At 36.9% G+C, this 144179-nt stretch overlaps 2 protein-coding genes across 3 annotated transcripts; both read right to left on the minus strand.

The window, feature by feature from the left end:
- Positions 1 to 1251: 1251 nt before the first annotated feature.
- Positions 1252 to 68300, minus strand: LOC149807095 (uncharacterized). The gene is made up of 4 exons (XM_089961899.1): positions 66766 to 68300; positions 23136 to 23370; positions 18699 to 18869; positions 1252 to 9006 (listed from the first exon to the last, which is right to left on the minus strand). The coding sequence occupies exons 1-4, from the start codon at positions 68143 to 68145 to the stop codon at positions 8492 to 8494; spliced, it is 2301 nt and encodes a 766-aa protein (XP_089818025.1). The 5' UTR covers positions 68146 to 68300; the 3' UTR covers positions 1252 to 8491.
- Positions 68301 to 109839: 41539 nt separating this feature from the next.
- Positions 109840 to 130474, minus strand: LOC149807096 (prostaglandin E synthase 2-like). 2 transcript variants are annotated; one of them, XM_089961922.1, is made up of 7 exons: positions 130164 to 130474; positions 124863 to 125078; positions 119941 to 120140; positions 117864 to 118076; positions 113352 to 113469; positions 112289 to 112404; positions 110530 to 110662 (listed from the first exon to the last, which is right to left on the minus strand). In XM_089961922.1, exons 1-6 carry the CDS (start codon positions 130446 to 130448, stop codon positions 112327 to 112329), a joined length of 1110 nt encoding a protein of 369 aa, XP_089818048.1. In that variant the 5' UTR covers positions 130449 to 130474; the 3' UTR covers positions 110530 to 110662; positions 112289 to 112326. The 2 variants fall into 2 exon arrangements, with proteins under 2 accessions (XP_089818038.1, XP_089818048.1); XM_089961912.1 differs by lacking the exon at positions 112289 to 112404 and having other exon boundaries at positions 109840 to 110662.
- Between the last annotated feature and the right edge of the window lie 13705 nt (positions 130475 to 144179).

Here is a 144179-nt window from a genome sequence, read left to right on the forward strand (position 1 = left end):
AGTATATCTAAAACAAACTTTTAGGAAAAAGTTTTTTCATTTTTGTAAGAGTTTTCCATAAAAAGTTAAACATGTATCTATGAATCAATCTGCCAGGGCCCCTAAAATTACTTTATTATATCAAACCTGCCTGGGCCCCTAGAATTACTTTATTTATGTCCAGCCTACCTAGGACCCTTAAATTATTTTACTCTATCCAACCAGTCTGGGTCCCTAAAATTACTTTATTATATCCAGATTCATTGAATCTAGATTAATATTATGGGATTTGTCAGGTAAATTCACTTTATAGTTACCACATATTCATCATATCTATGTTACTATTTATTCATTGTATCTATATTAATATTATGAGATTTGTCAGGTAAATTCACTTTATAGTTACCATATATTCATCATATCTGTGTTACTATTTATTCATTGTATCTAGAGTAATATTATGGGAATGTTTATACAGACTTGATACTTCATTGTTGTGTTAGTTGTCCTTATATGTCAAATTTTAGAAACTCTTTCTGGGATTTCCTTACTGATAAATTTCCACTGAGCCTGCACATTACTTTATTTAATGCAGAAGATGAGCTGCAACTACAATATCTTCTAGGTAAAAGGTTGCCATCAGGTGTAATTGACAAAGAAAACTCAAGCTATTCGTCCTGTATGCAGCATACTTTGTCATGCAGTGTGCAGCTATCTTCTGCAAATAAGGTACTGAAACTTGCAACTTATGCAGTTGACGAATGTCACTTTGTTGACAGATATAGTGTAAGAATTTGTATTCTAATTTTTTTAATTTTTAAAAAATTTTTTTTAATACTTATCTTTTGATTGTATTCAGATGACTTATTCTTATATCATGTAATCTTCCATGAAAGGAAATAAAGATGATGGTGATAAAGATGATGATGATGATGATGAAGTAAATTCACTTCATAGTTAGCATATATTCATCATATCTATGTTACTATTTATTCATTGTATTCAGATTAATATTATGGGATTTGTCAGGTAAATTCACTTCATAGTTACAATATATATATTCATCATATCTGTGGTACTATTTATTCATTGTATCCGTGTTCATAATAAGTGTGTTTTACTGTATATACAAGAAATCTTGAATTACTGATCAGCTTTGGGGAGATTTCCAGACCTCATTATTTTGTCCAAGTTTTTTGTCTAAATCAAGGAGTCTCTCATGATCAGGAAGGCATCATAGAGGGGGCTTATATCCAAGATAGAACAACACTCTGATAAAAGGAATAATTTTATTGCAGAAAATGGCACAATCTCAGTTGAAGAAAAATGAGTACATACTGATTCATATAATCCAAGCAAGAAATGTGCCTTTTATTTAAATGTATGAATAGTGCATTTAAAAAAGAAGTACATGCCCTAGTACTTGGGGAAAAAAACCCACATATGGTCAGTCAGAGGTGTGGTTTAATTCCACATGATTGGATTAACAAAAGGTAACATCAAAACTTATGAATGAAGTTCCACACCTGTATCCTGGAAGAGATGTACCATATAAAATCACTGCAAACTGCACAGACCCAGACCTGCTGTTGCATAATCCACAAACAGGCTGGTGCCTATGCATTTTGTTTGGATTAATTAAAAGAACAAGGAACACAGACCCATATCTGCTGTTGCATAATCCACAAACAGATTGGTGTCTATGCATTTTGTTTGAACTAATTAACAGAACAAGGAACACAGACCTTGATCTGCTGGTGCATTATGTGATGGCAAATCAGAATTTATTCTGTTTGCAGTTGTTCCCAACTTGTAAGCAAGTATAGATGGTATCTCTAAAACATACAGTACTCTCTCATTATAAGACAATCTATGGGACCCATTGAGTATGCCTCCTTATTAATGACAATGCCCTGTAATGAAATACATTATACAGTACTCTCTCATTATAAGACAATATATGGGGCCCATAGCGTATACTTCCTTATTAATGACAATGCCCTGTAATGAAATACATTATACAGTACTCATTATAAGACAATCTATGGGACCCATAGAGTATACCTCTTTATTAATGACAATGCCCTGTAATGAAATACATTAGAATTATAAATTTACTACCTTATAATGTATCCATGTTCATACCCACCTTGTAAAGCAAAATGCTTTAATAAAGTGTCTTACATTAAGATAATACTGGCATAATAAAGAATACATTTGGCATAATGTAAAATGCACACCAGAGATTTGAAATTTTGCAGATTTGTTTTCTCCTCTTAAAAAAATAAATACAGTAGTCCCTCTGTATAAACAACTCAGTATAAAGCTTCCCTTATATCACTTGACTCTGGTCTTGGATTCCATATTGAGGATGAATGTAGTTTTTATGTTTTTCCCCTCTATATGGTAACCTCATTTACACCTCAGTACACTTTAATGGAACCCCTTTTTTGCTGTAAAGGTCCACCACAGTACACTTTAATGGCACCCCTTTTTGTTGTAAGGGCCCACCACAGTACACTTTAATTGTATCTCTATTTACTGTAAGGGCCCATAGTCATGTTAAATTTATGTAAAAAAAACAATAATAATTAAAGTGGTGAAGAGAAAAATCTTTCTAGTTCTACAGTATACATATCTTCAAACCACACATGAATTGCATCTTTTGACAAACCAGATGAAGGAAATAATTTGCAATATATCTATCTTTAATAAAGATAAACAATAAACTAATTTGGACACTAACTTGTCTTGTGCATAATCATATGATTGCATTCTAAAATTATTGATGAAATATTGAGGAAAGTATAATCTCCAAAATGGGATAGGCACTTAAAACATGAAATTAAAACATTTTGTAATGTGCCTACTTAGCGACATTCATTATTCACACAGAACACATTTCTTTTGGGTCACGGTTTATGATATGAATGTATTTTGATCTTTGTACATTTATACATAGTGCTATTTTGTATGTATTTTGATACAGTGTTATAGACCCAATCTTTTTAGATTTATAGTGTATTTTTATCTTTGTAGATTTATACAGTGTTATTCTGTATGTATTTTGATACAGTGTCATAGATCCAATCTTTTTAATTTAATAGTGTATTTTGATCTTTGCAGATTTATACATAGTGTTATTTTGTATTTTGATATAGTGTCATAGATGCAATCTTTGTCAATTAATAGTGTAATTTGATCTTTGCAGATTTATACATAGTGTTATTTTGTGTGTATTTTGATACAGTGTCATAGATCCAATCTTTGTAGATTTATACATAGTGTTATTTTGTATCTATATAGCTGTATGTAGCCGTTTTCCATTTGAAAAATGACTTTTTTAAAGTAATATTTATCTGGCTTTATCATCTTAAAATGTGCAAACTAATTAGTGTGAATTGGTTTTCTGTCATGTGTATAAATTTGTGTGGTTTAGTAGAAAATGACATGTTCATCAGTACTGTACATACAATCCTTGACATAATGCAGTACAGGGGTCCTATTTTCTTCCATGAACAACCCTTTTTGTTGTGTCTTTACAGCAGTCAGGAAGCCTGTAGCTCTGGTACCACATTAACCAAAGTGAATCCATGTTACTACTCATATGTGAAGGTAATATACAAAGTAACATAATCAATTTTATGCCTCTAAAGTTTAAAATATTAACAACATGGATGTCCAATCATTCTCTAAAATATAAAATTTAATTTTAGAAGCATTATCAGTATGGTACATCCTCTACTGAAGTTTCATACCTTCAATCCATGGCTGAAAAGTTGATAATTGAGAGTACTTATCTATTGACACATTAATTGCAACAAATTTTTGAAATATTGTATGGATGATATATTCTTTAATGAAGAATGTATGCAAGACCCAAGAATAAAATAATTATCAACCAGAAAATTTATTAATTTGCTGATTGATTGATTGATTGACTGACAGAATTGGTCCAAAAACTTTGTAAATTCTGCTGCTGATACAGCTTTTTCTTTAGTAAGACAACTCAGATGAGGGGGGAGGTGGTGAAAGATAGACTGGAACTCGTTTTTATTACGTAACAGATACAGAATTATGATGCACTTCATAATACGTTTTCTCTCTGGTACATTCCATCAAAATGTAATGGTTAGAGTGGTTACCTATGGTAACTTAACATTCAATTAGTGTAGCAGAGAAAAAGCATGCTATGAGACAAAATTTAATTTCTTTTCATCATGAATAGAACACACTGGTTTTATGATATTTAAAAGACATCAGTAAATAAAAACAAAAACCAAAATTACAATGTTCATTTTCACCATGTGACACATATGACAGCATTTGAAAATAATCTGAATGGAAAGTCACATCCTAAATATATTAGTATGAAATGGACACAGCACCTCAGTCACTAGTAACAGACGCCGACTCTGAGTGTTGAACATATATTGAAATCTGAATAATAAACATATAGCATTTTTAAATTAGTGAAGGTCATATGAATTCATTGTATGCCTGTCTTATGCTAGGCATATTATGTTACAGCATCCTTCACCCTGTAGAGAAACCTCCAACCAGTTTGCTTGTCCAGCTCATAACTTTACAAAAGTATATATATCATAACTAGACTGCCTATTGTTTACCAAAGCAATGTCACCTGCCTCAGGGTCATGGTTGTTGCAAGGTAAAATGTAATTCTTTGACTTGTATCCTTTTCTGCAGGATAACTTCTGACCTACAGAAGATATTTCAATGAAACTTTGACCAGGAATATACAATGAACAGTTCATGTGCTGTGTTACATAATCATGGTGTGTTGTGTTACATAACCATGGTGTGTTGTGTTACATAACCATGGCATGTTGTGTTACATAACCATGGTGTGTTGTGTTACATGACCATGGTGTGTTGTGTTATATAACCTAGGCTCCTCCTGCCTCAAGGTCAAGTTAACAGCAAGGAAAAATACAATTATATCCATGTTTAGAGCATAACTTTTGAACCATGAAAGATATTTTAATGAAACTTTAGACAATTTTATATGATGTATAGGCCATGTCAAATACCACAGTGATACCCACGCCTGAAGCCTTGTTCACACTGAAGGAAACTTGAATTTCTACTTGCATCATTGTCTGGAGTTTAACTTTTGAACTACTCAAAATATTTTGACAAACTTTAACTATACCATGATTTGACAGTGTGTTACTTACCATAGTTATGACTATATCTCAAGGACAAAGGCATGGCAAAGGAAAATATATTTATGCAAGTCAACTGGACTGAACAGAATACTGTTTCTATATTTATGCAAGTCAACTGGACTGAACAGCATACTACTTCTATATGTATGCCAGTCAACTGGATTGAACAGCACAGTGACTGCTTCTATATGTATGCAAGTCAACTGGACTGAACAGCATACTGCTTCTATATGTATGCAAGTCAACTGGACTGAACAGCATACTGCTTCTATTTTTATGTAAGTCAACTGAATTGAACAGAATACTGCTTCTATATGTATACAAGTCAATCAATTGAACAGAATACTGCTTCTATATGTATGCAAGTCAACTGAATTGAACAGAATGCTGCTTATATATGTATGCAAGTCAACTGAATTGAACAGAATACTGCTTCTATATGTATACAAGTCAATCAATTGAACAGAATACTGCTTCTATATGTATGCAAGTCAACTGAATTGAACAGAATGCTGCTTATATATGTATGCAAGTCAACTGAATTGAACAGAATACTGCTTCTATATGTATACAAGTCAATCAATTGAACAGAATACTACTTCTATATGTATGCAAGTCAAATGAATTGAACAACATACTGCTTCTATATGTATGCAAGTCAACTGGATTGAGCAGCATACTGCTCCTATATGTATGCAAGTCAACTGAATTGAACAGAATACTGCTTCTATATTTATGCAAGTCAACTGAATTGAACAGCATACTGCTTCTATATGTATGCAAGTCAACTGAATTGAACAGCATACTGATTCTATATGCAAGTCAACTGAATTGAACAGCATACTGCTTCTATATGTATGCAAGTCAACTGGATTGAACAACATACTGCTTCTATATGTATGCAAGTCAACTGAATTGAACAGCATACTGCTTCTGTACGTATGCAAGTCAACTGAATTGAACAGAATACTGATTCCATATGTATGCAAGTCAACTGGATTGAACATCATACTGCTTCTATATATATGAAAGTCAATGAATTGAACAGAATATTGTTTCTATATGTACACAAGTCAACTGAATTGAACAGAATACTGCTTCAATATGTATGCAAGTCAACTGGATTGAACAGCATGCTGCTTCTACATGTATGCAAGTCAACTGCATTGAACAGTTGTTGTTGTTGGGTTTAATGCCATTTTTCAGCACATGATAGGCTATACATGGCAGCCATTATTAATGGTGGAGGAAGAACCTGGGAATACCCCAGAAAGAACCACCGACCCACGAGAAGCTACTGGCAAGCTTTCTCACATACCCACCTTAGCCGAATCCGAGACTCAAACCCATGCAGACATAGGTAAGATGGTGGTGATCCGTAACGGAGAGCGCTTTAGACCACTTGGCCACTCAGGGCCCCTGAACTGAACAGAATACTGCTTCTATATGTATGCAAGTCAACAGAATTGAACAGCATACTACTAATATTTCATTATAGAAAGGAAAAGTGGCAAGGATAAAAATATGCAGAATTAACATGAAATAAAAAATATCCACCTTGCCATTTAATATGAACTAGTTTAATCATCAAATTAGCAATGTATTACAGAAATTGTTTTTATTTAATATGCATACCAGCACTCACTTTTACTCCAAAAATACTTGACAGTCCCTTTTCACTTATGTACCATATCTGTTTATTTTTACATATCATGCTAATTATCCAGATTTTACAGATGTTTCAGACTGCTATGGTGGCCTAGTGGTTAGAGCATCCACCTCAGATGTGGGAGGTTGTAGGTTTGAACCTTGGCTGAGTCATACCAAAGACTTATAAAAATGTTAATAACAGCTTCCTCGCTAGGTACTCAGTATCTGGAGGTCAGTGTTAGGACTGGTCAGCCTGGTGTCATGATAATGTAATTGGGCGGGACATCATGTTACATGTTTGCAGCATGATGCCCCAGTGCTAGACATCACTATAAACTGCTGCACTGCAGACACCGTAGCAATATGACTGAAATTTTTTTAAAGCTATATTATACTTCTGACTCACACATACACACAGAGTAGTTTGTCTCATGTATACTATTTACAGCTTGTCCCAAGTAAACTATTTATAGCTTGTCCCATGCATACTATTGATAGTTTGTCCCATGTATACTATTTAAAGTTTGTTCCATGTATACCATTTACAGTTTATCCCATGTGCACTATTGATAGATTGTCCCATATACTCTATTTATAACCTCTTCAAGAGCTGCTGTTGTAACTTTAGTACTGGCACTGTCTTTACAGGTACTGAGTATTCAGACTAAATAGATAGTGAAACCTGTTATTAACAGCAAAATGTTATGGTCTTGAGTATCCATTACAGACAGGTTTCACTGTACATGGGTACCATATTTGTTCTTTATATACCCTTAAATGTTACACACCTACAACAAATCATTTTCTGATATAGAACTTAAAGAATTATTTCATTCCATATCACCTGGCTGTCTGAAAAACTATAACTACTATGTGAAGTCATACTAATTACCCCACCCCATCCAATTCTCATAAGATGTGAAGTTTACCTTCTGAGATTGGGGGGGGGGATACGATTCACAATGGGTCAAATTCTGACAACAGCAGATGAGCCCAAGTAGAGGTTTTTTATGAGTGCAGCTTTGTTTTAGTCAAACTTATAGAATGTCAACATTTTCTACTGTTGACCTTGAGTTGCTCACAGGGTTTTGAGAACTTTTGACCTGCCATTATAAAATGTGCTGGCAGCTTTCGATCATCACTGTTGATTCTATATTATTTTGCAATAGCAGACCAGGGTCTTTCTTACTGTCAGTGAAGAAAACTGATTAGTGGAAGCATCTGATGGAGTAAAGCATAAATATATGAGCCAAATAATTTAGTTTTAAAAACCAAATCAAGATTAGATTGTGGGGAAAATGTGTAGCATGCTGCATCTGGAGGATAAGGTATGATTCTATTTCATATTCTTTAATTATCGTCAGGTAAAAGGATGCAAACTTCATCTCTGGAGTACTTAGGTAGCAAAATGAAGAATCCCTGAATAATATCTGAATGTGTTGCAGTCTTTCTCACAAATCATGTGCAGATAAATCTCATTCAAAACCCACTCACAGTTTATTCTTCTCTTCTTTAAGACAGGAGCAGTAATTTCAGAAAATAATATTGGGGGAGAACAACTTATGTTGTTTTAGCTAGCTTATAGCCTTCTTCCAATGTCAGTAATTAAATAAATTAAGTAGTCAGTAGTTGATTTAGGTTGAAGTGTCAGATATTTAGCAGTTTGCCTTGAATCAGTAAGCTTTCGGATTCACAAGTTTTTGTATTCTTTCCAGGACAAGAAAAATGTTCTGCTTGTACAAACGTTCATTGCTGAGATCAATGTAATTAAACCTTGCAAGGATCTTCCGCACCTGATCAGGGGCGCTATCCAAAGGAGAGAACCTGAGTAAAACTGGTATGATCGGCTTGTTGAAGGTTTCAGCCAATGTGAGATCCTTTTTGCAGTTATCACTTTGGAGATATTTTGGGGTGATACAACTGAGGACAACTGAGGCAGCTTTCATGTTCCGTTGTATCTGGATCTGAAGATTGTCCGTTAATGCATCATGGTGCGTGGTGATGCTTCGGGTGCTGCGGCTACTATTGGAACGGTTCGGAGGCTGGTTGATGGTAATATCAGCCCAACACGGCAGACTGTTGGTCTCCAGCACCCGTTTGATGTCTTCTACTTTGGCCTGCATGTCCCACTGATAGCTAATAAACACCTTGGGCTCACCCTCAGACATGTGCTCATCTAGAATTCCATCTAAACAAATGAATAGAGGAAATAAGCTCTTATTAAATGTAAATTGTAACATTTTTTGTGTCATTACCTGTTTTATGGTATCAATACATCAAAATTTATTTACAAAATGACACTTTTGCTAATTATTATTGTGTTACATTTGTTAGACCACTTCAGATACAATGGTATAATTTGTAGTCATGGGGTAACAGGGTCATGAGGTCAATAGTTGCACCACCCTATATATGGAATCACTCTATAATGAAGTGTGTTACAAGGATGAGATGTATATCAGTAATGGTATATAAAGATCACCTACTGGTAAAAAGCACTACTTGATGGTCCTCTAAGCAGCGGCATAGCAAGTATACCCCCCACAAACAAAATTAACAAAACTTAATTTTGTGGCCTCTTCACAACATGAAAGGTTGTTTGATGGGAATTTTCGACCACCCCTACCATGACACACACACACAACTCCCTAAACTGGTTTACTTCTTACTTAACTGATAGAGTGCAGAAAGTATCTTTAAATGGTCAACTTTCTGAAAGTAAAAATATTGATTGTGGAGTACCACAGGGCTCTATCCTTGGACCTCTGTCATTCATTCTATTTATCAAAGATTTACCTCTTAAGATTGGAACTTCAATTTCTTCCACTGACCTCTATGCTGATGATACTACACTGTCTGAGATGGGTAAATTTTTACCGAAATGGCACTTGAAAATAACTTACAAGATGCTCTCAACAGACTTCAAGTATGGTGCAAGGAAAACAGTATGATCATAAATACAGAAAAAATGAAAGTCCCACTAGTTACAGCACAACAAAAATGAGCAAGGCTAGATAGCGACAAACTCCAGGTTATATTTAACAATGTGAGCCTTAATATGACCTCTCGAGATAGAATTCTTAGCGTATTCATGGATAACAATCTTACTTGGTCTATTCACATTAAACATGTTTCAAAAAAGGTTAATTCTTATATTTGGCTACTGAGGAAAATCAAAACATACATTCCTCTTCAATATAGAGTCATCTTTTATAAAAGTTACATTCAGCCATATCTGGACTACTATAATGTAATTTGGGGTAATACCTCTAATTCAAACATAACAACACTTTTAAGACTCCAAAAGAGGGCTTGCCATTTAATTCTAGATCAACGTATAGACAATTTTCAGGATGCAATAAATAATATTAAGGTTTTAACAATACATGAAAGAATATTTCTTAGAAAGGCCAAATTGATGTATAAAGTATCCAGAAAAGCCATTCCTGTCTATCTAAGCAATATCTTTCACCAAAGAGATGCTGATGGTACTCCAAATTTAAGTTCCATAAGAAGTAAAAATTACATTATACCAAGGTCAAAGAAGGAATTGTTTAAAAAAGTTTTCAATATACTGGTCCACTGGTATGGAACAACATTCCCAGTAACATAAGGCAGGCTCCTATCATTTCTTCTTTTCATAATCAATGTCTTAAATGGATGAAATCTTTAGAAAATTGAACAGTTCTAGTACAAAAAAGACCGCCTGCTTTTCTGTAATTCTGCATCCTTTTCATAGTTGAATTTTTCAATGCAGGATGATATTTTATGTTTCATATATGTTTATGTTTTCATAGATGCCTGTGCATGTGTTCCAGACTTGATACTTAGAATTTTAAAATTACTTATTTAGTGTCAAGCTAGATATTTCACATCATGTTATATATACTGTATATATTGTACATAACCGTGATAGAAGGCCTCAAGGTAGATTAGTTCTGTAACTAACTGAGTTACCTTCTCTAAATAAAGTCTTTATTATTATTATTATTATTATCATTACACACACACACACACACAAATACCCACTGACCCCTTGCAGTTGCAGGGTTATCTTGGTGTTTGCTATAATACCATTGCCTTTAAATGGTTTGACTGTACACTGTACCTCTTACACTTGAATCTGAACAAAGGGTTTTGCAAAATCAGTTTCTTTACAAAATGTTTGAAACTAATGTCTAAAATATTATAATTAATGCTATTTATTTCTGCTTATGAAGTTTTTAGCCCAGGAAACATAGCTATTTTACACCCACCCACTACCCCGAACACCCCAGTTGATTAATTGTTGTTTTGAAGTTTGACGTGACTTATAAGTGAGTACATACAGTACTTCAATATTGGATGTGTGAAACTTCCATATTCTCCCCCCCCCCAACAGCAGGATAATGGAGATCAAAAAGGATACATCCAGTGTAGCTGAAATGTTCTGATGTTGATTTTGTATTGGATATATTCAGCATTTTGTTTATTTAGATTTTTTTCCCAATAAGTTATTTTGCTTTGATGACTAGTTAGCTGACAAAGCCATCAAAAGCAAACTGACATTCACTATCCACAATTGATCCATGTTGACCCACAAAATGTTTACCATTCCTGCAACTGACATGTGGGTTCAGTATTAGATCAATTTTAAGTACCATACATGCTCATTTATAAGTTGAGTCCAGCTGCAAACTGCACAGACCAAGATCTACCATAATATAATGTGCTGGTAGATATGGGTCTGTGCAATTTGTTTTGATTAATCATTATAACAAGCAACGTAGATCGTGATCTGTGGGCACTTTATGCTATGACAGATCAGCATTGTTATTATTTGCTGTTTGATTTTACTTATAAGCAAGGATATACAATAGGAATCACACAAACAGCTGAACAGAGAAAAATTTATCTTTATGGCTGACAAACTCGTGTACATAGGCTAGATTGGAGATAAAGAGGGATGCATTCTCTTAAAGTTAATGTTCAGGTTATAGTCAAGGTCACAGTCCAGGCCAGTCAAGGCCACAGTTCAGGCCACAGTTCAGGCTACTGTACAGTTCACAGTCAGGTTCATGTACAAAGTCATGTACATAGGCTAGATTGGAGACAAAGAGGAACTACATCCTCTGAAAGTTAATGTTCAGGTCATAGTCAAGGTCACAGTCCAGGCCAGTCAAGGCCACAGTTCAGGCTACTGTACAGTTCACAGTCAGGTTCATGTACAAAGTCATGTACATAGGCTAGATTGGAGACAAAGAGGGACTGCATCCTCTGAAAGTTAATGTTCAGGTCATAGTCAAGGTCACAGTCCAGGCCAGTCAAGGCCACAGTTCAGGCTACTGTACAGTTCACAGTCAGGTTCATGTACATAGGCTAGATTGGAGACAATGAGGGACTGCATCCTCTGAAAGTTAATGTTCAGGTCATAGTCAAGGTCACAGTCCAGGCCAGTCAAGACCACAGTTCAGGCTACTGTACAGGTCACAGTCAGGTTCAGCAACAGTCCAGGCCACAGACAAGACACACTTCAGGCAATAGTCCAGGCCACAGTAATGTCACAGTTCAGACCACAGTCTAGTCCTACATGTAAGACCTCGACACTGATATTTATGTTTTGGGCATCATAGCACTAAAACAAAAATAACATGTGCTGTGTCTTACATTGTAGGACTAGCCACAGTTCAGGTTCTGGTACCAAAGAATGATTGAGCTGAAGTAAAATCTAGGACTGGTGAAATATAATTAACCTTTCCTTCCTAATCTGTAAAAAATACTGCATACCCAACTACAAAAAGGCGAACACGGATCATTGGATGCAATCCAGCCTTACAGCAGAGTAAGCAGATAGAAGTCGATAGTGACGTGATGGTACACTGTGATTGGGGATGTAAGCTCATATAGAGTTGAATCAGTGATTAGACACATCAAGGATGACTGAAAAGAATATCCAAATGCTTTTGCATCTTGCACCTAAATCAAGAGTGTTAGGAACTACTAAGCTGGAAAGTGAAGATTTATCTTTGATCTTTGAAGTGAAGAAATTTCAGAAGTACTTGTAATGGAGATCCTTCATGTTAATCATTTGAAATAATGATAGGCCAAAATAAGGTGTTCTGTCATTAGCAACATCTGCAGTTCAGAATGGTATCATATACTGCAATTCTGAGGAAGATAATAATTGTGACTTATTGTCAACATTATCTTTATAGAGTCATTTAACAGTATCTTGGAGATAAAAATTGAGTTTGTCAACTTCTCAAAAATGTACAAGCTTCTGATTGTTGCAGGAACATATGAAAAGATCCAGTTCTAGTCAAAGTGTTCAAGTTTACTTGCAACAAATGGCCTAATACAAACACAAATCCTAAACTTAAACCCTATTTAAGCTGCAGAGAATAGCTGTCTATCTTATGGTTCCCTCTTCCATGGAAGTTAAGACATCAAATTCTCCAAGAATTGCATGAATATTCTGCTGCATGAAGAGCATGGCCACTCAGCTATCTTTGGTGGTAAAGGATTCATGATATTGATGTTTTCTATTGTAGACATTTACTCGGAATATTCTAATGAACACCACTACCAAGAATTGCATAAGCCCTAAGGATGTTGTTTAGTTCAACTGTCCTACCAGAGAAAGTAGTTAGTAAAGAAAAAAACAAACCACAATGTACATCAATGAAACATGTTCTGATGAAGTCATTATTAATCGTAGGGTACCAGTTTTCATGGTTTTCATTTTTGAAAGCTAGACCACAAATTTAAAGGCAGAATAGCTGACCTTCAAAGTACACCCACACCCACTCCCTTGCAGTATGGCATGGTAAAGTATAAGTTTGTTTTTTATTCCAATAGTATTTACAGTGCTGAAAAATGTATCACATGATATGTTTATGAAGATGAGGGACAATGGAGATTTATTTATTACAAATTTAATTCGCAAGCAAAATTGTACAAACCTGAATCTCTGTACTAATTTAATGTAACCTGTAGTAATAAATGCAAACACAGTTTGTGTTTTTCTTTAATTTTAATTTTTTTTATTATATCCATTTATAAAACAAATCATCAAAAAAACTTTATGCAACCCAATGTAATTATGAAATCCTGGAGAAAGCAGTATGTATGTGTGTGTGTGTGTGTGTGTGTGTAGTAGTGCTTTAGAGCACTAAGGCACAAAAGTACCAACAAAAGGTTGTGTTCCAAATATGTGAAACTTAATTACACAAAAATCAGGAAGATAAAGCCCTCCAAATAAACGTACTATGCACAACAAGTCAAAATATAAAACAAAAGATGCAGAAATGTCTGTGAAATGTATATAAAATTACAGATAAAGGTACACATAACACATTTTAAATACTTTAAATATGAGCAAAAATTTCTTTGTAAAAACCATATTCCCTCAAAATTTACAAGATTTTCTGGGGTGGTAAATCCTCATACAGTTTCTTCTAGCCGTTCACATCAAAATTTGACTTCTAACCTGCAGTTGAAATTGTTAAAATCAACAAGACTGTGTTCCACTGGCAATGTAGACATTCTGCATTAAAGTTACATAAAATATAATGTCAATCACAGTCTGTGTCTTTTTTAGGTACACATGTTCTTGAAATATATTAGTCCTGTTTATCTATCCAGCATAATGTATGGTTTATTATCACTGTTCCATACTGAATAGATATATGAATCTGGAATAATTAATGTGTCTGATTCAAACATTAGACTGTTTTCACAGTATTTCTTTTACATTTTGCTGACAATGAATACTTCCAATATTCCACTGAGCAAATGTAACATGAGGACAGTTATTTTCTAAATACATGAAGACTGTTATTTCTAAGAACACAAACACAGTTATTTTCAATGAACATGTACACATACCTTTTTTCTAAGAACAGGAACACTGATTTTTTCTAAGAATACAAACACCGTCATTTGGTAAGAACATGAATACTTATTTTCTAAGAACACAAAGTTATTTTCTAAGAACATGAACACAGTTAATTTCTAAAGACAAAAGCAGTTATTTTCTAAGAACACAAGCAAAGTTATTTTTATGAACAAGAGTAAAAAATTATTTTCTAAGACCATGAACAGACTTCTTTTCTAGAAACAAAAACACTTATTTTCTAAAAAGTTTTATACATATAACTAACTGCTGAATAAACAATCAGTTCTCAAAGTCCATTTTAATCACATTCATCCTAAACGAAGATTTTACAGTGAGCTGAGATTTTATCTGATACTGTAACATTTCCTTTTCATCTGATTTAGAAATTACCTGGACCAAATACCAATCATAAAGGCATGATTGTAGGTCCTCCTTGGATAATTTGTTGACAGGTTAATATGGGGATTATAACTTAATTCTTAACACATGCAGCTGACACAATGATATGCTGTCATTTTCCTTTAAAGGAGACAGCAGCTTCTCACAGCTGGCACAATGGTATGCTGTCATTTTCCTTTAAAGAAGACAGCAACCTCTCACAGCTGGCACAATGGTATGCTGTCATTTTCCTTTAAAGGAAACAGCAGCCTCTCACAGCTGGCACAATGATATGCTGTCATTTTCCTTTAAAGGAGACAGCAGCTTCTCACAGCTGGCACAATGGTATGCTGTCATTTTTCTTCGAAGGAGACAGCAGCCTCTCACAGCTGGCACAATAGTATGCTGTCATTTTCCTTTAAAGGAGACAGCAGTCTCTCACAGCTGTCACAATGGTATTCTGTCATTTTCCTTTAAAGGAGACTGCAACTTCTCACAGCGATATGCTTTGAAAACATCAAATTGTGCTACCATCTTCTGCACACTGACATTGGAACACTGAGTCGCATACAGAATTCAAATGGTATCTGAATCTGATCAACAGTTGTTCCCTGTGGATCAGGAGAGGTCTATAATGGTAGGAAATTTTACTCCCACTCTTTGACCACTGTGGCAGTAACACTGTAATAGCTGAAGGAGTGAAACCTCAACTTCAATAGCACTGGCTATATGTATATAATGTGTGAGTGTACATATATGCATGTATGAATATCTAGACGTACATAAACATTTACTGTATACTTAAGTGTGAAATACAGAAATTTATTGGCGAAATAATTTTTGTTTTCATTCCTCTATTTTCACATATGAAATATAAGATTTCCCATCATTCCATGTGCTGCTCAATTGTGTGTGCCTACAGAAATTATACCGGCAACAACAAAAATGAGCATTTTATGAGAGAACAAATAAATAGAAACTATTACATTTCAGATATGGAAAGTCATTTCTGCTAAAGAAATATGACTTGTTGCCATTTGTGTTTTTCTCTGAAGTTATTTACCCCTACTTCCTTAACAACAGTGATGATGCATTTTTTAATTGGATTTTGTTTTCAGATAGCATGAAATAGTTTACAAAATTTTAAAAAATGTAATTAACTGCAACAAATTTGGTCAAACCAATCCTACCACTCTCATAAATCACTTGATCAACCTATATAGGTGAATTTGTAAAAAGGCAGGGTGGGGTATTGTGCTGAAGAGTGAGTTTAATCTTTTAAGCTTTTGGTTCTGGACCTAGTCTGGCATATAATAAAAAGAAATAATTTTTACATAGATACCAGGTATATTTCATTCTGTGGTACCAAAAACAATATATTTCAACTTAAGGCTTTGCCACTCATTAAATTATCGCATTTGATATATCTCTTGTATTCAATGAATAAATGCTTGTACAGATCAGATTTTACTGTATATATCAAACATACCACCATCGATTTCAGTAACAGATTTCATTGTACACCTTTATACTTGCTAATTGTCAATTAGCTAAAGGCAAATAAAGATTCGTAGGATTTTATGTTCAAAGACAGAAGATCTGTTTTGAAAAAGTTTGCTTTGCTATGATTGGCATTTTTTGTGTGCCTAATCATGTCGAAAGCTGTCGTGTTTTTTATAGTAGTTTTTCTAAACTCTGAAAAAACCTGATTGTGAGATTAAACTCTTTTGTATATAAATACATGTAAAAAGATGTATGTTTTGTATTTAATTCCTATCTCTACATTTAGGCTAAGTGTTGACAATGAAATGAATAGGTTCAACCTACTTTTTGTACTAGCTTATGAGTCCAACTGCAAACTCCATAGACCTCGCTTTGCATAATGTACTGCAGATCTGGGTCTGTGCAGTTTGTTAGAAGTAATAAGTAGAACAAACAGCATAGACCCTGATATGCAAGAACATTATGCTATGGCAGATTGTTGTTTGCAGTTTGACTCAACTTATAAGTGAGTACATACTGTAATTACTGTGGTAGGGATTAATGGAGATGTATACATTATCCCTGAATATTTCTTTTCATGACAAACATTTCTGCTAAAGACCAACCTGAAGTTTGACATCCACAAACTCCAACTGATTCTCAGTATCCTAAACCTCACATGCTTAAAAGAATCACTAAAGAGGCAAGAATTATGAAAGAGGCAAGAGTCATGAAAGAGGCAAGAAACACTAAAGAGACAAGAATCATGAAAAAGGCAAGAATCACTGAAGAAGCAAGAATCACTAAAGAGGCAAGAATCACTAAAGAGGCAAGAATCACTAAAGAGGGAAGAGTCATGAAAGAGGCAAGAATCACTAAAGAGACAGGAATCACTAAAGAGGCAAGAATCATGAAAGAGGCAAGAATCACTAAAGAGACAAGAATCATGAAAGAGGCAAGAATCACTAAAGAAGCAAGAATCACTAAAGAGGCAAGAATCACTAAAGAAGCAAGAATCACTAAAGAGGCAAGAATCACTAAAGAGGCACAGGAATCACTAAACAGGCAGGAATCACTAAATTAAAGAGACAAGCTTAAAAATCAAGTAAGTCAAGCAAAAAAACAATCTTCTAAATCATCAGATGGCAAATTTTCTCCTGAAGCCAGAATGAGAATGTACTGTGAAAACTAAAAAAGAAAAAGAAAAACACTATCAAAATGCAGCACAAAAGCTCAATTCATTTGAGAAGGGGTACACTGTATTTAATTAAGACAACAGCAAGAAGAAAGAATTAGAAATTGAAATCTGGAACAATCACCAAAAACACCAGCTAGATGTACTGACCTTTTAGTCAAGGCTGAACACAAAATTATATACTGCATCTAGATCATCAACAAGGGCAAATATTTCCAGGGAAAGTGGCAAGAATGTATCAATACTGCAGATTCCCAGACATTCTCCTGTACTGTTATTTACACATTAAAAGGATAACTGTGAAAGTTGCTTCAGCAGAACAAAAATCCTCAGCCCTACTGATTGTGTATCGAGATTCCATAAAAGAATGAGTCATCAATGCCTGGACACTGATGAAATTCCATAAAAGAGTCATCATTGCCTGGACATAATATCAAGATTTCATACAGGAGTCATCAATGCCTGGATGCAGTGTCAAGATTCCAAAAAGGAGTCATCATTGACTTAGACACAATTTTAGATTCTATAAAGGAGTCATCAATACCTGGATGCAGTGTCAAGACTCCAAAAAGAAGTCATCATTGACTTAGACACAAATTTGAGATTCTATAAAGGAGTCATCAATGCCTGGATGCAGTGTCAAGACTCCAAAAAGAAGTCATCATTGACTTAGATGCAATTTTGAGATTCTATAAAGGAGTCATTAGTGCCTGGATGCAAAGTCAAGATTCCATAATGGAGTCATCATTCACAACATAGTTGGAAAATAATGTGTTTAATAATGGGAGCCATGTCATGACATAAGCATCCTTTAGTTTTGTACCCACAGTGAAATCAAATTGTTTTAATGATTCTTTTTCAGATAGTGTATTGCCTTTTATTTGTATTTCAGATAGTGTATTGCTTTTTATTTGTAATCTAATTCAACAAAATTTAGCACAGCCCTTACTTCTGGAGTAAGCAAGCATCTCTAAAGGCTTGAGCCCCTCTGCCATCTTGGTGAGGTAGGACTGCTCTAATACCACCCCTGGGACACGACGGAGTGGTTTAATATGATGTTCCAGGACATCCAAACTCTCAGTGTACATCTTGGTCTCAAAGTCAATTGCTGGACAATCACCTGCAGGAACACAAGAATTCAGTTAAAACCTGCAGAAAAGAAAACTAAAGCCTCATTAAAAGATTTTGACATTTTGTTTTTTCTAACAGCACTTTTAAGTTGTTATTGGCTATATCATGCTGGTGAAATGGCAGCTAAGTGTCTTTCCCAAGGACATCTCTAGGCAGCTGACCCAGGAGCTTTGGATTACAGTCTGATACTCAAATCAACTGAGCTACTTGGCTCATTTTCATCAAAAGAAAGTACTATCTTTATAATACATAGAATTGTAGCTTACATCCACATATATAATCATATGTTAAAAAAAAAACTGAGGAGATAAAATATCATTAACTCTTGACAATGTCCTGCATTGAATTTTCCATATTGGTGATAGTAATAATTTTAAAAAGTTCCAGAAGGCAGGGCAAGGAAAATTCTCACTGTAGCAGCCAATCAATAATGAGAATACTGTGCAAAAATTTCATGAGCTTACTTGAAACAATCAAATTCACTGAGAGTGGTATGTTAACGTGTTGACATATCAAAATTATTTAACTGCAAACACTGTGAGGTTCAGCAATTATATGATAAATTGATACAAGCTGTATTGACAATATTATTTTGTGGTTATATATGTTAATGTTTTACACATGGACAAAGTTCATAAACTGTATTCCTTTAAATTGACTAATATGCATACGTTTCACCTATCGATTGCTGTAAAAACTATATCCTAAAGTGCAACCCAAATAAGCAAACTTTAGAAAGTGAACACTTCATTTTCAATTGAGGTTCAGGTCTGAAATTAATTAAATTTCAGCAATACATATCAAAACCCAAGGAACACATTATGTAATGACATCTAAAAAGCAAGGTTTAAAGAAACAAAGACATGTTGGTATGATTTACAAGCTACTAAAGTCATTTTCATGAAAGTACAATATCTACTTTGTCATCAGTTCTATTAAGGATACAATTTCATCTGATATGAATTGTCTCTATACAACAAAATTAGTTATCTACCCTAACATGCTTTAAAAAACTCAAAGACAAAATACATACATACATAAATACAAAATAAAGCATAAAAAGAAGAAATAAACAGTATTGGTACAGCTGAGTATCAAGTATTATTGACATTCTAAATTTGGCACCATGTGCATTTCGATATCTATATGTTTTTCAAGAGGCATCTTATTTGTTGAAATCACCGATAACATCAAGTCTGTTATCTAGACTTATATCATGACCAACAGCAAGTCTGTCATCTAGACTTATATCATGACCAACAGCAAGTCTGTCAACTAGACTTCATTACCAATAGACAGTCTGTCATCTAGACTTCATGACCAATAGACAGTCTATCATCTAGACTCCATGACCAATAGACAGTCTGTCACCTAGACTTCATGACCTAATAAATAGACAGTATGTCATCTAGACTTAAATCATGACCAGCAGCCAGTCTATCTGTCATCTAGATTTATATCATGACCAACAGCAAGTCTGTCTACTAGACTTCATGACTAATAGACAGTCTGCCATCTAGACTTATATCATGACCAGCAGCCAGTCTGTTATCTAGACTTCATGACCAACAGCCAGCTTATCATCCAGACTTCATGACCAATAGACAGTCTGTCATCTAGACTTCATGACCAATAGACAGTCTGTTAACTAGACTTATATCATGACCAGCAGCCAGTCTGTAATCTAGACTTCATGACCAACAGCCAGCTTGTCATCCAGACTTCATGACCAATAGACAGTGTGTCATCTAGACTTCATGGCCAATAGACAGTCTGTCAATTAGACTTCATGACAAATAGACAGTCTGTCATCTAGACTTACTTTGCGACCAGCAGCCAGTTTGTCATCTAGACTTATTTCATGACCAGCAGCCAGTCTGTCATCTAGACTTCATTTCCAACAGCCAGTCTGTCATCTAGACTTGATGACCAATAGACAGTCTATTATCTAGACTTACTTCATGACCAATAGCCAGTTTGTCATCCAGATCTACTTCACGACCAATAGTCAATCTGTCATTTTCACTTATTTCATGACCAATGGCCAGTCCAACATCTAGACCTACTTCATGACCAACAGCCAGCCTGTCATCTAAACTTACTTCATTACCAATAGCCAGCCTGTCATCTAGATGTGTCATCTAGACTGGCTTCATTACCAATGACCAGTCTGTCATCTAGACTTATTTCTTTAATAATGGACATACTGTCATCTAGAATTACTTTATGACCAATAGCCAATCTGTCATCTAGACTTACTTCATGACCAATAACCAGACTGTCATCTAGAATTACTTCATAACCAATCACCAGTCTGTCATCTAGACTTACTTCATGGCCAAGAGACAGTCTGTCATCTTGATTGTCAAATTATTAGAATTGACAGTATGTTTACCATTTTGCTTTTTATTCTGCCACACCATCTTGATTATTCAAACTCCTCATAATTTGAATCTTTTCTGTGAATTTCAGTGAATTTGGATATTCCTAAGCTTTCTCTGGGGACTTACACACATATGCAGATGACATGGGATACTAAGTAACTGAATTTTAACCACCACCATTTGAGAGTGCGTAGGGTTGACCATAATAATTATTTTTAATTGTGGAAGTAAAACACCTTTTAAAGTTAAGAAAAACCAGCTCTAAAGTGCAAAATCCATTGCCAAAATCTGATATTTTAAGATAGATGTAATTGTTTAATGTTTAATCCAACTAAAGTTATAGTGGTTATATTCAAGTTTGGACAAAATACAAGCATTAACCAAAATTAGTTCAAGCAGACAAGTTTTCTGTGCAAAATAATTACATGTTATTGTATGACATTTTCCATGAAGTTCAATGTTTGATAATGATTAGAGCTGTCAATTTATAAGAGTGAGGATATACAATATTTGATCCTGAATCAAATGTATCGAGTCTTCAAATTAGTGCGAGTTTCTCCACGAAATTGTTTTTTTGTCTTCTTACGAGAATTTACAAAGTAATGTAATTCTGATATAATTGGTTGGTGGATTGGTTGGTTGGTGGTTGTTTATAATGGCACTTTCAACACACTATTTGCTATATAATGCTGAGGAAATGGCAATGAAATGCCTTTCCCAAGGACAAACTGAGGTAACTGACCCACTGGTACTGGCTGCAGTCCACTCAAGCTGCTACGATGAGTAGTAGCAACATGTAACAACAAGAATAATGACAAATGTACAAAACACACTCTTTGGTCAATGTCACAGTATGGTCTTGAACTGAACTCTCTGTTCAGAAAGCATTATTTCCTATTTAGATTTACCATTACCTTAACCTTTAATCCCACCAATATAGATTTTTTCTTATTAAAGGAACTAGCCATCCACTAGTTTGATTTAGGATTTTTAATACAAAACAATAGTTATTGCGCAGACCCATTTTTCTTTGTGTGACAGTGACCATGACCTTTGACTTTTGACCCCCAAAACAGCAAGGCCTCTATCTTTCCTTAATTACAAGCCATCAGCAAACTCTGGGCAGGGTATGTATTGTAGAATTAATGTTATTATTTCCTTCTTCATAGTGACTTTAACCTTTGACCTTTTGACCACAATCAATTGTTTTTTCCTGTTACCTAAAGAGTAAGCCATTCAAAGACTACTGAAAGTATATGGCTGCAAACTGAAGTTTCTGTGCAGAAATCATTTTTAACCACACTGACCTTGACCTTCAATAGGCTTTTTCCTTACTGTGTGGGAAAGTCATCCACAAACATAGTCCTGGTCTGAAATGTAAAATCAAAGTTGTGACAAGAAAACCCTTTATTCAGTCAAAGCGACTTTGATCTTTGATGTTTTGACCACCTTGACAACACCAAATCAGAATAGCCTTCTTCCATACCCCAAGTGTAAACCAACCACAAAGTTTGGTACAGGTAGATTGTGTAAAAAATAAAGTAAATTTGCAGGAACAAAAAAATATAACAGACAGACAGACATATGTACTGACAGACGTCGTAGCATTATTCACTCTGCTTTTTGCTGGTTGTATTAAACTTATCCTCTTTATAAATTCATTACACTGGAGAATTTGCAAAACAATGCAAACTGTAACTTGTGACCACAAGGATGTAAGCTCAAATCCTGCTCAGGCTGTGGTGTGTCTTTTGGAAAGACACTTCGCTTAGCTGCTAGGGCATGATATAACGAAACCAACAAACCAAACATTTATATTCACTCAAGACTGCACATGCCCAATTCACTATGCTACTCTTATGGTTACTTACCAAGAACAGCTTTCAAGGACGGTCTCAAACTGAACCACACATTTTTGAATACTGCAGTAACAAGTTTCTTTCCCAGCCAATCAGAGAAGAGAACTTCATGAAAGACAAATAGCGATGATACTGCTGCTTCACTGAGCAAGACAATCACGTTGGTTACTGTGGCAATATTTGGCCCATTTATTTCCAAGAATTCTTCCTTAGATCGACCAAGCTTTGTGCTATCATGGTGTGTCACCTTCAATGAAAGAACAGAAGTTAGTGATTATTTTAATAGTCACCATTTTACTATTAGTCTTATGTTTAAAACAGTTGTTATTTTCAGCATATTGCATTCATCTTCAGATTATTTTTACATCTGTACAAGTCTTTCTCAACCAAAATGTACACATTTTTTAAAGCATTCATAATTGTAACATATGAATTCTTTGCGGAATTGATACAAATGAAAGAATTTTACAGATAGGTATGTTCCTGCATGCTTCCCTTGAGAGTGAAAAATATGATAAGAGACCAGTAATATTAGTGAACATATCTGCTGGTATTAAAAACTGGTTAATGGCGGTAGTGGCTGTGACAAGTAGAAAATATGGTAAAAGTAGACATCGGTCTTTTTCTACTGCTACTCAGGACAAGTTCCACTCTCTGTGAGACATATATTTTACAATAAAAATAGTATAATTCATTCAAAACATTCTAATATATATATATATATATATATATATATATATATATATATATATATATATATATATATATATATATATATATATATATATATATATATTCTCAGCATCAATTAAAAGTCATGCGCTACTTTCAAAATATGAAATTTTAGTAAAACACAACATATCAACATGACCGACTCTGTCAAGAACAGCAGCATATATGTCATGTTTGTGCTGAAATAGATGTGTGTATACATGTGTGAGAGAAGCAGTTAGTTTTCTGTGGTACAGAGAAGACTGGGTTTTTGCACACTCATATGTTTAATAATGATGTAAATAAAATAAATGAAATAATTCATTTGGTACCATCATGCAATAAGGAAGCTGTGTACAATCAGGAATTTTGTTTAAATATCTGAATTTTGTTTTGCCCTATTATTTACCATGAACTCCCTAATCAAATGACTAATAACAAAGTAATGACTCCTTCAGTTATAGACACCACAGGCAGCACACAGGTACAAATAAATGACATCAATGGGGTTTTGGGGATCAAGGATCTAGAATGGGAAGATTTTGTGACCCCCAAAAAACCTGTAAGAGTGAAACAACCAGATATGAGGAGGGAAACCCTGGTGACAAACCCATACTTTCTCCTTCATAGAGAGGAGAAAAACCCTCTAAAAACTAAGGAACCTCATGAGGAAGAAGGGCCGGTGGACTTAATATGGATTAAACCCCTTACGTCGACACCGGCCCCAAAAAAGAGGAAACACAAGACATCCTCACCAAACTCCTCCCTGGAAGAGGAGTTGAGCTTGGACTAATTAACAAGACCCAACAAACAGTAATACCACCAGTTAGGGCAACAACTGAAACTAGGAAACTAAAAAAACACAACAACAAAAATGGATTATGAGCTGGAAACAGACAATGAAAATGAAAATGACATAACTATTGACAAGAAAATAAAGAGAATGATTCAGATATTGAGGAGATAACAGAAGAAGAAATACAAAAGTCAAAAGAGGCTCTTGAAATAGTCCAGAGCCCCAATAACTTACAATAATATATAATTTAACTTTAAATAATAAATATACAAATAAAAATAGAAGATATTTAAGTGATGCAGCACCTGGTGAAGTGTAGTCCTAAAAATGGAAGGAATAAACTTCCGAACTGCAACTATCAACAGCAATGGAATGGATAAAGCGAAAGTAGACAAACTAACCAAAGAAACAAACTTTGATCTAATTTTGCTACTGGAAACACATAATGGTATTACACCAGAACTAAAATAGAAGATAAACTGAACTCAATTGTAATTTGTAATGATTACATAAATAATGATATAAGAGGAGGAGCGGCTATAATAATAAAAAACAAACAGGGAATAAGCTGGGAACGACTAAACGAGGGGCTCTTTTTTAAAGGTCAGCTATTGCATATCATGATACAAAATTGGAACATAGTAAACGTATACAGTCCAACAAATAGAAGTAAAAAACAAATCTCTATTGAAAATCTGTACACTCATTTACAGAATTTCTCAATGGAAAATTTAATTATAGGGGGAGATTTTAATTGGGTAGGAGATGAAATAGACAGGATAACTGATTTGACAATAAAGTTTTTTAAAACTCAAAAGATAAACTTAACAAATGAACATAAATTGTATGATATATATAGGCAACTAAATCTAATAAGATGGGAATATACTCATGAAAATAAACAGGGACAAACAAGCAGAATAGATCGTTTTTATGGAACTAATTTTAATCAATTTATATATAAAAATGTAAAAATAACTGATTTTAAATTATCTGACCATAAAATGGTTATAATTGAAGTAAAAATTAAAAGTAGAATCAAATGGGGACTGGGACAGCAGAAATTAAATAATAAAATCTTAAATGATGCAGAATTTATAAATATAATAAAAAAAGAAATTGAAGCTTTTAGAAATCAAGAAACTTCTAATATTTTAAAAGAATGGGACATTTTTTAAAAAAAAGGCAAAAAAGAAAAGCCATCCAATACTCCAACACAAGAGCAGAAATTTTATAAAAAAACAACAAAGAATAACTAAAAATAACATTAAGTAAAACAAGAGATGAAGAAGGAAAAATACATTTGGTAAATAAGATAGAAGAAATAGAAGAAGAAGAATATCAAGAAAGAACAATCAGAGCAGGGAAATTCACAGAAATAAACACAAAAGCTCAGGGTCTCTATAAACGGGAAGAATTAAGAAAGGGTGGAGATACAATTTTTGATAAAATCAGAGTAAACAATATATTTCATATGGAAAAAACAGATATTTTAAACAGTATTTTTTCATACTATAAGGATTTATGTACTACACAAAACATTGAATTTAATACAATCGATAATTATTTAAAAAATGTCAACTGTGAGAAGATAACAACAGAACACAGGGACCTGTGTGACAATGTCATCTCAGACGAAGAAATTATAAAGAATATCACTACACTTAAAGAGAAAATCACCAGGAAAAGATGAACTCACTATGGAATTCTACTGAAAATTCCATGTAGAATTAACGCCGATCTTAAATGATTTATACAACATTTTTTTAAGTAAGAAACAGATGTCAAAAACTATGAGGGAGGAGGTTATAACAATTATTTGCAAATGGAAAGGTGATAGAGGTAACATTAAAAACTAGAGGCCAATATCGCTTCTTAACACCAATTATAAAATTTTAAGTAGGATTTTAACAAATAGGGTAAAGGGTGTATTAGGGAAAATAATTAATGTAAACCAGACTTGTGGGGAAAAGGGAGGGACATACAAAGTAATATCCTAAATACAAAAACAATAATAGACTATATAAATGAAACAGGATCAAAAGGTGCCATGGTGCTTTTCAACCAAAAAAAGCTTTTGACCGATGAGAACACAACTACATGTATATACAGAAAGTACTAGAGAAATTTGGATTCTGAATAAATTTCTGAAAGTGGACTGAAATCCTTTACATTGGAATAACCTCATGTGTACAAATAAATGGAAATGTACAATAGAATTTGACATACAATGATCAGTGAGGCAAGGATGCCCACTATCAATGCTACTATACATAACAGCAATTGAAATTCTAAGTCATAAAATATGAAACAACCCAAAAATACAAGGTATACAAATCGCAAATCTAAAAGAGGAATTTAAAATGCTCCAACATGCAGATGATTGTACAAATTCATTAGAGTTGCAAAATCTTATCAACACTTAGAGAAAAAATTTGAAAATTTCGGTAAAGCATCAGGTTCTAATATAAATCACGATAAGACCGAAATTCTACAAATAGGCAACTGGCGAGGTAACCACCAGGGGCTACCTCTGCACTTCCTGAGAGACAAAGTGAAAGCTCTACGAATATTTTTGGGAAGAAAAAGAGGAAATAGAGAACTATAAGCACCTAATCAACAAAATTAAAGAAAACACAACTATCTGGGCCTTAACACCACTATGCATAATGGAGGGGGCCCAAGTGGCCAAAACATACCTCTACTCTAATATAAACTACACCACTTGATCTATTGATATGGAAAATAAAAAATTAAACATGATAAAGGCAGTATTAGCTATATATAGAATTACTAAACCCATTACATTATCAAAGAAACTCTGTATGGAGCAATAAGTAGAGGGGGACTGGGATTACACAGCCCCCACTGCTAAAAATATCCAGTGTAATTAATAGGTTAAAAAAAGGTACAACCTGAACCAAAAACAGCTTGGGAAGCATTATATATTTACTGGTTTGGTTTCACCATGAGAAATAGACGGGAGGTATACAGAAATAACAACCTCACAATAAAACTTGAAGTACCAAGAAAATTTAGATATTGTATATGAAAGAAATACTACTAAAATATAGAGATAGAATAGATTTATGGCAATTAGGTATAACAAAATACATATAACTGGATAGGAGAAGATATAACAAAGAAAATCAGATGTTAAGTAGAGCAGGACAATGGGGGAGTGGGTAAACTGGGAAAAAACTTGGTTAAACTGGGGAAAAATAAGATCAGTCAAAATACAAAGGATAATTCTTAAATATCTACACAATGCCTGGCTCACAGGCAAAGAAGCTATTAGACATCGTATGATTAGAATAATACCAAAGTGTCCTTTATGCAAAGCAGCTAACTTTACAAAACTTTATATGACCGCCCAATGTGACAAAACAACAAATAATAGGATAAAGTTAATTATGGAAATATGTAAGAAATATAAGTACATGTACTATAGGAACAACAACTATGTTAGCCTGCGAACAAGTTATAAGAATAATAAAATAAAACATGTAGGGAAAATGTCCAGGGGATCTATAAGTAAGTTTCTTGAAATTATACCAAAGGGGAGGGAAACTGGGCAAGGACTTCGGTATATAACCCAAGTAGGGGTCTGTACTGCCAGTGTGCAGGCTAGAACCCTAATTTCATCTCTCAACCGAGATATTTTAATATTTTGAAGTAACTGAAAATGTTACGCATGTAATGAATGCTATGAATATATTTTGAGTATGTTCTGAGTATATTTTGAATATATTTTGAGTATGTTCTGAGTATATCTTGAATATAATTTGAATATGGCTTGAATAAAGTCAAGTTGGAAGCCCAATATGAGAAATAAGGAATACTACTATATAAAACGCCCCTTTAGGAAAAAAAAATTCTCTATCGTCTCAACCTTGAAGAAAATGTAGAGGATACAGGGACCTACATGCTGGTGAAGTATGAAACATAGACATCGCAGGGCTATATCACAAGACGCCATGCGAAGTGACCAGGCCTGCGAAAGAGCCTCAGAAAAATCATCATGCAGGATATGGACAAACGAAATATACAAATGGGGAAAAACATATGGAAAAATAAATTTTGTAATATCAGGTATCCACTGAAATCATAGACCATTTCGAAATCTTTTTGGTAGGGTGTCTACTCTTAAGAAGTACAAAAACAAAACTAAGTTTATTCCAGAAAATAAATATACCGGTTTGGGAGAAAACAGTAAACTAGGCTATTTAAAAAAATAAGAGAAGCATAAAAAAATGAATAAAGATTCTGCGGCTTCTTATTGAGCATAGCCCCAAACTTTCAAAATTTAATCTGAGTGAAAAGCCACCACACCAAAAGTACACCCATAAAAACATTAGGATTTCTTTTTTGCAATAAATAAAGACACCGATTCTCTTTGGAACTCAGATATAGTTTTCAAAACTTACAAAATCAAAAACTATTTTAAAAAACTTAAAAAAAGTCCAAAATAATAAAAATATTTAATAAAAATTTCTTTCTTCTTAAAGAAACTGAACATAGCAGATGAAAACTCGAGGGGAAATTTGATATACTTGCTGTTCTAACTTTAATATATATAGCACATAAACAAAATAGCAAATACATATATATACCAGTAGCATACACAGGACGTAGGGGACCCTTGGCAAAGGTCAGTGCTACACAACAAGGGGAGAGATTCCAACATGGAACAAAACCTAGATCGGAAGAACAAACCTTTAGATAGTACTAAGGAAAAAAATACCCCACAAAAATTTGCAATTAAATAAATTTTCAGTCAAAATTCTTTTTTTATAAAAGAACACTAACATACACACCTTTGGGAGAAACAAAAACACATGAAAACGAGTAATATTATCTTTCAAAATTGAACAAATTGTGCCAAAAAATACATCGAACCATAAAACGATTCTATGCGTTAAAATTCGCATATGTTCTAGCCGTCAGAAGTATGAGAATAATGCCAAGCAAGTTCTTAAACTCGATATATATGATACGAGCATTGCAAATTTGAAGAATTATTTACTAACAGAGAGAGAGAGAGAGAGAGAGAGAGAGAGAGACGCAATGATCGTATCTATATCCGAAACATACGCATTACAACTAATTTCATAGTGTAAAATATGGTTTTATATTTTATTTTGCAGATAAAATGCTTATGTTCACAAAAAATATTAAAAAATTAAAAATTAACTTTTCACGAATGCGTCAACCAACTGCAACAAGCATAATCACTTTTGTCGATAAAAGTAAACAGCTCAGTACAAATTCAAAATGAAAATTTAAAAAAAAATTAAAACCTGAGCCCCTTACATTGACGCTTCAGTCGACTTATTACACTTGCGTTAACATATAAAGTAATCTTGAAAGAGAGTAATTGATCGTGTAATTGACTTGGCAGGAGTACCTAGTTTTAGATACAAGGAGAACATATGTTGTACGACCCACGTTATTTTGCTGATCCATCGAAGGGTTAAAATTTGTGTATGGTCTACCTGGTTGAATTTCATACACACGTACTACATATTTTACGACCTAAACGTATCTAGGTTTTCTGCTGAGAACGAAAGGAGAGTACACAGTAGACTTTATTGAATAATTACATGTCATGGTAAATACATGAAATGTACATACAGCTGACTTGCTGTGTTACGACTATATGGTCTTAAAGTAAATATCAGAAGGAAGCGAAACCAAAACGTTTAGTAAAAAATGTTAATTGTTTATTTATTTATCTAAGCTACTAAGGGACAATTTAAGAGGAATGTATAGTATTGTGAATTAAATTCCAAATAATCTATCACATGTCCAAAAGATGAATGGGCTGATGTACAATTGTCTTGAATAGGTTGATGTACCAAACGTCTTGATGTATCATAATGATATAATCCAGAACGTTTTTGAATAAATTCACTGTAATCCCAAAGTAGTGTTTGAATAAAAAAAATCAGTAAGTACTGTTTAATTTCAATGAATAATTTAAATAACTGATTCCTATCAAATTATATCTCCACACAATAGTAAATTATTCCACAGACTGGACTATAAAGAGGAATTAATAATTGTATTTACCTCATTCTTATATACTTACTTCAACTGACCTAAGACAAAATAAAATGCCCAAGAGGTGGGTCAAAATTTGTTCCAGAACAGTCGAAGTTTGTAAATAAAGCTATACCTTCAACTCAGATACCAGTAAACAACATGTGTCTAACTTACAAACATGACAAAAATCAGGTAAACATAAAACTCTATCCTCAGGCGTGGACAACAGTCATGCAACACAATATAAATTAAATATAAACTAAATGAATAATTATATGCCATGGTAAATACAGTGAGTGTACACAAAGTTTACTTGATTGAATAATTACATGACATGGTAAATACATTAAATGTACACACAGCTCGCTTGATTGAATAATTACATGTCACGGTGAATAATCTAGTGCCAAAATATGTCAGCAATAAAATTCTTTAAGACACTAGCCTTTCTAGTTTTAAGATATTCACCTACATTTCATGTGTAAGGATGATACTTAATCTGACTCGAATGGAACGATAGAAGGGTTGTCTTTGTTTCCATGACTTAACATTATATAAAACCAAGTACAGAACGTTTTCCTTCGCGCGCGTTTTATCTTGATTTCACTTTAAAAAAATTTATAATATCATCTATTCCCAACATTTAAGTGAAAGTGTCCATAAATGTCAATCAATACGGTCGTATTAAAACATATACTTGCAAACAATTTTTTTTTTACAAATTGCCGTTCGTGTTGTCTTCTGAACAAACTGCTATCAATACCAATAGTATAGTAACTTACTACCCTAATTTCAGATCTGTAAAACTTATAGCTTTCTGTCCAATTTTCATTTCACAACTCTTTTTACACGTATTCTTTTAATCACCATGATATGTTGTTTTACATTTTTGTAAAAGAGAAAGAAAAAAAAATTCTAACAGTAATTCTTATTAGTGGAGGAACATAATCGAATCCGCGGGGTAAATTACTTCTGATTTATTTGATCATTTCTGTGCGAAATTTCACACATAAATAGTAACTAAAGGAAAATTAAAGATGGAGAAAACCATTCTATCTAAAGTATGGAGAAGGGAACACTCGACTGAAAGTTAAATATTATAATTAGTAGAGTACGAACACTTATATGGTTCACAACGACGAAAAATGACCGATTCTTAGTTGATAGATACCTTCTCATCATCAAGGAAATCGTTTAATTTTTGTAAACTAAATGTCATCTTTGAATCTTATTTGCATGTTCTGGGAAAGGACCTTGATGAGTTAGACAATCCGCGTCCAATCCCATACTGTTTAATAAAACGACTGTAAAATATGTTTAAAACAAACAAAACAAAAAGTTGACGAGCAGAGGTAACTGCCATGTATACACTTATCACCAAAGAAACTAACAACTAAACGAACCATAAATTCAATGAAAGTTGTCAGATTACATCTAGAATTGAACCGATGAGTATTTATTTATGAAGAAAAGAAATATCGTATCAAGGAAAATTTGTCAAAAAACAATTCAATCATACGAAGAAGATAAGCTGCAATTAAGTGTGCTTAAAGCTGAAATATACTGAACATCAATGAAAGAGAAAGAACACGTCCTAGATTGTTTAATTTAACCCTGAAGGGATTAGGAAGTCAGAGACAAAGAGTACATTTTTATCATCTTCAAGAATCGCTGACATTCATAGCTGAAAATGTAATATGCTATTGACAAATTTGTTGAAAAATAATCTAAAACTTCAGCATTTTTGGGTCATTCGAACTGAGAGGTATGCGTGGCAGAATGGAGAAAATATGATCATATGAAAAGGAAGTAACAAGTGTGTGTGTCAGACGATAAAACGTGATCATTTGAACAGGAAATAGAAGTATGCGTGGCAGACTGGGAAAAAAAACATACTCGACTAACGTGTCGTTAGGGCTATATCATATAAAATATATGTTTGTTGAGTTACACTGAAATCGATAGAGAAATACAAGTAACAGGTAGATACAATCCACTATTACAATCTTCTTAGATGGTAAGGGAGTATACTGCAGATGGCACATTTAACGACAACTTAATGTTTCATTACGTAGGCAATGGTAGAGTATGGCTGACTCTGGAGGTTTCTGACCAACGGATCTCACTGATCTGGAGTTTTGGTTAAGGTAAACGGTATACTGAGCAGAAACCATTATTTTCTTATTAGACTTACCATAACGGTATTCTCTGACCTGCATACCACAAACTCTATTATTTTTCTGGCCATAAGTGCAAGCCTTTCACAAAAATTGGTCAAGGAACTTAGTCGAAAACAAACATTATTCTGCAAAACCCGTTTTCCTTTGGGTCCCAGTTTACTGACGTTCTGAACCCAAACTCAATGTCCCTCTACCAAGCCGTAAGTGCAAGCCCTCCACAAATTCTGTTGAAGGTATGTGGTTGAGTTGTTATGCAAATCAGTTATTTCCTCTTTCAGTCCATCGCCTCAACCTTTGACCTTCTGACCACAAATCAACAGGCCTCTTTCTTACCCAGCTTTTCGGTCATTCAGCTTTGGTTACAGTGTAATGCTGTGAACTGAATATTTTGTGCAGAAACCATTTTTCTTCTCAGAATTACAATGACCTTGTAATTTAAACCCACACATCTATAGGCTTCTTCCTATACCTACTCCAAAGTTATTCCAAAATTTTTATTCAGGTCTGTGATGAAGAACTAATATTACTCTGTGGAACCATTTGCATTCTTTCAGTCACAATGACCTTGACCTTTGATCTAGATACCCAAATCAACAGGCTTCATCCTACCACATGTGCAAGTCATCCATAAAACTGTATTCTGGCTTGTTGTAGAACTAATGATATTTTGCGGAAACATTTTTCCTCTTTCGGTCACGGTGACCTGGACCTCTGACCATCTGACACCCAACTGACATTCCATCCTCACCCCATTTACATGCCATCCACAAAGTTCGGTAACTGTAAATAGCAGATAACTCGAGTTATTATCCAAACAAAATTGGTAACAGATGGAAGAATTGACGAATGGATGTATGTAGCGGCAGTTTAAGGAACCTCGACAAAATAGTTGTTACAAGGTACCAAGAACAGGAAAAGTTAGAAACAAGCAAAAATGACTGCACACTATGAAGAAGATAAATCAACCAACATAAATGTAAATATGAAGCCCAACAAGATAAACTACAAAAAGTAAAGATGTTAAAATTCTGTAAAATGTACATAAAATGAAACGTGAAGGAAATATCCTTAAAACATGGCATAACTGATGGACGGATAACATTATAACGTATTTATGGCTCAAGTATAAAAATCACATGAACTTAAAGTTGCTAGTTTGCTAGTTCACCAGAAATGTGTGCAATTTTCAGTGACAGTCATTAAAAATTATACATTTATCTAAAGAACAGCAAAGAATGGAAATTAAAATACATCAAAAATAATAATTATAATTCTTATGGTGCAAAAATAGTACAAGTTTATCATGTCTTAATAAAACTCTCATAAAGTTATCTTCGAATTTTTGAGGGGTATACTTTTGTACTTGATTCTTTTCTGGGTGCGAGGAATTAGTCTTTTGTTTTTCAAGTGCTATAAGGTAAAATTTTAAGTATGCTTTTAAAACATGTCATGTGATTGTTTAAGAAATTAGAAAAGTAGTTAATATACAAACAAGCAGTGAAGAATATTCGGTAACAAATGCAAAATAGAAAGACGTAATATAAGACATAAAGGCCAGACTACCAAGCCAAGACTCATGATTAGAAATAAAATGTCTACCTGGTCTCTGCATTTGACCTGAAATTCAAACATTTTTAAAAAGTTTGAATCTACGAGCAATATAAATAAGAGGGAAACAACTTGCAAGTCCATTCTTTCGCCTTAAAATCGTACCATCTTATCAAACCGAACCGGAATGCATTTTACTTGAATTACTATAATAAATAACCTACTTGTGTTGCTGTGCCAAAACAAAAAAAAAACAAAAAAAACAAGCGATCGCCTAAAACAAAATGTGTGATTATATAAATTCGTTTAAGTTAATTATTGGCAAACCCAGAGTCGGTTTCTCACCATAACGTATATTCAACTTATGCACATCACGATAAAGCACGTTTTATACAAGAAGAAAATAATTAGAACTTATATTCTAGATTCAGTACAAAAAAATATTTGAACAAATGTAACTGTAATAAATAAAACAAGGTTGAGAAAATTTTGTAAAATCAAAAAGAATAACCTACAAAGTCTACAAACACAGACGCACGCAGGCACACATACAAATAGCATAAAGCTTGAAGACACATTGTTACAATTAACTACCTTGTTCATTTCTAATTATATAAAATAAAAGCTGTTTAAGTATAAAACACTTAAATTCCATCCACCCCATCCTCAACCCAGCATCACCTCTCAGGAAGGCGATCAAAATTCTAATATTTTGTAACCATTTACTTTTGAAGTACTGTCATTAACTCAAGTCCTACGTCTCTGGCGTTAACGGTGTAGAAGGAGCTCATAAACATTACACGCATAACTGGGTGGGGCCCTACGGATGGGCGGACTCTATCACAATATAAAATAATAATAATAATAAAAATATGACCACACACTGTGGTTCGCATCAAAAACCTACCGTCTCATATTACTTTTTTAGACTTTAATTTCCGTATCCGTATATGGCAATATGCAAGTTTCTTCAGCGAGTGATTTTAGAAACCTTTGGTTGATAAATAATCTAGTCATTCAGTTTTCACTTTTCAACTCGTTTTCTTTCCGACTATCATATAACTTCTTTTGTAATCATCATTGGTCAAAAAAGACTCACGGACTCCAAACACAACATAAAGGACATGTTTCTTCAAAATCAAGGTGAACAATTCCAATCAAAGTAACGTTTGTTTACTTACGAAAGAAGTGCAAATAAATAAGTGTGGAGGCAAGTTTACAAATGTCAGTGTTTAAGTGCACCATATTTTTCACTGTTTGTGTTGTTGAGATATTTTGGGTACAGTCGTGTCTAATAAGTTCCTCAGACGTCTTTAGTTAATTTGTGTTTTTTGATCTTATGATTCCCCACCCCTCCCCCGAAAATAAATACATAAATAAATATTGGTAATACTACAGCAAAGCGTTGTAAGTTTTTTCAAACCTATCGCTTAGTCTTTCGTGTTATCTAAATTGGGGCATTAAGTTCATCGTAATAATATCCTGTATTGTGTCTGATTTAGGTACAAGGAAAAGAGAAAGTGAATCCTGAACGGTCAGGTACATATGCCGAAGTCCTAAAGACAAGAATATTATATTAGGCCCTTTTGATGAAAGGTTGGCCTGGTTTTGTGTGGTTTCACGCCATTTTCAGCGCATGATATGGTTTCTCTTCATAACAAATTAATCGTCCTTCTTGTGTTCTCTGCACAGCTTAGGGCATTCCACGAGTCAGCGCAAACCAAAAGCCTTGTCACAGGCATACCAAATAAGATTGTCGAATGTTTGTTGCAAAAGACACACACCAATAATGTATTGCTAGCAGGGTCAGTATATATGGTGGAGGAAGAATGCAGATAAAACCACCCACATTCGGGAAGCTACTGACAGCTTCCTCACATACCAACATTGGCCGAGCCGAAACTCTAACCCACGAGGACAGAGGTGATATGACAGTAATTGGTAAAATCGAGCACCTTAGACGACTCGATCACCCAAGGTCCCTTCGGATGAGAGGAAGACAAAAATGCCGAAAGATGAAAATAATATTTTTGAACAAAGCACAATATAGTTGACATTTATGCCCTTGTTGTTGTTGTGAAAGGAATGAAGGAAGGGAGACTATATGTTTTGATGGCGCTGACTAACTTTACATTCATCGATCATGCATTAATGTACTTTTTCCTTTCACTTTTTTAACACTCTTATTTGTTCTTGCAGTTCGTCACTACGCTCAAGACTACACTTGTTTGTATACCAACAAAAAGTTAATCACAATATCTACTTTTGTGACAAATCTGATGTGTACATTATTTGTACTTGGGTCTATTTGTATTAGTGTGAACAAAAGCGTTCTTAAATTATGACCAAACGACAATTTGCCTTTCACTAATATCTTCTTCTGTTTTTATGAATAGATTTATGCAGAAGCACTCGTATACCGTTAAAAGGCAACCAACTCACGTTTCGTAAGTAGATACCATTCATATTTTGTCATACCCGTATGTAACCCGTTTCTGTCATCCGGTGGAAACACAGGCACTTGATTCCGGGGTAAGCTAATGTGTACACTCACCAATTAACAGGGTGGAAACAAGAACGGCCGTCTATCTAACATAAAAGTTACACGATCAACTATTTTGCTCCTTAGAATTATTTCTTATCAAATAGTTTGATATCATTAAGAAAATTCAACACCTGATCAGCGTTTATATCTATTTTCAATTAAGTCAACCCCAAAACAGGCCCGTCTGAATATGCAAGGTCAACTGGTGATCAGTTTGATATGCCCCCAACGTGACTTGACATAATTCAACAGAGAACAAAACAAATAGACAACACGAATATGGTCCAGTATTATGCTTTTAATAGAAACGTCTCTCCGTTTCCAAAGAAATTCACTGTATATGACCTAAATTAATGACAGGACTGACATTTAAATGATGGGATATCATAGTACTTTTTTGGTGAATGACAAGGATAAAGAACGCATTTCAATGACTCTCAATCCATATGTTCGGTAAAAAGAAAACCAAATAAATCAATCATGATAGTGATTTGTCCACGTATCTAATTCAGTTTGTCAAAGTCAAGTAATTCAAGCTAGTAAAGCATGAATTGACTGTAAGCTTATCGAGTTTCTGTGCAAATATATCGACCAAGTTGTCATGGGTTTGAATGTTCACGAGGTACAAACCAGGACGCGGATAACTTGAGTAAAATTATTTTCCTTCTATCTATCTATGAAGTGGAATTTGTACAGTCACTTAAAATGGCTCAAGTTTTAAAAGAGATATTGGGTTTGGAAATGCAATGTGTTCCAAAATATTATCTAGCCTAAAATGAATTATTTCATGGTCGGAACCCAAATTTATATGTCTAACTGTATATCATATTCAATAATTGTTGAACAGGACATGTACCGTATTCAATCACTATTTATGTAAACAACATGTTGGGCTGGCGTATTTTTTCATTGCATGAGCATGTATATACCAAATAGATTTATTCCATAAGTAACATGGGAATACAGAGTCTGTATCTATCAACCGTAATTTGACAATCATTACGTTATACTAAATTAATTAACTGGAACTGATAAATGACAGCGGCAAGAATGCAGACGAAAAAGGGAAATGAAGCGACTTGGCTGAGAACATGCCTCCAGAGTTGGATTTATGTTTAATACTGTCCCCAATTCCCTAATACAAATTTCATATTGGAATAAATATTGTAAATAAGTAAATGAAAATATGTTTTGTGCACCTTCCAGTGATTATAAGTACTGGACGATTTACTCTGCAAATATGATTTCTGTCAACAATGTGAATTTAATTTATTCAGTGTCGTGCCGCCAACCTTCTCAATGTGCATATTGTATATTGTTATTTTTTTAAATTCCGTATCGCTGTAATAAAAAGAAATATCCCAGGCATAGGACAAGTGAAGAAGGAGATTAAAACGAATTTAAGTCGGTGCACTGACGGTTACGAAATTATATACTAATTTTTCACGTATTCCTTTCAATCTTTCTTTTCTTTGGTCCATTTAGTTTTCACTATAACTCTAAAGTAGGGGTTGAATATGTAATAAAGTTACGGAGCACTGAATTTGTAATAAAATCAAGGAGCATTGAGTTTAGTTTGTAATAAGATTAAGGAGCATTGATGTATTGTTGGAAACTGATATAAGACTAGCTTCTCTCTTCACAACGCGTGTTTGTGTGGGTGTGTGTGTGGGTGCACAGCCTGCTATTCTTACCTGCTTACACCTTTCTCTCCCTCGATTATCATTGATTTTAATTATATGTTCCATTTTACAGTATTTTTTAATGGTGGTCTGGAATTTGTTTGTTTTTTTAAGTATGTAATTGACGTATTTACGCATGAAATTTTATACCGTGCCCAGGAAATTAGAGTAAAGAATCTCGCCCTGAATCACATAACGGTTATAGATTGGGCCTGGTCTGGGTAGAATTCAAGCTCACACCTTTCTGGTCGTGAGTCCCGCTCGCCAACCCATGAGCTTACGGTCATTCATATTTTTTTAACAAAAACAATCCACATCAGGTAATGCACCAGAATTCACAAATGGTGTTTAAAATCGTTTTTTTTTTTCCTCCTGATTTAGAATGTTCACGGATTCACACAGATTGAAAGCTATGACAGAAAAAAGGAAATCGAGTGTAAGAAGTATTTGAAAGGGATATATGTAAAGACGAGTTCTGTATTATTATTATTATTATTATATGATCTGACGGAGATCAGAAGAGAAATCTGCACACCAACACACGATTTACAGCAAAAATAGGCGAAGAAGATAAGGCGAAGACAGAGTTTCACACACCAGATTATTCTGAGTGAAAATATTAAGTCAAAAATATGTACTTACATAAATACAACAAATTTACATAAATACAACGAATACCCAAGTTGCGTTTGACATTCACCATTTTCATAACTTTGCATTAGATATTGAAAAAAGTTAATGATGTCTTTAAACTGCTTAACACAACTGTTTTGATAACGCCTTCAAAGTAAACGTTCTAAAAATTCAACACTGAAACATACAGCATAACTAAGAGACTTTGAGACTACAACTGCTGTATACTATAGCAAAGTATTGATGGTGCAACTTTGGTCATTAGTTATACAAGACTCATGCCTGAACAATTATGGAGACAAATATATCGCCGACACAGAATAATATATACAAGTAATTGTATGACAAGAGATATGTTGGGCCAGAGGAGTGAAAAATACTTTCCGAATGAAAACAAAACGTATCGAACCTTGCACCAAACTGGATCGACTGAAGCTGAAGTCACATTACATAGATAACACTGGTCAACAGTGAAATCATTACTGACTTGAAAAGGCCCTAATCTGTAGTATTTTGGTGTGCCGAACACGAATATAACCGTGAAAAATTTGTATTGGCTCTCGTTTTGAAGATATTCATATACCTCATTTTCTATGTTTCACTGTGTAAATTTCTCCAGTAGGACTGCAGCAACATCCGGAATAATGATGTAACATTGCATAATACCATCATGCTCACATCATCCACAGTTGATTGCATCATTTTCTGATGCAATGCAATACTAATGCCATGCGGCTGCTGAAGTAAGTTGACGTCAGCAGTGTACTATACATGTGTAGGCCTATTATACTAATGCCAGGCGGCTGCTGAAGCTGACGTAAGCAGTGTACTATATAAAGCCCAATCAGATAGGTTCAGCATTTAAAATATTTTAGACGTTGTGCGAGACAGTTCAAGCTACTGTTACATAAAACTTATTATTTTATCCATTTACGTACAATAAAGAACAGTAATGCCTCGAAAGTGTCTTAATACCGCGGACAATTTTTGCTATATTTGTGGGGAAGTGACATTTGCCAACCAGAAGAAAAGTATCAATTCTCAAGTGAAGAAGGCATATCATCTTTACTTCGGATGCAAGGTTGGTGACCAAGACAAGCCTTGGGCTCCGCATATATGCTGTGCTACATGTACAACACAGCTTTCACAGTGGTTGAATTGCAAAAGGTCATCAATGCCGTTTGCAGTCCCAATGGTGTGGAGAGAGCCAAGCAACCACCTAAATGACTGTTACTTCTGCTTGGTTCCTCCTCTTTCCGGCGGAATAACGAAGCGAAAGAAGTCGAGAATAGTCTACCCAAACATTCCGTCTGCATTGAGACCAGTTCCACATGGTGAGGGACTTCCTATTCCAGAACCTCCAGAATATTCTCTTGATTCATCTGACGAAGACAAAGGTGAGTCGACCTGTTCTTCTCCTGGTCCATCAGCATGCAGTGATCCAGATTTTCACTGTGGTGCATCATCAACCCCACACAGAATAACACAGGAAGAACTAAATGACCTGATTCGTGATTTGGACTTATCAAAGAACAAGGCAGAATTGCTAGGATCAAGACTCCAACAATGGAATCTTCTAGAAGAAGATGTCACAATTACTGCATATCGAAAGCGCCACCAGCAATTGGAGCCTTTCTTCAGAAAGGAAAGTAATCTGATATTCTGTTCCGATATTGAGGGCCTCATGAATGCTTTAAAAATCACTCATGACCCACAAGAATGGAGACTATTTGTGGACTCTTCGAAACTGAGTCTCAAGGCTGTGCTTTTGCACAATGGAAACATTCTTCCATCTATTCCAGTAGCGTATGCTGTCCACATGAAAGAGACATACGATAACTTAAGGCAGCTACTGAATTCCATTGAGTATAACAAGTACAGCTGGCACCTCTGTGGTGATTTGAAGGTAGTTGCCCTTTTAATGGGACTGCAGCAAGGATATACAAAATATATGTGTTTCTTATGCGAGTGGGATAGCCGAGCAAGGGAAATGCACTACATGAGGAAGGAATGGACTCACAGGCAGAATGTAGCCATTGGAGAGAAGAATATCCAACACCCAGCTCTGGTTGAGGCTCAGAAAATCTTGCTACCACCCCTTCACATCAAACTAGGTTTGATGAAGAACTTCGTGAAAGCCATTGACCGGACTTTGCCAGCATTCCGATACCTGCATGAAAAATTCCCTCGACTCAGCGAAGCAAAGATTAAAGAGGGAGTTTTTGTGGGTCCTCAGATTTGAGAGCTTTTCAAAGATGACCGGTTCAACAACTTGCTGGAAGGTGACGCGAAACAAGCATGGAATGCTTTTCGCCTAGTTTCTACAAACTTCCTCGGAAATGTTAGGGCAGAAAACTATAAGGAACTAGTAGAAGACATGTTGATGAAGTATAAGAAACTTGGCTGCAATATGTCTCTAAAGATTCACTTCCTTCATTCCCATTTGGATTTCTTTCCTAGCAACTGTGGTATTGTTAGTGATGAACACGGCGAACGTTTTCATCAAGATATCGCAACAATGGAACAAAGATACCAGGGAAAATGGTCCACTACAATGCTGGCTGACTACTGCTGGACACTCCTCAGAGATGCTCCCGAACAGCTGTACAAGAGACAGGCGAAGAAATCTAAGATGTAGTCAATGACTTGATTTTTTATAGGTAGGCTATTACAGTTGACCTTTTACTATTGGAATGCATTTCGTTATGTAAACATTAATTTCTTGCAGATTACAAAAAAACTAGAGCCAATTTTGCAATTTGACTGTCATATTCGTGTTCAGCACATAAAAATTGATAAGAATTGACTAATTTTATTTCAGTAACATGACTTTTGTAAAAATTTGTTGTCCAGTGTAATCCTTCCATGCAATAAAGCCGCGAAAGAACGCCGATTGGCTCGACAAATCATATGAACTGAAACCTTATAAACGGATTGGCTCTTAAAAGTGGGATACGCAAAGAAACTGGCGCGAAACGACGGACCCAATCACATCTCTTATAAATTTATTTACGCGAGAATAATAGTTCAATTATATATGGTGTTTAAGTATTCGGATGAACTATAACGCGAAATAAGGTAACATTAAAAGGTTGTTGGCTACCGCATTGGCAAAGAATGTACTTTCCAGGCTCTGCAGCCAGCCAATATTAAAACGATAGCTCCATTACCATCAACATACACAGATTTTCAAATTAGTCTGAGAATTTGGGAAATCGAACCGGTAAAATGACTGGCACAGCAAACACGATCCTTTCATTATTAACTCCTTTTGATCCACACCATCCAATGTGTGAAATTCTTCAAAACCTCCATTCTTAATTCCATTAAGAACATAAACTGAATTAATATAAAGCAGTGTTCTTGCGTATAAAATATTACTGACGGGAAGAAAAATGTGGACCAGGAACGAATGATTTCCCCCCAAAATTATTCACTATGAAAATCGCGGTAAAAGTATAAAAACAATCTGGAAAAAAAGGTAGTCGCTCATGCGCATTACAGGTCTAAATCTTATCTCGAACCTGACCTGCACTATTATGTTTCAGCCCCCGAATCACCCCGTTGTTCTTATGACTTGAAATAGTTCACTCCACTGAAAATAACAAGGAAGAAACATGGAAATACCGAACAAGTGTCTCTTTAATGAAAATGGACTCAACGTGAGTAGTGAAAGGGGTCACTTTACGGACAATGGGAATTAGCATTACAGGGACCCCTGGGTCACTTTACGGACAATGGAAATTTAACATGGCGAAAAATCGTGGGTCACTTTACGGACAAGGGGAATTTAACATGGGAATAAATCGTGGGTCACTCTACGGACAAGGGGAATTTAACATGGGGAATAGAGTTTGGGCTTGTTTAGGGACAAGGGGAATTTAACATGGGATTTTTTTTTTTTAAATTTAAAAATTTTAAAAAAGGGGTAGGCAATTCAAAGGCTATCTCTTTTCGAGATATATGGCTGGCCCTGAAAAGGGCCTTTGGTTTATGTTAATATGCCCTTAACATAAAGGGCATTTGCGACATCTTCTTGTCCTCAAACTTCGTCTTACAGCAGGGCCATACATCAGAGTCCTCTTGAGGCAACCTTGTCTCTCTATATAGACTCTTCTTATCCACAGGCTGCTGTTGGTCCTGTAGACAACGGTCCACTTGGATCGGACATACATGAGCATGTCCGTCCTGAACATCATTGTTGACACAAGGGTTGAAGATTCAACGTCGGTCCACATGTTGAGGCTCCGAGAATAGGTGAATCAATGCAGTGAACTGCGCTTATTTATAGGGACAGAAAGGATTGAAACGGATTGAGTTCATTCACCAATCCGAACACGCGTTACAGAATTCAGTCAGTCCGCATACAATCCGAAGAGAGCAGTCTGTGACGTCACGTAGTCAATATAGATTCGCTAGCGCTTGTGTGCAGTCAATCTATGTGATAATGATTCAACATGACGGAAACTCAGAAAACGATCCAGTGGGGTGCACCAGCAGGGGAGACCGCCCAAGGGAACCCGGACTTACTTTCAGAAGAGGTGAATTGGGATTTTGTGGATTTTCTCTCCTCGCAAGAATTTGTTCCGGAACCTTCGTTACCTTCTTCATTACCGCAAGTGGAGAATTTTAGACAGAGACAGAAAGAAGAATTGGAGAAATTTATACAACGACAAAAGGAAGCGGAACAGGCTTTTCTCCTACAGCAACAGCAACAAGAAGAAGAGGTAAGAAAAAAACAACAGCAAGAAGAAGTAGCAGCAAAGAAACAAGAGGGTGAAAATCAAACGGTCACGGTACTGTTGGACATTTTAGTGGAGTTAAGAAGTCTGAAACAAATGTATCAGACTTCTTTATCACGACCGAAGAGAATACGACCTTCCCGAGCCAAACATGTCAACCCTGTGACTAAGCCTACCGTACCACCCTTAGTGATTTCAACCCAATCATTATCATCATTACGCAGTCCAGAAGTAGGCCTTGGCCGTGGCAAAGGCTTAAGGCAGTTAAAATTGATTGGTTAAACTCACCCCTGCACCATAAAGAAAAAAGGCCCTTTTCAGGGCCACCCACATTTCTCGAAAAGAAATACAATTTCAATTTGCCAATAACTCAAAAAAAAAAATAACTCACCCATTTTACCCTTATAGTACGTGTCTGTGTATGAGTGCGTGAGTGTAGCTTCTTATTTTAAAATCAAAACTCAAAGACTCTTACCTTATATCATTCATTTATTCTTTTCTCCATTTTTTACAATCCAATTCACAATTCACAACACAACACTTTAATCAAAAGTTCATTGATCCCTTTTTCCTCCTTGTTTAGTCTCTCTGTTTTTTGAATTTCTTCACCGTCACACTCTTTTCCTCTTCTTCTTCCTCCTTGCTTTCTTCCCTTCTTCTTTTTTTCTCCTGTTTCTTTTTCTTCACCTGTCTTCTTTCTTCCTCAGAAGAATCCCTCTCTTCCTCTGAAGAATCCCTCTCTTCTTCTGAAGAATTCCTCTTTTCTTCTGACTCCTCTTGTTTCTTTTTTGGGCAATCTGGAGACCAATGTCCTTTTTCTTTACAATAATAACAGGTATCTTGACTTTTGTCTTTTTTATCCCCTGTTTTTTTTCTTTTTTGACGGTCTGGACACTCTGAAGACCAATGCCCTTTCTTCTGACAGATATAGCAAGTATCTTGACTTTTATCTCTAAAGGAAGGAGAGTAGTCCGTAGGCTGGTCTGAAGAGAATTTTCTAATGACCCCTCGCAAAGCTCTGACGAAACGTTCCATCTGGTTAGTCTCTTCCATCGTTGTGCTCGGCTTGAGAGTGAAATGAATAGTGAAAGGACAAGACACACACCCTTTTATATACGCTGGTCTGCTATGACTATAAAGTAGTTTATGGTGTTTGAACTTGAGTCATTTGACTTTTTGCTTTCAAGATGAAACGATCCCATTCATTCGAGAAGAAAGAAGAAGAAGAAGAAAGTAAGAGGCAGAAACGTGATCTATCGCCTCGTACCAGGGCTGAAATCTTGGCACAAATTCATGCTAGTGATTTTGAAGAGGACATGAGTGAACCAGAATCCCAACCCTCTAAACTAAGTTCACCACCCTTAGTCAACCCTGAAAAGTACTATTCCATTCGAGAGACGGAAAAGCGCTCCTCTAGGAAATTTAGAACCACGGCTTACAAATACACGGTGAAGTTTAAAGATTTCAAGGTTGAAGTGCCGTTAGAGAAAGCAGAAGTGTTCATCACCGAGGTGTGGGATTCTTTGCTCACTGCACTCAAGCGACAATGTCAACCCAAAGAAGACGATCGCTTGAGACTTTCCATACAACACGACGGTTTGAAATCCCCTGTTTGGATCGAGTTTAGCACCCCTGCAGAATTGACTGCTTCCAAAGTCATGGACAAGATTCAACACGTACAACAATCTAATGATCAGTTTGACATCACCGATGGTAAAGCCACACTGGACATGACCCACGTCTCTCCTCCTCAAGGGACAGGACGCAAAAAGATGTTATTGGTGGACGACCTTCGCAACACCAAAAAGAGTCTCGTCCGAATTAACAACCCTCATGACCAGATGTGTTTAGCCCGTGCCATCGTGGTGGGACGAACCTATGCCAACAAGAACGACACGGTAGAATGGAAAAGAACCTGGGACACTATTCAACGTTCCGACCGAGCCAAACAACGAAACGAAGCAGAACTCCTGTTACAACAAGCCGGACTGCCCAAAGACACACCCTGTGGCATTCCTGAGATGCAAAAATTGCAAGATGCCCTAGCTCCACGCTACACCTTGAAAGTGCACCCTCAAGAAGTGCGCGGACCTCTTTTGTTTCGAGGCCAAGATTTTAAGGACCGAAAATACATTCACCTTTATCATCACGATGACCATTTCGATACCATTACCAGTATCACTGGATTCCTGAGATATGTTTATTATTGTGAGAAATGTGACTATGGTTATAATAATCGAGAGCAACACAAACATTGTGGATGGAAATGCTCAGGATGTTTGGCCTCTCCACCCTGTCTGAGCGAAGAACCAGTGCCTTGTTCCACTTGTCTGCGCACGTTTGTCAGCCCTACCTGTTACCAACAACATTTGAAGACGCAAGGTTCACAGAAGAAATGCGCTTGTCAACTGCTGAGATTGTGCCCTACGTGTGGACAAGGCATACGTACCAATAATACCAAGGCACACGTATGTTCAGGAAAGAAAAAATGTCACATTTGTCACCACATCGTGGACTTGGAACACGAATGTTACGTGCAAAAATACCAACCCCCACCAGAGAAAGAGGACGGTCACAAGAAGAAAGGCAATTTCATCTTTTTCGATTGCGAATGCATGCAAGAGACCGGCATTCACATTCCTAATTTTTGCGTGGCTCATCGAGCGTGCGAGAAGTGCATTCAAGAACCTATCTTCAGTCATTGCCCTCAATGTAGCAAGATTCCCGGAGGACGTGAAAAAATCTTTCGGGGACCAAACACGTTAGCCGATTTTGCCCAATGGGTCTTAGACCCCGTCGACAAGACGTGGAGCCAAGAGGACATCGAACGTTACGGAGATTGTCATCGCCATGCCACAGTGATGGCTCACAATTTTTCCGGATACGATGGACAGTTTCTTCTCAGATACTATACGGAACAAGGCACCGAGCGTCCTAAAGTGACTTTGAACGGAGCCAAAATCATTTTCATGCAAGTGGGACAAGTGCAGTTTAAAGATTCGATGAGCTATTTGGCCATGCCTTTGAGTCGAATGCCTAAAACGTTTGGAATGACAGAAATGGCTAAAGGGTACTTTCCACACTTTTTCAATACGGAAGCCAATCAACATGCCGTTCTACCCCATTTGCCTGAGGCTCACTATTACGACCCCGACAACATGCGTACCGAACAACGAGAAGCTTTCTACGCTTGGTACCAGGCTCACGAATCGGACCCTTTCGACTTTCAGGAAGAAATGCTAAAGTATTGTCGTTCCGACGTGGACATTTTACGGCGTTGCTGTGGAAAATTTCGAGAACTGTTCATGGAACACGGAGGGGTGGATCCTTTGAAAGAAGCTTGCACCATTGCCAAAGCGTGTTCCCTAGTGTATCGACAACGATTCATGCCTGAAAACACCGTGGCTGTCATCAGCCCTCAAACGACCCACTTTGTCAAGCGTCAATACTCGGTCAAAGCCCTACGTTGGTTACATTACTTGTGCGACAAGGAAGACAAGTGGATTCAGCATGCCCGCAACGGAGGGGGCGAAAAGACCATCGGAACGTATTCGGTCGATGGCTGGGACTTAGAAAACCCCAAGATCGTGTACGAGTTTAACGGTTGCTTATTTCACGGATGTCCCGTCTGTTACCCTGACCGTGGCACTAAAAATCAGTTTTTACAACGAACCATGGAAGACTTGTACCAGGACACTTGTCAGCGACGCCTAAAGTTAGAACAGGAAGGATACCAAGTGGTGGAAATGTGGGAACACGAGTACGATCACCGTATGAAAACCGATCCCGAGTTTAAACGCCTCGTGGAAAGTTACCAGTTCATGGACCCGCTGAACCCGAGGGATAGTTTGTACGGAGGAAGGACCAATGCCACCTGTTTGCTGTACCAAGCCGACGAAGAGAAAGGAGAAGAAATCAAATACTTGGACGTGTGTTCGCTGTATCCCTACGTGTGCAAATATTGTCGCTTTCCCGTAGGGCACCCGCAATTGTTCACGGAACACATCGACCTGAAAAACATTCGACAATACGAAGGCTTGATCAAGTGTAAAGTTTTGCCTCCCACGAACCTATACCATCCCGTCTTACCTCACCATTGTCAAGGCAAACTGATGTTTCCCTTGTGCCGTACTTGTGCCGAAACGTGCAACCAAGACCAAGCTTGTCAGCACAGCCAGGAAGAACGGGCCTTGACGGGAACCTGGGTCAGCGTAGAATTGTTCAAAGCTTTGGACATGGGATACCAACTGTTAGAAGTGTACGAAATTTGCCACTTTCCCAAGACACAACAATACCGCAAGGGTGACCCTACTCAGAAAGGCATTTTCGCCGACTACGTGGATGCCTTTTTGAAACTGAAGCAAGAAGCCAGCGGCTATCCTTCCTGGTGTCACACTCCCGAAGACCAAATACAATTCAAAGAGAAATACTACGAACAAGAAGGCATCACTTTAGACCACATCGAGAAAAACGAAGGCAGGCGATCGTTTGCCAAAGTGATGTTAAATTGCTTGTGGGCTAAAATGGCACAACGACCGTGTTTACCCAAGACGGAATATTTGACAGAACCTTCCCGCTACTTCCAGATGATTCACGACAAAACCAAATACATGAAACACGTGGACGTCGTTCGAGAGAATTTGATCTTGGTCAATTACGAAGAAGATCTGGACTTTGTACAAGACGACCGTTTTGGAAATGTCATCATTGCGGCTTACGTGACAGCCCATGCTCGCTTAAAATTGTACGAAGCTTTAGAACTGTTAGAAGAACGTGTCCTGTGCTTTGACACGGACAGTTGCATTTACATCCATCACCCGATTCAACATCACCCTAACATCGAAGGAGACCGTTTAGGAGCCTGGACAGACGAGCATCCCGACGACAAGATTCTAAGTTTCGTCAGTGGTGGTCCCAAAAATTACGGCTACGAATACCGGGACAAACAAGGAGAAGTGCACACGACGTGCAAAGTGAAAGGACTGACTCTGAATTATCGTACCAGTCGAGTGGTCAACTTTGGGGTATTGAAAGAAGCCTTGCAATCGGGAGAGGATGGAAACTTTAAAGTGACCACCTATCAACCGAACAAGATTGTACGTTTACCCACTCACCACATCGTCAGTCGACCCTTGGAAAAAGTCTATCAAATCGTGTACCAGAAGCGAGTGCGACTTCCCAATCATTTCACCTTACCGTACGGTCACGTTGGTATTGGTCTGTATATAAAAAGGAACCCTAGGCAAGATCGATAGTTCATTGGGACTACCAAGACCGAGCGAACAAGATGAATACTTTGAAAAAGACATCGTTCCAGTTTGGGGATTGTAAAAAAGTTGTATCTTCCTCTAGTGTGACTAATATTGGATGGATAAGACCCAGGCATTGCGACGGAAAATGTCCGGAAGGAAACTGCGATTGTCCATGTGGTTACCATTGTAATTGCGTAACGGAGTTTGCAGACGAGTGCGATTGTGAGCCTTGCGATGGGACCGATGCTGTACGTTGTGACCTGAGCGATGCCGTAAAGCATCATGGGAACTTTGTTCTCACTGCCCCTGTCATGGAAAGTGATGCTGTGCGTGTCAAACCTGAGGGATGTGAAAGCGATGCCGCTCGTCCTCTTAGACATTTTACCGGGTTTAAAGGGGAATGTCGACCTTCACGTTTACCTCCCTACGGATGTCATCCAGCCCTGAGCAAACTCCTGTTCCTGTCACCCAACCCTCATCGAAACGAACCTGTGAAAGACGAATATTCGTTCCCTGTGCGTTTGTCGGAATACTGCGACTTTGAAAATCGTCTTCAATCGTTCAAAGGAAAATGGCCAAAGTATCTGGGAGGACCGACCCCTGAAGAATTAGCCAGAGCCGGATTTTTCTACTTGGGCGAAGGAGATAAAGTCAAGTGCTTCAGTTGCGGTGTGTCACTTCACCACTGGGAACCGCAAGATTCGGCCTACGTTGAACATGCTCGATGGTCACCGAATTGTCATTACTTACCTTTAGTGGGACCGAGACATTGAAGTAACTTCTTACCATAATAATCTGTTCATGGATACTTTACAAGAGAACATTCGTGCTTTGCCTGTGGAGTTGAGAGAACGCATTTACCGAGAGCTGGTCAAAATACAAGTGAAACGTAAAGAACAATTGCATCCGTTACGTCACCGGTGTTTGAACCACTGGTACCTGAAGGCTATACAAGGATTGATTCAATTGAAAGTGTTCCATCGGACAGACATTGATCAACGATCCTCTAGTTTTCAAAAGGATTGGTTTGGTATGGACGATTCTACCTACATCATTGTAAACGTACTGCATCGAATTCCAGAGGAAGAGTTAACGAATTACCAACATCTTGAACACAATGTCAACTTAGTGAAAGAGGAAACTTCTGAACGAATTGTAATGTGTAGATTAGTGACTCAACGATTTAAATTCGACACTGAAGTGAAACCATGTTTGTGCAAACAGTACATTTCTTGTGTCAGACCAAAGAGGATTTAGTATGACCTATTCATGGATACTTTGCTAGAGAACATTCGTGCTTTGCCTGTGGAGTTGAGAGAACGCATTTACCGAGAGCTGGTGAAAATACAAGTCAAACGTAAAGAACAATTGCATCCGTTACGTCACCAGATCTTTAACCACTGGTACCTGAATGGTATAAGAGAACTGATTCGTCAGAAATTGTTTCAGTGGTCAGACCTTGTTCAACACTTTGAGTTAGTGAGTGATCGAAATGTTCATTATTTTGGTTACTTCGAGATTCACCTACAGCAATACATTGAGGAAGACAAGTTAAAGGATTATCAACATATTTTACGTGGAATCTACTTAGAGGAAGAGGAAACTTCTAAACGAACTCTGAAGTTTCGGTTACAGTATGCAAGATTTAGATTCCCTACTGGAGAACGAAGATCTCTGGCTAGAAAGTACGTGTATTGTTTCCGAAACAAAGAGACTATAAAAACAGGCTGCCATGCCACGACTTATGTCACATGTCATCCAACAGATTCCGTGGAAGGAACTCAATGACCATATTCAAACCGTGGATCATTACCATCGATTATTACAAGAACTGTATCCATTCAATTTGGGACGACAAGTGGTGTGTGTCTTAGTGACTTGTTTTTTGGGATTTCGTTTACCAGCCGATTCTTTGTGGACTCTTTACGATCAGTACTTACCACCTCCATGGCCTTAAATGGTCACGAAAAACTCCTTTTGCTCAAAGCCTTGCGGTTTCATCTGGATACTTCTCGACCTCAACAGGAAAAAAAGATTCGTCAACTTTTAGCTACCCAAGACGTGTATGACGATGTGTGTGTAGCTTGTGACTTACACCCTCATTGGACAGATGTTCGTGACTGGAAAAAGGGGGGTTTTGAGGCTTGGACCCAAGAAGTGGCCCAGTATGCACAAGAGTTGTTCAAGGAAAAAAGTTACTTTTCAACCTGTGTTAGTGACGGTGCCAGAAGAACCCGTCACCGAGAACAACCACTCGCTTCAGGACAGGACTGTCATGGACATTCCTGAAAGGTCATTCCGGGAGGACACTTGTGTGACAATACCTCATGTAGAGACTGTAAGAACATTACACACTGTCCCTAGGACATCTTGGTTACCCAAAACATGTTGTACAGACACTTGTTTATATTCCACTTTCATCGCTTTGCTGTGTTTTATATTCCTGTACATCACTATTTGGGTTGTATGTATTTTTGTCTTTCGTGTTCATATTTGAAACATTCAATAAACGTGTTCTGAAAAAAGTATATAAACTCTTGTCTTGTTTGTTTTTCGTGTCACAAGTGACATTTCTCACACCATGGCTACCTCTGCTGTCTCTGCTCCCTCTTCCTCTACTGTCAAAGTCATCGACGAACACTTAGATCGTGCCAGTTGGGAGGCTTTGTATCTTCGCCATCCCTTTAACATGCTCATTGCTGGACCTAGCGGTTCAGGCAAAACCGAATTCGTCAAACGTTTGATCGAACATAAACATCATTTGATCGATCGACCCCCTCAACGGATCGTGTGGTGTTACAAAGAGTGGCAATCGGCGTACAGCCTCTTGCGAGAAAGTCAAGGCGATTCCATCGTGTTTGTGGAAGGCATTCCTAAAGAAGACGACGGCATCATCTCTGACTCCCGTCTAACCCATTTGGTCATTTTCGACGACATGTTAGGAGAAGACGAAGAAGAAATTAAACTGTGGTTCACGCGCAAAGGGCATCACCGTAATGCCAGTGTCGTTTACATCACCCAAAATTTGTTTCAACAAAGTAAAGCCCATCGCACCATCAGTCTCAATGCACATTACGTGGTCTTGTTTAAAAGCCCTCGAGATAAATCGCAAGTGCAAGTCTTAGCCAAACAGTTAGGAACACCTTGGCTGACTCAGGCGTACGACGATGCCACTCAAACGCCACACGCCTATTTACTCGTCGATTTGAAACCTACCACTCCCGAGGATTTGCGATTTCGTACCCACTTGTTTCACCACTGGTGCCAAGACGGAGGGCCTGTCCTGTACACGTCTCCGTCCTCGACTTCATTTCACTCCCCATCAAAAAATCTATAAAAACCTCAGACCCTTTTTCGTCTGTCTCACACTCAGTGCGAACATGACGTCCCTTCAGTCGCATCTTCCCGTCAAATTGATTCGTGCCTTGTATGGCATCAGTCGAGAAAAAGATCCACAAACACGAGCTCGTGTCTTAGAAGCTAGTCTCAAAGAAGTCTTACGATGGTTCACGGTGACGGCACGTCAATTACTCCAAGGAATCATTCAGATTCCTCATCAAACCCAACGCTTTTTCGATCGAAACAAAGTCGCTTTGGTCCAACTGGCCGATCCCCGCATCGACACTCAAACCAAAAAACAAATCATTTTGAAACCTGGAGGGAGCGGTACTCTAGGAGGGGTCATCATTCGCTCACTCTTAAGATGGGATCCTAATGCCCCCAAAGTTATCCCCAAGACAAAAGTCCAACGAAGCCCTAAGAAGAAAAAGAAAAAGACCAGGTCCCCAAAGAGAAGAACTTCTCCAGTGGCGGGACCCTCCTCTTACCAGACACCACCCCGAAAAAAGAAAAGAAGCCCCCAGAAAAAGAAACAGAGAAAAAGTCCCCAGAAAAAGAAAAGTCCACAGAAGAAGAAAACTAGTCGCAAGAGAGGCACTGCGGCCAGGACGCAGCCTTACACTCGCAAACCACGACCTGCCACATCGGTGACTGTGTCTCCGACAGCCTCACGTTTATCCACTTCTCCGTTGATGTCACCAGGAACTGAAGAGTACTTGGAGACATTAATCACACCAAGAACTTCTCCGTTGATGACCCCCAAAAGAACTTCCCCAGTGGCAGGACCTTCCAATTTAGCGGCAGTGGCTGCTGCTCACAAATTACCTTCTCCCAAAATCAAAGTCCATGAAAGATCGGGCATGTTACAAAGTTTACTGGATTTGTCCAAGCAAGAACTGACTCGATTTAGTCCGTTACGTACCCCTGCACGACGTGTCATGCCTGTCATGAAGTTGATACGCCGTAAAGACAATCAGTGGCGACGCGTTCCAGTATAAAAAAGGCCTGTGACCAAGTAGGGTATCAGTGTTCTTTTGGTGCTCCTAAAGATTCAAAGATGTCACCCTTCAGAAAACCCCAAGGAAAGAAAAGGAAAGGACTGCCACCACGTTTAGCCAAACATGGGGACCTGTTATCTGTCCTGTCCAAAGCTTCTCCACCCCTACGAAAAAAACTCATTCAAACGGCCTCCAAAGAGGTCATCGATACCGTCTGCGAATGTTGTTTGAACGTTTTGAAAGGCACGATCCCTTTGTCCAAACACCAGAAACAATGCTTAGGCAAACATCGTCACGTTCTTCGCCAAATGGTTCAAAAGAAAATTCCCATTCGTCAAAAAAAGAAGATGTTGGTTCAACGTGGAGGCATTTTGCCTCTCTTGTTAGGCCCCATACTGAAAGGAGTCTTGGGAACCATGTTGGGAGGACTGATGGGAGCAAGATAAAAAGGCCTTCGAAAGTCCCAAGATCTCAGAATCGACCCCTGACAACCCCATGGAAGGACGAAAACTAGCTTTAGTGCCTTACAAACGATGGATGGAATACCATCGGTGGCAAGAACAACGCACCCCGCATTTACCTCCCAATCCCAATTTGAGCGAGATGTCCCAGTTACAACACGAATTGCAGTCCTTGATGGATCGCCAAGATTTGTCCGAAACAGAAAAATCGCAAAAGTACGGTCAACTCTTGCAACGACTGCAACTCTTTCACCAGAAAGCTTTAGACGAAACAGCTTTACCCACTCTAAAAGATTTTAAGACCTTGATGAAAAGTCCAGCACCATCATCATCATTACCACCACTACCATCCCCAAGGGTCACCAGAGATGCTACCCCACAAAGATCTGAGGAAGAAGAGATGCGCGAAGTGTTTCAAACACCGTCAGCAGCTCCCATTTCGAGTAAGATTGCAGCATCCTTATTGACCCCGTCCCCCACACCCCAACGAGAAGAAATGAAAGCTTGGGTTAAAAAGATGATGTCCACGCCTCCTTCGACAGAAGTGAAAAAGAAAGAAGGGAAACCAGAAGCAAAAAAAGAAAAGAAAACCAAAGCCATTCCTTTGCCACCTCCACCTCCACCACCACTACCTTCGACTTCTACTCCCGTAGCCCATCGGACACGTAAATCCGTTTCCAAACCACCCTTTCGACCCACCCAAAGTAGCATCACCGAAGAGTGGGTGACTTATTAACACACCAACACAAAATAAAAAATGGAAAAAGTCTTAGCCAGCATTTACTACGATCCCTCCCATCCTGCAGGTTACGCAGGAGTTCAAAAATTGTATCGTGCTGCCAAAACGCGACTGAAAAGTCTCCGTTTACCTCAAGTGCAACGATGGTTACAAGAACAAGCTACCTACACTTTGCACAAACCCATTCGACGCAAGTTTGCCAGAAGTCGCACCCGAGTGGAAGGCATCGATCATCAATGGCAAGCCGATTTAGCCGATGTCTCTCATTTGGCCAGCTACAATCGTGGCTACAAATATTTGTTTTGTGTCATCGACGTCTTTTCCAAATTTGCCTGGGTCGTGCCCTTGACTTCCAAATCGAGCAGCGAGTTAGTGCGAGCCCTGCAACGGGTGTTGAAACAAAGTGGTCGTCGCCCTCTTCGATGGCAAACGGACAAAGGCACCGAATTTCTGAACCAAGCTTTCCAAAAAGAATTAAAGAAACGTGACATTCATTTTTTTACCACCGAGAATCCCGAAACCAAAGCCAGCATCGTGGAACGTTTTCAACGCACTTTGAAAGAACGCATGTGGAAATATTTTACGCATCACCACACTCTGAAGTACATCGACATCTTACCGCACCTGGTGCAAGCGTACAACCAATCTTACCATCGAAGCATCGGACGTGCCCCGCAAGACGTGACTCCCGAGAACGAAGTGCTGGTGTTCGAGCGCCTGTTCGGTACGTCCCCGACGAGGGCTGTCCCCAAGAAAAGTGGAGAGTTGACCGTAGGAGATTGGGTGCGCATTGGCAAAACCAAACGCACTTTCGACAAAGGTTACTTACCTAACTGGACGACCGAATTGTTTCGCGTCACTGGACGAGTACATGGCCGTCATCCTGCCGTCTATAAATTGGAAGACATGAACGGAGAAGTACTCAAAGGAACGTTTTATTTGCCCGAGTTACAACGTGTCACCAAAAAAGAAGACGACGTGTACGACATCGAAAGCATTCTCGAACGCAGAACCCGTAAAGTGGGCAAACGACGTGTCAAAGAAGTCAAAGTACGTTGGAAAGGATATCCACCCAGTTTCGATTCTTGGATCGACGCTTCGCAAGTCATCGACTATAAAAAGAAGAAGTGACCATCATGCCCTTTCACACAGCAGCAGACGCAGCTACGTCGACCACTCCTTCTTCCCCTAGTTCTTCTGTGCAAGATTTGCAAAAACAACCCTTGTGGGTGTGGTGTGGAGAACGTGTGCCTAAAACGCAAATCGTCTTTTTCTGCCAAATCTTCGTGGTGTATTGTGTCATCGGGGCAGCCATCGCCAATTTGAGTTTGCAACAAGGAGACAAACAATTGTGGACCATTTTATTGAGCAGTTGCATCGGTTACCTGCTTCCCAATCCCTCCCTGAAATTCTCCTCGAACGGGAACGTTGTGTCCCGTGCCAGTGCCAGTCACCACTCCAACATCCACAATCAGAACCCCATTTTGGGCGGAGACACGCCTCTGACGTCCACTAACCCCTCGGACAGCCACAGAACTCTAGAATTATGAGTCACCAAAACCAATTTTACTTAACCTTACCCAGTGACAGTTCCATGGAGGTGTTTCCCAACAACACGTTGTGCTGTTACACAGCCAAATTACCTCAGGCCATCCCCTTAGATCACGAAGCCCATTGGGAAGTGGCTTTGGTAGAAATGATTCACCCGACCCAAGTCCTGAATGTCATTGACGATCAAAGTAAATTTACGGTGGAAGTTTATGACGAACCATTGCAAAAGTGGATGAATGACAATAACAAATATCCCCATAAAACAAAAAACAAAGTCAATCCAAATTGGATGGACTATGAGTTGTTCATTCCCTCAGGCTATTATTTTAGTGGTCAACATTTGGTCAGCGCCATAGCCTCCAAGTTTAATGGCGTGTTTGGGGAAGCTTTTAAGACTTTCAAGTCCAAAGCTGTCACCCTGGAATACCACAAAACAGCTCGTCGCTTCCTGATGAAATTTCCTGAGGAAAAAATCTTGGGTTTCTATTTCTGTGATGAATTGTTTGACATGTTGGGTGGTAACGTAAAGATGAGGAAGAAAGTAGAACAAACACTAAAACAAAAAACCATCATTTACAGCAACGAGTCTTTTGGCCAGTATTTTCATACCCCGGTAGAACTGAACCAAGGACTGAATTTGATCTTTGTGTATTCCGATGTGGTGGAATACAACGTGGTGGGACACACCTCCGTGCCGTTACTGCGTGTCATTCCTTTCAAAGTGGACTCTGCCACAATCGCTGACGAAGAAGGTGGAAACACTTACCACGTTCACCGCGAATTTGTCCATCCTCACTATTTGCCGGTCGGCAAGTCGTATTTGGACACGGTCAACATTACTATAAAAGGAGATTTAGGACAAAATATTCCATTCACCAAAGGAAAAGTCACGGTGAAACTCCATTTTCGAAAACGGTTCTCTCACGACTCGTAAGTAAGTAAGTCATGTATCCAGTGTACCGAGGGGTTGCTCGACAGCGAGGACACGGTTTAGGAGACATGTTAAAATCGGCCTTTCGTTCGGTGGCTCCAGTCTTGAAACCGATGGTGACACGAGGATTGCACGCCTTGAAAGATGCGGCACTGACACAAGGCAAAGAATTTCTCCAAAATGTCATCATCGACAAACAAAACCCTAAAGAAGCCTTCATGAGGGCAGGCAAAAATGTCTTGCTGCAAACGGGCAAAGACATTTTAGGCCGACGAGACACACCTATAAATGCCCTGCACGCTACCGAGTCAAGCATTCAGCAAAGACAAGGCAGAAAGAGACGACGAAGAAGAAAACACCCTTTCACCAGACTTCAAGCGAGAAAGGCCAAAAAAAGAAGAACCGTTCGAGACTTAGACGTTTTCGATTATTGAGACACAGCAACAACAAAAAATGATGCACCGAGAGTCTTGCGCCTGTTCCAAGACGGAACTGGATCTGTTTGCCATGCCCCCTACCATGATGACGATGCAAGAATCCCAATGGGTGGAATTTCATCCCGTCTCCTCATTGGCAGCCTCAGCTCCCATCGAGTTTGAAATCAAAGGACAGCCCGAAGATTACATCGATCTGAATAGCAGTTACTTGTACTTGAAAGTCCAAGTTCTAGATCAGGATAATAGTGGAGTAGATGCCGCTGAGATTATAGCTCCCGTCAACAATTTCATGCATTCCTTGTTCAGCTCAGTGGACTTGTACTTGAATAACAAACTGGTTAGCAGCAGCATGGATACTTACCCTTACCGTGCCTACCTGGAAAATCTCTTGACGTACGGACCAGATGCCAAGACAAGTCATCTCAATGCCTGTGTGCTGTGGGCAGATGACGAAGCGGGCAAGTTTAAGATAGCTGACGCAGATGACAATGACGGCTTTGTGGCAAGACGAAGCAGAATCACAGGCAAAAAGAGTTTAGAACTGATGGATCGTTTGCATTTGGACATGTGGTTGCAAGAGAAATATTTGCTGAACGGTGTCAATGTTCGCCTGAGACTGAATCGTAGCAGTGCCGCTTTCCATTTGTTGGCTAATGCTGATGCTACTAAGACTGGCAATCCTAAAAGCCAAATCGAAGTGGCCAGACTCTACGTACGACGCGTGGAAGTGTTACCTAAAGTGGGAAATGACATCAGTCAGACGTTGAGCAGAACGACCGCCAAGTATCCCATACGACGTGTGGAAGTGAAAACGTTCACCATTTCTGCTGGACTGCAATCCATAACCGAAGATCATCTGTTCCAAGGACAGTTACCCAAACGTTTGATCCTTGGTATGGTCTCGAATGCAGCCTTCAACGGAGCCTTCGCTGAAAATCCTTTCAACTTTCATCACTTCGACGTGAAGAAAATCGAAGTCAGTCGCGATGGCAAGACCTTGTGTACCCGACCTTTCGAACCTAGCTTTGATTCCGAAAAACTGAATTACTTGAGATCGTACTTGTCCCTGTACGAAGCCACCGGCCAGTTAGGAACCAACACCAGTCACGGCATTGAGTATGAGGATTATGCAGGAGGCTATGCTTTGTGGGCGTTCGATTTTACTCCAGACCAAGGCAGCGACGAGGGACATTTCCACCCTATAAAATCCGGCCAGATTCGTGTGGAACTTCAGTTTAAAAATCCACTGCCAGCGACAGTGAACGTCATCCTGTATGCAGAATTCGATAATACCATAGAAATCAACAGTTTGAGAGAAGTCATTCTAGATTATTAGAAAGCCATGGAAGACTGTTATGCCTCTTTACCTAGTGGAGAAACTTTGGAGATGAAATGTGAGGAGACCGTGGAAAAAGAAGAATCTCAAGACAAAGACGAAGAAGATATCATAATGAAGTCGAGATGGCCAGAACAAGAAGCCCATTTAGTCTGCTGTTTTGCCAAACACTTGGTCGACAAAATGACGGAATTGATCAAGAAAAATTGCTATGGATGTCAAAACGATCATCCCAGTCAAATTCAACACGATAAATGCCTGATGTTGAGTCAAGAAGAAAAATTGGACGAGTATCTGGACGAAGCTTGGAGTCTCATCTCGAACAAAGACGTGTTGCACCAGTGGTATAAAGACTTGCGTGAACATTCTTGTCCACCATTAACCACTCAAGAGATCCATCGTATCGAAGCTCTCCTGAATCAGAGTGAGGAAACAGAACGAATAACCGTTTATTCGTCAGACATTTTCAAGCAAAAAGTCAGGATCGAATTGACGACGTATTATTACCTGTGAAGAAGAAAACAAACACAAATCAATGGATACCTGGGAACTTTATTACCTTTTGAACCACAGTTCGTATACGGCTTCTTGGAATCCTATCGTCTGTGCTAAAGATGAACTCCCTCATCGCAAACCTAAAGACCATCATGATGAATTTTATGTTTTTAGGGGATGTTTTCCTTCACGTCCGCGCTTTCACTATAAATTGAAACTCGCTGGGCAGTCTAGCTACCCTTGTTGATTGATCAACACAGCCAGAAGAATGACTAGCAGAATAGTGAAACTGTTAGAACTCCAGATGCACCTGGAATATGCCAGGCGGATAGTAAACGAACTATCAGCAGAGGCTATAGTAGAAGAAGCAAGAGTAAAGAAGGAAGAGGAGGAGGAGAGAAGAGAGAGGGAAGAAGAGGAAAAGAAAAGAAAAGAGAGGATGTCGTTCAATATTCCCGAGACAGAGGATTGGGGTGTTGAAGCGAATCATCCTCCCTCTGCGCTCCCCAAAAGAAAGGTGAAAGAAGACTGGGGAAGAAGATGCGTGTGCGGCGCCAGGCCAGGAAGGTGCAACCATTAGATAGGTGCATCAGGAGTTCAAAAAACAGCCCTTTTCAGGGCTACCCAATACTCTAGAAAAGAAATAACTATTAATTTGCCAATGTGTGTGTGTGTAGGTAGAGTAGTGTGAAAAAAAACACTAACTCTTTATTAAAAAATGTGAGGGTATGTGTTTGTGTGTTTGTGTGTTTGTGTTTGTAAGAGCTCAGGTATGTTTGTGTGAATAGTAGATTATGGGTTTCTTAGCAAATGTGGAGAGTATAGTTAGGGTTATATTATATGAAATGAGAAAGTAGGGGGATGTTTTCCTTCACGTTCGCGCGTTGTTGGGTCATGATCTAGGTAAGATCCGTTTTATGTTTTAGGGGGATGTTTTCCTTCACGTCCGCGCTTTTCGTATAAGAACCCACAGTATTAGTTGTTCAAACCATTCTGCAAAGAATAAAAAGAAGATGGCGTCAAACCAAATGGACAAAATACAAACCTTGCAAGACGTTTTAGACAACTTAGGAATAATGGAACAGATGCTAATAAGACTCGTTGAAGACCATTATTCCTATAGTCCCCATCGTGTAAAGATGGAAATTAACAATTTCAGAAAAGCAAAGGACAAGATTAGTGGTGTGATGAAGGAAATAAAGGAGGAGAAGGAGGATGAAGAGGAAAAGATAAGAATAAGAACATGGAACGAAAAAATTGAAAAAGAAGAGGAAAATGAGAAGAGGAAGAAAGAAGAAGAGGAGGAAGAGAAGAAAGAAGAGAAGGAGAAAAAAAAGAAGAGAAAGAGTGTTGGAGATAAAATAAGAAGTTGGTGGAGGAAAAGAAGAAATTAGAAGAAGAAAACCCAAAGGCCCTTTTCAGGGCCAGCCATATATCTCGAAAAGAGATAGCCTTTGAATTGCCTACCCCTTTTTTAAAATTTTTAAATTTAAAAAAAAAAAAATCCCATGTTAAATTCCCCTTGTCCCTAAACAAGCCCAAACTCTATTCCCCATGTTAAATTCCCCTTGTCCGTAGAGTGACCCACGATTTATTCCCATGTTAAATTCCCCTTGTCCGTAAAGTGACCCACGATTTTTCGCCATGTTAAATTTCCATTGTCCGTAAAGTGACCCAGGGGTCCCTGTAATGCTAATTCCCATTGTCCGTAAAGTGACCCCTTTCACTACTAACGTGGCCCAACATACAACAATGCTTAGTAGTACCTCAACCTTTAGTTTTAGGTGCGATATACAAAATGTCTAAAGAAACGCGTAAGAAGGCTAGTGTAGCTGACTAAAAAGGAAATATGGAGAAATACTGACGCAAGATTAGAACGACAACTGTCTTGTGGTAAAGGTGGATGCATAGGCCATAGCACACATAACATTTTGGTGCCAAAAAAGTCGGTAAACCCCAGAAAACTGCCATCCAAAACACTGGCAACTTTCGTACTACTCCATATATTATTTATGTACATCACGCTCTGCAGTGGAATTTTTCTAAAAAAGAAAGCTAAATAATAAAATGCAATTTCCAAGATTAATCTAATATTTTACCACCGCTCAGAGACTCAAGGTGGTAACATCCACGAACACACCGTCAAGCAGATGGCTACCTCACGAACAATATAACCACAAATTCGCGTGAATTTACTCTGCAGTGCATCAAAATTGTTAACGGAAGATCAAAGGTGTCTAACACCCCCTGATAACGTGTGGGGGTAAATATCCACAGAATGCATATCAAGGCGACCCAATTTAGATTTGGGGTTCAGCTACAGTTGGTGCACTACCCAAGCCTAAGTATTTTGTACAAAAACTACAGGTGAAAAGAATAATGATTTATATTGTTTAAATTCATTCAACATTTCATCTTTGATTCAGTGAAGGAGAGTTACCTGTATGCTAAGGAAAAACAATCGCGAGGTACCTTGTACGATCAAATCAAATACATTTAACACGTGTAAAAAGGGACGGCTCTTTCAGTATACATGCTTGGAATCGACGATGGATCGTTCTATTTTAACTGATTCCAAATCAAGTTGCTAACGTTTGCGTATATTTATGTTGCTTTTGTTGCTGTTTTTATTATTATTATTATTATTATTATTATTATTATTATTATTATTTGCACAAATATGTGTTATTTATATTACAAAGTGAAAATATATAAACTTTTTGTTTCCAAATGAATCTTTCTCCTAGTTTATCATCGACAGAAGAATGTGGCGCGCATCTTTTGTGTGTGTGTGTGTGTGTTGGTGTGGAGGTAAACACTGTGATCTGCATATATGTGAAATGAAAGAACTGATTATGTATGACTGTCACTCATTTGATACATGGGTATGAAGTTTTGATTCAAATAATGTCTGTACTTTCCTTGTATATCTTTGCAACCATGTATTGCATTATCTGCTACTTACGAAATGAGTGTGTATTCGTACAGTCCCAATGGTTTAACGGTGTAAAGTCATCTCTTGAACTAAATGTGTATCCTTAAAAACCCATTGGTGTAGCTGTGTAAAGTCATGTCTTGAACTGAGCATGTATCCTTACAGTCCGATTGGTCGGTGTAATGGTGTAAAGTGATGTCTTGAACTGAGTGTGTATCCTTACAGACCCACTGGTGTAACTGTGAAAAGTCATTTCTTGAACTAAGTGTGTATCCTTACAGTCCATTGGTGTAACTGTGTAAAGTCATGTCTTGAACTGAATGTGTATCCTTAAAGTCCCATTGGTCGGTGTAATGGTGTAAAGTGATGTCTCGAACTGAGTGTATATCCTTACAGACCCATTGGTGTAACTGTGAAAAGTCATGTCTTGAATTGAGTGTGTATCCTTACAGTCCCATTGGTGTAAATGTGTAGTAATGTCTTCAGCTGAGAGAGTATCCTTACTGTCCAACAGGTCGATGTAATGGTGTAAAGTCATATCTTGGACTGAGTGTGTATCCTTAATGTTCCATTGGCGTTATGGTGTTAAGTCGTGTCTTAAACTGAGAGTGTGTCCTTAAGTTAGTCAATGGTGTAATGGTGTAAAGTCATGTCTAGAACTGAGTGTGTATCCTTACAGTCCCATTAGTGTAACTGTGTAAAGTCAAGTCTTGAACTGAATGTGTATCCTTAAACTACAGTCCCAATGGTGTAATGGTGTAAAGCAATGTCTCGAACTGAGAGTGTATCCTTACAGTCCATTGGTGTAACGGTGTAAAGCCATATCTTGAATTGAGTGTGTATCCTTACAATCCCATTGGTGTAACTGTGTAAAGTCATGTCTTGAACTGAATGTGTATCCTTAAGCTACAGTCCCAATGGTGTAACGGTGTAAAGTCATGTCTTGAACCGAGAGTGTATCCTTTAGTTACAGTCTCAATGGTGCAATGGCATAAAATCATGTCTCGAACTGAGTGTGTATCCTGACAGTCCATTGGTGTAACGGTGTAAAGCCATGTCTTGAACTGAATGTTTATCATTAAGCTACAGTCCCAATGGTGTAATGGTGTAAAGTCATGTCTCGAGTTGAGTGTGTATCCTTACAGTCCCGAGGGTGCAAAGCCATGTTTTGAACCGAATGTATACCATTACAGTCCCACTGGTGTAGTGGTGTAAAGTCATGTCTTGTCTATCTCTGTATGACTATTATACATCTGGCCTGAAATACTAAATTCATGATCCATGTTGACCGTCAAAGCGTAAAACGACGCCTTGCAAATGTTTGCAACATATCATTGTCAACTGTTAATTTAACACAGAACCTTTACACATGATTTTGAAATGATACTGTCCATGTTTGTAAAAAGGAGGAACAAAATGAGGTTTCTATCTATAACAAAGCGAAATTAGAGGGAAAAGTTTTAAACTTAAAAAGAACAAAATTGACTTTGACTAGTAACCTATCTGAATTTATAATGCTTACATGTGAAAAATCGTACAGTACTGATCTAATGGCAAAGGAAACAAATCTGAACACCAATTTTCTGACCTGGTCGCAATGCAAGCAAAAATGACAAAAATAAAAGAAAGTTTTCACGTGCACCCTTGTGAAAACACCTTGATAATTTCAACATATATTAGCAGTGGACACGAAAAAAGTCAGGTAAAACATGCTTAATCCAGTTCAAGTCTTTCGGCCTCATCCATAAAAATGCTATTCTGAAGTTACCAAAACAAGAATAAGAAAAAAGAAATTGTTCTGGAATTCTTTTCACCTTCTTCTCCGTGGTTATTTAAATATAGATTTATTTTTGACGAAAGAAAACTCCACGTTAAAAAGTAAGTATTTTTATTTATCTCTTCATCTACCAACCCACCTACCCATCTGCCTTTGTATCTGCACGTGCTAACCAACCTGCATACATACATATACAAACACATGCATTTACTACTTACATTTAAACGAATAAGCACAACATCACTGTGCGGGTATGACAAATAACAATACAGATCCTGTCAAATTCTACACACACCATTTATCTCTTCGTGGCTAGCTGCGAGATCTCCCTGTATCAACTTGTAACTTAAATTTGCACCTCTATATCGTAATATCTGACTGGTTTAAATGTAGATCTCCTTGATTCAGATTTGGTTTAGATACACTAAAAAAAAAATCAATAGTACCATGAGTTTTTCTACGTAGCAAAGATGCAGCACGAAAATGAAGAACCAAATGACTAATAAAGCAGATACTGAAGCTGAGGGTACTAACTCGTGCTCTACGGCACATCAACACATGAAAGCTGAGGGTACTAATTTGTGTTTAACGGCATATTACGATATGAAAGCCCAGGGTACTAACTGGTATTTGACACAGTATCAACACATGAAAGCCAAGGGGGCTAGTTGAGTTTAACGGCAAATCAACGCATGAAAGCCGAGGGGACCAATTGATATTTAACGGCATAACAACACACGAAAGCCGAGGAGATCTATTTGTATTTAAGGGCACATCAACACATGAAAACCGAGGGTACTAATTGGTGTTTAACGGCACATCAACGCATTAAAGCCGAGGGGACTAATTTGTATTTAACGGCACATCAACACATGAAAGCCGAGGGTACTAATTGGTGTTTAACGGCACATTAACACATGAATACCGAGGGTCTAATTGTTGTTTAACGGCACATCAACGCATTAAAGCCGAGGGGACTAATTTGTATTTAACGGCACATCAGCACATGAAAGTCAAGGGGTCTAATTGGTGTTTAACGGCACATCAACACATGAAAGCCGCGGGGACCAATTGGTATTTAACGGCAAATCAACACATGAAAGCCGAGGGACTAATTGGCGTTTAACGGCGCATGAATATATGAAAGCAGAGGGGACCAATTGGTATTTAACGGCACACGAATACATGAACGGTTATATCGTGTTATACTTACAATACAGTCAGAAACCAATATTTCTAACTAATGTGAAAATCGTTTGGCAGTAAAGTCAAATTAGTTAACGCTGGGCCTTAAATACCAAAAGATCGTGTTTTGTAATTTTAAAGGTACTTTATTTCTAAAATCGTTATGGAGCATGAAGTTGGCAGTGAAGTAGTTTTCAATTATAATCTAATTATTCTATTACAAATACACATACATTCCATGTAAACGTTTAAACAATCCCTAGAACATATTTCAAAGTTGATATTATAGAATAAAAAGAATACAGCATGTCTTAAGAGATAATTGAAATACTTTCCACAGTGTCCTCGCAAAACTATTGAATGCAATGTGGCACTAGAAGAAAACGTAATAAAATGTATTATCTCTTACCTTTAAGGAAAGGTAGAAATCTCTAAAATGCACAGGTGCGAGGGCTTTTATCAAGCATTTGGGTGGCAGTTTATATTGAGTATGGGGAATAAAACGCGCACCATTGCTCCATTAAATACTACACAAAAGACTCGTCCTTGTTCTCTGAAGTTGCGAGAATGTTGCATAACGCAACCTTTCTAAACGTTGTCTACAAGTTAGGTAAAAGCTCACGTCGTCTTACTTAAAGAGTTTATGACCTTCCCAACACTATTGTGTTATCCAATTTACAGGCATGAGAGTGGAAGAATTTGCTAACATTAGCGATTTTCTGCATGAAGCGTATATACTGTATAATGTTATTTAACTCACTAGCGTAAAACACAGGAGAAATCTCTGTAATATACTGTATTCGTGCAGTGTAAAAAGATATCGGTTCGTACAACTCCTAGACGTTCTGCTTTTCTAACATTTAAATTTTTTTAGCTGTAACAACAATAACTGGATCGTAGAAAATTCGTTCGTGAAGCAGGCTCCAGCTTTTGTCTATAATAAGAGAAGATGAACGGAATGTATGATTTAGCAAAGTGAAAGACGGGATTTCAATCAAAGACTGAGATTTTAGGCTCCATACAAGTAAAGAAATGGTCCGCATCGTCATCAAGGATCACGGAAGTTCATTGCAATTCATTGCGCCTGCATCTTTCTCTATTCATTTTTTTTCTTCTATTTCAACATCACATACAGTGACATGACTGATGAAGAAATGTAAAACACCATACGTGATTTATTTTGTAAAACAAATATATTAATTTTTTATATATCAACTTGAGGTACAGAAAAGGAAACTGTTTGGAAAATTGGTCTTTGACAACAAATTCGCAGACTTTTTTAATCTTCTGAGATTCAGTTATAAATTTGAAAATCACGGCCTACCTGCAAACCTTTCTTCCTAAGATCGGCCTTTATGTTCTGAGCGAGTCTGACGTCCGCAGGGTCGTAAATTAGATATACCACATCTGGTCTCGCTCGTTGTGCACGTGCTCTGAGATGCCAGCTATCGGTCTGTTTGTGCTCTTTGTCCAAAGTCTGAAGAATATGGGTCATAATTTTCTTCCGCACAACTCTGCTATCAATACCCAAATAGTTCACCATATCATGATCAGTGAGTGACATTAACAGAAACCCATCCACCATATTTTCTGCCAAACTCTGGCGATAGTATTCCTTGATGCCGAGTTTGAATAACCATTCCTGAAGGTCACTTGCATTCCATTGGCAGATTTTCTTCCGTTTATACTCTCCCGTAAATTCCGTGTCTGGGGGTGTGATAGGTGTTGGAGGAAGATTCATGCTCGCGAACATTTCCAATTTCTCCATGAAACTACCAACCACAACAGACGTTTTCTCTGCAAGACTCTTTTTCGCATGGTCCTTGGTTAAATCTACCATTAGTTTCATCATTGGTTCAAATTCCTTTGGGATTTCAGTTTTCTCCAAAGGTGAAAATAGTACCGGAAATATGGCAACCGAATTGGGATCTACTTTTCTTCTCTCAAGAAGGGCCTTAGCCTCGTAAACAGAAACTGGGCACAAAAAATAACTATCGGACATAATAAGGAATGCCGCCCTACACTTTTCCACTGCTTCCATTCTTAAAGAAAACCAGCACGGGCTTCCCGTGTTTTTTTCATCTTTGTCAAACCACAGATCATCTGCTAAGTTATTTTCCTTGAACTGCCTCACGGCTTCTACCACGAATTTTCTTTCAAGAAACCCTGCATCTGGTGAATAAGACACAAATATTCCTTTCTTTACCTTTCTCTTGGAGACTTTCTGCATTAGTACTGCCTGCTGGGAGTGAACGGGTGCCTGTGTTAGACCTTGGGTGTCAGGTCTTTTAAAAGTCTTTTCGTTTTGGTTTTCTTTGGGTAACTGTTTCTTAATATCATGTTGAGACTGCGCATTAGAAATCGAGTCAAACTGGTTGATTTCGTCTGCATGATCTTTCTCCCGAACTCCATCTGAGTTTGAAACACCCTTTTCTCCCTCTGCACTGACTTTCTCCACAGTTCCCGCGGGTGGGGGAGGGAGTTTGGTCTCTCTCGTACCCTCCGCTGCGCCGCTATCATGGTTTTCTGAGCTACCCGCTACTGCCATTTCAGCTCGATTGACTTCGCTCGTGTACCCCGTTTGAGGATTTATATAGGTACCTTCCCCCAGGACAGAATTTTTGGGGTGATCAGAACTCCCGACTGGTTCTTGCGAAGACGCCCCCGCCTCTGCATTCGTGTCAGCTGCGATATTTTCACTCATAGTCCTGACATTTTAGCACCAAACATGTCACATATATGTTGGTCTACCGCTGACTGTCCATAACTAGCGTGTACTGCATGGAAACCAAACACAAGGCCGCTTATGCCCTCTTGTAGTATTGTTTACTTACTTCTCGCTACGACAGGTAAATCTCATTTAGCGGTAACAATAAGGGCGGGGATAATAAAGTCTATTCAGCCATGCCGTCAACATGAAAAGGGTATGATTAAAATTAATAATTTCAATACATTTGCAGCTAAATGTTCTTGTAATCACCCTTCGATAAATGTTCGTTCTACCTATTTGTATTGTATATATGGACCAATAGAAAATGTATAGAACTCGGATATGCAGTCCCAGTGATCAATACACGTGTAACGATACAAAACCAGCATATTCTTTGGCTGGCTATTATATTTCATATATACTCTTCGTTTCTCAAAATATGTTGCATTTACTTTTCACTTTGGAAATTTGATGATATTTAATATTTCCACAAACGTATCAAATTGTTTTGAAAATTTCACTGAAAGACAAATTTTAAGCTAGCACGTGTCTATCAAAACCAATCGACAACACTGCATGGACACAAGGGAATGTTGTTTGAAATCTGTTGTTGTGGGTTTAACCCCATTTTTCAGCACATGATAGGCTATCTTGACGGAATGTAGATATCGTAGTATAACCATTTATTTTTTAAATGTGGATGGGTTGATGTCGCTGTTATACTTTTATTATATTTTAATAACATTTGTATCCATCTGATGTGGATGTTACATAATGAAGCTTTATTGACCAACAGTGTAATCTAAGTTCGACAGACTAGCGGTAGTTCTATTTTTAAAAAATTGAAACACCTCTAGCATATTTATCATTATTTATATAATCAATAGAGTTTTCCTGCACGAAAGTTACTTTAACGCTGTCTGTATTGATTGCTTTAACGTGCATTATTTGTAATACACGTATCTAAACCAGTCTCCCTTGGATATTGCAATAAGTTTGATTTCAATCGAACATTATACAAAGCATCTAGAATTTAAGTAATACCGAGTATTTCTTTTGTAACGCAAGTCACATATATAGACGTACGTACATTGACTTATATATATATATATATATATATATATATATATATATATATATATATATATATATATATATGTGTGTGTGTGTGTGTGTGTGTGTGTGTTCTTACACATGTAGAAGAGGGGTGCAAGTTATTGTCAGAAAGAAAGTAAATTAAAACACAGGATTCTATATTATTAACATGTTTGATAAGATTGTAAAATTGAATGTGCATACACCAGTCTACTCTTTCCGACATCATTAGAGTCGAAAGGAGTATAAAGAGTGAAAAGACAGAATTCCCTAGGTCATTCTTGCAAATATTACAATGTCAGGGTATATGGGTACATAATTAAAACAAAGACAAACGTTGTGTTTGATGCTGGCCACTTTCGTGACTTTGTATTGAACATGAATGATATTAGCGAAACAAAAATTTGCTATGTATTTACAGCATAACATAACTATGTGGACAAAGTCTATAGAGTAAAAGTGCTAAGAAACTGAACAATGAGACATAGCGAATAATACAGACATTTTTTGAGGCTGCAACCGCCATAAACAGAAATACAGCAAATAGAGATTGCTGCATTTCTGGCAGCCACAAAAAGGTGGGTGTGACAAAGAACAAACATGTCCAGCATCAAAGAAACGAAAATATCAATTTTGATCAAAATTAAACCGATGAATTCTATAGTGCCGGAGCAGTAGAGCACCCTCATACTCCCCGGTAGTTAGGATATTTTCAGCATGTATGGAGGATCGGGAAGAAACTTTAAAATGGATGCGTGTACTTCCTGAATGCGCTGTTGGTCTTCCAGAGCCGTTATAGTACCCTCATACGCTCCGGGCGGTCGAAAAGGCAGGTAGACACAGATTAGTCTGGGTCGAGTGAATATCCCAACAAAGCACGGTTGATGGCCAAGGGTCTAGGTATGTGCAACCTTCGAGACCTGAAAGAGAAAGTAGCACAAACGGCAGAATGGCGATCTTAGAAAAAATGATTTAAGTGTTACAGGGATGAGACCCTTTTGCCTAACCTTATGTATTTCTTAAATACATATAATCTTCAGCGGCCTAATTCCCTTATTTTGGTTGTCACTGAAACCAATTCTGAAACTATGGACTTAAAATGGTTAGAGTTAAAGCCTTAAAAGCAAAGCGCTCTTGTATGTTCTGTACTAAATTTTACTCTGGTTGTCCATTTGGGTTCATAAAAAGCGGTCCTGAAGTATTACCCCTGAGGGTTATGTATGCTTGTACATGAGTTATCGGACATGTCGCAGGATTTTGATGGGCAGCAACATGCAATATATATGGTTGTCCTGAGCCGTGTTTGAAGTATCGAAAAGTCATTGTAAGACGCTTGTGGGAAAAAGTGACTTGAGATAATTGTATCAAATTATCGTTCTGATGTGCAATTGTTTGCATTGTAATCTATCCTGTTCTGAGAAAGGCATGGAAAACCAATGTAAACATGTCCGAATACATGGCACGCCTGAACTGATCTGAGATGGTATGCATCATAGAAATTGTAAGCTTTGGTGTAACGATACTAATATATTTTATCTTATATTGACATAATAACTTAAGCACAAGGCCAACTTTAAATTATCACTCTGACAGGGAGTATGCTCTTTACCCAATTATTCTTTTTGACGTTAACGATAATTTTATTATGATATGGGCTCAGTTCGCAGCTTCGACCACGTAGTGATACGACATTGTAGCTAACTCGTTCAACCGATTTTATTTTTAAAAGTGGCTCCAAGTGAACAAATTCAAAATAAAGCAAATAATTAAACACATGCAATGTACAGGTTCATACCTGAATAGATACAGTTAATCCTGGGGTGCGTCGTTCTACATGGAAGAAAGACCTTCCCGGTTTGGCCTATTGCCTTTGACACAATGTATATGTCAAGCGATGACAAAGGACTTCACACGATCAAGCTTGTTTTAGGACAAAGACAAAAAGAGACAAACATGAATATCTGGTTAAAATTTTTGCTTGATATCACGCAGAAAATTACCCCCACTACATCCTACGTCATTGGAAGTAATGCATTCCGGGATTTTTAAGACGCCATGGTGGATTGTCACTTCCACTGAAAATATGTTTTGCTTTAAATTCTGTATTAATAAAGCCTTTCAGGTTAATGATGGTGTGTACAAAAGACAACAGTTTATCGGCTAATAAGTTATCTTTGTTTGGGTATTGTATGACGTATATTTTCTTCAAACACCTCAGCCGATCAACGGTTGAGGTGTTTGAAGTTATTATCAGCACTTGGGACGATTATTTAACAGCGATACTACTCTGACAACCTACTGACTTTGGTACACTAGGTATTTTTGTATGAAAACTCTTCAAAATACTTTTTTTTCCTTCAGAAATGTGCCTATACTTCTTTTTTTAATATTATTCCCGTAATAGGTTGACCGTTGGGTTCGGGAACACCACCCCAGGGTCACCTTAGAATTAAACGTTTCTGGTTACCGGTTAATCTTGGGACAATAAATATAATGCAAACAAAAAGATCGAAAATAACAACACACGCGCGCATGCATGCACACAGGCATATTGAACGCAATCTCTTTTGACACAAATTAGACAGGCTGACACAAGTATACAGTGTATAGCTGACATAGACGTCGCAATATTACAGTAATGGTTCCTATTTACCGCATTACACAAGTTACAAGTTCATAATTGAGGTCCACATTTAAAGAAATGTGTACTTATTTTGTTCAGCTTAGTAGTATATTTTTCAATGTTCTTATGTGCTTCAACTATTTGTCTAAAAGCATAAATAGAAGGATCTGGCATGTTGAATCTGCAATTGTAAATATAATAATTTGTCAAAATAAGCAAAAGATTATACAAAATGCCTAACTGTTCACTTCCTAAAATATTTCAATTTCGGACAAATGTACAGTTCGGACAAGGTGCTAAAAGTTTATTTAAAAAAAGTACCAAAACTTGAAGTAATATTGCAATCGTAGAATAGATGTTCAATACTTTCGTTCTCACTCTTAAAGAAAGGGCATTTGTCGTCATATATGTTAATTCTTTTCAAAAGGTTATTAGTGACAATTGTTCTATGAATTAATTTGCTTGGCAGAGTGTTGCCTCTTTACCCTTTCGTAAAAAAATAATCTTTGTAAACAAACTTCAGTGAGTTTTGTTTTTGCAAGTTCATTATTTTATCGTTCTGCTTATCAAACATATAGTGATGCAAATGGCTTTTGGATGCATCTTTCCAACATTTTGGAAATTTGGATATTAAAGAAAAGTATTTTTAAAAAATCGTCGCATCCAGGTTTTCGTTTTATCATTTCGAAAGGTATTAAATTATCACGATCATCAAATAAATCATTAAAAATTTCAATGCCGGCATCTTTTCCGGATTTGTATTGATGGAACTTTCTAGGTGGATCAAATGTAAAACTTCATGGATAAATACTCATTTGGATTTTGAAAGTTCCTCTTTCCAATCCGATACTGCCAAAATTACATCCCTCCACAAACTGTTTTAATGAGCTTAACAATTTCTTCTAATGTTCTTATCTCTAAATTCCAAATATCCGTCTTATTTCTAAATACAGTTGTATTGACTAGGTTCTGACATTCTCCATCCTCGTTTTTCGGTAACTCATCTTAATATATATATATATATATATATATATATATATATATATATATATATATATATATATATATATATATATATATATATATATATATATATATATATATAATGAATGAGTAAATGTATATCTTATTTCATCCTCCCTCATTCTTCAGGGCCACTAGTATATTACGTTTAATTCTCTCTACTTTTCCACCCCATAAACTTAAAAAAGGTACGATTTAGTTCTGCTTCAATTTCTGCTGATGGATTCTGTTCAAAAAGATGTACGAATATGGGCAGAGCAAATTACTTTACCTACTAATGAAAGATGTCTTTGACTCCAGCTTGCCAGATTTCTTTTTGCCTTTATTAGTTTCTTCTATACTTAATTTCCCCTATTTGTTGTAAGGCTACTGAGTGTAAAGTTGGAAGAAGATCAGTTTAGTTCCATAACAGAACATATTATTTCATTGGAAAGTTTCTTGTTTCCAATCCCTATAGCATTTGTTTTTGTTATGTTACATTTATGTCCAGATAATTAAAAAAAATCTTGCAAGATATTCATAGATGTTTTAATGAATGTTGAGATCGATCGAGAAGAATAAAAGCATCATCAGCATACTGACTTAATTTATACTCACTGACAGCAAATACGAGTCCCTGTACATCGCATTTAGCTTTAAATTTATAGCTAAACTCTCAACACCGATAATGAACACATTTGTTTACCTTGACGACATCCCTTTTCAAGTCTAAAATAATTACAACATATTTCCACTATTCATAACACCACTTTTAGAGTTATTACAAAATAGCTTAAACCACTTACAGACAGAGACACCAAAGTTAAAAGATAGCAGAATTTTCCACGAATCTCCAGTTAATTGAGTCGAAAGCTTTTTCGAAATCTATTAACAATATTAAACCAAATCTATTTTCATTCTCCAGTTGATCTATGAAACTATCTTATAGCCCCGAAGCTATCTTTTAGTCAATATTTAGGAGTGATATAGGTCTAAATTTTAAAAAAAATATTGATCTGCATAGAAATTCCCCAAAAGAATGTATACAACTGTGCCGTAAATCCATCTGAACCAGGATTTTTTCCTCTTTTCCATCCGTTTTAGAGACATGCGCTATTAATTCATTGTGAGTTTACCCTCGCATGATTCTCTTTCCTCTTGTCTAAGTTTAATATTGTGATTAAAAATCTACTTCTAGTTTCTTGAGTAGCCTCATCATCAAGCTGATCAATTCAGTTTTTGTATAATTATAAATAGAACTGTATTTGGGCTTCTAAGATATATATTTGGTCTGATATATGTGTCCCGTCATCTAAAACGAGTTCCTTTATTGTCTTATTGACATAATATATTTCTTGTTTAAGATTAATAAGGTACTTCGTACTTTTTTCTCCTGACTCTCTTCCCTATCTATGTAATCCGACAATCCCAGTGAATTTCTAATATTTCCTGTTCAATTTTCTTTAATTTATCCCGTTTCTCTTTTGTGTTCCTAATTTAATAACCAGGGATCGTCCTGGGCTTCGCCAATGTCACAAATTGCGATTTTTTTTCCTTATTGGCGACAAAAATATCCCATCTGGCGATTTTTTTGGCGAGAGACTTTTTGGTTATTTAATTTGTACATACAATCATAGATTTGGACTGGATAAATTAAAAGGGAGAACGAAAGGAAGCCACAAACTTGACTAAGCAATGCATTGGAATCAATCTGTTACACAAACAATCCTTTGTTCGTATTGACAACCCCATCTTTACAGTGCATTGTTACATCATAATCTGCTTATGCTGACATCTGGGCCGAGTATGCTGTGATACAGTCAATCATGCTACCGAACTATACCTACAACTGACCGACTTCTGAAGACGCGAATAGAACAGATACAATTAATTGAATGGCTAAATCTTCTGTTGTTTTTTTTTTTTTTTTGTTTTTTTTTTTACATATACCAGTACAATAGTTTTGCTGAACCTTCATAGAAAACTGATAACCTTTGAAGTACCGACTACTGTGTATAAATACAAAGCAAATGGAAAAATCTCAATCACAATTATGTCTGTCGCCAGTGCAGCATTTTACTCATTGATCTTTTCCTTTTGCCATCAATCCGTGTTACGGCTGCTGAGACTTAAACTCCGAAACAAGAAATAGCACAAAACAAAAACAACAACCAGTTTTGCATAATTAATAATAATTATTTATTTCTCAAAATACAAGAGTGAAAGAATCTCTAAATTGGGCGTGAATTTATGCTTATATATACGGTCCAATATTGCCAGGTGTTGATTCGTGTAAGTTTCATTCGTGGGAATGTAGATCCTATTTTGTTTGTCGAGAAAATTTATACAGCATTCAGTGATCATTCTTGGGATTTAGGAAGCAATTCACTACAAGCTTTGTTAAGCTAGCCATAAGGGGGGGGGGGGGGGGCTGCTGATAGACTACTGGTGTCACCTGTCAGTGCTGTGGACTGTGAACGTGGATTCAGTAAGATGAACCTCATAAAAACTGACATCAGAAATAAACTCTGCATCTCATCTCTTGAGAATTTCATGAGAATCAGCATGTACAGATGTGAAAAATTAGACTTTGAAACTGCATTCAACAAGTGGGCAGCCCTAAAATTGCGACGGATCTTCATGTAACACTTTGTAACATTTTGTTAATGCTTGTTGTAATTAAAGAATTAAGTAACCCATCTTTTGTAATTTTCATTGCCTGTTACATTAATAGACTAAATTAACACTTGGAAAAATGTACACTACTTGTTCTGGCGACACTTTTTGAAAATTGGCGACAAAATATTGAGGTTGGCGATTTTTTTGGCGACAGCTTTTTAAAAGCCTGGACCAGCCTGGACCATCCCTGATAACCTATATATTTTTTTAAATCTTATTTTCATTTTCACATTTTCAAAACATACTTGATCATTACAGGAAAGAGAAACGTGAAGAGAGTCGTCTTTATTTCCTTATTTCCCCCCATGTAATATTCATTTACAGTGTCAAACATACACTTTTTGATCAAGTCAACAAAATTATTATCCCTCAACAGTTGAACATTAAATTTACAATATCCTTTTCCTTCTGAACACTTTGAAAAAGTCACACACAAAACTATAGCTAAATGATCAGTCCTATACCCTGGTAAGATAAGTGCATTGATTGTATTTCTTTTGTTTAATCTCAGTTCTAATCTTAAATAAATAGTAAAATTCAGTCATTGATCCGTGTCGATCAGAAATAACAGTGAGGTGGTAATTTTCAGTGTGTACTATTACGTACATGAATAAGTCTAGGTGTGCTGCTAGTTTTGAGATAACCAAGTGGGAAGACCACGCTTTACGTGACGTAAAGGTGAAAAGTAATATAAATCAGATAACTGGAACAATCTGGTGTGTTCCATTCACAGTATTAATATCGTTGTTCTCAACAGTTCCGATTAGGATTTAGTTCAGTTGATATTAACAAGCTCTAGAGCTGGGAGTTTAGTCGCACCATTAACAACTCCTTGCTGAGTATGCTTTTTAATCCATTTAATATTAAATTATTGCATGACATTTTCTTTGCGTTATGTTTTCTGTTCATATATCATCTATGACTATTATGACTCTCTCTCTCTCTCTCTCTCTCTCTCTCTCTCTCTCTCTCTCTATATATATATATATATATATATATATATATATATATATATATATATATATATATATATATATATATTGCAAGCTGAAAACGTACAGGTTTTATCACATTTAATTATATTTTCTTTCGGCAAATTCTGCCCCAGGTACATTGTCCACAATTTCAAGAACAGTGCTACGAATAGTTGGCAGGTAATGAAGAAAATATAATTTAATACGGTTAAAATAAAAGAAATAGCCTGTCAACCAATCTCTAACACATCATCTGACAGAAGAACTGCCAAAATTTACCATTTCAAAAATATATTTTATTTCAGAATGCGATTGTTTACGATAACTTTGTGTCTGCTCCTGACAAACATGACGACAAAATCCTGTTGATAACAATGCTTCTCCTGAAACGTTGCAGTTGTACAACACTTTACTAAGCTACACGCAGAAATCCAACAAAACTTTGTTCAGCCATCATGACGCTATACTGTTTGGTGTTGGGAAAGGTCATTCTCCATATATCACTGGTTCCGCGGATGGTTATTTTCGGTAAGTACAGCAAACGCGCTTTTGACAAACTCAAACTTAACGAATTTCCTCCCGGGTCCGCACAAGGGGATTCATTCACTGACTACTTTCGTAATTGTTTACGCCCACCTCCCAGCAATATTTTGCCCCCCCCCCCCCCCCCCCCGCCACCGTCCGTAAGCATTGCTTTGAATAGAAATGTTCTTTTTGACAAACAAGATTTTGTTGGCTACCCTGTAGTTGTGATTCATGGAAATGTTAATGGCTGTAAATACCGCTTTATTTATAGGACATAACTAACCATACTATAGTACATTATTAAAAAGTGCGACAGTAGCTGTGTTCCGAATTGTTTGATAGAGTTAAATTCATTCTGTCAAACATACATTTTGTAGAAACATGCCGTTTTCAGAAACAATTCGTTTTAGACCTTTGCAAAATTTTACTTTTTCATGACTATGTTTCTTGGATGTGTGGCACTGAAATCATTAGAGCAGGGGTCGGCAACCTATTTTGCATAGCATGCCATAGCGGATTAATTACAAAATGATCGAGCGCGTGCCACCAGTAAGAAAGTAATACTGTTAAAATCGAGATTTTTTGGCTGCCCTTCGCGTGCCACACAAAACCTCTTGACGTGCCGCCTTGTGACACGCGTGCCGTAGGTTGCCGACCCCTGCAGTAGAGCATAGATGACATGTATTTCCCACATTCATAATTTTAAGTTGAGAAGAAGATTCCATTCTGCTTAACATTTCTACTTCAGACTGGAAGGCTGAAATCGGGTTTACAATATGCAAACCTAAATTCTTGTATATTCATGCAAAAATTCAAGAATGCGATTGTTACGATCAGTCACTGAATGGACAACGTTTATAATGGCGACGCACTTGCAGGTAGTCAGTGCCTCATTGCCTAACAATAGTAGACTGGCTGGTCCATCTTCGCATTAGTACGATGTATGAGCGTGATTATCCTGTCGGGCTGAGAAGGATGTTTCTTTTAAAAATATTTTAATTCATGGCAGGTTAATGTTGACGAGTTCCTTTGTATGAATGCTAGATTCAGATGGATTTTAATCATATCTGATGTGAAATCTGCTTTTTACGACCGGGACCTCGTGCGTATGAAGTGTGTTTGTGTGTGTTCTTTTATTTTTATTTTTAACGTAGCTTTAACAATTCGAGTCATATCGTTATGATTTTTGCAGTGTGGCACTTTATAATGATGTCTATCACTGGGGCATCAAGCAGCAGACATGTGGCATCTTGTCCCACCCAATCACATTATCCTGACACCAGGCCAGTCATAATGTCCTAACACTAAACTCTTAATTCTGAGAGCAAAGCAAAGTAGCTGTTAGTTCTGTTTTTACAAGTCTTTGGTATAGCTCGTGCGGGGTTCGAACCCGCGACCTCCCGCATCCGAAGCGGACGTTCTAACCACTTAGACCACCGGAGCGGTCTAAGTTTGAAGTATGTATTGCTCATCAAAATAGACGAATTCGTAAGAACACAAATTCACATTTCATAGTTTTGTTAATGGACGAACCGCTTATTCATTCTGAGAGCCATGAGTAAATATAATAATAACCCTTGCTATCTGCTTTACGAAATGTTAAGTTCCGTAATATTATATTAATCTAGTATAGGGAGCAGTAATAATGTCTTTCTTTTTCTTTTGAGCCATTGCACCCCTGTGGGCTGCAGTCCGACTTCGATATCAACGTTAAGTATATTCAGTTTACCTGCATGTAAAAACCCTCTCCCCCCCCCCCTCCTCCCGCTGATTAAATGCTGGAGAATGCAACAGCCAATAAAATCAATGTTGAGCAGCGCCCCCTTCATTTTAATATAAAGTCAGATAAAAGGTCACCATATTCAAATCCATTTAATGCAGGTCCTGATCGCAGGCATCCGTATACTTACAATATTTAATCTACCCCCCTGTGAAACATTTCATTTCCCTGATATTCAAAATACCAATGAGACCGCGTGTTTAGTTCTATATGATTCTGATCAATGGCTACCAAATGAAAGGTTCGGAATATATTTCGACCTAATATTTCAAGTTGGTATGCTGTTTATGACGACGAATTAAGGCGCTAGAGCGAAGTGCAAAATGTCCTCTTAGCTTGACTACACTATTCTGTGATGATGAAAGCTGCTCTGCACTCAGCTGAGAGCAAAATTTCTCTGCAGCTATCGGCGCAACAACAGAAACAGAACGGGGACATTTAAACTATTTCATTGCTATAGAGGGGATTACCGATGCAAACATGTAGTAGAAGTCAGCCATCTGAACGACGGACTAAACGGAATCGAAAAGGCAGTGAAATAGGCACTGAGGACAAAATAGTGAATATTTATGACAAACTCGTTAAGGACGACTCTCTCTCTCTCTCTCTCTCTCTCTCTCTCTCTCTCTCAATGAAGACGATAGCACTTACCGATAATGACGGCCTTGCTTGGCGAAATACCCTATAATAAAGCAAACATTAGCTCCAAATGGTGCAAGCAAACGCGCTAGGGAGGTGATACGAACAACTTATCAGCGCAATCCTGATGAGAGGAATATCACTTCTAGCCTAGTTCAAGCGCCACCAAGAGATACCCTACCTTATCGTCGTATGCGCCATAGATTTGTTGTTGTTATTACCATGACTGTCAATAGGTCCGTCAGTGCTCATACCATGAGTGTATATAGAAACACAGTTTCTGCCTAAACCATGCTTTCACACAAATACATCAAAATATTTACATTTTATGGCAGATACTGGGTGTAGACAGTGTCTAATGCAACACCCTGACCAGGCAGCATCACACTTTCGATCACAAGTATTTGCTGACAGCACCCGCATTCAGCAATTATTGTACTTAAAGTTTTGTTGTTCGGTGTATATTGACCCTGTACCAATCCATGTACAAAAACATAGTTCGATGTTTTGCTTATTAGACCGACACTTTGGTTACTCTTCTATTCAACAGTATGTAAATGGTGTGCGCGTATTGTACACGGAAGCCGGTTATTCAAACCCTCTCGTAGATAACTGGCAAGCTATTTTCCTTCTCTGGGGGATTCAGTGTGCAAAAGGAGACCCTGTAGGTCAAAAATGTTTTATAACCTTTCCAATTCTCGGCAGAATGTTATGCACCTTAACTTAACTCTAGCAGCCCCATGTGACCGTACATTCTGGACTACTTGCCTTGCTAAATTTTTCTTCTTTTGAAAATCAAATCTGTTAGTTAACGCCATGGCAGTGTATGACATAGCACGTTATTAAACCTCTAATGCAGTCACTTTTGGTGTATAGATAGGAATACTTTCCGTTAGGTGGTCAAAAACCATTTAATTTTGCTAACGTATTTTGCAATTTTTCCACCCTGCATTGGTAACTCTATTATGCATCTATGCAGCAGTGTTCATCTCCGTGAAGTTTATTTCCAAATCTACTATTCTCTCCTATTTTTCAGATTGCAAGCTGGTTCAAACATATTGCTTCTAAGTCAACCACTTTTCCTATTCCACTTGTATGCCTGTCTGCGCAAGACTGCTCTGAAGCCTGAATATTCTAGCCATAGCGTCACTAACATCGCGGTGCTGCATAGTTTGTCTACCTACAAGTAGATTAGTCCAGTAATCTATATGAAAGATACCTCGAACACACAACTGGCTTGCGTGGAAAAGTTGCGTCCATTTTATGCACAAAAGAATTTTCTTCTGCTTCTTCCAGACAACTAGACTGCCGATGTGAACTTTGATGGATTTTTTTATGTTTGCAGGGCCAGATAATTCCTACACTTAATATTTACAGTTTTTCTAATCCTGCTTATATCACTCTCCTGGTTGGAGTTTAAGGGTTTAAGACACGGTCACAAAAAATCCATGTACGTTATATGTATTTGATATGTAATGCTTCTAGCAACATTTGAGTAAGCTAAAATATGCCATACTTGCTCAAACTTAGTGTTGGGTTTTCATTTCTTATACAGGGTCACATTATGGCAAATACTATTTTATATTAGTGTAGTATGGACAACAGCAATTATTTCCTTCCTTTTGTTTAAAGTCAATACATCTTGCACGTCTTTGTTTTTGTCCGATGAACTGCAGCCCTACATCCGTATCAATTCTATTTGCATATTTACTTGACTAGCATGTACGAGATCTGCTTCCACAGCTGTAAATGAAAGAAAATGGATAAGCCAATGAAATCAACGACGATGGGCTACTATAAAATCAACTAAAGTCAGGTGCTAGAAAAACATTTAAAATCAGTTTAATGTCAGCCTTGATGGTACCTCCGACCCGCCCTATTTTCCCCCATTTTTGGGCTTTTTAGTAGCTAAGAGCAATGTTTCATTTAGCTTTTGGTCTTTTACCTAAAGACATTTTTTCATACTGTTGTATGATTACTTGTACCTAAAGACATTTCTTCATACTGTTGTATGATCACTTGTACCTAAAGGCTTTTTTCATACTGTTGTATGATTACTTGTACCTAAAGACATTTCTTCATAATGTTGTATGATTACTTGTACCTAAAGGCATTTCTTTATACTGTTGTATGATTACTTGCACCTAAAGGCATTTCTTCATACTGTTGTATGATTACTATAGTATTAATAATACATATGATAAAATGTAGGTGAGCAAACACATTTCACCTATTCATATGAGTCGCATGACTTACTACATTAGTGTCATGTTTACCCCGACCCAGAGTAGCCCAGTTGAAACATGTATAATCAAGGTAATTCTGACGGGTCATTGTTTGATGTCGAACATTGCCGAAGGCTAGCACTAATCCGTTACGTAAGATTGTTGTGGCTAGAATCGAAGGACCGGACATCGGAGTTGCGAAGTCACAGACAGCCAATTATCACGTAGGTGTCGAAATGTTCCCAGATCAAAAGAAATTGCATGAAGAAGTGGGAGTGTCCTAACTTCTTTCCCCTGCAAACAGACAGACAGGTTGAACTGGCCGCTAAGACGATTGGACAGGAGCACAGCGCCACCCAATCAGAATCGAGATAGGGGGAGACCTTGATTTGGGTAGAATGATATCCCTGCGTTTTCCGGCAAAAGTTAGTTCGCTGAGAGAAATTACCCAGAGAAGAGGTTAGCGTAACTCCGAATAGCCATTCGTTATTGGCGGGAAAATCTTAGAGCGGGAAGGTCTAAGTACAGAAAGCTTCAAAAGGTCAGTAGATATTTGTTCGGTCTTTGTGGAATGCGACTGCATTTTAATTGTAGGTCGTATGTATACTTTATTATTACTAGAATCGTAGTACGAAGAATTACTTTGTTTTGTTAATATGTTTGCATATTTTGAAGAAATGAATTGATATTTGTAAAGAATTATATAACTTGCCAGCCGTCGTAAGAGTTAATATTGTAATTTACTATGTGGGTATTTTATAGTAGACTAACACATATGTTCATATGATTATAGATTTTGCCATTGTTGAATATTTGTAATGTACAGACATGCGTCTGATTTTGTCAGATTGTAGTACGATGAGATTAAATATATATGTGTATATACTGACGTGACGCAATGTATTGATGTCTGTATAACAATTCGCTGATACTGTGTTATTACGCCATTGTTTACCCTGCAAGAAGTGTGTGGGAATTTCGATGTGTATGCATGCGTGGCCGAAATAGTGACAGCTATCTGATGGTTAATTGTCGTTATAGTGTGAGGTGAGGTTCGATAAAACATTTGTTAACGCCTTGTGGTTTTTCACAGGAAGCTTTGAGGGACAGACCAGTTAAAGTTTGGTCCCGTTGTCTCGGATAGAGAGACGAAGGAAAGGAGGGAAGGAGAAGAAGGTGGAGTGAAGTCTGGGAGCGGAATTGGAGGAGATAATAGAGAGGGAAAGGAGAAGAAAGGAGAAGTTGAAGTCTGGAGCGAAGTTGGAGGAGGAGATAGTAGAGAGGAAACAGAGACAAATAGGAGTTAGAGGAACGGAAAGAAGGAAGAATCAGCGGGAAGAAATAGATGAGTAGATGCAAGGACAGGGGGAAAATCGAACTCACACTGTAAATCACGGGATGAATTAGGCTGTCACTTGGTCGAGGGAAAGACGAGTGATTGGAAGTTATCGTTTTAAATTATCACATTTATTAAATTGTTATTGATTGAATTTCATCTTCGTGTTCTCTATAATTTAACCGTCGGCATTGCTGACTGGGGGCTCAGAGCTGTAAATCTACATCATCACTAATTTAACTTTCTAACCTAACGAGCCAGGGTGGAACTTTCAATCTAATTTAATTAAATTATATTGGGAGAACCCCACCCCAATACGACAGAACGCCACAGTGGGCGCTTCGTCCGGTATTTGAATTAGACATAAATATTATTTTGCGACCTAAAAGTTTATTTGTTAGGAAGTATTAGTGAACAGTGTGAGATATTTTCCATCCTATGTATTTTGAATTTTTATGATTTTCTCATCTTGTGTTTGTTATATTTGATATTTGCATGTTTGGTAGATCTTTAATTACTTGCAGTAATTGTGAAGCAAATATCGAGCAAATATCTTACCTGAACGAAATTAGTTGTTGTCGACAGGTAAGTATTTGGCTGGGAACTTGTAATATCTGTCCATTGTTAGTAAGGTCGAGACAAGGTATCACTTCCTATTAATATAACAATATGGCTACAGAAAGGCAAATGATCAAGGAGTACCGTGCCATGGGTTCGGAAGATCTCGGCTACGAGGGAGATCGCCTGGCAACATTTATTGAAGAAAGAATCAAGGAATGGAAGGCAGAAAAAGCAGCGGAGAAGGAGCTGGCTAAGATGGCAGCGGACCGAGAAACCCAGAAAGAACTGGAGCTGGCCCGGATAGCCGCCGAAAGAGAAACACAGAAAGAGCTGGAGCTGGCTAAGATAGCAGCGGACCAAGAGTTGGCCAGGATATCAGCGGCCACAAAAGAACGAGAGCTTGCTCACACTCTCGAAATGGAGAAGGTCAGGTTAGCCGCTAGGGACATAGATCGGGACGACGCTAGCACAAGCTCTGGAGGGACCGGACGACTTTTCATCGACCACCGAATGGTCCAGATAAGTATGCCGCGGTTCAGCAATAAGGAGGAATCTATCGACGATTTTCTTGTTCAGTTTGAGAAACTCACTCACGCTCATAAAATTCCTGAACAACATTGGGCGATTAATGTCTCAGCTTTTTTGCAAGGTGCAGCTCGTGAAGTCTACCACGGCTTAGCTGCAGACGATGCTGACGACTATACTGCGCTCAAAAAGACCCTTCTCTGCCATTATCGGCTGACCGCCGAAACATATCGTAAACTTTTTCGGGACTCGGCGAAAAAGGCAACGGAGACTCACTCTCAATTCCACACCCGTGTTCGAGGGTTATTTGAGAAGTGGATGAAGATGGCCGAAGTCGAACGATCGTACGACGGGCTACGCGAGGTTATACTCAAGGAACATGTCCTGAGTACTTACCGTCGCGAGTTGACAGTCTTTCTAGCAGAGAGAGAGCACCGGACGCTCGAAGAGATCGCTAGCATGGCGGAGCGATACAAGCAGGCACACTCGATAAGTGGAGGTTCCGGGGGTGCGGACCGACCCCGACCCACTGAGTCGCGTCGTGTGGTTGAGGTAGAGCCGGCTGTCCGTAACCGTCAGGGCGACGGGAGGGTCGGAGGGGGATCTACAGGTAAGGATGCCAACCATAGACCTGGACAGGCCTCACCCACGAAAGCGGGACTTGCAGGTCGGCGAGGGCCGCCGACGTGTTACAACTTCAAGCGCCCGGGGCATATTGCCAGGGACTGTCCCAAGGGCAGGCAGACCCAGGTGAATGCCGTCGCTAGGAAGGAGCGCGAGCCGGAGGCAAGCTGTAACCCAGCCAACCTCGCGTCTGCTACTGTCAACGGAGAAGGTGCCACCATCTTGTATGACACTGGGTGTAGCGTCCCAGCCCTTGTGGACAAGAAGTACGTTAAGCCCGAGGATTACACAGGGGAGGTAATCGAAGTTCAGTACGCGAACAGCGCGCGTGACTCATTGCCAGTGGCTGTCATTGACCTCGATTCACCGTACGTGAAGGGGAAAATTGAAGCTGCATGCTTGGATGGTTTGTCGCATGACGTCATACTGGGATGTCGTTATGTGTTGTCACAACCGAACCCCGAAACCTGCACACCGATGCCCGTGAGTGCTGTGGAAACCAGGTCCAAGAGTCGACAGACGAAAGCGAAGCCGATGGAAGTTACGTCGACACCGGTGAGTAACGTTCTTCCGGCCGAGCTGAGGAAGCTGCAACAGGAAGACGCAACTCTGGCGCAGTTGCACAAATACGCTGCAGCAGGAACGGAGAAAGAGACTCCGAATGGCGCGGTGAAGTTTGAGTACAAGAAGGGGATCTTGTATCGCCACGCCAGGAAAGGCCGCAAACACTTTAAGCAAGTCGTCGTGCCGAAAGAGAAGCGAGGCGAAGTGTTAAAACTCGCGCACGAAAGTCTCATGAGTGGACACATTGGAATTGCCAAGACGCTTGACCGTCTTGTCAGAGAATTCTACTGGCCAGGGGTCCAGGGAGACGTTAAGCGGTTCTGTCTCTCCTGTGACAAGTGCCAGAGAATGGCACCGGAAACGGCTCATCGACCCGTCCCCTTGGGGAGTAAATCCGTTATCGATGAACCATTTCGATGCGTCGCGATGAATTTAATCGGACCGATAAAACCCGCATCGTCGCACGGGAATCGTTATATGTCGCGTACGGCAGTCGGAAGTTGTCAGCTGCCGAGAAGAACTACTCCGTATCGGGGAGAGAATGCCTCGGAATCGTGTTCGGGATATCACGGTTCGAGCGGTACTTATACGGGCGGAAGTTCATATTGGAGACCGACCACCAACCACTCGCGTATCTCGCGCAGGCGAAATTGTCGAATGGACGATTGATGCGATGGTCGCTGTTCTTACAACAATACCAGATGCAGATCAGATACGTGAAAGGAACTGAGAACGTAGGCGCCGATTTCATAAGCAGGAGCGCTGGAATGGTATAGATCGCTGTATATATATATATTCATGTTCGCACTCAGTGTGTAGTGTCGCGATAATTTTGTTCTTTATTTCGTGTATTAATGCCATTGCATTTGAAGTAATTTTGAGGGAATAAAATCCCGATTTAATTCTCAAGCGTGGGGGTGTGTGTCATGTTTACCCCGACCCAGAGTAACCCAGTTGAAACATGTATAATCAAGGTAATTCTGACGGGTCATTGTTTGATGTCGAACATTGTCGAAGGCTAGCACTAATCCGTTACGTAAGATTGTTGTGGCTAGAATCGAAGGACCGGACATCGGAGTTGCGAAGTCACAGACAGCCAATTATCACCTAGGTGTCGAAATGTTCCCAGATCAAAAGAAATTGCATGAAGAAGTGGGAGTGTCCTAACTTCTTTCCCCTGCAAACAGACAGACAGGTTGAACTGGCCGCTAAGACGATTGGACAGGGGCACAGCGCCACCCAATCAGAATCGAGATAGGGGGAGACCTTGATTTGGGTAGAATGATATCCCTGCGTTTTCCGGCAAAAGTTAGTTCGCTGAGAGAAATTACCCAGAGAAGAGGTTAGCGTAACTCCGAATAGCCATTCGTTATTGGCGGGAAAATCTTAGAGCGGGAAGGTCTAAGTACAGAAAGCTTCAAAAGGTCAGTAGATATTTGTTCGGTCTTTGTGGAATGCGACTGCATTTTAATTGTAGGTCGTATGTATACTTTATTATTACTAGAATCGTAGTACGAAGAATTACTTTGTTTTGTTAATATGTTTGCATATTTTGAAGAAATGAGTTGATATTTGTAAAGAATTATATAGCTTGCCAGCCGTCGTAAGAGTTAATATTGTAATTTACTATGTGGGTATTTTATAGTAGACTAACACATATGTTCATATGATTATAGATTTTGCCATTGTTGAATATTTGTAATGTACAGACATGCGTCTGATTTTGTCAGATTGTAGTACGATGAGATTAAATATATATGTGTATATACTGACGTGACGCAATGTATTGATGTCTGTATAACAATTCGCTGATACTGTGTTATTACGTCATTGTTTACCCTGCAAGAAGTGTGTGGGAATTTCGATGTGTATGCATGCGTGGCCGAAACAGTGACAGCTATCTGATGGTTAATTGTCGTTATAGTGTGAGGTGAGGTTCGATAAAACATTTGTTAACGCCTTGTGGTTTTTCACAGGAAGCTTTGAGGGACAGACCAGTTAAAGTTTGGTCCCGTTGTCTCGGATAGAGAGACGGAGGAAAGGAGGGAAGGAGAAGAAGGTGGAGTGAAGTCTGGGAGCGGAATTGGAGGAGATAATAGAGAGGGAAAGGAGAAGAAAGGAGAAGTTGAAGTCTGGAGCGAAGTTGGAGGAGGAGATAGTAGAGAGGAAACAGAGACAAAGAAGGAGTTAGAGGAACGGAAAGAAGGAAGAATCAGCGGGAAGAAATAGATGAATAGATGCAAGGACGGGGGAAAATCGAACTCACACTGTAAATCACGGGATGAATTAGGCTGTCACTTGGTCGAGGGAAAGACGAGTGATTGGAAGTTATCGTTTTAAATTATCACATTTATTAAATTGTTATTGATTGAATTTCATCTTCGTGTTTAACCGTCGGCATTGCTGACTGGGGGCTCAGAGCCGTAAATCTACATCATCACTAATTTAACTTTCTAACCTAACGAGCCAGGGTGGAACTTTCAATCTAATTTAATTAAATTATATTGGGAGAACCCCACCCCAATACGACAGAACGCCACAATTAGTGTCAAAACTATATTTTTCACAACCTTCCTATATTGCACATCATTGTTTATGCTTTTAATATTTCATTTTGATAATTTACCTCACTATTATTGGAATGAACATAAACTGGATAGTTCTCATTTCACTAGGTGTGAAAACCTTTTAAAAGTTTTGTTGCATTTCACGCACATTTGACAAGCAATTCTATATTGACGAGACCACGCAAGAGTTTAATTTCAAATGCTCCACATTATCAATTGTAAAATTTTGTGACTCCTGATTTCTTTTCTCTTAGCTTTGCTGTCTGCAGCACAGCCTTCGCTAAGGAATCTCGTATTTCAGCCAAATATTAGTATGCACCTTTTTGTTGATGATTAGATTTTCAGCATTCCACGTTATCGTTTATTAGACTTATGGCCTATATATGCACATCTGCTACAAACTTTTGTTTTCCAGCATAAGATCTTTTTGAGGCCTTGCCGAGCTTTTTGTAGAGAGCCATACCTTTGCGATATACCCACCACAATTAGCTCTAGTATACAAGCATATCGTTTATTCTTTAATGCAAAATGAATTCGTAACATTTGTTTTCTTGATTTCCTGACATACAGTTCTTAAGTAACTGTGTGTTAATTCAGAACCATACGTCACAGGACTAAATGCAAAGAATTCACTTACAAACTTATTTGCGTCACACAGTACTTCAACACATTGGGTCCAATCCTAGTACTATTGTTACTGCCGCCTTCCTGCGAACAAAATGTCCAGATTTGCTACAAATCACTGTTCCGCGTACACCCAGTGCATAATCCTGAACTTTGTAAGCAGTTAGCCACGATGTTGCGAGTTATGCTAAATTAAATCTTAACGTCTTCTGTCATTATTTAGGGTACAACAAGCGCAAAACCACAATTTCGATGAGCTATATGACATTAAAGATGTTACAGGAGAATATCCGGCGGTATTGGCTTTGACATTGGAGGAAATGTAGTCGATGCCAATGAACGCCTCAGAAATGCTTGGCTTATTAAGAAAGCGGCTGACATAAAATTGATCATAATTCTCAGTTGGCATCAGAATAACCCAATATCCGGGGGTAGACCATGGATCGACCAGGACCACACAGGAGTCAATATTACGCGTCCCATCCAATGGATTTTACCAAATGGTAATCATAATCATGTATACAGGTTAGTTATCGAGGGAAAATAATTATGTGTACAGGTTAGTTATCGAGGGAAAATAATCATGTGTACGGGTTAGTTATCGAGGGAAAATAATAATGTATACTGGTTAGTTATCGAGGGAAAATAACGATTTTCGTCTTGTAAGACAAGCAGCCATTAATGAAATTCATGCAGTAGACGTTTTTGTTATATGTTTAGATTATTTTGAGTTACCAGCATTTTTTTCTGCTTATATTTGTCGAAAAGGTGTTGCTTGGTGAGGAAAATAGTATTTACATGGATACGTTCTGCACAAAACGTTCATGCGCAGTTCATACAGAAAATAAATCGTGATATGAAAGATAACTTGGTTCTGTATTTATTAGGTTTCATGAAGATGCTATATTTACCTTCTCTCTTTTTTTTTGTCTTTTTTCTTTAAAATCAAAAGCAGCTCATCAGTCCAAGGATGCCCACCGTTGCAAATAAGTTGTTATAAAGCCGGGCCCTAGGGCAAGACGAACGAGGCAACCGTCTTGGCCCAGCGCTTTCAGGAAATCAACCCAGCAATGCAATCGTTTTACTTGGAGCCCCGCTCATCGCTTGCTGCCTTGGGCCCCGCATGCTGCCTTGAAACCCGCACATCCTAGGGCCGGGCCTGATTGTTATGAACTGCATCATGACTAAATATTAATGGTTATCAACTGTTATGCTTTAAAACATGGGATTTTAAATAGGCGAGGACAACATTTACATGATGATTATGCACTGTAAAGAAACTTGTTTTTCTGCAGACAACGCTTGAATAGTATCGCTGACTGGGTGAAGCAGTTGTGAGACTCCAGCGGACACCTGGTTCCAGTCATTTTCCAACCTTATCACGAAATGACAGGCGGATGGTTTTGGTGGGGCACCAATCAGAAAACAGGCAACACGCCTGACGATTTCAAGCAACTGTATCATTACACCGTCAGGCATCTTCGAGATACAAAAGGGGTTCGCAATTTTCTATACGCATATTCCCCAGACAAAGTAAAAAGTGTATTCGAGTTTTTTAAACTCTACCCTGGAGACGAATATGTTGACTCATTAGGGCTTGGCATTTATTACATGGATGCATTTAACCCAAGCATTCAAACTTTTCAGCAAATGGTCCAAATCTTAACAGATACTGCGCATGTGCATGGCAAAATTGCCGCCATTACTGAGGTAGGGATTTTCAACAATGGATTGGACATGCATCAAAATTTTTTGGAATGACCATGTTTTGTATACTTTAAAAGGTGTCCAGGGAACAACAAGAGTAGCCTATGTTCTAGCTTGGGGTAATGTATGCCTTCACAAGTGTTAAGTTTGGGTTCCACACAAAGGATATCCTGCAGAAAGCGCCTTTCTAGCTTTCTTCAACGACCCGATGACAGTTTTTGAAAAGGGTTTCGGGAGTTCTATTGCACAGACAGTGGTAGGTTAAGATTGTCAAGACATGTATAATGACCGAATTCTTACGGCGTCTCAGTCCGTGTAATACTTAATAACGATAACTATACAAGTTCAGAATTTAGAAATTGTAACCAAAATTCTAAGAATCTAAACCTATAAATAAATGTTTGAAATTTGGCTTAATTTTTCTCCAACGTAACTATGTCACAGTGTTAGACATATTATATCTAAGAGTAAGAATGCCATTTTTTAACTTTAAGATGCACAATCAACTGAGAACCTGAGATTTTATCGCTCAGGTGTAAGCTAAAAAAGCTTTTATTTTGAAAATTACTTAATTTTTTATTGGCCAAAGAGTAAATGTTTTGACATGCTAGTGTGCGAGAAAGAGAGATCCCTCTTCAGACGATTCTACTGATGTGCCGTTAAAACAAACGAACAAGAGCGAGCGATTATGTAATACCTTTTATTTTCCCATCCCTATTCATGTATACAAATGATGCAAATATAATAAGCTTATACGGCGGCAAACCAGCACTGGCAAGAGTATGAACAGGATTCAGCAAAATAAATATCAGACCTTTGCTGGAAAAGTAAAGGTGGTGCGACTCCTTTCTCCTTTTCTGAATCCCTTAGTCCTCTCCCATTTTGAAATATGGTAGGGGGCTTCGCTGAAGTGTCGGACCCCATCACCTTTCTAAAAGTGTCTTGCATCTTTTGATCTCATACTATTCATTTTCGGCGTCAGTTTACCCGATGAAAAGACGCTGTAATATTATTATGCGTGTCCACAGTTTGGCTTGCAATCATTCCTTTCAGAAATGCCAGACCATTTTCCTACGTTACTGCTTAATATGGTCATGATCGCGCCCGCTTAATATGCAAGAACAACGCGCTGAATGGAATTCTGCCTTCTTATTGGCCAACTGAAAATAAGTTATAAATAAATGCAGGACGTAATTTTCTTTTAACCAATGAGAGAACAGTATTCCGTTCATCGGGGATTTCACTTGCATATAAAGCGAGCGAGATCATGGCCATATGGAATTACATAAGAATGAATACTTCCAGTTCAGTACCCACGAATGTAGTTCTAGTCTATTTTTAGAACATTTTTTCCTCTCTCATTTTGGTGGTGACAGAAGAGTTTTATTTATGCATTTTTGGTAGGGATTTAAAGGTAACTGTTTATTCTTGATAATATGAGCTCAGGGTGTTGTTGTCTGTATGTATTTTGGCGACAGTGCACAGTGAGTAATAAGGCCTTGGTGATGATCCGGAAGTGAAATATGTGTTCTGTTGACATGCTGTTATGTTGACAGTCAATCATCTAAAAAAAGAGCAGGTCAGCCTTTGACAAGAACTTCACCGTGAAGTCATCTTTGAAGGTATTATAGATTAACATATGATTTGCATTGATTGTCACACAGTGGAAAGGTCAGTACTGAGAAACAAATGTAGAGAACATATAATAAAATTAATTGTGTACTATGTCTATATTTAGTGGTAGCGTGGGAAAATGGTCTGGCATTCCTTGAAGATATGATGGCAACCCAAACTTTAGATACGCGTGCAAAGTCGAATGCCTGAGCTAAACATCGGTACCAAATTTAGTACGCTGCGCGAAATGTAGCTTGAAATATCAGCGTTTATTCTTAAACAGGTCGCGCGAGAAAGGAGAGAAGTCCTCTCCCTTGTAGTTATTATATAGTATACGCATGACAGGTATATTGTAAGCAACGACACAAGCCTCGGTGAAAGGACGTGGGTTCGAATCCCATTATCACAACTTCTGATCGACTGATGTCGTGTGTCTTTCAGCAAGGAATTTTGCTCCAATTGCCGCGGTACTGAATAACCTACTTAAGTCCATGTGCCGTAAAAGATCGAACCAATCCAAACCAAATCACTTTATACAGTGTTTATATTTTGAAAAAAAGTTAGAACTAAAATTTGGAGATAACATCAATGCAATTTAATCCCATGTACATTTATTTTCAAAAACAAAAAAGATTTAGCAAAATGTATTCAAACTTGGCGTGAATCCATCTACTAGTTCGACATAAGCTACAAGGGTAAAATCATGACAAATTTTTCACCACTCTCATGTACTCTTTGTTTCATACATAAAGGATATCTACGTTTTGAAGTAGATATAAGAAAATATTCCACTCGTGAAGTGCGTGTGTGTGTGTTATTTTTATTTTTAACGTAGCATTAACAATTTTTCAGTCATATCGTCACGATGTCTGTAGTGTGGCAGTTTATAATGATGCCTAGCACTTTGGAATTTTAACAGATTAAAATGACTGAGTTTATTTGTCAGGATTGTGGCTGCTATTTTTGTGTATATCTGCATTCAGAAATTTGTTGTCAGGCTTGCAGTCTATTTCGGCAAGAGACGCTGCACCCTAATTTCGATTTGTCACTTAATTTGGGATTTTAGTTGACACTATTCAATGCCCAACTTCTCCATCGTTTGCAGACACGATTATCGTGGTGGTGACAATTGAAATAGCTACTTAAACAATTGTATTACTATATAGTAAAGAACGTTAATGCTTGGAGCCTGCTTTTTGTTATTTGGGGTTTATTTTTATGCATTCCTGATGTTGCCTTTTTATTGATTACATAAATATATACTGGAGGGTGAACACTCCTGACGCATTTGAAGATCTTTTCATTCTGATAACGTGAGGGAGGAAAGAGACAAAGAAAGAGAAGAAAAGGAGACCTAAGATATGTAGATATAGGAATACTTGTCGTAAGAACGTGCTTTAGAGCAGATATACTTTCTAAATGGAAGATGATAGTAGTTCAAAATGTGGTATCGCCACCGTGGGGATGTAATTTTTTGCCCACTGATATATTTCAATATTTCACTATATACAATAAATAATTGTTATATGCTTTCTAATAGGCAAACTGCTCATATAAATATAGTCCCGCCTTTCCCACACCACTATTACGGAGATGAATCAATAAAGTATTAAAAACTCCTGTGAAAATAGTGTAAAGAAACTACTTGATCAACAGCAAAAATCACTATAATTTGTACTTAATTTTTAAAACAATCCACAGGAAACTGTTTGACTTGTAGCATTCACTAAATTCTGTCAGATGGTGCATGCAGTTGTTGCTTAAAATCGGCAACAACTCTTAAAAAAACTGCGCAAGCCTAATGAGTGGTGAATATGCAGATCGTCGGATCATGACCACAAGATGTACTGTTTCCCAGTGATAGGCCAAAACTCTCATGAATAGTTGCGTTTACAAGATTGTCATATACTGCATTTACTTGCAAGATAAAAGGCAAGAAGGTCAAATGAGAGAAGCATAGTGATTGGTCGACATGCGCAGGTTCAGAAGTTGGGCATAACAGCGATCTACAGAAAACTGATAAAATGTGAGTTGAGAAGATTTTGTAACACACTTCATTCAGCAGCAAGTCAAAAAGGGACATAACTCTTATAAAGATTGTTCAAGGAAAGTAATTTGTCGATACGCACATCTTCATTTGATGTCCATACCCAGTTATTTAAAGCAACCTATCAAACCATTAGGAACAATTGTGTTTACAAGAATGTGGTATGGGTGGATTGCTTGGACGGCCACTAAGATTCCTATATTTGAAAAATAAAAATATAAGTTATTATCTAAGAAACCTGAAAAGGTTATTTCACAAAATCCAAAAGTTCCACATAGAGCCTAATTTGCCATACAACTTGTAAAACGTTCGCAAAATTAAAAAAAAAATGAAAGCTGCGAGATGAAAGAATGAAAAGAATGAGAAACGAAACCCAATCTTAAACATGACATACTACTGCATGCACATATGACACAACTTCCTATGGTTGGATTTTTTTCTGTCCGACGTTCAAACAAAAGTATATTATTTGGTGGAATAGCTGATCGGACACTAATGATTTGGTAAAAAGAAAAGGTTATTTATTTGCTTGATACCTGTGCAACGTCAAAACATAATGTTAAAAGACTCAATAACGAACAACGGCAAACGCTTAATTCCACTTTCACAGCTTCCTGCAGAATGCGGTTGAAGAGGTTGTTTAAGATTTCAAAAGTTCCATCATCAAACAGGGATATTAGGGAATTGTTCCATTTTCACTTAGTTCACAACTGTCTACCTGATAACACTTGGACGTCTGGCAACTGCTCTCAGTCGCCAGGCGAAGGGGGCTCCATCAGGAGCTTTTTTTGCATATGAAAATATCATAGTATTTCTCCTTCACCTTTATGTAATGGGGAAAATATTCACAAAATGTTTATTTGGGGTAGGTGGAGTACAGGTTGACACCTGACATAAAAACTGTTCTCCGAAGCAGAGTAGCGGGCGCTACTAAACAGCATACCCACGAGCGCCTCTAACCTTCGCGCCGCCTCTGACTTTTACCAGATCAGACTGAGAACAATATACGGACAAAGAACACAATTAATTTTATTATATATTCTTTACATTTGTTTATCGGTACTGACCTTTCCACTGTGTGACAATCAATACAAATTATATGTTAATCTAAAATACCTTCAAAGATGACTTCATGAAGTTCTTGTCAAAGGATGACCTGCATTTTTTTTGAGAGGCTACACTGCAAACATAGCAGCATGATTACAGAACACATATTTCTCTTTTGGATCAACACCAAGGCCTTAATACTCACTGTGCACTGTCGCCGAAATACACACAGACAACCACACCCTGAGTTCATGTTCTCAAGAATAAACAACTACCTTTAAATCCCTACCAAAGATGCGTAAATCTAACTCTTCTATCACCACCAAAATGAGATGAAAAATGTTCTAAAAATAGACTAGAACTACATTCATGGGTACTGAACTGGAACTATTAATTGTGACCTGATTCGATACTGCCAAATGTAGAATAAAACTTACTAAAATGCTTCATCCTTTATGGCTCATAAATAAAATGTGATGTGTGATGTGATTTTGATTTTTAACATAGCTTTAACAATTTTTCAGTCATATCGCTACGATGTCTGCAATGTGGCAGTTTATAGTGATGTCTAGCACTGGGGCATCATGCCGCAGACATGTAGCATGACATAAATAAAATATTTTACCCACAGATATATATATATCGACTGGTACAAAAAATAGTATCAGTAGTTTATGCAACAATGAAGTGTTTATTGAGGTTTGCTAGCAGCTGACCGTCAACAAGTATACTGCACAAGTTGTAAAACCTAATTGTTATAGTTTCATTTATCCAATTCACAAATGACTTCCTCCTAGCTCATGGCTTACTATCAGATAACAATTTTTAGACAAGAAATAATATAGCATCTAGGGGGCCCCGAGTGGCCGAGTGGTCTAAAGCGTTCGCTGTTACGGATCACTGCCATCTCACCTCTGTCTGCGCCGGTTCGAGTCTCAGATTCAGCCAATGTAGATATGTGAGAAAGCATGCCAGTAGCTTCTCGTGGGTCGGTGGTTCTTTCCGGGGCTTTCCCGGGTTCTTCCTCCACCATTAATACTGGCTGCCATATATAGCCTATCGTGTGCTGAAAAATGGCGTTAAACCCCACAACAACAACAACAACATAAAGCATCTAAAAAATGGAACACTTCTAGACCAATGGATTATATTTCTGTTTTTAAAAATAATCAAGAACACAACTATCCAAAACTTTGGAGCATGTTCATAGTACAACAACTACAACGTCAATGAAATCAGATGTTACTGAAAAAATATAAGATGCATATTCATATATATAAATTGAAGAGAAAAAAATTACAAAGTGCACCTCCTTTATACTCCACACAAATACAATAATATTAATTTGTTACTACCAAAAGAATTAGCCAGATTAAAAAATGATTTGGTTAAAGAGATTCATATTCATAAGTAGTCAAGTTCTAAAATGGATGTTTGCTAGCATGTCAAGTTCTAAATGGGTGTTTGCTAGTATGTCAAGTTCTAAATGGGTGTTTGCTAGCATGTCAAGTTCTAAATGGGTGTTTGCTAGCATGTCAAGTTCTAAATGGGTGTTTGCTAGCATGTCAAGTTCTAAATGGATGTTTGTTAGCATGTCAAGTTCTAAATGGGTGTTTGCTAGCATGGTGAAAGTATCAGCTATTATGGCAATAAGAGCTGCTGGATGATGTGTTGCCAGAAGAGCTAAATTGGCTTGTTTAATTAGCTTTAACTGGGCTTGGAGAAACATTAATAGGATGTTTGTAAAAGCTTTCTGCCATCAGTAAGTTCAAAAGCATTGACAAAATGACACACATTGCAATCAGTAACAATGAAATAAACCATGAGGTTTTTAATATACTCGACAACAAGTAAAACACAAATAAAGAAATGGAACAACTTTCAACAGTGAAGGATATTAGTATGGCTTGCGTGCAAAGCACAGGGACAAATCAAGCAGAAAAACTTTCTTTGCTGCTTAAATTGTTTTCAACAAAAAATACAGAGCTATATTGCAAGTGACTGTCTGAGAATGAAATCTTCTTTATCAATTATATTTATAACATAAATTGGTAACATGTCCATTTCAATGAAATTCATACATTTTGGTGTTGGGTATCACAATATCTACAAGGAACACACACAGTTACCTTCAATTACATAAATGACAATAATGGAACAAAAGACTATTTCAGTTACTAGCGGTTTTTATGGCACTGAAATGTTTATAAAGAAATTTTCAAGAGGAAATGGTTGCAAATGCTGGCAGCGATGAAAATATTTATGATGAATGTTTGACACATAACTGATTTATTCTCGTTATCCTGTTAAATAATTACACAATGAACATAACCACCTACAAAATAAAGTTGTTTGAATTCATTAGCCAGATATCTACACTGACATATACCAAAGAAGATATTTGTAATGTTTCTGAAGATAACATGATATATTTTCCTCGATCAAAATCAATGACAGAAAAAAACCTCTAATGGTTATTATTCCTGACTTATAAAGTCTCTACCCATTAAATGTTTCTGTTTCACTAACAGCAATCACATAGAGGTACCATTAGCATATTGAATATCACCAGCTAATAAAAAAACTGAAAATGTTACAAACTAAGTATGCCTGAATTTTTCACGCTAAGAAATATCTCTGAGGCCGTAGTTAATTTTATTTTAAGATGCCTCACAGTCCAGTTTGGCTTTAAACAGTTTAACAATAAAACAGTATCTTGATCATTAGTGGATCAATTAATAGTGACTCAAACCATAACAATAACAGTATCACAAATTTATGTGATTAAAATTAACCAATGCAGCTAAAAGAGTATTTGTAAAACATTAGAAGATATTCATTTTAAAGATATTAAGACATTGAGAGGTCAGCCTGACAATAGATAAACAGCTATGAACATTTTAATATTTAAAGCCAAAAAAAAATCACCAAACTACAAAAACAGATTAGTGAAAACATAATTATTTTTTTTTAGATACACATGCCTTGTTTAAACAATGACGATGCACATTGTCTAATGCTATACAAGCCTTGGAAACAGCAAGAGAATGTGCAGATAAATATAATATATCCAACATTCAAAAGTATTTACAACAAGTGTACAGGGAATTTACATTGAGACATATGCCTTGGATAATGATATACAGATATACACAAATCTACAGTAAGAAGGCACTTTCCAATCAGTTAGAAAAGTTACACGAAGACTTGAATAATAAAATGAAACAGTGATTAAGAGATTAAAAATGCTTCTGGCTGATCTAGCACAAGAATTACTGATTTGAACCAAAAAAGAACTGCCAAAACAAGTACTGAATCAGTGTAGAAGAAACGATTCTCTGACCGAAATGATAAATAAATCAAAAGAGAAAGTAAATGTGTATGGAAGCATACTAAAAACAACAATTTGTGATTTATCTATTACAGACCCGAGTGATAAGATTACAACGATAATAATGTTATATTTTTAGAATTGCTTAACAAGTCCCATAATGGGGGTTGAACAATGAAATCAGATGTACATGTTACTTGAGGAGTGGTTAATATCAGATTGGTAAAAAGTGAGTATCAATAAAACAGACAAAACTGAGAAATAAATATGAATGCATTTAAATATTTTGGAACAGAACTGAAATTGATAATGGGAATCTCGCACTAATGGATAGAACAAAACAAAATAAACAAAAAGATATGCCGAAAATATATATAAATTCATCACTTATTAAAACACTACTGTGGACATAAACAGTTTTGCATTGGGAATGTGGGAATGAGAGTGGATAAATTAAAGAAATCGATAAATACAAAATGTATATATATATATATATATATATATATATATATATATAATATTGCTTGATGAATTTTGCAGTTTTAAGTTAGGATTATCAGGATGAAATTGATTTTTGCATCATTTCAACTGCTTGAAATATTGATACTATCACCCCACCTTGGAGATTCTATTTTTCAAATAATAATCAAAGTGTTCCTGGACAATTTTATGTTTGCTATGTATGAATTCAGCTTTGTTCCATCGTGTTTAGATAAATAAAATGTACACACTAGTTTATAATTATCAGTATTGTTCTTCAAATAAAAGATTCAAGTTCATACACAATTTGTATCAGTTTGGATACTCTGCAAAAAAAGTGCAAAGAGTAATCCAGAAATGTGTTACCATTCAGCAACAGAAATAAATCCCAATTACACTAATAGTCAAGGGCATATTCTGAAGGGGCAGTGGAATACAGAAGCCAACATAGTTATCTGATTAGCAAATATTAGTAACGTATTTGTGAAAAGTTTTACACTGGCAATCAATGTACTGGCTTCATTTAAGAAACATATTTAATAACAGTTTACATGGCAGTGGTCATAAAGTGGTTCACGTAAACATCTATATGTAAAGCATCATAAAAGAAAATGAAGACATTCACAAAATAAACTTTTATTTTGTACAGAAACTCTGGTAAACATTCAAATAATCTCCTAAAAACCAATTGTATTACTGCTAAATGACTCAAAGCAAGGTTTGATAAATGTGCCTAAATGAACCCAATTGCACGTTAATCTGTGAAATGAGTGTGAAATGACCGTTTACATCTAAATCTGACATAAACTGAATACAGAAACTTCTTAAACTCGTAGTTATCATCTGTCCAATGTTTCTGTTCAACAAAACTTACAATAGAAAGTGGTTACCTAATAACGAAAGGGTGTTTGTGATAGATCCAGAAGATAGATTATACAAGTACTTAGAGTCAGTCTTAAACATCAAGGAAGGTACGTATACTTCGTATATGTTAAATGATGATGTGAAAAAGACCCAATTAAGCTTTTGGTGGTAGATAGTTTAAAATATCAGTATAGGTGATCGTACAAAACCAAAACTCTTGCTATGCAGGATTTCAAAGAGAATACAATTTTTAGTTGTGTGTTACAGCTAGGACAAGGGCAGTAAAGAAACGATTTAGGAAGAAAACTATTCTATTCCAGACCAAATGAATGGAGATTTTGTAAAAAAAACTTATACACAGAAGAAAAGAAGCAAACTTTTAATACGGCATAAACATCCCTTCAGCTTTTCTCTCTGCAAAGACTGGATCAATGAAGTCCGTGTGTCCTGAAGGAGGCATAACTTAATGATCGTATACTTAGAAAATGCCACTTCATTTACTGGGTACAAAATATGTTGTCAATTTGGAAGTCACTAGTGTCATAGACTTTGATACTATCCTTTACTGGGTATAAAATATGTTGTCCATTTGGAAGTCACTAGTGTCATAGACTTTGATAATATCCTTTACTGGGTACCAAATATGTTGTCCATTTGGAAGTCACTAGTATCATAGACTTTAATACTATCCTTTACTGGGTACAAAATATGTTGTCCTTTTGGAAGTCACTAGTGTTATGCATATTTGATTTAATTATATCTGATGTAATATATATTTATTTTAATTTTATTGTTTGTCAGTTTTAAAAGATTTTATTTTTCATTACATGATACTGTAATGTAAATTTATTCACTAGAGACGATACTTTTTTTAGAAAATAGTCTGACCTTGACTGTTAGTTTATAAACATCAGGTGTTGATTTAAATCCTGACCTTGTTTCAGAATTTGTAGCAACCTTAGTAAACAAGTTCTATTTTATTTTAAAATGATTGGTTGTTTCCAAGGTCATGATGGGACTTTGTCTTTCAGATATAAACAATTTTTATTTTTTTATTTGTTAGTGTAAAAATGATTGGTCTTCCTCTGGGTTACACTGGGTAAACATGATCTGTAACAAGTATCTGCTTCTATAAACTACCAGAAGATGATCACGTGACCCTTGTTTATGTTTTAGAAGGCCCATATAACCCATGTTTTGGAGAATTAATCTCAGTAGAAGATGGGCGATTAAACTGTTGTATGTTGTGCTGTTTGGAGTTATTTCAAACTACTTGGAGTTATTTGAAATTACTTGGATTCAAAAGGAATAATTCCATTATTTTCTGGAAAATACGTGTGCCCATGTAATATTGTGAAACAAGGACAGTTTTTTTATAAAAATTTACTCAGCTATTAGAAACAGGAGTGATAATTTTTATTTCTGCAAGGAACTGAAGACTTCAACACTACAGATTGCAGCATACATCATCGTTTTCCATCTTGGATTCTTCGTTGGGATTCGAACGTGAAATCAGTTGAACATTTTGTTATTAGGACTACTAAAATTTAATTCTCAGATTATTTTTGGATATGATTCTATAAAATCATAAGTTCATATTTTTATTTTATTTTATAGAATATTTCCGCAGAAATAAATCATTGTATTTTTCAAAGCTTGTTGTTTTCACTCTTTCTTGTGTTACTGTTTATTCGAGCCTAAACAAGTGACATAAGACTAGTGTCATAGACTTTGATACTGTCCTTTACTGGGTTCAAAATATGTTGTCCATTTGGAAGTCACTAGTGTCATAGACTTTGATACTATCCTTTATGTCACTAACATATTTCTAATCACAAAACTCCTTTGATCACCATATTTATTTTTAAATTTGTTGCAGTAAAATATATGCATTGCTATTTATACAAGTCTTAATTAATAATAATTTTCCATGCAAATTACAAATCTTTATGACATTTGAAAAAATTATGTTCGAGTACACATGGTTGTCTCTTTCCTCAAATATTCCATCTCTTTACCAGCATTATTCATCAGTTTGAAGTCATTCCCATTGCCATTTATTGCATTTGTCTCCGATTTGTACTCAATGCAATGTTGGAAAATAACAACGGTTGTTTGGTTGACCAAACAAGACAACTCTGGATATATTTTGAGTTGTAAACCAAACTCACTGTAGAGTTCCAAGTTTCTATGATGACCAAAATATTTCTCTATTGCTATTCCATGCCCATAGAAGTTTTGGTACCATAGGTTTTGTACCTTGTATTAATTTATCAACTTCCTCTGTATGGGAGACAAGTCATTTTCATTTGGAAATGGTTTGCTGGAGCTGATGGGTAGTCCTCAAAAAGATCTCACAGGTCTAATGAAATCACAAATCCTCCTAAACATGCAACAAGGGTCACTCACTCTCACAAACAAATTTTCTTCTACTTATCTAAGTAGTTCATCAGATGCATATCTGAAATAATTTTCCAGCATGTATTGGAATATACAACCAGTTACCAGAGTATTCATGATTTTAAAACAAATTTACTATCTGTGTCAAAATAGTATTTATGATTTGCTTCTTGTCGCATAGCATTATTAAACTTCTGAGTCTGTGGTACAAATATAGTTTTACAACTAAACTCTTCTCAAGTATCTTATCTATCAAGTTATCTACACTGTAAGTCTTTTGTGCTTTGCCAGACCCGGGTCAAAATTAAAGCCAGACACTTCCTATCAAATCATTGAAACATTTTAAAAGAAGTTATTTTATTTTATAGTAAATTTCATAGCATAGACTATATTTAATGATATATCAGCATCAATTGTATTACTTTCTTGGATCCAATTTACCACTAATGGCTTACTTATACATGTAGTACTGATGCACAGATAGGCAATTAGGATCTGTTAACAGATGTTCTGATGCTATAATTCGATAGGGGTACCTGCTTAACACTGCACAAACACAGGTGGTGAATGCATGCCAATTGCCTACCTGCATTTTAATATCATAATTGGGTCCTGCATTGATTGTTCACAATAAATCTCCATTTGTTGCTGTCAACTTTCAAAACGCAGGTCATGAAAAGTCATCTAATATATGATTGTTTCTGTTTATGGCACCCATATTTGATATCCAATTCGTCCTATATGTACAAACTTAAGAGGCCAGGATGCCCTCTACGGACTGTTAAAGGAACATTTCTACCAAGCTTACTCAATATTGCTTAAACTCATTCTAAACATGAAGACAGGTAGAGCATGGTCCTAGCAAGATTTATCAACTACGGCTGAGCAACTCTGGAGCAGATGTTGAACAGGTTTACTACCTGCTTGTCATGGAAATCATCCCAGGCATAATTTAAACAGAACAATTCCAACAAAATCTGATGAAAAATGGCTCAGTTGTTGTGAAGAAAGGTGTCAAATAAATATTTCCATTCCATTACTATATTAGCTCACATTTTCTAAGGTAAAAATAGGTTTTTCATCTGATTACTACGAAAACAACAAGTCTGCAAGGTAATTTAACCTTGACACAGTTGGTGACAAAACATGTACTGTACTAATAATAAATAAACTTTTCTTTTTCTGTGACAACTGACTGAGTTGAGACATTTTTTTCTCTTTATACAAGCATTCATTTTGGGTGTATACCAATATCTTTCTTGTAATTAATCAAATTCAATTCTGAATCCTTGAAAGACAGCATTTCTTAGGAAATAATTTGAATAAACTATAGACATTCTAAGCACTGTAATTTATAATTTCAAACCTGATTATGATGGTGGGGGGGGGGACCTAACACCATTATTTTCTGCATGTTTCATGCTAAATGGAAGTTTTCATTGTAAAAGATGACCCTGTTCACTAGTCATTTTCAGTTCCTGGACAAGTCTATTTTCAGCGAAGGGGTGGATACACAACTACATATGTATGTACATAGAAGGCAAAAACTACGTTATCTGTTTCTGTCGAATCAAACAAAGGAAAAGTATGACAACTACAAATTTGCCTTTCATGTGGATTTAACAAGTGGTGCAATGACTATGTACATGTGTGCAAAGGGAAAAACCTCTTCACTCTTAACCTTATGGTAATTACGGAATTATACAGCAGTTACCAAATAGGATGAACTACATCACTCTGTTATCTGAAAAAAATAGACTCTCCCATAGATATGCAATATGGCAATGTGTTATTACAGAAACACTCTTAAGCATGAAATGTGTAGATGATGACAATGCTAGGGCCACCCTGGTCAGTCAGGTTAGAAATCATAAATCAATGAATAAAATGACTAAGTTCTGTGCATTTTTTATCACATTAAAGATTTTCATTATTGAAATCGGTAGGGGGAACAACAAATGGGGATTTATGCAAAAACTATAAGCAATAGAAAAGAGTGAAAACCAACAAGTTTTGTAAAATGCACAAATAATTTACTTCCCTAGAGTACAAAGTGAACATTTCAAAATTACTTATAACAACTTATAATATGGTGAATGAAATCCTAAATAATCCTAAAAGTTCTATCACAAGTCCCAAAAAGTATTTAGTATTCCAAATGAGTTCCAGTGGTGTTCTGAATGAACTCCAATCTATTGTGCTGATGTGTCAATAGTCTGGAATAGTTTGATAGTATCACAATGATATAAAATGTCTTTAAATGAATTCACCATAATGCCAAACACAGCCACCTATTCCAAAGTTTAAGAGCACTTTATAATTCTAATGAATAATTGACAAAAATACATTAAATCCTCTCAACTGAACACAACTAAATGACTCAGCTGAGTCTGATGTTTAACATAGGAATAACTAATTCTTAGGTAACATCAATTATATGAAAAACTAATATGCAGTTTCAGAACCAGAATGAGGGTCAAGAATCATTTCCAGGTTTTATAGCAGGTAACCAATCAGAACTTAGGTCATCTGGTTTTCCAACAGGGAAACCCATGACCTGAACTTAAATCCCATTAAGTCTGTCAAGAAGATTTCTTCTACAGCTTCGAAAGAGAAGAACCCAGAATAACAAGTTTACAGAGTATGGATGGACAAACAGATACATGTACAGATGGACATACACATAGACACCAAAGTGATTGTTACACTGAACTTACATCAATGTGGGCTCAACAAAAATGACTGGATTCATTTTGCTTGTTTTGGAATTTTAGGTATAGAAAAATATTTATTTTTGTCCTCTTTCTTCCAAATTTTTATGATATTTGTGTAACTATATATGTTCTATATTACAGTGCAATAGCAGAAGATTCACTTTTATATTTTTATAAAGCAATAGCACAAGATTCACTTATGTTTAATTTTACAAAGCAGTAACACAAGATTCACTTATGATTAATTTGATAAAGCAATAGCACAAGATTCACTTATGATAACTTTACAAAGCAATAGCACAAGATTCACTTATGATTAACTTTACAAGGCAATAGCACAAGATTCACTCAAGTCTGATTTTACACAGCAACAGCACAAGATTCTCTTATGATTCATTTTACAAAAGCAACAGACCACAGCAGTAGCACAAGATTCACTTATGAATCATTTGGTCAAAAACATAAATACATTTGTGTCTATAAAGCACGTATGCCCTTGACAAAGACCCAAACACTTAAAATTGGAATTATACTAGTACAGTGTCTCAAAAAACCCAATCTAGTATACTAGGACAGTGTCTCAGAAAAGACCATCCAGTATAATAGGACAGTGTCTAACAAAAAGTCCGTCCAGTATACTAGGACAGTGTCTCAGAAAAGACAATCTAGTATAGTGGGACTGTCTAGAAAAGACAATCTAGTATACTAGGACAGTGTCTAGAAAAGACAATCTAGTATAATAGGACAGTGTCTTAGAAAAGACAATCTAGTATACTGTGACAGTGTCTCAGAAAAGACAATTTAGTATAGTGGGAAAGTGTCTCAGAAAAGACAATCTAGTATAGTGGGACAGTGTCTCAGAAAAGACCATCCATTATACTAGGACAGTGTCTCAGAAAAGACGATCTAGTATAGTGGGACAGTGTCTCAGAAAAGACAATCTAGTATACTGGGACAGTGTCTCAGAAAAGACAATCTAGCATAGTGGGGACAGTGTCTCAGAAAAGACCATCCAGTATACTAGGGCTGCATCTCAGAAAAGACCATCCATTATACTAGGACAGTGTCTCAGAAAAGACGTTCTAGTTTAGTGGGACAGTGTCTCAGAAAAGACCATCCATTATACTAGGACAGTGTCTCAGAAAAGATAATCTAGTATAGTGGGACAGCATCTCAGAAAAGACCATTAAGTACATTAGTACACTGTTTTTAATGTTTGAATTTCTAAGAGACCAGCTAAAGGTTTCAGATTCACAGATAATACAATACAGATTAGATTTCAAACAAAGATGTTTTTCTCATTATGTATTTTTTTAAAGTGAGTATTGCCTTAAATATTAACACTGCCTACTTACCTAAATGATGGACAAGTTTTAGTTAGCACTGGAATTTTTTCAATACCATTATATATATTTTTATGTTAAAAATGAATCCAAACCAAATATCCTGCATATATCCTTCATTATTTAGTAACCTCTAACATTCTTGCATGGAAGAAAACATCTCCAACGTGTGCATTTTGCAAATTATAGCAAATAATGTTATTATAGAACAGATCTCGTATGCCTCACTACATGTGTGCCCTTTTGGATTAAATATCAATGGGCTTGATACTAAAAACACTCACAGGTGTACAGTATCGGTGACTTTTGGCTTGAAAAATCACCCTGTTGTTATTATCTGATCTTTAGCATTTTTTATAAAGCTTATCTAAAGAATTTAAACACATTAATGTTTATTTCAATTTTGTAAAGGGTTTTGTAAAGGGTTTAGCAATTTTATATTGTTACAAAATACTTTTAGCTCTGCATTATGTAACTATACTTTTGCTGATATACCATTAAACACACACACACACACACAGAGTGATTTCCAGCATTCCATTTCTGGGCTTATAACATCCATTCAGTATGCACACCTTGAGTATTATTTCTGTACAGTGAAAGTATGCAACAAACTGAACAGTTTAATTAATTAGGTTCCTATACTGTAGACAAACTTACTGTCGTGGAACTGTGTGTCCTTAATGTCTATGCATTAAACCTGAACATGTTTTATTTCTGTGTACAGCATTATCTGAGAGTGGTTTATTTACATCTAAGTCTGGTTCACCCCATGCTGTATGAACAAAGTACTTGCAATGAGAAAACTGATAACCTCAATCTCTCTGGCTGTGCATCATAGCCAGGGTACTTACAGATTAGGGTTAGCCAGAAATGTGACATCACAAAAAGTTATCAGGAAGCTGTCCATTTTAAGGAAGCAATCTTCAGCTGTAGAGATACATTAAATATAAAATTGTATTGTCTTTTCACTATCTGTATTATGTTATATAATTGTTTAATATATTGGATGCTACAGTATTTATTCCAAATTTTACTGATAATCAGACCCATGTCATATAACACCATGTTATTAGATTCACTATAGTTTGTTTTCAAGTTAGCCATTTTATAAATGAACAGACGAATTTAATTCATTTAAATGATACATGTATTAAAGGATGAGAAAATGTTTGAGTTCTTATAGTTCTGTAACATTCTTTTCAGACATAGATTCATGTTTCAAGCTGGCCATTATAATAATAATCTCGTACAGTAGTTCGAGTGATATGAGTTAATATGTAACAAGTAACTCCATGTGCGCACATGCGCAAAATAAAACAAGGTATTTGTAAGGGACTGTGTCTTATGTACTATAGGCTTTAGTCATTATAGTTTTAGCTGTCTGGATTAGGATGCCAACGAACAAGATGTTGCAGTTTTACAGGACACCTGGTGTATGAGCATCAAGATAAAATGAAGCCTTATTATTAATAACCAAATGCTTGATTGTAAATCCCTATGTATATTCTTGACTGAATGACTGATCGTGTTGACATCACGAGAATATAAATGGAGATGTCTTTCTATTTGATTGAAAATCCAAACTGTATTCAATATCACTATTTCAGTGAAAACATATATATTTTTATATGTCCTACTTGTGGATGAAATATTATTCATAGTTGTACAAATTCTATTCTTTACTCACCCTTGGTGAATAATAACGTGTTCATACTTTGACACCTTTGGTGGTAGATGCAACACTTTTAATTTTTGTGTTAATTTCCAACTATTGATCATCCATTATGATATATCCATCACATTTATATAATAATTTCCAACTCTTAATTCTTCTTGACTACTCATTTAAGTTGCTTGTTGTTATTCATAATTCTTCTTGACTACTCATTTAAGTTGCTTGTTTTGTTATTCATTCCAGCTAGGAATAATATCATTTTCCTTGTATCATTTGTGAACATCATTTTGTTAAATCTATTGTTGGACTTTATGTGCATGAGTTTGGTGTCAGATTTAATCATTTTTCAATCATTTTTTTCATTAATATAAATAAACATCTCATTTACCGTACTGTTTTCACAAGTATTTTACTAAAATCAAATTCCAGCCTGGATCATTCTTTTACAATAAGGAGTGACTGCATCTTCACACAACTTGTTTAGTATATGGGAAGGGAAAATAAATACAACTTATCAGTACAGTAACTTGATCCGTTTGCTTCTATCTCACAAAATCTGAAGGGTCAAGATGATTCTTTGTCCCTCTACTATCAAACAAACCCTGATCAAGTTGATGTACTGATGAAGTGTTTACAATATCCTATAAACAATTATTTAATTACAAAAGGCAAGTTTTTATGTTCTTGTTCTTTTACTTTGATACCATTCATCTTCTCTCTACATGTGACTGCTGTTAAGTGACATTATTTCTGACAGATATAAAATCTAATCCATGATTTCAGACTGGTTACTGGAAAAGTTGTGACGAATTGTATAATGAAGGGTGTAAAAAAAAAATACCAGACTATATTATTCACAAGAGGATTTCCTATTCAGAATTTACTTTGGCACATGGAATACCATCTCCACACATAATTTGTACATGCTACACTCCCTTACTAAAACACTCTTCATGAGAGCCATAGAAAAGGATTGCCTTGTATTACAAGTAAGGTCACCTTACACTGAGGTATTTGATACATAACACTATAAATTAAATAATTTGGGAGTCACTGTAGCTCAGCTGGCACAGCAGCTGATTCATAATCCAAAGGTTTTGGTTTTGATCTCCACCCAAGCCACTTCATGTCAGCCACTTTGGTGAGTCTCTGGGACAGTCACTTAGCTCCCATTTCCTCAGTGTGACAGAGCTAAAAGAGTGTTAAATTAGTTAAAACCAACTCACATATACACCATTAAATAATTAAGTGGGTTACATGACAACATCTGCTTTATAAACAGGACTACTTGATATTGAGGTGCCATATAGTGAACGAGTACTCTACTTTCCTTCTCTTTTAAAAAAATATATAAATACATTTGTTGTATACTGTATCACTTATTTTGTTCTTCTGATGCGAAACAGTTTCTTCAGTATCATCATAAAGTACCTTTCTGTGTCTTTCTGTAAATTAAGCACTACATTTTATTGTCAGACATCACCCATGAGAATCAAACTAAGTCCACCAACATCAGCTATGATATAGTTATAGAACTTGTCATTAAAATTAAGCGTATGAGAAAGAAAAGTCTGAGTAATGTTAGACTGTATCAATATTAATCTGAACTTAGAATTTCAAGCTTTATGCTGATTATGTGATCATTTATTAATGTTTTATACTAACTATGGGACGATTCTAAAGATTTCCAGAAATGAAGAAGTTAATAAAAACTTTATTATGGAGAATGACAGGATTTCTCCAGAGTTTAAAATCAAAGCTATTTGTGCTTATTTTCTTCTCTGGAATTATTATTTACTATAGCCAAAGAAAAGATAAAAGGTTTGGCATACAAAAATTTCGATCTGATAAGAAAATATCTATAAAAAAGTCAGTGTAATTGGATCCAGATCTCCTTTTCAAGGCTTATAATTTCTAATACAACGGTTCTAGTGAACAATTAATTCTTGCCTGCAAATTATGATAAAAATGTACCATACATGTATATGACATTCCCAAACACTTGATACATATACAAAACAAAATATATGTCTCACTTTCCAAAACATTGATTAACAGACAAAACTAAATGTGTTTCATTATGTCGTTCAAAAATACAGATACAGACAAAAAACTACATCTGTGTTTTGTTCGTAGTTTATAGTAGGAAGAACAAGTTTGATATTGCATAAAGATACAAGGCCATCGGGCTGAAAATTATTTGTATGCCATTACAAGCAAATACTCATCCTCAGCTTGAACCAAAACATAAACCAGTACAGTTTTTTATTTTAAAAATACTCTCTCTTGTACACTTCCAAATATCTGTATTTACAATGTATGCACTCTTGTACACTTTCCAAATATCTGTGGACACAGAGTGTAAGTGGAATCCAAAACAATTTAGGATTTATAAAGTTTGATTCATTGCCTCTAAGAATATCAACATACGGACATCAGTGAAAACAACTAAATAGTTCGCATCTAGAAATGAGATATAAAAATACTTACTGAGGACCTGTACTGATTGCCAAAGCAGCCATGTAAGATTAATCTATATTTGTGAGATACAAAAATACAGACTGAAAGCTTATATTGAATACCAGATCAACTATACAAGATTCAAAGGTGTGTATTAAAATCAAGTTGACACTTCATAAAAAAACTACTAACAGAGAGGGGGAAAATAAATAAATGATGGAACTAGTAAGAAAACTTCTTTTAACACCCACAAACAGTGGCCTTGTTAACACCTGACAGCATCTGTAGCAATTTTGTCAATATGGTACCAAATGTATCTAGTCATTTGGCAAAACATCAATCTTTGTGCAACAATTGTCCCTGCCCCATGTGTGATTGTGTGGCTTTCTTCATGGCACTGTACCAAGGCTTAAGGTTTGTGTTCTGAAGTGTTTCTCTGAAGGCATCACATCCCTCGACTGAGCTCAATACACCATACACAGACTGAAATAGGATTGAAATTTTTTGAGACTATGCTCATTTTTACCTGGTAAATTAGGTTCTTTTACATTGTGACTATACAATCTATGCTTCTTCTTGATATGTCCATTGGTGGTAATAAAAAAAGAACCAACCTTTATTTCTGAATAATTACTATTTTGCTTTCTATAATATTTGTGAGCAATAACATTTCAATTTTTTTTCTGCAATGGCTGACTTTTTTTATACATGAGATGTCACCATATTTACAAACTCTTCACCTATGAAATCAATTACCAGAGAGATTGTTTAATCCATTCCAGTAAATGTGACAGTCTGTTGAAAGTGGCTCAGACTTCTGACTGTTGTTAAAACTTGTTTGATTTGATTAGGACGTAACAAGATTTCATATGAAGAAGTACATGTCTAAGCACAGCAAAACTGATTTCAGTTACCTCTGCAATGAGCAACCATCTGTCATTTATGACAAACATTGCTGTGCATAGATATAGATGCACTGTTGCGAGGGACTACCAGAAAATGCAATTTTTAGGCGAAATATGTGTTTCAACACTGCTATGAATGACCATATCACAAAACCAGATATAAACATTACAGTCCTTTAATTAATCATTCACTGAAGATGTGCTAGCGCAGTGTGTACATTAAAAAAAACATTAAAAAAAACAAGGTGGCTAAAGTTGAGTTTGGTTACCACTTCTGCTTAACCTATATGTATTGTTTTAGTCACGGACGTAGTCATATGTGTACATATTCAATTCAAAGTTATTTATTAATTATTTTTCTGTTGTGAAAACCAACATAATGCCTCTAATGTCATTATGAGATCTTTTTAAACCCTTCATGGTAGCATACTGACTATATCACATGCTGATGGAATTGCTACATAATGCCTGGGGTGAATGTGGACTCTTAATTAGTACTGCTTTTTCTAGATGAATTAATTTGATTGTCATTATAAAAGTTCACATCATTTGCTGATTTATTTATGTTACAGTTATTCAATATCTGAGATCATACCATCTGTTCATGGTAACAATAATATTTACTGAGTTAATTCATTTATGTCCTGGATCAATTAAGCCTCTGGCTTTTGAATGTAAATAAATTTTATTGTATTTCTGGAAAAGTCAATTCTTTTTTATGATAGCATATTCCATAATTACCCAAAGTCTGTTCAGAATAAGCTAGTCCAATGAACTGCTAACTATGCATTTCATATGCTAATACAAATGTACATGTGAAAGAAATTTTAAATTTATGGACAGTATAAAAACTTTTTTTTATCATGAATAGCATTGCAATTAATACAAAGGATGAGTAAGTGCTACCACAATTAATTTTGAAATTCCTGGACATAATTAATATGTCTTATCTTAGTTAATTTTGAAATTCACATGCAAATAAAAGTGGACTTCAATTAAAAATTATTATATTTAATGATATATGTATATTTATTACTATATACAATTAGATTGAGATCACATATTGCTTTAACAAGAATTATGACTTAAGACTTTTCAGTAATTGTGGGTACCTTTCTCTCTTAAACACTGTTGAATTTCAACCATGAAAACTGGCCAAAGTACACAGACCTGTTGTGAGAGATCACCTGTCCTAAGAGACTACCTTTTGCTGGCAGAAAGCGTGGTTTCTCCAAACAGGTTTTACTCTATCTTGGAGCATCTTGATAAACTTCTTAGTGGAAAGTGGTAGGTTCTCATAGCAGGTTGTACAAATCTGAACTGTTGAACAATATAGACTGTTGGTTCTCAGCCAATTGTACAAATCTGGCAGGCTTATAAACTGATTATTTATGTATTTCCATCATCTAATTTTATCATTATAATATTTATAGTTTAACATCATTGTTCTCTGTGATTGTTTTTCTTCAGAACAAAAATAAACTTTATGGCAACAACATCATGGTAGACCAATGTATTGCTGGCAATATATATGATGCAATCACAATTAGATCCATCATGGTAACTTTCCTAGCCAAGACTATTTATACAAATGCTTGAAATTACCTGGCCAAATATTTAAAATTGCTCAGTGGATTTGAATAAATTTTTTTCTCATATTTCCGCTGACTTAGTATATTCATTTACGGCACATATAAAAATATAGTATTCCTTTAATATAAAAATACAAATGACATGTATATAGTTATGGAAACCTGTCTTTTTTATGTAGGTGAAGTATAATGACTCTTTGGACAAATAATTCTAACTTCATGTATATATTGTTATCATTCAAATAGATGTAATTTCATGTTTACAATGTTATATAAATAAATGTAATTTTATGTTTACATTGCTAGCATACAAATGAATGTAATTTCATGTTTATATTGCTATCATCTATTTAATGTAATTTCATGTTTACATTATCATAAAAAATAAATCTAATTTAATCTTTTCAAATGTTATCATGGAAAATAAAACCATGCAGCAATTCCTCTCATTTGATACTGCCTTTTTCTATTTTTGATCATCTATTGAGGAAATGTGACAGTGAAAAAAAAGTAATTTATTTTGTTTTCCTGCAAACCTGTCATGCTGTACAATAGTTGTCTGTAATAATCAAAATGGGGTAAAGGACAATGACATTAATTTCAAAGCTTTAATTTTTCCAAACTGTGAAAGACTAAAGAAAGAAAAAATGCGGACATAACTTTCTTCTCACTAACCAGATCAGCAAAGTTTGGAATGTCTCCTCCCATGAATTTTCGGTTTGGTCCAATAGCTTTAAGCCAGTCATTCACTGCATCATACAAGGACTGTCGTACATCTTCTTTCAAGTTGTGCCTGTTGTAACATACAAGCAAGATTTGTCAGAGGTATCTAATATAAACTAGATTTTCATTTTCAAAACATGCATGCTCCCACCACTAACTGAAAAACTCCAAATCCAAAACAAGAGGCTCATGTAAGCCTGATTTAACTCACCTGCCTTGCTCACATAAGAAGGTTTACATAGTGATATTGGAGTACATCCTATGTAAACTATATCCCAAACTTTATATCAAGTTAATTTTGCCTATTTTTATTACATCTTGGTAAAATTCAATTCCAAAGATAAAGGAATAATTAATATGTGCAGTCTCTTGCTCATAACTAAATCATTCAAGAACCTGGTGATATGAACTAATTTACCAAGTTTTAAAGAAACTGGATTAGAAATAGAGTCTCCAGATGTAGAGAGGTAACAAGCTCTGTCAATCAGAAGCAACATATCTCATTAATATCAAGTGCTAAAAAAATCTGATAGCCTGACGCCCAGGGCCCCTCAAATTTCAGATTGGGCCCATCCTGTATTCTAAACAATGTGCCCATTGGGCTTGTAAAAATGAAAAGATAATTTGTCAGAAAAATCTTTGATCGTGCTTATGAAATGAAATGAGACAGCCCCTGTCCAACATGAAGTGGAGATCTGGTTTTATAAAATCAAATTGTACCACGGCATGTCATGCTAAAAAAATAAAAATGATTTGTACTTCCAACCTCTCTGACACAGTCATGTTTTTAAAAAAACAATTTTCAGTAATCTTTGAAAACAGAAGAAAAAAAACGTCACTATCAGTATATGCCCATTACATGTAGCAAATAGAAACAGCAAACAATCATGATTTGAGTTGATGTCAAACTGTCCTTTGGGCAGTTTAAACTGTAGTAATTAAAAAGCAAAGAGGTCAGGTTATAAACCACATTTCACATATTAATTGGCTGACAACAGCTAGTGAGATTGTGTTTGAAGACTGCGTTGGGTGAGCCCATTGTGCTAATCTGCAATAGTATGCTCAGGATGAGGAACAACCCAATAGGTAAATCAAGGAGATGCTAAATGCATGTGGGAGAACAATTATGTATCACTACTTTGAATGAAAATGTTTAAGTCATATGTATTATAGGTTTTTGACAAGTTTTTGAACAGCGGCAATGTTTCTTTGAAGTCTGACTTTATTGCATGTATATAAAATGTAAAGTATGATCACTTCAATTGCTAGAATAATGATGAAGTGTGATTCATTTTTAGCCAATTTAGGAAGCAATTAGCTATCAATAATAGCATCAGCAATGCAAATTTTAAAAATATCAGAACTGGAAAGAGTTTTACTTTGCGAAACATGCCAGCAAAAAAAATAAAAAATATGGTGGTCAACTTGATTCCATTGAATTTATATTTGAAATTCTGAATTGTTGCAATTGCAATGTTGTAACAAATAATATTAAAAAAGGGGAAATTTGGGGCATACAGAAATTGGAGTCTGGGCTTATGGAATTTCAGTCAGGGCTTGTGATTTTCTTTAAGTCACCAGCCCTGGGTCTGTTTTTATACAAAAAATCGTTTAGCACTGATATGCTCAAAGCCCACTTATTACAGAACCTGAAAATATAAACTTATAGTGAAGCAAAATCAAATGGAATTTAGTCTCAAGAGAGGTAGATCTTGTTCATATTCAGGCTCATCCAACGTAGACTCATCCAACATATATAAGCCCATATGCCAAATTTAGAAGATCAGAATTATGGCTTTCAGAGTAGCAATAATCTAATCAGATGCAAGATCTCCTCATTAATATGCATGGATGTCACTCATTATCAAAACTGTTTAAGTTCCTCATGGTTCAAGCGTATATTCCAAGTTTGATCAAACCAAAGATCAAACATATGGCTTCCAGAAAGCTAACAACATCAGTCAATCAGATGCAAAATTACATTATTTATATGCATGGATCTTGTACATAACTGAACTCATTCAAGATTTCAATGACATAAGTTACACCTTATGTTTGAGCGTATATGTATTACACTTTTTTGGTATATCCCTCTCCCAAAAAAATCAATAAGTTGTTTTCTCATTATATTAACATCCCATTAATCAAATAGATCATATTCTAGAAAAGATGACTTCTACTTAACTATGACATAAGAGTATGCTTGTCCGTAGACTTGCATGCACTTTCCTAGCAATATTAATATGTTCTATTTATAGCAGATGTCCTATTTCACAGAAACATGCTGATTTCTACTTTCAACCTTTGACCTCAGATTAGGAATATGGTTTCCAGTGCAGCAACAAACTCAGTCAATCATATTCTGTGATCACCTCACTGATTTGCATGCAACTATCTCATTATGGCACTTGTCCAAAATCTTGATGATATAAGCATATATTCCAAGCATCACCAAAAATCTGATTGAATTACAGCCTTTAAGCTGAACCAATAAGATACCAAATATGGCTTCCAGTGCGGCAACCAATAAGATACCAAATATGGCTTCCAAAATGATAGCATGATCAGTCAATCAGATCCAGATTCTCATTCTTTATTGAAACCAACCAAGATTTTGATGACATAAGCTCATATTCCAAAATTGGATTAGAAATATGGAATCCAGAATGGGAACAAGCTCAGCCAATCAGCTGCAATATCACCTAATTAGCATGTGTTGATTTTCTTGAATATTATCCACGATCTTATTGTTATAGGCATAATTGTTAAATTCCAGGAAAAACAGATCAGAAATACAGACTCCACAGTGGTAAAATCTAAGCCAATCAAGACGTTGATGATATAAGCATATATTCCAAGTCTCATCAAAACTGGATGAAAAAAAGAAAAACAGCTTCAGTATTAAAACAACCTTAGCCAATCAGATGCAACACCAACTCACTATGAATCACACTCTTGTTACAGAACTCATCTGGGGTCTTAGTATTATAAGCATATAAGCATGTTCTAAGTTTGATCAAAATCACATACAAAATTCTAACCTCCAGAGTAGTAACAAGATTAGCCAATCAGATGCAAGATAAAATCAGTAATATACATGGATCTCACTAATTACTGAACTCTTCTGAGATTTTGTTGATACATACCCACATTCCAAGACTGGTTGAAATTCAATCAGAAATATGGACTCCAGAGTGCTAAGGAGTAATTGTTGAATAATGGACAATGAATGAACCATAAAAGATGAGGGGTTATACCATAAGGTTACTTGGTCATTTGGCCAGGTGAGCTAAAGAATTTATAAATGTAGAAGAAAAAGAATTGTGTGTGTGTGTGTGTGTGTGTGTGTAATTTGGATTTTTAACGTAGCTTTAACAATTTTTCAGTCATATAGCTACAATATCTGCAGTGTGGCAGTTTATAGCGATGTCTAGCACTGGGGCATCATGCCGCAGACATGTAGCATGATGTCCCACCCAGTCACATTATCCTGACACCAGACCGACCAGTCCTAGCACTAACCTCTTAATGTTGAGCACCAAGCGAGGCAGCAGTTAGTACCATTTCTGAAAGTCTTTGGTATGACTTGGCCAGGGATTGAACCCACGACCTCCTGCATCCAAGGCGGACACTCTAACCACTAGGCTACCGAAGCAGTACTAGAAACATTTGAAAAACTGCTGTATCTGCCTGAAAATCAAATCTGGTCATCTATTTCTGACCATGACAAAGTGTCAAATTTCCTCACTCTCAAGTTAACATTTGTTGTACTATTGTACTAAAATGGATTTGGGAAAATGAGGACATCCTGTACAGATATACAGATAGCCAGTAGTACAACAAAATGTCCCCTTCTGCTATCAAAGAAAGAAATATTTTATAACCCAGTAACCATTTTCCAGGTTAACAAAATATCTAATGGACTTTTATAAGTAAAATTTCTAACTTTGTTGCACAAAGAAAAACAAAATCTGGTCACAATATGACACTATGAAATGTTGCAATGGAAACTACTTGGTGTTGTAATGTACTTTAAAGTGTCAACTAAACCAACTAGAAAAATGATGCAACTAATATCCCGCTCAATTTACAAAAAAGGAAAATTGGGAAGACAAAGCATTCTGCCTTTATGGGAGGTCAATTAGAAGTGTAGGTGTTTCTGATGTTAAGTCCATTCATTTTTTTTATTCCACAAGTCTATCAAATGGAACGAAGCATATAAATGCTGGATATTTCATCGCTTCCATGCAAATTACAAGAGGTTAAACAGAAACTGGTACAAAATACATGAGACTCATGCACATGTAGAACATGTATCAAATACATGTTCCCATTCCTGTGCACTCAGGAAAGTTGCAGAAATCAGATCTGAATGCCTTGGATTAAATGGCATCAGCGATTCAAAACACAAGGCAAACAATTAGCCAAAAAGTGTTATTAATGGCATAATCCAATTAAACTTACCTTTTCTTTAAAATCTTCCCAATGAAATACATAGCTGTGGAACCCACAGTGATAATGAATAGTCTGTTTGGTGTGGAGAAGTTGTTTTCCCATTCCCCGACCTCAGAAAAATAGTTAAATGCCTGGCGGGCTTCTGTAAGAGTCCTGTACACATTGGGTGACAGTGTGTGGACTAAACATTCGTCAGTCCATTGTCTCCACCATCTTTCCTCTCTGAAAAGTATCAACTCATTGAGGATACAGGGTAATAATATATAATACCAACATAATGCCAGGATCAAAGTAGAAACAGTCAAAAGTTTGAACCCTGTACAAATTCAAACACAAGAAATCACAGCAAAAGCTATGTTTAATGGTAGTCAAAGGTACAAGTCAATGCATTATCAATGTGTCAGTATTTTTATATCTGCAATATGATTCTTGATACTTTACAAAACAAAATCTTTATCAATTTTAAAATATTAAATATTTACAATCATTATTAGTCTATATATATATATATATATATATATATATATATATATATATATATATATATATATTCAGTTATTTTCTAAAGAGGTAATGAAGACACCTGAAAAAACATTCTCCACAATACTCCAATTTTAAGTAGGGTTTAAGTACATGTACACAATGAGTCCAAAACATTTGCCCTAATTTACAATTAACTGTTTGCAATCAATAAGTTCCTCAGTGACTTTCAACCCTTTCTGGCTTCTGCTCCCGTACACATTGCTACTGTGTTTGTCAAAAGACATCTTCTGTTCTACAGATGATTTTGTGGGGTTCTTTTGTTTTGTTTCGTTTTTCATTTATTAACCCCCCAAAATTTCTTCTTGTCCAATCTGGTATATGGTTGATGGTGCCTCCCTTTTATATGGACATGTCTTTAAAGGAATTGATTCTGTACTTTCTAAAGGCAACTATGATCTTTTCTGGAAACATTGCTCTTCCATTTTCAATACTTTAGTTTCCTGATTGTCGAGTATAAGAATTAACTTCCTATTACATATTCAGTATGGATTTTCTCACAATGTATTAATTAACATGAATTACTGGGACCATGTCATTTATATATTTTAGCATATAGTATCTATTTAGAAAATGAAATAGTAATTATGGTGAGATTAAAGAACTGATGGAAATAGTAGAAACTTATCCCTATTTTCCAGTCATTTTGTTCTAACAAAACAGGAGGAAGAAGTCTCTAAGCCCAAAATATATAGTCTAGCCTTACCTCTTTCAAACTTCTGTAATTAGCTGGCTCCTAAACACAATACTGATGATAATGAGCCGTCCAAAGAACACTTTAGAGATTCATCATATAATCTGTTCAATGTACCATCCTAATATATATCAACCTAAATAAATGGTGGCAGAAGGTCACAAGAAATCTGTATGTAAAAGGGAAGACAATACTAACCCTAAAATATACTGGACACAACTAAAATTGATAATACAGGGCAACAATATCAATAGCCGTTACATGCCTTAAATAAAACAGGGGAAAAGTATAGCATAATTACACCCTGCTAGATAAAAACATTACAATAACTATCTCAAATCTAACAAGAGAACATATGCAAAAACTCAATTTACAAAGGACTTAGAGTATTATAATGGCAGAAATCATTTTAGGACACATGAAAAGACAATTTTCTGAGAGCAATTTGAACTTGATTGATTGACAATGGCATAAAAGAAAAAGAGGACACCTAGGATGCAAGGGCCTATGATGTGGGGCCTAGAGAAAATCTGAGTTCTTATAGTTCTAGGTGTTCTGGAACTTTCTGTCTAATGGGAGGATGGAACTCTATTTTGGATAATTTTAATTTCATCCTGGAAAAGGTATGTAGGGCAATAGTGGCAGGTAACTGTCTTACTGCCATTAAATATAGACATTATCCCTTATAAAAAGGTAAAATCAAGTAAGTACCTAATTTCTGCATATTACAGTTAATAAAATCAGTTTGTCGCGAACAGTTCATTTTCCTTTAAATAAATTCCATCCTGTAATAAGAGATATGAGTCATCCAGGCAAAATAAAAAAGGATAAACAAATTGTCATATAGCTTACTTTTCTTGTTCCTGAGTAGCTTTAGATTTCTTAGTGCCAAACATGATGTAATATTTATTTGGAAACTCCCAAACTGTCTTGCCTCGACTATTCTTTGTCTCAATGCCAGGGTAAAATGTGGTCAAGCGCTCCATACCTTGTGATTTATCTACCAAGTATGAGCCTAGGATGCTCATGATTACAGAAGAATCATTCAGTTGCTGCAATAATAATAATAATAATAATAATACAAAAGCCCCAATAACAATAATAAAAATCCACAATAACAATAATAAAAAAGCCACAATAACAATTATGAAAACAGTAATTCAAGAGGTCCAAGTGTTCTGGGGATAAAACTAACTCTCATTATGTAACATACTTTCCTGCTATTACTGCATTGCTGTAACTTTTCTTGGTATTTGTCACCATCCTAAAGAAATTATTCCCTCACGTTTATGTAGTATAAAATGTATGATCCCAATATGACACCACAATCCACTTATGACAATTTGGAATATCATCATTCTTTGACTTGGACTGAGACTGAAAGACATCCAAGTGTTGAGGAAGGAGGGAATTTGGCAATAATAGTATGTAAGTATTACATAATAAAATTACTTTCACCATTAATTTTTTAATAGCAGTAATAAACTACCTGCATTAAAGAATTTGCCATCCCAGTTGGAGGCTGATGACCCAAGATAAGCTGTGAAGTGAATTTATGATTGTTGTCAATAGGATTATTTTATGGCATACTTGAGGATACAACAGGAACAAGGTATCTGGTGCATACGTCAAGTTTCTATTTGGAATCAGTTTTTCTTTTTTTCAGACATATTGTGATCATGACCTTTTATTTTTCAGCCCAAACTTGACAGGTTTCTTCCTTGCCTCAAATGCAAGTTATCTGCAAAGTCTGATAACAATAAATACTGGAAAACTCAAATTATTTTTAACGTAATGGAAATATGGGCTTGTATCAGAGGGACAGACAAATATCACAACATGATATGCCTTTCTACCGATAACTTGCACACAATGGGGTCCAAAAACATAGACTTCACTCTAAGCATGGGCACGAGTTACTAAGGGACCTCAAATGCCTTCCCCAATTTACATAAAGAAAACAGAAAAGACAGGGAGAGGGGGAGGGGTGATAATGGAGCTGTTTAATGGCTGAATACTCACTTTTTGGGGAATGAATGCCAACAAAAAGCTTTTTCTAATGAAGTAGTTAACTTTTTGTATGAATTACTTTCCTTTTCAAGATACCCAACCCTTGATAGATCATTAACAACATGACTCCAAGAGGTTTCAACAACTATCAAGTGCAAGTGAAAACAATGTGCATTATGTCACTGCTTTTTGTTGTTCATTCAAAAAAAACCAACATAGAGACAATAATTTCATATAACAATTTTCAATGCTGAAACTAAATGGTTCTTCCAGTAAAATTCAAATGTTGTGATTTCATTGCAAGTAATAGTGAAACTTCTTTTCATCTTTGTGGAAATCTCTGGATGCCAATTCAGGAATTTTAAGTTCACTACAAGCTATGGAAGTCTCTTTTCCATAATGAACCATATCTGTAAATAAAGCTTTTTATTCACCAATTACTCATTTCGCTTTGCTGTCTTACTATCTCTGATCATGTTTACTTTGCTGCCTTAGTATAAATGATCATGTCTGTGAACAAGTAGGTTAATTTAAGGAAGCTGAATTATATTACTTACATTATAAAATTCATAACAGTGTTAGACTAAGCAAATGAAACTTTTAAAAAAAATCAATGACATTATAAAATTTTACAACATCCATCCTTAGAGACATATCCATGTAACAATGTATAGGTCAATCTGTAATTGGATGCCCCAGAGAAGTGGATTTAAGGAGAATCTCATCATTACAGTTGTAATACATGCAGAGGGTCTGATAAGTTTTAAAATCTGACAGTAACCATGCAAGTGACAAAGCAAGAGGTCCAAGTGGGCTCACTGCTCAACAGCTGAAAATTTCACTAAGCAGGCGTATGTAGTATTGTAAGAAAACATCAAAAGCAAACCATCACCAAACTATATAATAAGCTGATTTTACCTATTTTGCTATATCCTGATAAAAATTCTTTCTAAAGTCTACTGCTCATAACCGAAGTTCTGATGATAAAAAAGATGGCTTCAAGAGTTTAACATGATGTGCCAATCAGATGCAATATCACTTCATTAATATGCACTGATCATGCTAACTTTTAAAATTGTCCAACATCTTAATAATATGAGCCCATGTTTCAATTTTAAATAAAACTCGACTAGAATAAGTGCAGCCAATGACAATCGGGCTCATCTAATGAATAACCGTGGATCTTAATCATTATTACAACAGATCATGATGATGTAGGGATATATTCAAATTTGATCAAAATAATATCACAAATATAGCTTCCAAAGTACAGCCAATCAGATTTAAGATTATGTTGTTATTATGTATGGATCTCACTCATTAGAGAATCCATCTAAGAATTTGATGAAATAAGCCCATGTTTCAAGTTTATCACAATGGGATCAGACTATGGTTTCCCTGAGTAGCAACAAACTCATCCTAACAGATGCAAGATGAAGACATTAATATATGTACATCTCATTCATTGCAGAACTTTTACAGATCTTGATAATATATGCATTTATTCCAAGTCTGATCATATTCGAACAGAAATATAGCCCCCTTAGTGGTAACAAGTTCAGCCAATCCAGTGCATGACCACCATTTATATGTTTGGCTCTCACGTGTTATCGAACCCATGGAAGACCGTAATGACAGTAGCATATATTCTAAGTTTAATTAATTTTTCAATATGTTCATTATAGAAGCATTATTTTTATTCAGAACAACTAGATACCATAAACAGTCTTCTGGTGTAGATCACATGTTTATATACCTTTCCATTTAGAACAAGTGGCAATAACAAAATTTTCAAGGTGACTGCAATGGTGGCCATAATGAATGTCGTATCAGCATAATATTTAAGATAGTCACTGCTAGCATCTTGGATATTTAAGATTGGCACAATTTTAAGACCAACTAGACACCATGAAAAGTATTTGAGTGAAAATTCTATGCTGATGTGACTTTCCATTCAGGAGGAGTAGTAATAACACAATTTTTAAGATAGTTGCAGTGGTGGCCATATTGGATGTCAGATTGGCATCATTTTCATTAAGGACCAACTAGACATCATAAGACGTCTTCTGGCGAAAATTTTATGCTGATGTGACTTTCCATTCAGGAGGTGTAGTGATAACAAGATTTTAAAAATTGCTGCCATGATGGATATACTGCACATCAGATATGCACCATTTTCATTTAGCACCAACTAGACATCATAGTCTTTTAGTGAACTCACCATGCTGATATGAACAGGTGGCCATACTGGATGACCGAACTGCTCCATCCATTTTCATTTAGCACCAACTAGACATCATAGTCTTTTAGTGAACTCGCCATGCTGATTTGACCAGGTGGCCATACTGGATGACCGAGCTGCTCCATCCATTTTCATTTAGCACCAACTAGACATCATAGTCTTTAAGTGAACTCGCCATGCTGATATGACCAGGTGGCCATACTGGATGACCGAGCTGCTCCATCCATTTTCATTTAGCACCAACTAGACATCATAGTCTTTTAGTGAACTCGCCATGCTGATATGACCAGGTGGCCATACTGGATGACCGAGTTGCTCCATCCATTTTCATTTAGCATCAACTAGACATCATAGTCTTTTAGTGAACTCGCCATGCTGATATGACCAGGTGGCCATACTGGATGACCGAGCTGCTCCATCCATTTCATTTAGCACCAACTAGACATCATAGTCTTTTAGTGAACTCGCCATGCTGATATGACCAGGTGGCCATACTGGATGACCGAGCTGCTCCATCCATCTTCATTTAGCACCAACTAGACATCATAGTCTTTTAGTGAACTCGCCATGCTGATAATGACCAGGTGGCCATACTGGATGACCGAGCTGCTCCATCCATTTTCATTTAGCACCAACTAGACATCATAGTCTTTTAGTGAACTCGCCATGCTGATATGACCAGGTGGCCATACTGGATGACCGAGCTGCTCCATCCATCTTCATTTAGCACCAACTAGACATCATAGTCTTTTAGTGAACTCGCCATGCTGATATGACCAGGTGGCCATACTGGATGACTGAGCTGCTCCATCCATTTTCATTTAGCACCAACTAGACATCATAGTCTTTTAGTGAACTCGCCATGCTGATATGACCAGGTGGCCATACTGGATGACCGAGCTGCTCCATCCATTTTCATTTAGCACCAACTAGACATCATAGTCTTTTAGTGAACTCACCATGCTGATATGACCAGGTGGCCATACTGGATGACCGAGCTGCTCCATCCATTTTCATTTAGCACCAACTAGACATCATAGTCTTTTAGTGAACTCACCATGCTGATATGACCAGGTGGCCATATTGGATGACCGAGCTGCTCCATTTTCATTTAGGACCAATAAGATGAATGTGTAAAGCTTCATGGCAATCCTCCTAGTAGTTTAGGAGAAGCAGCAATACGAAACCTGTGCTAACGGAAGGATGGTCATCAGAGGACATTAGATGGACAACAGGCCATCCCATAAGCTCTTCTGATCTTTGACAAGTTGAGCTAAATATTAAGTGTGAGTAAGATCATACATTTAGGATGACATTCAAAGCTAGTAGGTACATAGGTTAAATAAAGTAACATAAAGTATAATAACTTCAGCACAGAATACAGTTCTGCATAAAAGTAATTAGACCAGTTCTTTCAGTGTTTGATTTTCATATGTTTGACTCTACCATACTAGCTTTCACTGAAAAGAAGCATCAGCTAAAATTAATCTAAGTTAAACATACACAAAATGCCTTTGCTTACCAGGGATCCATCTTGTCCTACCCCATCGCAAACCATGATGGGAACCTTTTTGTATGAGGACCATTTAAGCTGGGATTTTGTAACTGAGTTCACTTCAATAACATCGTAGGAAAACCCAAAATAATCCAAAGCTGCACGGACTTTACAACAGAAAGGACAATTTTGATATTGGTAAAGGGTAAGCTTCAACCCACTTGTGTCACCTTTTACTTTGATCTGAAAATAAAACCATGAAATTTTACAGTATATGAGTTTTGAATGTGCACTAAGTCATTATCATCTGTAACATAAAGGAACAAATATCTTCCTGTCAAAGAAAACAGGATGTCAATGTTAACACTTAACTGTTCATAATATATTGTTCAGACTTAAAACAAGGTCTGCAGAGCCCAATAGTGACAGTCACTGAGATCCTGAACTTAAATGACTGCTTCTTTACTATTAGTTTTAACAACCGGCTCTCCTTTTTATACTGGAAATTCATTTCCTTCATTTTCAAAAACCCTGAAGAGAGTTATAATCTGCAGCTAACTTTAATTTCTGGTTACAAAGTAACTGGCAACATGCAATTAACATACTTTTTCATGTTTACATGCAATGATGTATGACTATGTTACACAATGAAAAACTGCAGTAACCTGAATAGACAGATTCAAGTCAAACTGGCTAACACATGCACTGTATACTGACAAAATTACTTTCATTTCTAAATCAAACACATACACATTGAATGTCACTGACTATCAAGCACTACAGTTGTGAATACAGACAGCAGTAAGCTGTAATTTACAAGGTGAGTTCATTCACATTCTATATCTCATTTCCCAATTGAGGTAGGGCTTTAAAATTTACTAATTTACTTTTTTTCTAATCTCTGATCTGTCCTTTTAACTGCAGATCAACAAATTCCATGTGGTCTCTGATTAAGACTATGCAGTGTAATACATGTACAATTCAGACCATGCAGTGTAATACATGTACAATTCAGACCATGCAGTGTAATACATGTATGATTCAGATCATGCAGTGTAATACATGTACGAATCAGGCCATACAGTGTAATACATGTATGATTCTGGCCATGCAGTGTAATACATGTACATGTATGATTAAGGCCATACAGTGTAATACATGTTTTGTTCAGACCATGCAGCGTAATACATGCATGATTCAGGCCATGCAGTGTAATACATGTACGAATCAGGCCATACAGTGTAATACATGTATGATTCTGGTCATGCAGTGTAATACATGTACATGTATGATTAAGGCCATACAGTGTAATACATGTTTTGTTCAGACCATGCAGTGTAATACATGTACGATTCAGATCATGCAGTGTAATACATGTACGAATCAGGCCATACAGTGTAATACATGTATGATTCTAATACATGTACATGCATGATTAAGGCCATACAGTGTAATAAGTTTTGTTCAGATCATGCAGTGTAATACATGTATGATTCAGATCATGCAGTGTAATACATGTATGATTCAGATCATGCAGTGTAATACATGTATGAGTCTGGCCATGCAGTGTAATACATGTACATGTATGATTAAGGCCATACAGTGTAATACATGTATTGTTCAGACCATGCAGTATAATACATGTATAATTCAGGCCATGCAGTGTAAACTATGATTTAGACTGCAGTGTAATAAATGTCTGACCATGCAATGTAATAAATGTGTGTTTCAGACCATGCAATGTAAATTCTGTTCAAATATTTTGATAAATCAGCTGATGATCAAAGATATGGACAGTTGTATATGGTGCTCATGCACCCACCAAAAATCACATGGTAAAAGAACAAGGATTAATAAATAACTACTCAACACTAACCAGGTCTCAAATACCATATTCTTGAAAATCCTTCAATGTATAACAAATTATTCCTCTTCACTTCACTGCTGAAGAACCATCATTAAAATAAGTACAAAAATAATGTGGATTACTGTAATTAAAGGTTATGGTCACTAGCTTCAACAAAGCATAACCACGCAGTATAAACATTAAACAGTGAAGCAGATTACTAGAAAGATTATCACTTAGTTTAGCCATCAGTATGATGCAGTTTAGGTATTGACAGCATATTCTGAAAGACACAACACCATATATACTTGCTTATAAGTCTAGCAAACTCCTACTCTGCCTTAGCACAATATGCCCGCAGATCAGGGTCTATTTTGTTTGTTCTATTGATTACACCTAACAACTGCACACACCCAAATCTGCTGGTGCATTGTGTGACAGCAGATCTAAGTCTGTGTAGTTTGCAGTTGGACTTGACTTATAAGTGAGTATATATGATATGATGTTAGGGTAGTGGTCAGAATGGTCAGTAAAAAAAAATATTGAAAAGGGCATTCCATTTCAATTAACTAGCAAAATGAAAGAATATACTGTCACTCAAAATATGATTTAGTCATATTTCTTTTTAAAAAAACATTTGTACTTTATTTATGTAGCTTTGTACATTAATTTAAAAATCAACGTAGCTTTTTAATAAATACAATGATCAATGTAACTTTGGAAATTAATCCAATTTTAATTACCAGCTAAGGCTAGTGTTTGTCTAATATGGACATTTTTCTATCACAGACCATCTTATGGAGAATGTTTTTGGTACTGAGGGTGGGTATGTTATTTCAGACAACTGTTGTTACAAGATGAACAAAATGTCTTTAAGTCACATTTTATCTATCTTATTTGGCAGACTAAGAAATAACCATTTAACATTTGGATATTTCTGAAAACAGTTTATAACCCATTTTCAAATAAACACACTCACTAGTCAAACACTGTAAGCCACATTGACTTAACTTGCATGCCAGACTAGATGAAGTGGTGAAGTCAGGAAGAAGTGAATGAAGAGACATAAAATGTTATCAAGTTCAAAACAGTTGCAGTTTTACTAAACATTTCAGTCCAATAAATTAAAAACAAAAGAACTACTCTTTAAACTTTTGAAAATATCAAATGTTTTCTTAATTCGATTCGGTGAAGTTGTTCTATGATTTTTTAAGCATAAGAAACTAAATAAATTTGAAAATGGTTTAATACTGAGAGCAGGTAACAAATACTGAAGTAAAAAGCCCCCACCATTCCTACCTTTACAAGACAAAATATGAAATAATCTTGTTTACCTTTACTAGCAACCTGTCCAGACAGTAATCATTTGCTTGGTGTTTGGCACAAATGCATGGAATTATGCATACTTCCTCAAGCTTCATAAGTAAATTTTTGGGACAGATTGAAATGTAACTGTAGCCATAAATAAAAACTGAACACAAAATTTATCAAAAAGCACAAAAATACTGTTTAAGCTAACACTGATACTTAAGTGGAAGAAAGGCACAAGAAATGAAGTGTCAACTTGATTTTAAAAAATCAGCTTCATTTTCTCTGCATTCTGGGAGCAGTGACATGCAACACGATGATTATTTTTCCAGAATTAGACCCAAGTGTGGACCTGCACAAAATCAGTTCTGGTAGTTTTCATATAGTATGAGGTCCCTTGGGCCTGGTAATGGGGTTCAGACCCTTTGGGCCTGGTAATGGGTTTCAGACCCTTTTCCAGAATTAAGGTATGAATTCTCCACAACAAAGTCAAACTTAGAGTTCATTTTCGATACTTGGGTTAAGTACTGTCAGCATCAAGTATTCATCACGGAGATAAAAAGGCTTATGTTGTCTGTTAGAAAACTGTATATTTCCAAATCCGGTAAGTGGGTTTGATGGAAGCAGGCTATGGAGCAAGTTTAATCCTGAATTTGTAGTCGGGGTTGTTGGGTCAAACTGACAGAATCAAACAATTTCTGGAGTACCTTGAATTTTCCAACACTTTTTCATTTTATTCCTGCTTACAAGTATACACAGGGCATACAGTCTTAACAATAGTTTCTGCCATCTATTTTGTCCTTAAAAATTAAACAGTAATTTTATATCTTCCTGAAAACCCTTTCACTCAGTTGGAAACATGTTGGTAGAAGTATTACTCGCCTTGTTTTGGCTTTTAATGTAAAGAAAAGTAACTGAAACATAATAAATTAACAGTATTTCAGCTATATATATATATATATATATATATATATATATATATATATATATATATATATATATATAAATTTCAGCAGAGCTAAAATGATCAATTGATCAACATATTTTCCCAATCAGAAGGTAGTTGAAGCAGGACTAGCAAGCCTTTGAATTGGCCACCCATTTACAGCATGTGTATGGCGGACTCTTGTGTAATCAAGTTTCTGCATCTCAGATAAATAATTTGCATTCAAATACAATTAATTATGTGTGTCCAAGACCTCTGAAAGAGTTTTAATTGTCAGACAATTTTGTATTTTCACATATTCCTTCTTAACTTGTGCAACAACACAATACAAAGCATTCAAGTCTTAGAGAATAAACCAGAGCAAGATAAGTCTTTGAAGTCATCTCTTATGATGTGAACAAAAGAAAGCAAAAACCTGTACATAATGTAAAGCATGTCTGATTGAATGTATTTTATTGTAAGGCATAGACAAGTTGTACTCTCTCCAGAAAAGAATAAATGTCCCCTAAATGGGCCTCTCATAAGTTATATTTAATGCTCTGATGATAATCTCCAGTGTTTTCTTTCATTATTTTTATATATTTTTTTTGGTGCTTATTTAATGCTCTGATGACAATCTTCATTACTTTGTTTTTGGTTTGGTTTATTTTTGCTTTTTTTTTCTAACAACCAGAAATTGATGAAAGTTGACATAGATTAGCACAGGACATCATTTATCAATGTCCTGAGATAAGATTTATTTAACATTGGCAGGATTTAAAACATCACTTAAACATTAGCTCTAGTGAGTTTTTATTACCAACATTACATAAAACAAATGAGCCATTACAACATGTATAATTTGCAAGACATACAACACTGATATACATTCTTATAATTGGAGAAAACACATCACAAAAATATAACAAGAGCAAGCAAGGCGTTTTAATAGGCAGTGACTAACAGTTAATTTAGTATCTAGATAAATTAAAATAATTTAGAATAATTTCACCAACAAACCATTGGCAAAAATTAAAGCTTAAACTAAATGAAGTGTCAAATTGGACTAAAAATAAAGCATACTGCGATGCAGATTACACATTTTAAGACTCAAACCGATAGGTGCTAACAAACAAGCACTTGATAGTACACATGACAAGGGCATAGATACAAAAACACTGCTGTAATTTGCACATTTCCCCCGACACTATCCGAAATACAGGATGTTGTTCTTGATTTTATCACTTACACTTCGTGAAATTGCATGTTTTGGTCTGTCGGCCGCTGAAGCGAATACTGTGTATTTTGTATCTCGGTAAAATTTGTCCAAGGTTATAAAGCCTCCAGTCAAAACGACTGCACCCAGTACAATTTTCGTTTTGCTAGAACCCGAACTTCCATTAAATTTGCTCTTGGAGAAGAATAGTCGTCTTTGATTTGTTGTTTCTTTTGAAATCTGCTTCACAAAAGGCGTTGTTCTCTTAAATAATCTCCAGGAAAACGTTGGAAGTCCTTGTCGTATGGGCGCCGCCATCTTTCTTTACATAAACTGTAACAGGAGAAAACTCGCCATAGTTATGGGGCCGATCCATTGATGAGAGTTGATATAGATCTGCACAGGACATCACTCGTAAATTGCGGCGCAGAGACCAGAAATTCGAACATGAAACTCTAGTGCGTGTCAGAGTGCTTAATTCAAGATATAAAACGCCTCAATATAAGCATTTAAGAGAAGAAGAAAGAAAAAAACACTTGCTGCAATTAGTATACATACATACATGCATGCATGCATGTATACATACAGGATTATGGACGTTTCGCCCCATGGACGTTTCGGCCCAGGACGTTTCGCCCCACTTCAATGGACATTTCGCCCCACTTCAATGGACATTTCGCCCCACATGGTACATGGACGTTTCGCCCCATGGACGTTTCGGCCCATGGACGTTTCGCCCCACATCATTGGAAATATCGGACATTTATAGAAATTCACAAGCATTACACCATTATCTTCATTTTACTTTAGGGGCCTGTCGTTATGATTTAATTTCATGCCCCATAATCCCATCACTCTCATCCATTTCAATTACATTCAGCGTGCCGTTATATCAGACAATATTTTCCTTTCTTTCTTTCTTCATTTATGTAATAAGACTGATCAGAAAATTAATCTATCGTTTACAGTACTTTTATTTTCGCTGTTACACATACTGATGAAAACCACTTTTACCGTTTGTAGGAAATTGGCATATCTCCACTTATCATGATGTTCGTTTACCCAATCAGCGAGCGTACATTAGACACAACTTAAAAGGGGGCTTTGTAATTCTAACAGTCAATATCACGATCGTACATATGTAGTTAGATATATTCCTTTCGCGAAACAAAAGCTACGATGATTAAAGACTTGTGGTCGCCAGCAAAATAACTTTTTTCTAAATGTTGAACTTTAATCATTTTTTTTAAGCTTGGGTTAATTGACTTTTTATCTCCTGCCATTTATTGGTATTGTTACTTTTAATTTTGTAAAACTAGCTATAAATCGGGTCCTAATTACTCGACTGAACTGCTGACAGAAATAGTCCAAATTAATGTATTTCATTTCTATATCCCGATCGTTATACATTACATCTTTTCAAAGCTGTGAACAGAATAGCCCGACATATCGCGAGCAATGAAAAGACAGGAGGAGGGACGAGGAATGTTAATTGTAATTAACAATAAAGAGATTTAAAAATGGTTTCAGAGAGTTATATTTTTGAAATACGAAGCACGTATTTGCATTTTTAAATCAAAACACATCACTAATCAAAATTACATCTCATGACAAGGTATAGGTGTCAAATTATGATGTGCAAAAGTATACTTCTAAACAGTAACTATCTATGATTTCTTTTTTAATGCATGCAAGTAAAACATCAGCTACTGCTATACGAAACTGAAATACAAATATACATATTATCTCTACTGAAGTATAACGTTTTGAACATATGGACAACGCACAAGGCACGTGTATATAAAATATGTCCAGTTTTGGAAAGCATTACTCCGTCCAGCTTTACTGTTGCTATGTCGGACCATACAATCTGGCACAGCATTTAAGCAAGGTGTTCGTGCTGATTTGGTGGTTTCCATACTTCTCCCATAACTTGATAAGGCGACCCTGAACTTTTGTTGTCTGTTTCTTTTGATGTCGTCTTATCTTCCCCTCTTGCAACAGACGAACTACAGATCCAACTTCTCTGGCTTCCTTATAAAGTAAAGTTATGAGGAGATAGAAAGGCAAATTTCCCTTTCTTGCTCTCCTGTTCATACGATTATGCCACCCTTCCACATCATTATTGGTTCGGATGCTTCTGCCATAAACTAACCAGGAGTCAACAGTCCATATGTCATTGTGAATCCAGGTGTCATCCACATCTCGTAGGAATGACTGCACATTCACTGCCTCTGGATCAACTCTTCGTTGTAATTCTGCAAATGACGGTGGTATGTCTTCTGCTGGTAATAGGGGGAGCGCGTAAACCTTTCGCAGAAGTTTGTACACACTGTCGTGTTCCGCGTTATTGGCAAAATTTCTTGGTCGTCTTATATTATACGGATCGCTTTCAGGGTGATTGGAGTTATCTTTCACAAACATCATTGTAGGACCTGCTAATCTTGTATAATCATCAGAATATCTTGTTAATCCTATTATTGTTGTAGCAACGTCGACATCTTTCTGAATTGATTCAATATTTTTTCCATCGATCATGTATGTGGCGCTATCAAACAGTGCCATGATCCCGTTGTTGACAAATTCAATTTTTACTACATCTACATAATTAGTATCATCCGTTTTTATAATTGTACCTTCTACCTCAAGAAAAGCCTCAGCGGGTAAAAAGTATCTACTTGTATCATGAACTTGTAGTTCAATTCTTCCACGTTGATTTGGTATTCGTGCTTCATAAGAATAAAACTGATAATCACGTACCGATTCATCTTTAAGGATAGGTGCTTCCATGTCAAATGCTGTGTCTGATTCACGCTTAAACATTTTATTATAATTATTTTCGTCTAACACGAAAACCGGGTTTAGAAATTCCACTCCCTGATATCATGCTTGAAATATTATTCCCTGATTCACCGGGTCCTTGATCTGCTAACGCCGCTAGTTTTTGATTTGCAGCCTGATTTATTATTCTGCTGACATCTGCTGGCATAATTTCAGTACTTGGTAATTTTACTGGTGGTTGTGATTTTCGTCGCAATAATCGTGCTAGTCTTTCTTTGATCGCCGAGAACGCCTTACCAGCAACATTGACAATTGCACCAGGCGCTTTATCACGAACAATATCAATAGCTTTCATCGATAATTGTTTTGCAACGGGTGCTACTTTTGGAGCTATCCTTGTAAATAATCCCCGTACAACATCACCAAGTCCATCTCCGTAAGTAGCTCTGTAGATTGGTAATCGTGAGTTTACCGCTCTGACCTGTACAGGTTTGCGATGATTATTATGTATGATCATCTTATTTTTATTTACCATTTATCTAACAACTAGTCATCAGCAAGTTCATCGATAAGTTCTCGGTAAACGCCGATGTCCATGATACCACCTTGAAATAATCGCCGACAAATATCAGATGCTTCATTAATTATTTCTGGTGAATTATTTCCGGCACGTTTTCCTCCTATGAGAACCTGTAACCGTGACACATCATTAATGATATTATCAGGACAAACAAAATTATCTCCCAGACCACTGCCAGTAGCTCCTTCTTCCTTACCTGGTGAGTATAATCCTTTCCTTCGTCTAATTTCATCCAATTCCAGATCTTCCCTTTCCCTTTGTTTTCTTGCTTGCTCAATTGTTTTAAGTTTTGACATCAACCTCTGCTGCGGCGAAGAAGATTGTTGTTGTTCTATTTGTCGCATAGGTGGAGGAAGCTGATACTGGGAGAGTTGTTCTTGTTCTAGTTGTTTCAGCCTCTCTCTATAAAGTCTTTTTACTTCTTCATCAATAATTTCATATTTTTGACCTCTAGGTTGTTTTTGTTGTGATATACGCGATATATATATTTAATAAGATTATCATCATTTACTTTTTCATGACGGGGTTTTAAAATACTAGATTTATTAAATATACTATTTAATATTACCTCGGGTAATTGTTCTTTATTAGTATTTCTAATTTCTTCAACAACTCCTTCCCTAAATTTTGCAATCAATTCCGCGTTTACTTCTAGTAGTTCGGGTTCAGGTGCATGCTCTTTTTGCACGTCGGCGACTTCAGTACGAAGTTTTCCAATTTCTTCAAGTGTTTCCTCACCAACAGGTGAAGGTTGAGCCGCAGCTATTTCCCTGGCTGTGTCAGGTGGAAGATCTCGTAAAATCTTCTTTGTTTGTTTAGTTCTTCTTGCTATTTTTTCGGTTTGTTCTGCTGTTTGTTTTGATACCGGAAGAAGATCCTCTTTGATGACTGTTGTAACTTTCTCAGTAGCTGCAGTGACGGGCTTAAACAGTTTTTTAGTGTCCTCTTCGTACTCAACTCGTGCTTCTTGCCGCGCTTGTAGATTTTTTCTAAATGAATCTCACACGGGAAGAAATTTTTTAATTGCTTCTAATCGTTCTCGTGCTATTCTTGCAGTATGAGATTCTAGATGTACCATTATTTTTAATATAACAATTTTTTAATTAATAGCAGCAGAGAGGGCGCCTACCAACGTTGGTCGTCCAGTAATTAAACAAAAAAAATAAATAAACACGTAGAGTACTTTATTTTTCAGCTACGTTTTCGAACTGGGGTTTTATTGATGGGGTTCGTTTCAACAAAAAATAAAAACCTCCCAGGAAACGTTTATTTGTAAAAATCTGGACCTTTCTACAGATGTTTTTTTTTTGTTTGTTTTATTTGTTTTGTCGGAATTCTATGGTCTGTTCGCCCTCTCTGCTGCTAATGGGAACCAGCTACTGTAAGATGTCTTTTTACGTCTAAGGAGACCATACTTGTAGCTTGATAAACCTGTAAATAGAAACCATTTCTTGGTATCATTTAGTTAATTCTATCTACGTCTTATGATAACATTTATTTTGAAAGACATTGTATATACTGAAACAAGAACAATAACATGCGAGAAAGGGTCACTAGATACATACGATTATTATACAAAATGTATTTATTTTGTTATGCCCGTTCAATTACGGAATGATCGTAATATGATGTAGAAATAAATAAATAAACTTACCAGTATTTCCACATGCTCTGTGTTGCCATAGGCCGCAACTATCGCAATCTATGGCTTGCTGACGACGGGTAACTGGTTTTCTGCAGTAAATGCACGAAGACATTGTTCGATCTATTGATTTACGTGATATTAAAACAACTAGCACCAAGAAAAGGAAAGACTGCAATTTATAGAGCCACTGATAAATTTCCATGCAAACAAGTGCACGAGCTTCTATACCAAACGATCTGTCGGACAATGCACTTGACATACTAAGATCAAACGTTGTTTATTTTTTGTTATTAGTGAACGCCATACCATATGTGCTAAATAGTAATTTCCTTTTCATAAAAGCTTACACGACTTACTCAAAACTCTGGCTGCAGCTTAATTACATTGATACCACATTTAGTAGATTATTTAAATATGAAGATCAAAGAAGTTACCTGGATGTAATTAAGACATATTAACAATTGCTGGGAGCAATAGTGAACGCCAGAACATTTATTTTCTTTATGTCACCAGACAGATACACCCCTACTTATAAAAAAAATAAAGTTGTTTTATATGTGTATGTTTTCCCCAAAGGTATGAGATTTGTTTGCTTTATAAAAGATTTCTGAACAAAAAAATTCAAAATTTTGTCGAGGTATTTATGTATTTCCCTAGTGTAATATATAGGGTTGTTAATACTAGTCCGGTTTTTATTTAGTGCATTATATTTAAACGACAAATAAACCATATTGTTTTGTATGATTGATGATGTGTGTCGTTTCTCGCATTACCATTATACTGAGACAGGCTGTACTCGAGTGAGGGTTTATACTTTATTTAATGTGGGGCGAAACGTCCATGGGCCGAAACGTCCATGGGGCGAAACGTCCATGTACCATGTGGGGCGAAATGTCCATTGAAGTGGGGCGAAATGTCCATTGAAGTGGGACGAAATGTCTTGGGCCGAAACGTCCATGGGGCGAAACGTCCAGGTACCATACATACATACATACAATCTTATCATAAGGTACGGTTAAAGAGTGATGATCTATACAATACAGTAACGATAACTACCTTGAAAATACTTAAATATATAAATTTAGTAGAAAGACGTTCAAAAGGATTTATTTAACACATACATCCACCTTGTACTAGAATATGCTGATGTTGTAAGTGATGGTCGTTCGACTGAAGATACTCTTAAATGAGCAAAACGACAATTAGCATCAGAGAGAATTGACTGGTGTTGGTTGGGGGGAGGGTGTCGTAAGCTTTATGCAGAAACTGTTTGGTTTACCTTGGCAGATAGTAGAAAGTTTTATAAACACTATTAATTTTATAAATTGCATACGGCGTCTCTACTTTGTATCTTGCTGACCTTCTGCTATCATTGGTTGGCAAGACAACATACATAACCTTAGAAATAGTAATATATTTTAATCTAATTAATGCCAGATTCGGAATAAGCAGGTACTCATTCTTTTCATTTTTGGAATTCACGCCCATATTCAATAAAACGTGAAAGTAACTTCTTTTGTTATCTTCTTGGTAACAAGAAATTATCTATTCTGCATACATGAATTAGAAGTAACAGAGGTGCATGCTAGAATTAGAAGTAACAGAGGTGCATACTAGAATTAGAAGTAATAGAGGTGCATACTACTAGAATTAGAAGTAACAGACGTGCATACTACTAGAATTAGAAGTAACAGAGGTGCATACTAGAATTAGAAGTAACAGAGGTGCATACTACTAGAATTAGAAGTAACAGAGGTGAGTAGTGAATGGGGCCACCCTAGCCTCAATGGGAATTATCATTACAGAGACCCCTGGGCCACTCTAGCCTCAATGGAAAATTAACATGGAGAAAAATCGTGGGCCACTCTAGCCTCAAGGGGAATTTAACATGGGAAATAGTCTTGGGCTACTCTAGCCTCAAGGGGAATTGAACATGGAGAAAAAACCCTGGGCCACTCTAGCCTCAAGGGGAATTGAACATGGGATTTTTTTTTTAATTTTTTTAAAATTTAAATTTAAATTTAAATTTAAAAAAGGGGTAGGCAATTGAATAAAGTCATTCTCTTTTCGAGAAATATGGCTGGCCCTGAAAAAGGCCTTTGGTTTCTTCTTCTTCTTCTGCTTCTAATTTCTTCTTTTTCTCCACCAACTTCTTATTTTCTCACCTACACTCTTTTTTCTTCTTTTTTCTCCTCCTCTTCTTTCTTCTCTTCCTCCTCCTCTTCTTTCTTCCTCTTCTCATTTTCTTCTTCTTTTTCATTTTTTTCATTCCATTTTCTTATTCTTATCCTTTCCTCTTCATCCTCCTTCTCCTCCTTTATTTCCTTCATCACACCACTTATCATGTCCTTTGCTTTTCTTAAGTTGTTAATCTCCATTTTTACTCTATGCGGACTATAAGAATAGTGGTCTTCATTGAGTCGTACTAGCATTTGTTCTATCATGCCCAAATTGTCAAGGACGTCTTGCAATGTTTGAAATTTATCGAGGTGGTTCGAAGCCATCTTCTCTGTAGAATGGTTTGAACGACGAATACTGTGGGTTCTTATACGAAAAGCGTGGACGTGAAGGAAAACATCCCCCTAAAACATAAAATTGATATTACCTAGATCATGACCTAACATCGTGCAGACGTGAAAGAAAACATCCCTACTTTTCTCATTTCATATAATATACTATCCACATAAGTGAAGCAACAATAAACAAACCCCAAATCTACTATTTACACACGCAAATCATTAAAACAAAATCCATAATCTACTATCCACACAATCGTACGTGAGCGCTTACAAAACCCAAACTATACTCTCCACATACGCTAAGAAACAATAAACAAAATCCATAATCTACTATCCACACAATCGTACGTGAGCGCTTACAAAACCCAAACTATACTCTCCACAAACGCTAAGAAACAATAAACAAAATCCATAATCTACTATCCACACAATCGTACGTGAGCGCTTACAAAACCCAAACTATACTCTCCACATACGCTAAGAAACAATAAACAAAATCCATAATCTACTATCCACACAATCGTACGTGAGCGCTTACAAAACCCAAGCTATACTCTCCACATACGCTAAGAAACAATAAACAAAATCCATAATCTACTATCCACACAATCGTACGTGAGCGCTTACAAAACCCAAGCTATACTCTCCACATACGCTAAGAAACAATAAACAAAATCCATAATCTACTATCCACACAATCGTACGTGAGCGCTTACAAAACCCAAACTATACTCTCCACATACGCTAAGAAACAATAAACAAAATCCATAATCTACTATCCACACAATCGTACGTGAGCGCTTACAAAACCCAAACTATACTCTTCACATACGCTAAGAAACAATAAAGAAACCCATAATCTACCATTCACAAAAACTTACGTGAGCAGTTACAAACACAAACACACAAACACATACCCTCGCACTATGAAAAAAGAGTTAGTGTTTATAATCACACTACTCTACCTACACACACACACACACACACACATTGGCAAATCGATAGTTATTTCTTTTCTAGAGTATTGGGTAGCCCTGAAAAGGGCTGTTTTTTTTTGAACTCCAGATGCAACTATCTAATGATTGCACCTTCCTGGTCTGGCGCCACACACGCTTCTTCTTCCCCAGTCTCCTTTCACCTTTCTTCTGGGGAGCGAAGAGGGAGGATGATTCGCTTCAGCACCCCAATCCTCTGTCTCGGGAATATTGAACGACATCCTCTCTTCTCTTTTCTTTTCCTCCTCTTCCCTCTGTCTTCTCTCCTCCTCTTCCTTCTTTATTCTTTCTTCTTCTATTATAGCCTCCGCAGCCAGTTCATTTACCAGGCGCCTGACATATTCCAGATGTATCTGGAGTTCAAGAAGTTTGCTTATTCTGCTACTATTCATTCTTGTGTTGATCAATCAACAAAGGTAGCTAGACTGCCGAACGAGTTTCAATTTATAGTGAAAGCGCGTACGTGAAGGAAAACATCCCCCTAAAAACATAAAATTGATCTTACCTAGATCATGACCAAAAAAAAAACAACAACGCGCGGACCTAAAAGAAACACTCACTCACTTTTTTATTCTACCCATCACTATTTTAAAATTTTTTATAAATCACTTCAATTGACTATCCACATACTCAAAGCAATCCAATCTAACCCCGAAATCTACACCTCAAACACCAAATAAAGACATCATTTTAATCTACTATCCACACCAACGTACTTGATCACTTACAAACACACAAACTCACAAACTCACAAACACATACCCTCACATTTTTTTAAAAAGAGTTAGTGTTTATTTTCACACTACTCTACCTACACACATTGGCAAATGGATAGTTATTTCTTTTCTAGAGTATTGGGTAGCCCTGAAAAGGGCTGGTTTTTTTTGTTTGCTATGGCAATCTTTTAGTTTCTAAGAATGCGATGTCCTCTGAGGATAGACTTTCTGGCGATAGGTCTGCTTCTTCGGAAAGAGAAGAAGAACTCTTTGGTGTCGATACGACAATCGACAAAGCCTCTGTCAGCTTCAGGTTCTTGTTGCTGCTGTTGTTGTTGTTGCTGCTGTTGCTGCTGTCTCTGAAGTCTGTACTTCTCTGTCCATTCTTCTTTTTCCCTGTTCATTTCTTCTCTGAAAAGCTCTTCTATCAGGTCTTCAGTGATTTTTAACATTCTCATATTCTCTATTTCTTCTGGCTTCGGTATCAGACTGTGTCTGACCCTATGCAAATTCACGTAGGCTTCGTTGAGCTTAGCTAGTTTGGAAAACATCTTCTTAGGAGGATGAGTCGACAATGGATGGTTAGACTGGAAACAAACCAGTTCTTAAAGTCAAAGCGCGGACGTGAAGGAAAACATCCCCCACACGGTTTTCGAGTCGCAATGTACAGTGAGTGTCATGAGAGGGATAGTAAGAAGTCAAAGAGCATCAATCCAACATTCTTATAGCTAAACAAAAGACAAAGGCATTTTTTTCAAAACACAACATTTTTATTCAAAAATCACTTAACACTAACCAACAACAACTCTAACATTTTTAACAATAATCCAACACTATAACATCAAACAATTTTTTCAAATCACCAACATTTTTTTTCTCAATTCACAATCTACTTTAAACAGGGCTGACAACGTTGTGAATGAAATTGTGATTTCCACTGTTGGAAATCATTAGGCCATTGATGGACACTACGTTTCCTAGCTTGAGACAAAAGATAAGCATAATGGTCACAAAACCATCGATCTACTTTCACATCATTTCTTGAAGAAGAACGAGGATCAAAATGAGTCACTAAATGTTCTAAGGAATAGCCCAGGCTGCGATGATGCAGAAAATACACACAGTACTGTCCACACACCAAAGAATCTGTGCCTTGTAATTTCACATTATTGAATCGGGTAGTCTGAGCATTTCTTCTCATAAAGTCGATGATATCGTCTTCCAAAGGGGGCAATCCGTACGAATCGAAATATTCCACACATCCTTCTTGAGGAAAGTAGACGGCTACCCAGTGGGTTCCTGGGAGATGACTGTCGTCCGTGTTGATCACGTAAGCTTGATGGTCTTTAGGTTTGCGATGAGGGAGTTCATCTTTAGCACAGACGACAGGATTCCAAGAAGCCGTATACGAACTGTGGTTCAAAAGGTAATAAAGTTCCCAGGTATCCATTTGTGTGTGTTTTTTCTTCACAGGTAATAATAAGTCATCAATTCGATCCTGACTTTTTGCTTGAAAATGTCTGACGAATAAACGGTTATTCGTTCTGTTTCCTCACTCTGATTCAGGAGAGCTTCGATACGATGGATCTCTTGAGTGGTTAATGGTGGACAAGAATGTTTACGCAAGTCTTTATACCACTGGTGCAACACGTCTTTGTTCGAGATGAGACTCCAAGCTTCGTCCAGATACTCGTCCAATTTTTCTTCTTGACTCAACATCAGGCATTTATCGTGTTGAATTTGACTGGGATGATCGTTTTGACATCCATAGCAACTTTTCTTGATCAATTCCGTCATTTTTTCGACCAAGTGTTTGGCAAAACAGGAGACTAAATGGGCTTCTTGTTCTGGCCATCTTGACTTCATCATGATCACTTCTTCTTTTTCCACGGTCTCCTCACATTTCATGTCCAAAGTTTCTCCACTAGGTAAAGAGGGATAACAGTCTTCCATGGTTTCTAGTAATCTAGGATGACTTCTCTCAAACTGTTGATTTCTATCGTATTATCGAATTCTGCATACAGGATGACGTTCACCGTTTCATCAGGGTCTCGGTCTTTAAACTGAATTTCCACACGAATCTGGCCGGATTTTATAGGGTGGAAATGTCCCTCGTCGCTGCCTTGGTCTGGAGTGAAATCGAAAGCCCACAAAGCATAGCCTCCTGCACAATCTTCGTACGTAATGCCGTGACTGGTGTTGGTTCCTAACTGGCCGGTGGCTTCATACAGGGACAAGTACGATCTCAAGTAATTCTTCTTGGTAAAGTCAGGTTCGAAAGGTCGGGTACACAAGGTTTTGCCATCGCGACTGACTTGGATTTTGGACACGCCAAAGTGTTGAAAGTAGAAAGGATTTTTTTCGGCAGCTCCGTTGAAGGCTGTATTCTCGACGATACCAACGATCAAACGTTTGGGTAACTGTCCTTGGAACAGATGATCTTCGATCATGGATCGCTGTCCCTTGGGAATGGTGAAGGTTTTCACTTCCACGCGTCGTATGGGATACTTGGCAGTCGTTCTGCTCAACGTCTGACTGATGTCGTTACCTACTTTAGGTAACACTTCCACACGACGTACGTAGAGTCTGGCTTCTAGGATTTTGGTTTTGTAACCGTCACTATCAGCCAATAAATGGAAAGCGGCACTGCTACGATTCAGTCTCAGGCGGACATCCACCCCGTTCAGCAAATACTTTTCTTGCAACCACATGTCCAAATGCAAACGATCAATCAGTTCTAAACTTGTGTCGACTCCCGTGATTCTCTTTCTTCGTTCTACAAATCCATCATTGTTGTCTTTCTTTTCATCAGTTTCCAATATTTCAAACTTGGTAGGTTCGTCAGCTTCCCATACCACAAAGGCATTGAGATGAGTGTTCTTGGCATCTATTCCGTACGTCAAGAGATTTTCCAGGTAGGCACGATAAGGGTAAGTATCCATGCTGCTACTGACCAGTTTGTTATTCAAGTACAAGTCCACTCCACTGAACAAGGAATGCATGAAATTGTTGACGGGAGCTACTGCTTCATCGTCTATAGCACCTCCAGTCTTATCTAGAATTTTGACTTTCAGGTACAAGTAACTGATATTCAGATCGATGTAATCTTCGGGCTGTCCTTTGATTTCAAACTCGATGGGAGCGGAATCGGCCAATGAGGAGACGGGATGAAATTCCACCCACTGGGATTCTTGCATGGTCATCATGGTGGGGGGCATGGCAAACAGATCCAGTTCCGTCTTGGAACAAGCGCAAGACTCTCGGTGCATCATTTTGTTCTGTTCTTTCTCAATAATCGAAAACGTCTAAGTCTCGAACGGTTCTTCTTTTCTTGGCCTTTCTCGCTTGAAGTCTGGTGAAAGGGTGTTTTCTGCGTCGTCTCTTTCTGCCTTGTCCTTGCTGAATGCCTGACTCGGTAGCGTGCAGGGCATTTATAGGTGTTTCTCGGCGACCCAAATTGTCTTTGCCCGTTTGCAGCAAGACATTTTTGCCTGCCCTCATGAAGGCTTCTTTAGGGTTTTGTTTGTCGATGATGACATTTTGGAGAAATTCTTTGCCTTGCGTCAGTGCCGCATCTTTCAAGGCGTGCAATCCGCGTGTCACCATCGGTTTCAACACTGGGGCCACCGAACGAAAGGCCGATTTTAACATATCTCCTAAACCGTGTCCTCGCTGTCGAGCAACCCCTCGGTACACTGGATACATGACTTACGAGTCGTGAGAGAACCGTTTTCGAAAATGGAGTTTCACCGTGACGTTTCCTTTGGTGAATGAAATATTTTGTCCCAAATCTCCTTTTATAGCAATGTTGATCGTGTCCAAATACGACTTGCTGACAGGCAAATAGTGAGGATGTACAAATTCGCGGTGGACGTGGTAAGTGTTTCCACCTTCCTCGTCAGTGTTCGTGGCAGAATCCACTTTGAAAGGAATGACACGCAGTAACGGCACGGAGGTGTGTCCCACCACGTTGTACTCCACCACATCGGAGTACACGAACATCAAATTCAGTCCTTGGTTCAGTTCTACCGGGGTACGAAATAACTTGCTAAAAGACTAGTTGTCGTAAACGATGGGTAATTCGTTTTTCTTCATCATGGCCATTCTCAGGTTCATGTCTCCGCCCAACATGTCATACAATTCAGGACAAAATAAAATGGACAGGATTTTACTCCGTTCAAATTTCATCAAGAAGCGACGAGCTGTTTTGTGGTACTCCATGGTGACACTTTTGTTAACATGCTCCAAAGCTTTCAGAAACACGACATTAAACCTGGAGGCTATGGTGCTGACCAATTGTTGACCACTAAAATAATAGCCTGGGGAAATGAACAAGTGATAGGTGGTGTACTTTTGTGTACGGGTTTTCTTGTCATATTTGACATTGCTATCCATCCACTGTTGCATTTGCTCGTCATGAACTTCCACATCACAAAAATTTTGATTGGGAAGGACATTGAGGACTTGGGTCGGGTGAATGATTTCCACTAAAGCCACTTACCAATGGACTTCGTGATCTAAGGGGATGGCCTGAGGTAATTTGGCCGTGTAACAGCACAACGTGTTGTGGGGAAACACCTCCATGGAACTGTCACTGGGTAAGGTTAAGTAAAATTGGTTTTGGTGACTCATAATTCCAGAGTTCTGTGGCTGTCCGAGGGTTTAGTGGACGTCAGAGGCGTGTCTCCGCCCAAAATGGGGTTCTGGTTGTGATTGTTGTTGGAGTGGTGACTGGCACTGACACTGGACACAAGGTTCCCGTTAGCAGAGAATTTCAGGGAGGGATTGGGAAGCAGGTAACCGATGCAACTGC

The sequence above is a fragment of the Sinohyriopsis cumingii genome, chromosome 1 (genome assembly GCF_028554795.1).
Source record: "Sinohyriopsis cumingii isolate HCF-2022 chromosome 1, ASM2855479v2, whole genome shotgun sequence".
In the NCBI taxonomy this organism is placed as follows: domain Eukaryota; kingdom Metazoa; phylum Mollusca; class Bivalvia; order Unionida; family Unionidae; genus Sinohyriopsis; species Sinohyriopsis cumingii.

Excerpts from the sequence above, each read along its gene's own strand:
- LOC149807095 (XM_089961899.1), bottom strand. The coding sequence starts at position 68,145 with ATGAGTGAAAATATCGCAGCTGACACGAATGCAGAGGCGGGGGCGTCT. Across the intron at positions 23,371-66,765 it reads TTAGGAAGAAAGGTTTGCAG|GTGACACACCATGATAGCAC; the intron begins GTAGGCCGTGAT and ends CTTTCATTGAAG. Across the intron at positions 9,007-18,698 it reads GATGCTTGCTTACTCCAGAA|ATGGAATTCTAGATGAGCAC; the intron begins GTAAGGGCTGTG and ends TCATTTGTTTAG.
- LOC149807096 (XM_089961912.1), bottom strand. The coding sequence starts at position 130,448 with ATGGCGGCGCCCATACGACAAGGACTTCCAACGTTTTCCTGGAGATTA. Across the intron at positions 125,079-130,163 it reads AACATGCAATTTCACGAAGT|ATCAAAGTAAAAGGTGACAC; the intron begins GTAAGTGATAAA and ends TTTTATTTTCAG. Across the intron at positions 120,141-124,862 it reads TAGGACAAGATGGATCCCTG|CAACTGAATGATTCTTCTGT; the intron begins GTAAGCAAAGGC and ends TTATTATTGCAG.